Source organism: Emydura macquarii, unplaced genomic scaffold (genome assembly GCF_026122565.2).
Source record: "Emydura macquarii macquarii isolate MOO-44397 ecotype Brisbane River unplaced genomic scaffold, CSIRO-AGI_Emac_v2 contig_1253, whole genome shotgun sequence".
Lineage (NCBI taxonomy): Eukaryota > Metazoa > Chordata > Testudines > Chelidae > Emydura > Emydura macquarii.
The window spans coordinates 18,679,959-18,824,137 of NW_027131390.1; the positions used below are offsets into that span (position 1 = coordinate 18,679,959).

Below are 144,179 nucleotides of genomic sequence, written 5' to 3' on the forward strand. Positions count from 1 at the left end.
CTGTGCCCCACAGATTTCCAATGAGATAATCAGGGCTCCCACTGGAAGTAGATCTGCAGGGACCCTCATTCCTTTTGGCTTACAGTCAGGTTACTGCTTTCATAAATGTTGAGCTAGAGAAGCTCCCTTTCTCTTCAGCCTCATATTGTATTTACCACCCATGTCCTGGTGATAACTAGCTTCTGTGCAGTGCCGAGTTCTGCCTTCATTCCATGCTGTGAATTCGCTTCTGCTGTATTTTTTTTTTAAACTGAGCTCTCTCTCTGAGATCAAAATGGGCTGAAGTCTTTGCTGTGATGAACCAGACTCAATGCAATCCCAGAGTTCCCTATTGCTTTTTCTCTGCCGGCTCACAGCAGTGCGCCAGACAACACCAAGGCGTTGGGGGCAACTCTGACCTGCAATGATCAAGCTGGATAGCTGACACTGCTATCCCTACCTCAAGCACAGAGCCATTCGCAGCACACAAATGTTCAGAGAATAAAAGCCACGTACTGCATCAGTAGCACTGAAAGAGAACCCTTCTTTTTCCCAATGGAAGTCACTACACAGGACACCCAGTCTGCCCAACCCTCCCCATTCCTCCCAAACTCACCTCTCACTCTGGCTCACTGCCGGGCTCCTGGGTGGGCCCAGAGTTAATACTGCAGCAAGCTTTAAAAAAAATTTTTTTTAAAGAACCACGTGGTCCTTTCCTACCGCTCCTGTAACACTGAGACGTTGATTATTGAGGAGTGCCACAGAACAGGCACATGAGAGTTCATCTGCAAGCCTATGCGCGTTACCCCTCTGCTCGCACAGCACATGTACTGACAGCCTACGGGTACCCTAGGGGATTCAGAACTCTGGGTGAAAACTCACCCACATTCTGCAAGTTAATTAAAAAAATAGGACTCCACTCTGACTGATTGACTTCCTCTTGGAGGATTCAATACTAGCAAATTCATTGCCTCGCAAATCTAATATTTTAACGTTTACAGCATCCTAAGTTAGCCACTGTTAATTCCCCTTACAATGGATGGCTTGGAAGCCTACTAATTTAGTTACTGGTCAAGAAAACTGAGATGAATGACAGATGAGCCACTGGGAAATGGTACAGAGTCCTGGCTTTCAGAGCAGTAACCTGGACTATAGTAGCCGTGCCAGGCCAACCATTCTTTTTTTATTTCTTTTTCTGCCTTTCTGTTTGGTCAGCTCCCTCTCCGTTTCTTGCTGTGATCCAAAGCCCTTCACCTTTGATGGGGATCAGTAACACACTGAGTCAGAGCAAATGGTCAGAACCACTCTTCCCCTGCAATGCAGCATATTCCAAGAAAGGACGGAAAGACAGGAGTGTTGAGACCAGTGAAACTCACATCTGAAGTAGCCAATATGTTAACTTACCTTCACTGTCTACAGCCAATTTGGGTATAAGATTAGATAGTAAGAGTGTACATGAACGTGGGAGAGAATGGAAGGAGTCTGCTGGCAGACCACACTACCGAGATTAATTGATGGTCCTTAAAAGCATATTGACAGGATCAAAGACAGATTCGTGGCAGGGGAGTGGGAGGGAAGAGAGAGCGCACTCTGACAAAAGAGACAAAGATTACCCCCAACCGACTTCTTTTGCCTTTACATGGGATCAAAAAACAGCCTGAGAATTTGTTAACTGCCGATTAAACTGAGGTGGTATGGAATAGAATCCCACTCGCCGGCAATACTTCCAAGGAGCACTGACAACAGATGGATCTGAAACTAAAATCAAAAGGGTTAACAAGCTCCACCTACAGCCTGTTTTAAAGGCATTTAATTAACTGTAAACCATTGGTGTGACAAACAGAAAATTCAGGGGGGAGGGGGGAAGGGCCGGGAGGAGGGAATTGAGTTGCAGTTCTAGTGAGAATTCTCGTTAGAAAAGTGCTGGTGAAAGACAATTTTGAAATCAAAACATCCTGAAAACCAGCTCCGCTAGCTAATGCTTTGAACTAGCAGAACTTTTTACTTTCTTTAATTGGTGCCACTCATCCGGCAATCTGCCCCTTTTAGAAAAGGGTCTGGGGTCAGTCAGGGGAGAAACTGCTGGTGGTGATAATGTGTTGTCTGGGTGTGGATGGATGGGGAAAGGCTTTATATGTGCGCCTCAGTGGCCGGACAGCCTGGAAGAAGTTCTCCGTTCACGACAGACTCTGAAACCAACATCTTGTCTTTGCTGGAATCCATCTGCTGCTTCTTGAGCATTCTTTGATGGACCATGGGAACAACAGACAGGACCAGGCCTCCAATAATTGGGGGAACTCCAGCAAAATAAAAGGCTAGGTGGTAATTCCCAAAATAATCATGGAGATATCCTGAAAAACAGAAGGACACTGGTTGTTGCTTCAGGCTGATGGCTAATCTAAGCTTCCTGAATTGCAAGAGGAGACAGCTTAGTCTCTCTCCAACTCCATCATAATTAGACTTGGAGGGATTCAATTTTTTAAACATGGAATAACATCGATGTTTATTTCCACAGGATGGGATCTTCCCTATTGGGTTTTAAACATTTGTATCAGAATGGCATTTTCACACTAAGAAATGTAAGAATCAAAATCTCAGATGCTAATTGTTATTTAAATCAGAGATGAATGTAGAATCTCAGATTCACACCAAAAATAAAATCAAGGTATTTAATAATCAGACATTTCAGATGAATTTCTTAATTACTTGATTACCAAACAAATATGACAAGCAAAGAGGGCAATGGCAATCTATAAGTGCAATTGGTTCATTCTTAACTTCCTTTCTTTGTAATATTTGGTTTGCTGATGGATATTTTAGTTAATTTTTTGGTTGGGGAGGAAATGAACAGCTACTGACATTTACGAATTATAAATGAATCCCTCCAAACTCAGTCATAACTCTGCACTTCTATTAGTTCAGTGAGTTCTGAGATGGCCAGACTTCTTCCCAGATTGATTCATTTACTGCCACCATCATTCAAGGGCTATTGGAAGCTCCCTAGGAAGGGGCTGCTGGGAATTTTCTTTCATAGGAACTGCAAAAATGAAGGACACCTAATCCTGTGTCTGACAGACGCAGTGCAAGATGCTTCTGATGAATAGTGCTATAATGCTTATAATTCTGCAATAGCCAGAATTTCTTCCTGATATCAGCTGGTGATCAGTTTATGCCCAGTACCCTAAGGATTGGCAGCACTTATAATTTTTTATCTTAGCTAGTGCAACTACAGATGCTCTTCTTGTTCAAGAGCCCGTCCTGCAGAGGGCTTACATACAGACTTAATTTTAAGGACTTTGAGACTACTCCCATGCTTAAACATGTGTCTAAGTCTTTCTAGGATCATAGCCCAAGTGTATAACCTTTACATTTGACTCAATTTAGGGCCTTGGCAGGCAAGCTTAATTTGATAATTAGACTCCAAGGCTAATTTTCATATAAATGGCACCTACCTAACTCCAAGTCCAGCTCTCTGCCTGGTTACTGGAATGTTTACTAACTCTGGGCAATTTTGTTATTAATTTGCATTTTCCAAATCTCTCTTGTGCTCAAAAGATTATTGATTAAATTGCCTTGAAAATGAATCATCCTCTGCTAATTTTTTCAATTACTCAGTTACCAGAAGCGAAAACTGCCGGCAATCAAACAATGGAAAAAAGGGTTAATCGTAGACTTACATCAGCCAAAGTCAAAGCAAATACAGGATCAAATAAATGTAAGAAACTGCATCAAACAATATGAGAACAATCCTACTCCTCTCACAAATCATAAGTCATCACCCTCCACCCCCAAATAATTTAATGCAAAACTTAAGACAGAATTCTAACTACATGCCCTACAGTCTGCTGGTGTTACTGACCTGCTATTGGTGGGCCAGCTGTCATTGGAATGGCCATAAGTCCCAGGAGATAGCCAATGGCTTGAGAAGCTTGCATGGGTCCAACCAGTTCAAAGGCTATGGGGGCCATGATGGTTATAAAGAATCCATCACAAAGTCCGAGAAAGAGGCAGACAACAATGACCCCCTCAAACGCTTGGCACTGAGGGATCATCATGCACATGAGGCCCAGAAGCATAAAGGAGGCAACCTGGAGAGGCAAAGTATAGACATTAATAAGGTAATTGTGACAGACGACAAAATCATGACTTCCTAACGCAAGTTCAAGAGCTGCAGGGATGTTAGAGGCAGAATATTATTCCCCATAGTTCCCATTCTGTAGTTCCTTCTGGTGACTTGAGGGCATTTCTTTTTTAAGAGAAGAGAGTTTATTGGAGAAGTTATGCAAATAATTTAGGAACCCATTCCCAGCTCCGAAGCCTTTTGGCTACAAGTGCCTGGATCAACCCTGCCAAATACGACATCTAATAAGCAACATGTCTTTCTTTCAGACCTCGCACACACTCCAGAATGGCCAAACCTTCTTGACTGCACCAGATATTTGCTCCCAGCTGAACCGCTTAATTCCCTGCCACTCTTCTAACCTTGATACACTGCTTCCAGGCATCCCACCTGCCCTCTGCCTCGGAACACTTACTACTTATCCAACACAGTTAGATTTCCAAAAGCATTCAGGTACCTAAAAATGCAGGTAGGCACCTAGCGGCATTTTCAAAAGCACCTAAGCAGATTCAGCACCTAACTTCATTGAAATCTATAGGAGTAAGGTGCCTGACTCCCTTAGGTTCCTTTGAAAATGCCAGCAGGAATCTAAATACCTTAGAAAATCTGGCCCTAGGTAAAAAGCACTCTGTGCTGTAAAGGTTAGCCCAGTCGTCCTAAACAGCAGAAATATAAAAGACTACTTATCAGGCTCTGACTTTGCCTTCCCAATGCCACACATTTGAGGTAAACATGGCCCAGAAACAGGGAGACCTAAAAAGAACAGGTAACTACAGTGAATGAAGAGTTTGTGGAAATAATGAAGAGGAAAAGCTTGCAGGAGAAGAAAAGCCCAGCATATAATAGCAAACCTATTAAGTGTTAACAACATTACACAATACAAAGGCCCTCATTAAGGTGACTTTAAAAGGGTGCAATTACTGCACATTGTATTTGGTTACCTTTTTACATCCCCTAGGATCTCTGCCAGATCTGCAAGAATAAATATTTAGACCTCCTGGTTCTTGGAACTGTATGCAAGCCTCTAGTTTTAGTAAATCTATCTATTTTGAAAGGTAACACTAGTATTTCCTTTCCTGCCTGAACCATACAAAGAAAAGGCAGGAAAGTAGCTCAGGTTTTAGTTCTCCAAAAGCTCCAGCCCTAATAGAAATGAGGCAACATAACTATACAAGGGCAATAAGGAACAAAGGTATTTTAGCCCCACATTGTAGACCTACCTGTAGACATTACAAAGGCCATGTTCACAAAGGAATCTATAGGTAGGGTTACTCTCAGCACCGACCTGCCTAACTTTTAGGCACCTAGAAAATCACTGGGATTCACAAAATCTGAGTTAGGCACCTAGGAATGGGACTGTCAAAAGCCAGTAAACTGGTGACTCTCTACCTAAACTAGCTAATGGAAGGTGCCAAGGCAAGGGATGCATCCTAATCCCTGCCCCTCTCAGGGAGTTAGCACCTGAAATCAGGCTGCAGGGAGGGAGGCACCTCCCTCTACTTGGGATTCTCAGCTGCAAACCTTCTCTTGGAGTTTTTGCAAGAAGCCGGGGAGGGGAAAAAGGAGTCATCCCCCCATAACTTTCAGACCAGCGGTTTGGGCATTCATGTGAGAGGTGGAAGATGCCTGTTCAAAACCCTTCTTCCCCTTGGGCAGAAGGATGACTTGAACCAGGTCTCCCACGTCCCAGGTGAGTACTTTAACCACTGGGCATAAAAGTTATGAAGGAGATCCTCCTCCTCCTCCTCCCAGCTGTTTTGTACAAACTTGCCTATAGGGGCCCAACATGGTAGGTGGGCTCTGAGCACATGCACCAGATTGGGCCCTGCAGGTGAGTTAGGTGGAGGAATGCCTACCTCCTCCCGGTTTGTGCACTGTGCTAGGGCGCAGGCATCTAGAAACTCGACACAGGGCTGCAGCACGCACATGCAGAGGCAGAATATATAGAAGCTCAGGGCACTTTTACTGCAAAAATTGAGATGCCAAGCAAGTTCAGGTGCCTACAAGGTTCGGTGGCAGCTGGGCCTGCTTCTGGGATTTCGGCATCTAACTCCTTTTGTGACTCTTGCCCATGCTGCTTAGAAGGGCTCAATTCTGCCTTGATGTAAGCGGGAGCAACTCCTTTGAAGCCAGGGAAATTGCTCCTCTTATACCAGAGCTGAATTTGACCCAGAAAGAGAGAAGAGAATATAGTTTTGTGTAGAACCTCTTGTACTTGAGTTATCTCAAAGCACCGAGTTCGGTGCTGTGAAGGCAAACCTAGCGACAGCTCAGTCAGTCAGTCATGGGGCTTGCCTACACGTTGCGGCAATGCACACGATGGAGGCATGATTTCTAAAGCGCACTAATCTGTGGTCTGTGGAGACCCTGCTTACAGAACCACTCTAAAGATCAGTAAGGACCTGGAGTGGACACCAGCAGGGTCTATGCAGACCAGTTAGCACTCAACGTGTTAGTGTGCTTTAGAAATCACATCCCTGTGGTGCATGCTGCTGCCGTGTAGACAAGCCCTTAGATATCAGAACCTGGGTCATTTGCTGTTTTTTATTAATTATGATAAGGAATACAGAACAGTGTTACTCCCTACTGTCATTCCAGTGGTGTGACGGGATCCTCTGTTTTTCCTTGGAGAGCCACTACACCTGAACCTTGAGAAGTACCTTTTAAGAAGCCTGGAGAAGGACTAGCTGATGGATAAGCCACTTGATTTCAGCTGTTTGTTCATAAAATCCCAAAAGGAAGGCAGTGTGTCTAGTGGTCAGAGAAGGAGGCTGGGAGTCAGGACTCCTGAGTTCTATTCCTGCTCTATCAGTGAGGTGCTGCAAGATCTTGGGTAAATCACGTAACTTCTCTCTACCTCAATTTACCCTTCTGTAAAACGGATACAATAATATTTAGCTACCTCTCGAGGGGTTGGGAGGGTTAATTGTTTGTAAATCACTCTGAGGTCTCTGGATGAAAAGCGCTAAGTGCAGAATACTGATATTTGTATGGACAAATCATCCCATGTAGTAAAACTGTCATTCTTAGCAGGCACGGATGTGAAGATCAGGCATAGCATACCTGCAAGAAAATCTTTTTCAGTCCAGGAATGCAGTCACCAATCCGGCCAGAAACCAAGCGTCCAAGCCCTGATGTGGCTCCAAGGCAAACCAAGAGAATCCATTCCTTTTCGTTTTCTTTAAACTCCTCCTCCACATATTTTACCTAAGGTGCAGGGAGGAAAATAAGAACATTAATCTTCAATAAACCTGTGAATTGCACACACCAAAAATGGACTTGCTGGGGCTGTCAACCATTAAAATGGGAATTCCTAAGAGGAATGTCTAGTTCTAGGTACTAATTATAAGCATGGGTAGAATTCCCCTCAGGGGATTAACTGCTATTAGAAAACGGCTGCATCCTTGTACAGCACCAAGCATAACAGCAGCCCTTATATGCCAGGATCCCACCGTCGCCCACCTCATCAGTGATGGCCAGGAACTGCACAGACCTATTCCCCTCACTGCTCGCTATGTCTTCAATTCCATGAAGGCAACAGCATGGCCCTGCCTAAGTTATGCATTACACGGTGGCTATCATATTTCTAAGGTGCTTCTCTGCTTGAGCCGGGTGGGTCAGTTTGGTCACCTATTCTCAAACTGAGGCAAGTGCTCTAACCGCAGCACTGGAGGGGTTAGAGCCCCTCACCCTCACGCCTCCGAAGTCCACTTCAGTGGCATGCGAGAATTGTCCTGGCTGCCACGACTTATTACACAGATGAAGTCCATTGGGAGGCTCAGCCCCTCAGAACGCTCTGTGGGTGAAATACTCCAAAGCTGCCTCCTCCTTCTCACTATTTCTGTTCACAGAGAAGCTTCTGCATCGCACTCCACCCTCTCGTCATCAAAACTCTCTGCTGCTCCATCCGTTCCTGTTTTCGTCTCATCCTATGTCCTCCTTCAGCCCTCACCTCATTGCTTTCTTATGTTTGAAAAATTATTCCACTTCACATGTGCCTAGCATCCTCTCACTCCTCCAAATCCCTCCATAAAACCCATTCCTTCCAGGAAGCCGCCCCTATGCTGACTTTCTCACCCATAATGCCTTCCCACAGCTCCTGGGGCCTGCGCTCCTGCTCCATTTTGAGCCATCTCTTGGGCATTGCCTATGGTCGAGTGGAAGCTCTTTGGGGCAGGGACCATGTACTGTCACAGGCTTTGTGAAGCACTACATGCATTTACAGAACTTTAATCAAGGGGACTTTTTAGCTGGTAACATGCGTGGGTGTGATTGTTCATAGCTCATGGAGCTCCTGAGCCATCTGTTTGAGCTGTGGAACGGCCCTCCAGGATTGCATCCACCACCTTAGAATCAATATCCTTATGATCTCCCCTCACCCCCTTGCATCTCCAACGCATTGTGATGATGCTCCCACCCGCTGAGTACTGGAGATAAAACTCCGACCGGAGCCCATCAACAGTGCAAGATGGAGAGGGATGTGGGGCAAGCGATTACACTTGAGGAAGAGAACAGCTGCAAAAGACAGAGATACAAGTCATTCCCGCCTTCCCAGCATGATGTCATGCTCTGTCTCCCCTAGAACGTTCTCACCAGATGCACATAAGGTACAAAGTATCCCAGGACGGCTGTAGCAATCCCAAAAGCCCAAATTCGGTACGTCTTTCTCCGGAAAACCCTCATGTTGAAATACTTTCGCATCTGAGACCCACATTGCTGTTTCATGCTCCGGAAGGCCAGTTTATCTTGCCTATCATGGTGAGAGTCACAAGAAGGTGGCAAGATGGGTCGGAAAGTCAGAGACAGGAGAATTTGGATGAACATAAAGGCGCTGAGGACTTGGAAAGTGTGAGCTAGCCCGATGGTGCTCCCGACGGTTTTCAAAAAGAAGGGAAGGGACATGGAGAAGAGGCAGCTCCCTCCAGCCACGATGCCATTCGCCAAGCCTAGACGGCGTTTGAAGTAGTGGCCGAGGATGACCAGGGAGGGCTGGAAAGCAAAGGAACTGCCACATCCGAAGAGGATTCCGTATGTGAAATAGCGGACTTCAAGGGACCTATCGGGAAAAACAAAACAAAAAACAACCAGAGAACACCTCGGTTAATTGCAAAGGGTAACGGTTATTACTGCGTATTATTTAGATTCAGTAGAGCCCAGAGCCTACAGTTAAGATCAGGGCTCATTTTGTGCAGGGCACTGTACAGATACATAGTAACAAACAGCTGCTCCTGGGAAGAGCTTATAATTACTGCTGCCAGTCTGTCACAGAGGTCGTGGGAAGTCATGGATTCCGGCACTTTCTGCGACTTCTGCAGCAGCCAGTGAGGCTGACTTCAGAGCTGCTGGAGCGGCCCTGGGGCTGGCCACACCAGCCACTCCAGCAGCAGCTGGTGCAGCTGGCCCGAGGGACCGCCCAAGCAGCGGTCCCAGGGACTGCAGGGGCAGCAGTGGTCCCAGGAGTGACTTCAGCAATGGCCCCGGAGGTCATCGGAGAATGGTCCCCGGGGGCCGCAGAGCAGCAGGTGGCTGGGGTACTCAGCCCCTGCTGCCAGAGCAGGGTTCAGCCACCAGACCCCGGGGCCTTCATAGCAGCGATGCTCCGGAAGCAGTTAAGATTTAGTCATGGGTATTTATAGTAAAAGTTGTTTATTGCCCGTCACCTGTCCATGACTTTTACTATAAATACCCATGACTAAATCTTAGTCTTACTTATAATCTAGATAGACAAAGCAAGGTTTATCCCCATTTTACAGATGGCCCATTACATCGCATGGGAGATGAAGTCTGGCTTTGAAGGAGAACGGTCACACGCAGCAACTGAACAACAACTCCCAGAAGGCACTGTGGCAGCACATCTGAATTGGAATATTGCAGTTTTCAGACATCTGGTTTTTTGATGAACAAAAAATAAAAATTAAAAAAAAAAATCATTTTTCCATGGAAAGAAGAAACTTTTTGCAAAAAATTTCCTTTAGCCAAAACCTCAATTTTCCATTTAAAAACAAACAAACAAAAAACAAAAAACAAACAAAACACCCCTACAAATCCCCCAAAACTCCAGTTCCCACTGAAAATTTGCAACCAGTCCTAGTGTACTAACTCATCGTTAAAGAACCTTTGGCACTTGCTTCAAGAATAGAACTTGAGCACCGCTGTTCAAATTCCAATTTGGGTAATCATGTTCTGTTGCTCTAAAATCTCCTGGGAATTTCAACTGGATATTGTTTTCTTCAATTCTACCTTGAAGTTTATTGTGAGCTATTAAACAGCTGCTGTAACCCACTCCAGAAGTGGCTGCCTATTAGTAGGGAGTGAAATGATTGTTCCATAGACAGACCACATGTCAAGTCCTTTTAGATGAAAGTTTGTTAAATTTCAATTGCTAGCAATAAAGCAGGTGCGGAGATTCCTTTTCAGAAGAAACAGAGAAAGCAGAAAATGTTTACAAGTGTATCATTAATTCCATTACAAGTCTGTCTGTCTCAGCTAGCCAAGTAGAACATGATTGTTACACGAACTTACTCAAAGACAAAGAACAGTCACGAAAACCAAATTTCAAGCTCCTCCAAAACCAAACCACGTCAGAGAATCCTCAGGAGAAGTAGAGTGCACTACTAAGTAATAATTTCATATCTGTTCCCTTACCCTTCACACAACTGCTTCACGGACAAAGCTCTGACAAAACCCACAAACACTGGCTGGAGTCTGGGACTGCCATTTAAAGTGGAATATAGACACTAGAAGGACATCTGGTTTCCCTACCACTCCCATAACCCGAAATTATCCACAGCTGGCGGTCTTAGCTGCAATAAAACAGTTTCCAGCTCTGGGGCAGGTTGTGTGTTTGGAACGAGTGGAGACGTTAAAACCACAGATCCTGTCTGCTCTGCAGAGGTGTTAAAATACTCTGTAGAATGATTTGTAGGAGCAGGGGTTTGCCTCAGCATCCTTATCCAAGACTTTCCATTCCAACTCCTTGCTGTGACCTGGCTGCTGTCCACCCCAGAGGTGGGTGCATTTTAGTGGTGGAGTGTAGTTCACCAGTTTAGGATTTACAGTAACCTCTTTCCCTAGTGGCTGCCCCAGAATTACGACTCCCAATTGAAGACTCTCCTTTAGCTCAGGTACTAGAAGCCTGGGGGTTAGCTGCCAAAGACTGTGTTTCTATTCCTGCAGATGAGCGTCTGGCTCTGCAAGTGGTTCTTTGCAGGTACAGACAGTCTGTGCTTCTGAGGTCCTTTGGGAAGGAAGGCACGAGAGGCAAAATGATACTACAAAGAGAATCCCCCACTGACCACATGTGACACTTGCATTCACCCCATCTCAAGAGTCTGCCTGACTGCCCAACAAGAAATCATTTTCGAAAGAAAAGAAGCCGCCACAGAAAGCAAGAGAGAAGCTGATTTCTTGACAAAAAATTGGAAGCACTAAAGAAATTGGCCTGGAGTTACCATAGCAACAGTAAAAAAAAATCCTCTAAAATAAAACCGGCCAACCATGATTTAATCCATCACTGGATTATTAATATTTATGATGAAGGGAAACTGTAACAGCACATGGTAAAAATTCCATTTCTAAAACACGCTAGTGGAGGAGAACCATCTGACATAAGGGACTTTGATGCAGACGCCCCATGATTATTTCACAGTGCACACACTGGTTAGTGGAGGGGAGGGGATAAGAAGAGATAGGCTGGTGACCCTGGAGGGAATAAAGTGCTCCCACGCAACACATCTGGGTCTGATTCAAAGGCTGGTCTCTCATTCCTTGCGCTCAGAGTAACACAGTGGTACTGTGTAGGCTGCTCAGCTCTGGGGAAAGAGAGCTGTTCACATGACTCAGCAGAGACCTTGCTGGCTGATATAGGGGCCATGTTGATAATCCATCCTCTGTTCAAGGAAGATCACTGAAATGTAGAGGCCTAAGGGGAAGAGAAAGAGTAAAACCTGGGTAGAAAAAGGATGGCTCTCTCTAGGGAAATCTGTTCCTTCTAGAACACCCCCAAACCAAACAGCCACAGAAGAGCAGAAATTAGGGAGAGAAAGATTTCGAGATGCGACTAGATATATGGAAGGGGAAAGCCCCACTGAAATATCAAATGTTTCTGATTCTATTGTTTCCTGCCTTTGCTTAAAAAAATTCCAGCTAAGATTGAATAAAAAAACCCCAAACCCAACTGATGTTTGTCTCATCTTGGAGCACTCAGAGCGGCAGCAGCCTCCCGCTAATTAATAGTGTAACAATGCTTGTTGAAAGACATAATTGAAAGGCTCCAGTACTATTACTGCAATGATGTATGCCAGCTAATGGGCTAGAACAGGGAAGAAAACTGGCAATTAAGGTAACCTCCCAAAGCTTTTCTTTTAAATCACTGTTTATTTAACAGTTTTCATGTAGAACTCCCAATATTTCATGAGTATGTGATACCGGACAGAAATAGACTCAAGCTGCAAAATTAGGGAGTAGGATTTCAAATGCCCTAAAATTCAGGGATGTTTGGATCTGGTATTTTAGATCAGCCCAGGTAGGGGCATGTGCAAAATTTGGATCCAGATTCTGAATCACTACCAAGTTCGTAGGTGTTCACAACTGGGATGCTAGTTGAAGCCTATCCCTAATGTTATCTCAGCACTGATATTTTGTTAGAGAGAGAACCAGAAAATGCAGGGGCCCATGGAAATGGAGGAGGAGGAAAAATAGTGAATGCAATGTTCCCTGAATGTTAATAAATTCTGTCTTGAGGGATGGACAATTCCTCTTTGATTCTATCAAATTCAATCTGCCTTTCCCTCTTCACCATCCGATTGTGAAGACTGTCCCCCTGTCCCACTTCCCTCTGGTACAGTGTGAGAAACACATCACAGAATTAAAACTCATCCCAATAAGGTCTGATAGCGAGTGACTGGTACATTCATCTCCTAGGGCTGCTAAAGGGAAGAGGAGTGGGTCTCTTTCCACGTAGAAAAGAAAGAGCTGCAAAGAGGGAGGTTATGTTCTGATTTATAAAATCAACTCAATCCTGACTGTCCTCTCTGCTTTGAATAGCAAAACAATGTAAAAACCACTCTAGTACTGCAGAGTTTTGTGCATTATAGTGTTTTTAAACACCTTCCTCTGAACTAACATAGGACACAGGCCACTGTCAAAGACACTGCCATAGGAAGTGATTGAAGCCCCCCCATTGTTTGGGGCATTTATAATTGGCCTGGATAAAGCACTAGAGAGTATAGGGAACAATTCTGCACTGACAGGCAGATGGTCTAGCAGCTCTTTACCATCTCCAGGTTCTATGATTCTACAGCAGATTGACTATTGGTCTATTTCAAGTTAGTAACTGCTGTGTGCGCATATAATCTACAATGTGTGTCACCAGAAACTGCAGTGTGGTTATATTAAAAAAAATCCCACTGTTATGGGAGAGCAGAAGCTGGTAGTTCCAAATTTCAGAACTGGACTTTACGATCCCGATGGAGCACATCAAAACTGCTAAGCTGAGTCACTCTAACCCTGACTTCTGTTAGGCTTTGCCTAAGGCAGTCCAACAAAAGGGCCCCCTCCCTGTGATACAGCTGTCGAAGGCTTTAATTTTACCCTTACAAGACATCTGAAGGAATTTAAACCACGAGTGAGAAAGCAGGAAATATGGATTTCACCTCTGAACTACTCCTAATGGAAAGGACTTCTTTGTTTTTCTTTAAAACCCCTAAACTAAAAGTGCCATAGCCTGATCAATTGCTTTGCTTTGTATGAACATTTTATAAGCGATGGAAAAAAAAAGTCAAACTTTTGTAGAAGTACAGGGGAGGAAGAGAGAGATGATGGGGTAAAATACTGCATCTCTCTGTGAAGCTATCCACAACTGCACATCAGTTCATCGATTCATATACCTCAATCCCCATAGGATTTATCAGGCTCTCTTCTCAAACAGCATAGGGGTTTTTTTATTGCTTTTTAAAAAAAACCAAAAAAGCCCCATGAAGTAAGATCATTGGGGGGGCTACCTTGTGCTGGGTGCTATACAAGATATAGCAAGACATGGAAGACTGAATAACATAATATTGGAAATATTGTGTGTGTGTATTACAGAATACAAATAAAACATACACACAGTGTTCCCAGCAGACTGGTCTTTCTGTGTCTTCCATATCAAGAGGCAGCAGCTCTTGCTTTCAGAGCAGGAGGATCTGAGTTCTAGCATTGCTACCACAAGGCAGTTTTGGGTAGACAAAGTGTTTATGCTCCTAGAGCAGTGGTTCTCAAATGGTGTTCCGCGGAACCCTAGGGTTCCGTGGGCTGAGCAGAAGGGTTCCGCGAAGAAGCTGTACTGCGCCACCGAATGTTAAAAAAATCTGGTGCCGCCGATCAGCTGATGGGGCCACCGAACATGACCCTGAGAGCGTGCCGCCGAATCAAGCAAACACCACGCCACCGAAAAGAGGAAGATTTCCTTGAGTTTTCGGCGGACGGTATGGCATGGGCGGGCAAGGGTTCCGTGGGGGGAAAGAAATTGAGAAACACTGTCCTAGAGAGACTCTCTATTAGAACAGGCTCTATGACACATAGTTCCGATTCCACTCAGCAGAGGGAGACACAAGCACGTACAGGAGCATGCAAATAGAAAACCAAGTTATGGGCAGGATTTGGGGAATATCAACAAATGGGTAAAATTCAGGCCAGAATTCCTCAATGCACTGATCTGGAATGGGACCAAACAGCCCTGAACTTCTGGCAACATGTGGTGCCTGGACTCCATTGTCTGGTGCCGTTCAGGAAACCAACAATGCACACCTCCACTTGTACATTCAATGCTTGGCTGAACAGCACGTGGCCCCTTGATATACTTAGATTGTGTCACATAATTACCCACGGAGATCTCTCCTCTCTTTTAAAATGTCTGTTTCAAGTGTCTGCTTGGGGAGACCACTGGGGCCATTTCCCTTGCCAAAGCAGAAAGGAGATTGAAGAGGTGGGCACAAAGGCTGCTGTTCTGAGCCTCAGCTGTTATGGTCAATGCCCTCTCCTGTCAAGGGTTCTCACTCAGCGTGGTGAAGTGGAATGCTGCAGACAAGTCACCTTCCTTCACATAAGTATGGTTTTAAACAGTGCCGGGGAGTGTTTTAATTAAAACTGAAACCAAACCCCAGGGATAGGTTAGAAATAGGCAACCTAGAGAACTTGACAGTCGCCTCCTTTATCTTCCACTACATGGATGATGCATCATGGCTGAAAGTCTGTGATACTGAAGCAGTTTAACGTACCATCAAAACCTACTAACATTTTTATAATGTTAATGAAACCGTGTCCTAATAGCAATCCACAGAATTTTAAAAGCGCTGGGAAAAAAAAAAAAAAGAACAATACTACTGTGTATTTTAAAGCAGCAAGTTGCAGATTCCAATAATATGTTCTGCTTCAAAACACATTTACATTCCGGATTTTCCTTTTACTGCATATAGCCAAAAACCCGATGCAAATTCAGTTTGTGATTTCATTGTGACTGATGATAAAAGGACAGGTTTCAGTCTCCATACATCTTCAGTTTATTATGCTCCAGTGGAAGCTATTAACTTTCAGCTATACTGAGGAGTCAGGTTTGCTTTTAAACATTAATTCACTTTTAGTATCTAAGGTCAGTTTTTAAAAAATATGATTTTTAATCTGACAGTGTCCCCTGTAAGTTGATTGTGACAGTATGCCAGTTCTATCACTGTGTGAGGAGGTATGAAGCTGTTCTGCTGATGCTCTGCAAATCAGACCAGATCAAATTCCAATTCAGGAGCAAAAAAGGGTTGAGAACCTATGATAGAAGCGAGATGTAGGAGCAGAGAGAGGAGGTCCTGCAGGGAGAAATTCTGGGTACAGCCATGCTCTAAAAAAGTTCAGGCTAAGGTTTGTGTCTCATTAAGACAAGGATAAAGGAAAACTTCAGGAAAGGGGATTAAATTTGGACAGTAACTCATTGTGTGCAGGCAGGCTGTGACAAGTGCTGGGAGAGCACCCTCTGATAGTGATGACACACCTGATCTTTGCCAAAAGACAGCAATAAACTAGCACAGGATTTGCCAAAAACAAAAGCTTGCCAGAAAGTTATGTTGCCCCCTAAAGCAAGTTTTAGCCTTACTTTGTGAAAGAGCTGGAAAGGAGTCCAATAAAAGCGATGGCTGCCCCTGAGGCTGCTGTTGTCCGGCAGCCAATCCGGTCGGTGAAGATACTCACGATGGGAGAGCAGAAGAAAATCATCCCCATGGCCAGGGCTCCAACCAGAGCTAGGGAGAGAAACAAAGGAATGTGAAGATCAGCAACTGCTTTGTAAGCAACATGCCTGCGAAAGAGAAACCAAAGCAGATGGCAGTGGAGTGGGGGGAAGATTTTGTTTGTGGTCTCAGTAGAGAGGCCCATCTCCATTGCCCAGTCAATCCGTGCCCTACTCTCACAAGAGATACAATCTCTTCTGACCATAGGTGAGGTGTGCTAGCCTGGCATGAATGAAGGTTTGCACTGTCACTGACCTTGTTGTACCTGCTGTGTGGAGAAAACATGGAGGTGTTTGTGTGAGGGATGCATGTCTAAGTTATGCTGTATCCACCTCTTCTGGATTTATATAGTCTAGCAAAGGAACCTAGATTCTTCTCCATTTATCTAGCTTGCCTTGTAGTCACTATATTCATGTCTCCATTGCTATGATTTCTGTCTAAGTTATTCTGAACAGGTAAGAAAAACATGAAGACGTAGGAGAGAACATCAAATCTTCCTAGTCTATGACAATTATTGTCTTGGTTTCCTGAGGTACTAAGCACCCTCAACTCCTAGGAGCCTTCTTGAGCGCATCATTACTCGTTTTCCTAAAGGGCCAGAGATTTCTAAACTTCCCTGCATGACATAAGGGTTTTTGAAGTCATTGTGGTGGTTTTTCATTGTAATGTTCTTTCCTATTCCAGCAACAGCATGTACCCTACACAGAACAACTGAGAGATATTAATTACAGCAAACATCAATTTTCCAAACAACATAAGCTAGTAAACAATTCATGACACTGAAATTCCAGAAATTAGACACCAACCAGAAATAAAGAACAGAAAAATGGCAAAACTTAAGTAAACAACGTCCGAGCCCCACCAAGCGATGCTGGCTTGGTCCAAGAGCAGTAAAACAGAACACACACATGGTCTGGGGCTGTCCTCACTGACAAATCTCTTTCCAGTATTCTCTTTTTGCTGCTGAAAAAGATGATTTTAGGACCATCAGCCTTGATCTCTTTAAACCTATGCTTTCCTTGAAAGAGCAGATATAGAAAGGCAATCTATTTAAAAAAATCTCCATCCATATATAGTGACGGGAAATGCACTGCAGAATACATTAGCCCTCATGCAACAGAACTCTGAGGAAAGAAGGTTGAGTATATAGGAATTGCCACTCTAGCATAGATCAATAGCCACTATAGAATGCAGGATGATGTAGGGGGAGAGGAAAGTCCCTTCCATAATGCACGTAACTGTACAATTTTTACAATCATGATGGGGGGTGGGGGGGAGGAGGAGAAGAGGGGGAAGAGAATTTCTTTTGGACCTCAGCTGATAATTAGTTTAAGCGTAAGGACTGAAATCAGTTGGCATTTTATTCCAGGAAGTGTAAACGCAGATGGCTGCTCTTATTCAGAGAATTACCCATCAAAAGAAGTATAATGGACTACAAAATTAGTCACAAATCAGCTTGGTATTATATGCCTTATTCCAGAAAACAATAAAGCTGCAAAGTGAAGCACTCTAAAGAAAAAATTAATCTTAATTTAGGACACCTTATGAATATGAATGATGACAGTCTTTATTTACATAATCACACGGCATTCTTTCTGCAGCACCCCTGCTTCATTCAATGTTCAAGATAGAAGGTGTGCAATGAGTTGAACAGTTGTTCAAAACATAGGAAATCATATTTTAATTGCTGAGTGTGTGGTCCCCTTTCCAGCCCTTTGTGGTAGATTCCACACCAATCCCAGCCTCATTTACTAGCCAACCTACACAATGAATGAGGCATGAGACCTTCAAAAAAAGGAGAGAGACAGAGAAAATACAATGTACAATCACGTAATTAGAGACAACAGGCCAGATGCTTAGTTGGTGTAAATTGGTGCAGCTCAATTTTCTTCAATGCTCCTACATTGAATATTAGGAAAAACTTTGTCACTGGGAGGGTGGTGAAGCACTGGAATGGGTTATCTAGGGAGGTGGTGGAATCTCCATCTTTAGAGGTTTTTAAGGTGTGGCTTGACAAAGCCCTGGCTGGGATGATTTAGTTGGGGTTGGTCCTGCTTTGAGTAGGGGGTTGGACTAGATGAGCTCCTGAGGTCCCTTCTAAGCCTCGTCTTCTATGATTCTATGATACACTAGTTTACACCAGCTAAGGAGATCTAGTAGCTGCACAACGGGGCAAAGGGAAGGTTGTGCAGAAAACACTGGCGTTTTCTGACTTCTGCGTGCTTAACTTTGTAATGATGATATTTTGAAATGGGATTCAAGTGTTTTTAAGAGAAAATAAAGAATTTCCACAAATGTCAAACTGTAGCATTTGATCAACAGCCGTAGGATCATCTTTCCTGAACAACCTGGAAACTCAGTAAGTGCACACAGTTTTGAGTATCTTCCCATAGAACCACATCTGAATGAATGCTCGGTAGTGTCCATTAGCATGATAGCGTGCAGCAATATGCGTCTTACAACTACTGAAAGATCTCTCTTGTAATTCAGTGTGGTTTGCATGGGTGGAAATAAGCTTCTTTATGGCACAGCTCAGCTTCCAAGGTCATGCATTTCTGGGCACCAGATTCCACAGTGCAGCTTTTAAGATTGCAACACTGACCACTGAACAAGAAACTTCCCCTACACAAATGGTCCCAGTTATACTCCAAGCCAAACTCTGGCAAGTATGTAGCATGTGGGGATTTGCTTGCACCTGCAGTGAGGGCTCTGCAAATCTTTTCATCCCAGCCTACAATTAAACCCAAATAAGTACAATGCAACCGGTCCTTCTATAGCTGTGAGAGCTTCCGAAAATAACCAGGTCCCTATAAAAAGAAAAGTTAAAGACTGTCTCCACCACACAACAATCTCTTCCATCCTCTTTCCTAACAAGCTCAACACAAAGAGGCACTCTCAGGTCTGAGAACTGCTGGCCTTTTCAAATTAATTATAGGTTTTCAAGAATCACTTTATTCAAAAAAGTGTTCGGGCAATAAATGGTGATGGAGGAAAAATATCCTGTAAGTGAAGAGGCACCGCAGGAGTTCTCTAGGGTTCACTTCAGTCAGAATGTGCTCCCAGTTGGCCTTAGAACAAAACAAAATTTAAAAAAAAAAAGAGCGAGGAGAAATCTCCCTCTATAGCCAATTCTCTTGGCTATAAACAAAGTGCATAGTGTAATGAAAAAGAACTTTTAATAGGATTAGATGGCACCCTTCCAAAACAACTGTAAAAAGAGGGTTTGTGGGGGGAGGGAGGAGGGGCAGAGGGGAAGGGCCAGGATGAAAAAAGGCTCATTAAATTGGATAATATATTTTCAGAAACATTCCCTCAATTAAAGCCAAGGCAGTAAAACATCAGATGGCCCCATCCTGTTTGAAGTCTGCTGAGTGATGTGGTTATTTTGGGAAATTAATCTGAGAAACATGGAAATGCAAGCATAAAACCAGGTGTTCAATTTAATGGGCCAGATTCTGATCTCAGTTACTCCAGATTTGTACATGAGTAACTGGTATAAAATCTGGCCCAAAATTCAGATTCACATGTGCAGTTCAAAACAAAACTCAACCTGCAGGGTCAGCCGCCTCAGCTCCGAAGTTCTAAAAATTGTAACTTGTGAAAGAGGCATTATTTAAACTAAAATTTAACACCAAAAAATCCTCTACTCTGTTACTCCACCTTCCAGAAACCTCTTACCATGCAGTGAAAAAAAAAAGTGTCCTGGGAAAACAGTGAGATAAAATAAGTAACAACAACAAACAACATTTCCAGGGTGCTTTTTTGTTTTCAAAGTGCTTGACCAATATTAACTATCTACTTCTTACAATGTCCCTGTGAAGCAGGGAAGTGGTTGCTGCTATCTCAATTTCACAGACATGGAATGTGAGGGAGAGACTGGTTAAGCATCTTTTCCAAGATCACAATGACACAGCTGGGATTAGAACACGAGAATTGCTTGGCTCCTAATCCGGAGGCCTATTTAATGCTGGTTTGTGTTTAACACCAAAATAGGATATGGACAAGTGGATTAATAGTTAACTCTTATATTATACAGTCACAGGATTGGTATGCACAGGAGCGAAGAAGGAGAGCTGAGCCCTATCTTGTGAGAGGCAACAACTGAATTTAAGATGGCTATTGGGTTCAACAAGCAAGGCAGTTTTGCCTTGTCAATTTTAACAAGAGGTCAGGGGCCAGTCACGGTGAAAGGTCAAAGATCATGAAAAAATTAGTAAAAAAAAAAGTTTCCAGCACATTGATTAGTACCACATAAGCGTTAATCACACTCTTAGTAGGTCACTAGACCTGCTCTTGTGCTGTATTTGCATCTGTCCATTGTCATCAGTGTACAAGCTAAAGCAGAATTGACTGCTGGAAATCCATTTTAACTCTCCATAATGGAATTAAGCTTCTCACTGCGTCTTAGCTGTCCTGGTCCCGTGGGTCACCACAGCCTAAAAATGCTGATCTCGATGGGGCCAATGCAGCACTATTAACAGGAAATTCATCATTCCCTTCAGTGGGAACTAGACTGGGATCTATTAGTCTGCTGCACAGGCCAGGATTTCACACAGCAGCTCTCAAGAACCTTAGTGAAATTAGAACTCAATACAAACTCCCCTGAGGTCAATGGCACTGCAATGAGCATTGGAACAGGTCTTTAGTTCCTACCCTACCCCACCCCACCTGCCAAAATCCATCCTGCAATATATTTAAAATAAACACAGCCCTCAGGACACTAATGGAATCTTATCAATAACATACCATGTTCCAGTGGAGCATAAAGTATGTTGTACAAAATTTGGACAAAACCCAATTTAAAACTAAGATCGGAATTTATTTAAGTCTTGTACAAAATCTGGACAGGAATTGGGTTAAGACTGGATCAGTCTCGAGGCATTTCAGGCTCAAACATTTACTGGAATAAATGTTAAATGGGTTTATTTTGGAGTCGGCCTTCGGAAAGAAGAAAGGCGTGACTGGTTGGCATTCAGAATCCTCCAAGTCCAACAGACAAACTGTGAGCATCTGAAAACAAGGCTGATGTTACCAAAGTGTGCATGCTAAGGCAGTGGACATAACAATGCTCTTATTGATGGGCATCTTGTAACCTCTCGTGTCACTGCAGAGCCCCCTCTGTGACATGGGATATGCTCTAGGGGAATACTAAGGTAATTTCAACATATTAAGAAATTTTCGTTTGTGTCCTTTGGCATTTCAAATGCAACGCAATAGATACAGAAGAGCTGAAACTGAGTATTTAATGGACACAAGCTCATTAAACAAAGGATCCTGACAGATTCTACTCTGACCTCCTTACACCACATCAGAATGAGACCTAGCATGTGTTTTCCAGTTGAAAGATTTCTGTCAAAATCTGCCCCATCTAGCCAAAAGGACGCCTTTGCAACCCATGCAAACATTCTCTCTCTCTCTCTCTCTCTCTCTCTCTCACACACACACACACACACACACACACACAAAAGCCAATCATGATTTTTGGGGACTGACTTTTTTTCTACATATGGGGTTAGCAATACTGCAGTTGGTAGAGGCAGCAACTAACATACTGCCACCTTCTAACTGCTGGCTATCAGATTGCTGCAGTTGGTATCAACTTACATGCAAAGCAAAGCATGGCTGTACCCTCTTACCCAACGGCCATAGCAGCCTCTACCTGAGGATAAAAAAACAGCAGCCACGTGGGGGGGCGACTTTCACTAAAAAGAGTACAGAAGACTGAATTCTTTTAAAGGTTACCTCACTAAAGACGACTGCTGTTTTGTCCAAGTCTTCAGGTTAATAATTGGCAAAAGTCACCTGCAGGGGGGAAGAGAACAGCAGCAAGAATGTGGATGCTGATTGGGGCTGGCCACGAGGGCAAATCACGGCACTTTCTCCACAGTAGGTGGGATGTTCTTAGATGGATGCAGTGTGTGTTTGGTGGGTAAATCACAGTGCGCCCAGGCGAGAGCTCTCCCGAATATGAAGCTGGAGAAGGAACATGTAGGGATAATCCTCCAACAATGCAGAGGTGGGGCAGCCTAGCACAGAACATTGCAGTGGAAACAGTCCCACCAGTGGCTCTCTGCATTTCAAACCACAGAACGGCAACGTAGCAGCCAATAGGGCAACAACCGCTTCCAAAAAAACTCCTCCCCACATCGACGCTAACAGGAATGGAGTGGGAAATGGGCCCAATGCAGGGTGCAAACAACATAGCATCACACAGCAAGGGGGAACGTAAAAAATCTGCAGTGGGCCAATTGAATGAAGTGCACTGCAGCAGGGCAGGTACAGGACGAGCAGGGCCAGTGCAAGCTTCCCCCGACATGCCAACATGACTCAATCCTGATCTGAAGTAAACACCTCAAGATCAGTCTCCAGGGTCCATCCATTCCTGGGGCTGATCAAGAAGGTGGCTTCCAACAGGATCTGAATTTCTGTGTTTGAAACATTTTGCTAGCAGAAATCACAAAGCCCGTTCTTCTCCAGGAGACAGGGAGCTGAACATCAAGAGTAATCTGCTATAACAAAAGGCAAAGCTTGCTCCAGCAGCTTAAATCTGCAGGGGATTTCTAAATCACATGATACAGAGGGCATGTTATTTCTTCTTCATTTCTTTCTAACCATCTATTCCAAAAAGGAAACCACTTTAATAAAAAAGGTGCTCATCCTCCATTTTCTGACTTAATTGAATCAGGCTTTCAGTAATATAACAGCTCTTGCTTCCAGGAATGGAGCTGCAAGTTGCACAATAGAAAATTACACTTAAATGATTTTTCCAGGACAGGAAACAAAGGGAAAATATTGTAGTCATTTACAGACAAGGATCCAAATTCCCTCTGGTATTTAGCTCATTGTTTTCAAAGCTTTCAGAAAAACATCATTAATACTATGCCTTGGGATACACTAAATCTAGTCTTTTAATTCATTACAAATTAATCTCCAGAGAATCAAAGGGAAGAGACTGTCTTCACTGACCACAGCGTGGAAGTTTAAGGCTGATTGCTCAAGAATTGGCAAGTAACTTCAGATCTTGTCCCAGGCTTTGTCCACACTAGAAACCTTGTTCTAAACTTCCCCACTTTTACCATCATTGGTAGCAATGGGTACACAGAGCGGGAAGGCTAGTGTAAAGAAGATGCTGGCAGTTGCCAGTGTTTTAGGCACTGTGTCATGTAGACCTGCTCTCTACACAGAGTAAGATGAGGACACAGTGCTGAAAGTCCAGCAGTCACTTGGAATTATGCCTGTACTGGTGCTGGCATCATTGCTGTTCTTGCAGTAGTTGAACTGGTGATAGCAAGAGTGGCAATTATTAGGGAAAAAAACTGCTGTAGACACAGATTTAAATATATGAAGTTATCTGTACGTTAATGTTTAAAAGGGAGCTGAAGGGTTAAGGCACTGGTAATGAGATCTGGATGGACCTTTTCACCTGAAGCCAACCCTGGAAAGTAAGAACTGGTTGTGCTCCACTGTTGCACTCCGTTGGCTGCTCGGTGGCCTCTATTAAATGAATTAGGGGAACTCAGTCCAGTTTCTAGCAGGTATTGTAAAACCCAACCCTATCTTTGGCACTAACTGACCACATGGGTTGGCAGTCTCAGTAGGGGGGTGAAGGATTACATGGGCAATGAAAAGTGAACTCTCAGTGCTAGAGGTGCCCATGCATACACACACCCCTCTGCTGCCTGTGCAGTACCTGTTATATGGCTTCAATCTCTAGGGTTGTCAATCTGGTACTTGCACTAGAAATTACTAAAAACATTTAACAACGCAGCTCCAAACAAAGCCCTAATCAGGAGCTGCTGCTTGAAACAGCTGCACTATGTCTAGACTAGGAATGGGATTTCTCTTCCAGGACATTCTCAATGCAGAGATGGACCTGACTTACAAATCTTGGGTCTGAAAGGACCCTGAAAGTTTAGACTGATCTCCCTGCACCCGATGGTAACAAAGCCCAGCATGTATGAGCGATAACAAGACAAAGAATATCATAATGCCACTATATAACTCCATGGTACGCCCACGCCTTGAATACTGCATGCAGTTCTGGTTGCCCATCTCAAAAATGATATATTAAACTGGAAAAAGTACCAAGAAGGGCAACAAAAATGATTAAGGGTATGGAACAGCTTCCATACAAGGAGAGATTAAAAAAGACTGGGAATGTTCATCTTAAAAAAGAGACAACTATAGGGAGATATGATAGAGGTCTTTAAAATCCTGAATGGTGTGGGAAAATTGAATAAGGAAGTATTATTTATCCCTTCACATAACACAAGAACCAGGAGTCACCCACTGAAATTAATAGTCAGCAGGTTTAAAACAAACATAAGGAAGTACTTCTTCACACAACGCACAGTTGACCTGTGGAACTCATTGCCAGGGGATGTTGTAAAGACCAAAAGCATAACTGGGTTTGAAAAGAATCAGATAAGTTAATGGAGGGTAGGTTCATCAATGGTATTAGCCAAGATAGTCAGAGATGCAAGCCTATGGTCTGGGTGTCCTCAACTTCCAATTGCCAGCAGCTGAGACTGGACGACAGGGGGTGGATCACTTGATAATTGCCCTGTTCTGCTCATTCCCTCTGAAGTATCTGGCACCAGTCACTGTTGGAAGACAGGATACTGGGCTAGATGGACCACTGGTCTGACCCAATATGGCGATTCTTATGTTTTTTCTATTTGGATCTGATGTGCAAAGTTTGGGTCTGCATCCAAACTTCCTCCAAGTTCAGGAGTGCTCAGATCTGAAGTTTTGGTGTGGATCCATCTTTATCTCAGTATGACTGAACACATCTGCTTCTCTCCTGATAGCAGGAGAAAACAGAACTGAGAAAGGACTTATGAGAGAGAGAGAGAGAGAGAGAGAGATGGCCAAAACTGCCAGGATCGTTCTGTGCAGCAGAAGCCTTGCTGACACTGTATGGTAGCTCGTGGCCTTGCTGGAACAGGTGGATACAATCAAATCTGAAGAGCCTGCAGGAAAAGGGAGGAAATGAAGGATTGCTGGTATTCTTCACCTGAAACCTGAATGTCCTACCTATGGCATAGAGTGCAAGTGGCCAATAAAGTAGCAACTTGGACAATGTGGTCAGGGGAAAAACCTGCAAACGACAAACTCAGATGGTGTTATACTGACCATATGCACGTGACCACTGACTCAGTGATCAGCACTGAAACCACACATGTATCTGGCAAAAAATTAGCACAGTTAAACGGCTTCCTGGGTGCAATGCCCATCTGGTCATCCTCCGCTGTCATCAGAGACTGCACTGTATCACCATCTCCCAGCTAGTAATGATGGTCGTCTACTGAGCTCAGCACTTATGTGCCCATCACGGGTTGTTTTACTCGGCTGACCTTTGCATTTCAGCAGGGGGCATTGTGGTGCTTCTGCAGCTGTTAAAATCCCCTTCTACGTACAACAGTGCATCACATCCCCCTGCCTTGTTGCGTATGGAAGGGCTTCTGCACTCACTGGGCATGGGTGGTGGAATAGCTGTATGTTATTTGCAATCTACTTTCCAATACATTTCCCCCCCTCCCCACCAAATATTCCCTATGCACTTTTCAGGGTTAAAGGTGGATGAACGGGCCTCCCATATTTGGGCCCTTGTAAAATAATTTCTCCACAGAAGTCAAGAAGGCGGCACACAACAGACTATTCTAATACGGGATCTGCTAACACAGCGTGACTCAGGAAGTGGCACCATTACAACGGGAGCCTGGACACATCTCCTCAATAGATGGTCTCACCTATCCAAAGTACTTACATGGCACCATTACTGTAGTAGCTGAGCACAATCTTTAATTTATTCATCCTCAGGTGAGGTAGGGCAGTGCTATTATCCGAGGCGTGTCGGGTTACCAAGTGACCTGCCCAAAGTTACACAGGAAGTTGGTAGCAGAGCAGGAAACTGAACCTGAGTCTCCAAAGTCCCAGCGTAAATCCCCAACCACAAACCCGTCCCTCCTCTTCTACTTGTGTTCTCCTGTCCCATCCTGGTGTTCCAGGAGCAGAAAGCAGCCTTCATTATTGCCAACTCAGCAGTAACACACAGGGCTTAAAATGGATCTTTAAAAGAACCCGTTGCTTTTCTAATCACATTCCAGCCAAACTCGCTTAGCTTTCAAAACTGATGTTTTCACTTGGCCCTCTCATGACCCTTGCCCCAGCTTTGCTTGAATACCATTAAAAACCATCTCATCTCCCAGCAGTCGCACAGCACACATGATGAAGTCTAACCACTGGTTCCTTCCTGCACTTACCTCAGCCATATACTTTTACCCAATCCTCTGTAGATATTAGTCAGCTCTTATGCTGGAGTGTAAACACAGAGAACTCTGAGGATGAAAGATGGCGCTCCAGCGACTTATTAATTATATCATTATAGAGGTCGGGGCAAAGGTGGGCCCGGGATCCCATACAACTTTGCACTTCCAGACTGGAGAATGAGGCATCGAGATTAATGAACCATAAAAACGACTTGTTTAGCTAACAACTGTCAAACTAAGCACCATCAGCATTAGACTTCTAATCGTGATTTCATCTTGTTCCCTTGACAAAATAGCAAGGTTATTGTGGTACTGTGATGTGCTTTTGTACTTCAGCGCGTCATCTGCCTTTCCAGAATGCAAAACATGAAGCGCTCAAACCAAAGCCGGCTGCACTCAATGAGAGAGAGCCCTTCCGCCGACTCCAATGGGAGCTGCTCCAGGCTCTTTAGGAATAGTGTTCACAGTAGTAAGGGAAGTCCCCATCATTATTTTACACCCAAAGGAAATGTTAATTTGCTTGGCTCTCAACTGAAGCGAGAGCCCTGGCTTTACCAAACATAGTAAGCAGTGGAGGGCCCATTGTATGGTCTTCCTCAAAGAGAGGCAGTATCTCTGATGCGAGAAGGGGATGGCAAAACTTCAAGAGGCGGCACACACTCCATCTGGCTCTGACAACTTGTCACCGGTAGCAGCTTAGAGGCACACATTGATTCACTGCTTAGTGTGTGAGCTTGTCACTGGACAAGGAGGAAGGCACAGTCCCTGTCTCCAAGGGGAACTGACAAGATAAATAATCCTATTTAACAAACAGAAATGCCCTTGACTGTGTCGACGGTAATATCTGCCATTTTAAACTAAGACTTCAGCATTGACATTTACTCTGTGTTATTGCTGCTGGTTGACTTTTCGCACAGCCTCCTCTTGGCCAGTGAAAAAGGTCTGGTCAGCTTCACTTTTTGATTCCCATGAACGGTGTCTAGAGGTCAGCATGCAAAGGCAGGCAGGCACACAGAGTTTACAAACAACTGCTGTTTTGGATCTAAGTAATCCATCAACATCTCTTTTATTCATTAGATCCAACCTACTTTCGTGTCCCATACAAAAGGTCCACCCCACCAAACACTGGGACACCTCTTCAAGACTCTGGCACACAGATGAGGCCTCATAAATACAGGAAGGAAACTGCTTCAACTTAGTTTCAGATCAGTAACAGCAAAAGTTCAATTTTAAAGAGTGACTCCCCTAACTTAAAACCTGAGGTCTCAGTGGGAACATGTGTGTCAAAATTGGGGTGACCAGGTTTCAGAAACCCCTGTAAGCCATTTATAGCACCTCTAAAGACTACTATAATACAGATAATTACTACTACTAACAGGTTACTAATCATGGATTTGATAGGATTTTCTCTTGCAGCTTTGACTCCAATCTACAAACATCCTGTTGTTAGTGTGTCGCTTTTCAGTTTTTTCCTCAGAAAAACCAAACCAAACAACCCTGCTGAAAGTCAGCATGAGGCCAAGAAGGACTAAAGAACTACTTTCAATGTCCCATTTTTGGAGGTATTACAGCAGATTAAGGAAGAATGTGAAAGCCACAGAAGGGGTGTTAATGCATTAAAGACTTTAGCCATCACCACCACTATATGATCCTGTGAAAAAACAAGATTTATTAAACTGCTTCCCAAAAACTGAAATACCAAGTTTGTATTACAGATCTTCCAAGCACAGGACCATTTGTCAATGTTTAAATGCTGCAGAAGCCTAGATTAGTCCAGTTTTCGGTTACATTTCTAGAAATCAGATTCCCTCCTCCCATGACCTCTGCCACCCGAAGGATGTAGGAAATAGAGATAACCCTAAATCAACCCCTCAGATGTAAAAATCCCTGCACTTCGAGGCAATTAAACACCCCAGATCTGGAATTTGATGCTGAAGCTCAGCTATCTACACAATAGAATTCTGCAGAGATTAAAATAAGGGGGAGCTCCCTGCTGTTTCTTGGCTTGGGTAAACACTGTTCCCTCTCAACTCCCCCTTTCCTTGGCTGTAGTGTGAGCTCCCCCTCCTGTTTCAGTCTCCTTTAACCACTAAGTAAGGGATATCAGCATATGTGAGAAATAAGTCCCAACATTAGCAGAGCTGTGGTCTCCTTAAGTAGATATGTAGGCAACTCAGTGGTTTCATTTGGCCAGTGGCTGGTGCAGAGATCTTTTCACATGAGGTTCACACACACTGATTTTTTCTGAGTTTTAGGTTTGATCAAAGCCCAAAAGAGAAATTCAGCCCAAGCCACATTTTGTGTGGTTTTCACCCAAAACTATAAATCAACCGAAGTTAGTTCAAAATACTGCTCAGGCTCAAGCCTGAGCTGAATTATGGTTTGTGGTGGAAACGCAAGGTACTGTAGACTTGCACCAAGCTAGGTTTGGTGGGATTCTCTCCGGGCAGTCAGTCTCAAAAAGACCATGGAGACTCCTGGAGTATGAACCCATTGGAAATTGACCAAAAACAAAGAAAAGCAGCATGATTCCTCTTCGGAGCAAAGATTCCATGTTCACATGGGCCAGGTATTTGTTCTGAACATTTCTGCACAGCTCTAGTGTCAAGCCAACAGGTGTGGAGGGGCAAGTAGCACATTAAGGGACTTGTCATTTCATTTTCTGGGTTTTCCTTTGGTTTCTATTTCAGTATGTGATGGGTGAACCAGCTCTGCTAAAGTTACTAGACAAACAAAACAGGAGTTACGAGCGTAAATGTTTCACCCTAACATAAAAATATAAATTGCCACACGACTGTTAAAGCACAACCTATTAACATATTAACACTGGACCACTGTTGAGTGGCCTAACTGCAAAGTGAGTTCGTGTCTCCATTCAGCTCCCATTTACTTCAAATGAAATTGTGGGTGCTCAGTGCCCCTTGAAATCAAGTCTGTCCTGCCCATATTGCAAAACCACCCACCTCTGGCACCACCTGACCCTGACTGGGAATCTCAGCAGAGAGCAAACAATGAACATGCTATGCAGACTGAACTACTCTCCTGCCCTTAGAAGTGGCTTGTCCAGACCATGGTGAGCCATAATGCTGGGACATTTCTGTTGCTGCTGCTGCACGAATGTCCCTGTCTTCACGGTAACTGGAGGCCTTCACTTTTCAGGGCTGTAATCCTGGCACATTTCACCAGCCCTGACTTTTGTCTATAAAGCAAAATCTCCAAACACAGACGGGGTATAAAGAGTGCTAGTTAGACCTGGACATTGCATGGCTACTTCGCTCACCTGGACTGCTGAACATATACCATAACGTCACCAGCCCTAGCCCGCTCCATTTTAATTGGTGAAAATGCCCTTCTGCCACACGCTGAACTGAAATCCGTAATGAGCCTTTCATGTAAAATCATGTTGATTCCTGACTGCGTTTATCTTGGCACAGATATGCACTCCAAAATGTGCACGCATGTAAAGAATCAAAACCTTTGCATTTAATTCTCTCTGCCTGTTATTTCCCCACTGCTCCCAACCCCCTTTTCAAAATACACCCAGAGAGAGAATAAAGTACAAGAACCACCACGCTAGTCAAGAACTGTGACAGGAATAGTGTCTTTTACAAGACACTAAATGAAGAGTTATATTCTCTGTATTATAATATGGGGAACTTCTGTTGCTCCTGCTAACTAGAGATCTCAAAGAGCTTTACTATCCTTGCCACACCTGGGTGAAGCAGGTGGGGAATCGAGACACAGAAGTCTGGGCAACAGAATTTCTCTCATGTCAGTGGCAGACCAGGAACAGAATTCAACAGTCCTGGTTCCAGTCCCATGCTTTAATCGCACGCTCTTTACCAGTATTTCCTTTCCCATCATTTCTAATCACCCAGTCAGTGGACATCTCCTAAGCAGGTTGCTTCCCCAAGAAGATTCATTCAGCTACTTCTCTCCATGCAGACTTTGATATCATCATCATTCATTCATTCACTTGTATGGTGATGGACTGATGATATCGGAAGTACTGAGCTGAGACACTGCTGAATGAATCAAGCAAGAGAATGAGACAGATGAAAATGGAAGAACTTCTAAGGCCAGATTTTCCAAGACCAGCCCCTAAATTCTCCATTGCAATGTTTTGGGCCCAAGTTTCGGTGAACATGGAAAATTCTCCACCCCACTATAGGATGGTGTTGAAAACAGAAAAAATATTTACCGCTCTCAGTTAACACAGCCCCCTAACTTCGTCATCTCCTCTCATCTGGCTCCACTTTGTATATGGTAACATTTTGGCGGCAGGGCAGGACAGGACCGGATTTCACTTGTGCCCTGTGTGGTGCTAAGCACATTTCCACTGCTCAGTAAAACAACACTGATGATTTGTGGAATAAGGCAGTTTTCTCATCAGTTTCAGTTCACAAAGTCATCAGCGGGGCTTCATATTTTCCCACAAATGTTTCCAACCTCTTACTTTTGAAAGCGCACATTTCAAGTAGAAATGCCCCAAGGATAGAATGGAGCCAACGATAAACAATGAATTAGGATGACTGCTTTCAGTATGGAAGAATGGTTTTTATAGCAGCTGTGATCAAAGTACCCAGATTCACCAGGGTCCTAGTTATGTAGCTCCTTCGAAGGTCTGCCTGTGGAATGGAGCTGGCATCTGACACCATGAGGAAGAGAACTATGTGAGCAGAGTCTAAAGCAGAAGCTAAAGAGCAACACATGCTTCCAGACAGATGCAACCCATGTGTGTCGTGACTGCAGAGCTCACATGCTTAAAAAGATTCAACCCCACCCAACAAGCTAACTCTAGAATCCTATGGGGGCAGCTGTGCATATTGTCCGAGGTAAATCTTGTACTAGCAGCAGCGGTGAGAGTCAGAGAGCAACTCATCACACACAGCAGGACTGCCTGCTCTAGGCAACTGATCATGGTACATGTAGGCCTGAAGCCTTAGGGCTGAACCCAACCTGTCTTGCAGGAAGGGAATGGTATTTGACAGGAACTCAGTGTTATTCAATGGAATGTGCTCTGAGGGCAGGAAGGGCTCTGTAGGTCAACTAGAATGTTAGCGTATGTCCACACAGCAAAAAAAGACCCACAGCAGAGAGTCTGACTCAGGCTTGCGGGGTCTAAAAAGAGACGCATACACATTCAGGCTCCTGCTGGTGGCCCAACTCTGAAACGTGGAGAGGGAAGAGGGTCTCAGAGTCCAGCCCAGGCCCGAAACATCTACACTACTATTTTTAGTCCTGTAGTGCAAGCCCTGTGAACCGAGTCAGCTGACCCAGGCTTGGAGATGGGCTGCCGTGGGATCTTTCTGCTGTGTAGACGTACCCTTTGAGGCTTCAGGGTTGCCCCTAGGCTGTCCCTCAAGGGCCAGTGTGCTTGCTCAGCAGCACATGCCCTTTGGAGTAGTTGCCTACACTGCAAAAGTCAGACAGAACTTAGAGCCAACCATGCCCCAGTAATAATTAACTCTGCTGCCTGACCCTATCCTCCCACAACAGACCAAGTCAGCAATAACCCCTCGCGACGGCTTCTAGCTTATTTCAATGGATAGCCTTTAAAAAGTGATGACCTGTACAGACTTCGTTGCCCTTTGACTAGGATTAACCTGCTATCCCCCGGGGCTCAACCGAAAAGCTACGGATACATTTTGCTCACGAAGACCTGGTTTAGCTTGGCCCTGATGTCTGAGTGTTGCTATTCACCCTTCTCTCCACGGGGTCCTCCAGCTCCCAATTTGAGCCCAGAGATTCTCCTACATGACCCCAGTGTTACGTTTTTGGCTCACCACCACCCTGGGAGAATTAATGCCCCCCCTCCCCCTACTACTGCTCACTGAACAGGCCAAAGGGGGCAGGGTTGGGTGACATGAGTATATCCTCCCTGCAGGAACTCAGCATTCCCAGCCCAGCCAAAAAGCTATAAAGCAAAAGCACGAGCATTGGCATCTGCACAGTAATGCAATGGGCTGTCCTGAAAAAATTCTAATTCTGACTGCATGCGAGCAAGGACAGCTGTGACACAGACAACTGGGAAACAGTGAACAACTGGGGGGGGGGGGGGGGTGGTTTTTGAAACAAGTTCTGCTATTTTAAAGCTCCTTCCTTAGCCCCACTTAGCTCTTACATAAGCAGGCGTTACTGCATAACAGAAACAACAAGCCTCCTCAGATTGTCTCTTCGGCACAGTGAAGGAGAGGTGACCTGGAAAAACAGTAACGATGCTGCAAAGAAACAACAGGGCAACACCCAAGGCCGTTTTAAGACTTTCGTAGGCCCGAGGAACACTTGCCTTCGTAGGCCCCCCGACCGAAATAACTAATTTGATTTTAAGCTATTAATTTAAGCACATTAATTGTGAGGTTTTGTGGCCCCTAGTTATGCCACTCTGAGCAAAATGTCAAATAAAAACTGTTCAAAATTGAAACCTGCATTTAATGCATTCCCTTTTGCTAATATTGTAACCATATTCCTTAAAAGCTTAGAAAGTTTTAAATCTTGTCACAGAATTAAATTTACAATGGATATATGTAATAATATAATAGTAATTTGTACCTGAGATAAATATATTTAATTTAAGAAGATATGAATTTTGATTTTATTGTTTGCTTTCCAAATTTTTGAATAAAATTTTATTTTAGTTCACAAAAATTTTCGTAGGCCCTAGGCACTGTGCCTATTGTGCCTAATTGGATAATATGGCCCTGGCAACACCCAATCTGTCCTCAGTCCCGGCCACATTTCCTGACTGTCCTCCAGCATCTGGTATTTGGTTAGTTCTTTAAACAAAAGTAAACATCCATATCCAAAGTGCAACTGTACAGAACTGATTATCCACATATTCCTATCTACCTATACTGTTCAGCAGTTTCAAGTTGGATGTACTGTCCTATCCCTCTTCAGTTGTTGTGCTGAAGTGTGATACAGCGTTGTGCACTGTTTAAATTGTTGGTGTTCCTCCCCAGAGGTGGCTGCATTTCAATGAAGTGATGCTGCAAAGCTTAGTTAAGGTTTGCAAAACATTTTGAAATCCTCAGATGAAAGATGCGAAATCAGCGCTATTATTATTAGCATAATTTTCCCCTTCCAAAACCCACTTATTAAGAAAGCACCATTGGGCCCAAAAAGCTATTGCAGGGGGCGGGGCAGTTATATATTTGCAAAAACAAATGAAAGATGATAGGAAGGGCAGGACTGGGATAGTGGGACAAGAGGCAGAGAGATAGAAAGGATGTGGAGGGAGAGCTATTCTTGAAAAAGCAGCGTAACATCTTAGTTGGTTTTGGATCTGAATCTCTCAGCCTCGGTGGTTTTTGGCTGAGCCCACCTGGAACGCATGACACACCCTGCAAGACAGTCTGGTGAAGTAGGTAAGGACTAGGACCGGGCCATAATCTCAGTTCAGTGATTCACAGTAAGACCCTGTATCCGCCCTCTAGCTCAGTTTCCCCATCTGTAAAATGGGGACAAAAATTATAGCTGCTCCCTTTGTGGAGAGTTTTGAGATCTTCAACAGGAAGGATTACTGCCAGTGCTTCTATCTGATTTTTCACTGTGCCTTGCCTCTCATTCTAGTACCCACATTTACACACTGTAGATGTAAACACGGAAACCACAGAAGCTACCTTCCCCCTTCCATTTACTGCCTGAGGTCTCACCTAAATCAGGCTTTTAGCATTTCTCTTGATGCACAGTAGCCTCTTTTTCTTTGTAACAGTCTGCCAGAAAAGCAAGGCCATGGCTTCCTTCCAGAAGCACATCAGGGAAAAAGCAAAGATGCGTCTCTCAAGGCAATGAGAAAATGGAGCCGTGTTACTTCTAGGTCAATGGTTCAAAACCAGTGCAGGTCAGTAGTGACACTACAGACAGCTGGTGGACAACGTGAAATGAATCAACACCCTCTGCGTAGTTCTTTACAGACAACTGTCTGCATCACAAAGCACAACAGACACCTGGCCTTTAGCTGGTGGTGCTAACTAGGCCAGATGGTGAATTAAGTGCAAACCGATGCACTTTTCCAAATTGGAAGAGACAGTGAGATTTCACTCCCTGCCAAATCCCTTGCTAGGAAAGGAGAGAGCAGACCTTCATCTGGATCCTGCATTCTTTTCCACCACAGCTACGGTAGCTCTTGTCAACTCAAATTACCCTAAGGAGGACACAAAACCCAAATGTGCCCCTACTGCCCAGTGGAATGCATGCTGAAAAGGAGGGGGAAGGATGGCTCTCGTGGCCTAGGGCACTGAAGATGGAGCCCCTGGTTTGCATTAAACCCTCCTCACGCTCACAAATTATACCTGCCATATGCCAATAAGGTGGCAATAAATTCTAAGGTGGGGAGAGGGAGAGAAAAACCCTTCTACCACTATGGGGGGTGGGGGAAGTCAGACAGAACAGATGTAAGGAAGGATCATCACAGGTAATCCCAATCACAGGTGGGTCAGAGTCTTCTGAAGACATTTCTTCCACTGGCTAGGTACTAGCCAATCCTTCCTTTCACGTAGACACACAATGGGATCCCTGAAAGGTGAAAGCCTTGTCTAATCTAGGAAGGTTTTGCTGGTATAGCTACACCAGCAAATCCCTCTAGGAGGGCACAGTCACATAGGGTATAAAAGTGCTTTTAAATGGTACAGATTATTTTGGTTCCCCTGACTGACAGGTGCTATCCTGGAATAAGTACAGTTATACAGATAATCACATCTTCAACAGGGTGTTTACGGGCATAGCTCTTTCAACTGAAAACAAATCACCTCCCCTAACAGACATAGCTATGCCAGTGAAACGTTTAAGCGTAGACCAGGAGCATGTAGTTTCCCTAGTTGATTGTCAACCTTGCAAGACATGGCAGCTTGCTGGCCCATATATTTTTATTGTGTTTCAAAAAGTCATGAATGCAGCAATGCCTTGAGAAGATCTTCTCCTACTAACCAGGACTCTAGAGTAGCTAAAACAGATATCCCTCCTACCCCCACTGATAATCCAAAATTTTTCCAGGGAATCCATAATTCAGTGGGACAGGAGTTTTGTTTAGAGGTCCATCCAAAGTGGACGGGTATGGAAGTAGATAATGAGTTGGTGGAATTAAAGTGACCTGGACTGTAAGTGCCTTGAATAGGACTGGCGAGAAAATGAGAATTTTGTTTTGGGGAAAACTCTGAAGTTTTGGAATTTGTTTTCATTCTGCATCAGAGAGAGACACACACACAGTCACCCCAGAATAGCCAATAGCTCAGTGTTCAGGGCACTCACTTGGCATGTGGGAGACCCTTGTTCAGAGCAGGGGCTTGAACCTGGAGCTCCCAAACCCCACATGAGAGCCCAAAATACTGGGCTACCAGCTATCCTGGAATGAATCTCTCTTATTTTGATGAGGAATTCCATCCTTGCCCCGAGAAACCTTCCTGCCAGAACTGATCATTACTGTAGAAAATTTTGGTTTCGACAAATCAACATTTTCTGATAAAAATGTTTCGTCAAAAAATTCCCGACCAGCTGTAGCTTGAGATTACTGCAAAAGGACCGTCCCAAGGAGAAAACGGGATTTTCAAACTCCGCAGGGTAGACTCCAGACGGATGCTCAAACACTCCTTGTTTCAAGAGTTGCCCATTTCAGAAGAAAAGGACCACGCAGGATTTGTCTTGGTAATTACAAACTAGTTTTTTCAAGTTAAAAGAGCTTTGCGCCTGCTTGAAAGACCACTCTAGTCTCAAACAAAAGCCCTTTGGAAACTTGGCATCCACTGCAACCCCAAATTAATCCAACATCCTAACATCAGCCAACCCATCAGCAAACATGTTGTGCAAAGATGCATCAAACAGACCAATCCATTTTGATGGTGGTAGAACAAAGAGTGACGGACTCCTCTCAAGAAAGGTCAGGACAATAAAAAAAAAAAAAAAAAAGCTGAATTTTCCTGTCTTAACATAACTCAGGTTTAATCATTCAAGGGACTATTTCTCTCTCCAATAACTAGCATTTTAAGAAATATTTTTTAAAGTTACCCAAAACAGAAGAATGAACAGACTAATCTGACAACTGCAACAACATGCTACCGGAGTATTTGGCAAAGGAGAAAAATGCTGTGACCAGGATAAAAAAAAAAGTCACTTCTATAAAAGTCTACCTAGCTTGGCTTTTCAAGAAAATATTATAGCATGTGATCCCAAACAATGTGATTCTCAACTTCTGTATTTGTCTCTCACCAGAACACTCTTCTCAAGCAGCACTGAAGGCAAAAAGAGGGATGAGTTTATTTTGTGCAACTCTCCAGTACATTTAGTGTAGAAAAGAGCACTTCAAAAAGCCTCTGATTATTGACTTGCAGCTGGGAGATGCCCCACTGACTTCAAGAGAGGCTGCCTTGCAGCTTGTCTGCAGATCAGCCACCCGTGGACCCAGCCATGGTAACATGCACATTAGGATGCCGATAAAGTGGGGTCATTCTCATGTTCATGAGCTAGATCTGTTCTAGCAGCTAGTTCCCAGGGGCAATTTGATAGTACTGCCCCAAATGAAAAAACAAGGAATTAATGCAAGATGTTGAAATGGCTTAAAAATAAATCAACTTCCATCCCCAAACTGTATTATTTTTTAATAGACAAAGGAAAAGAAAAAACAGGCCTCTTAGGTCTATGGAGCATAATGGCCAAATACTGCATGACCTGACGACATTCCATCACCAACAAGTTCTGATTCCTCTCCCATGGGAGGAGCACCTGGAAGGATCAGGCAGGGGAAGAGGAGAGAAACCATGGATGGAAACACCAAAAGAGATACTGGGCCAAGCCAGAGTAGCATACAGAAGAGCTGCAGCTCTGGGTAGTTGGAGTTCCCCGGGAGCAATGCCTCTTCTCCACCTCAAGAGGCTCTATTAAGGTAGTTAAGTCAGAGCCTAGGCACACAGCAAGTGTCCACAAGCCAGGAGGATGCGATTAGAGATGTGATTTCAACGGAAAGCACCACTCCTCCCTGCCACTGTTGGAACAAGTCCTTCCCTGCACCCTCCCAGGATTGCTTGTATCTTACACAATCTGAAAGTCTCCTTAAGCTTCTGTGGCAACCTCTTTACTGGAATTCAACATTTCTAAGTATCGCCAGCGGGATGTACCTGATGTGCTCCTGGACATGCCAGGCACGTTCCCAGTATTCCACTGATGACCGTGGAGAGCATGAGGGTGGAGAAGGCTTATTCAGAGGCAATTCTTTCTAGGACGTGGTGCAGCCAAATTGATGGAGCTGCATGGGGAAGCTGGAATTGCCCTGCCTGTACTGTGGGGACCCTACAGAAGGAGGGACTTCAGATGCTGAGGCTGTCAATATAAACTCGCTTTGAAAATAGTGCTGTTCCACCCACCCCAAAACAAAACAAAAAAAGCCCTTCTGTAATTTTTTTTCTTAAAGAAGTCAAAAAGATTTTGCTTGGGGAGTTGATCTGCCTGCGTAGACACACACCCCATGACAAACACTTCACCAGTATAATTCTGACCAATCAAAAACTGGGCCTCAGTTCTGCACTTCGAGGATTGCCTGGGAAGCTGACCAGTCCAGCAGTTTGGCAGCAGTTTCCAGCTGAACAGGTACGTTGCTGTACGACTGTGGGGGCAAAGAAGCCAAAATCCAACTTGAACCACGTGGGGAGGAGAAGAAGTTCAGTGCTGAAGTCAGACGGGGCAACAGGAGTGGTCTAGACGGCAAACAACATTCCGTGCTGCCAGAAAACCCTCTCTCCTCCCAGTGTCATGCAGCTCTGTGAGAAGGGAACATGCGTGAAAGTTAAAGTACCTAAAATAGTGACTGTGAGCTTTACTAATCCTTCCAAAACCTCATTCTCTTGGTTTTCTGGAGGAACAGCAGATTAGCTCCTGTTGCTCAGCTATTAATCTTCACCCAGCCAACCACCCAGCATCTGCCAGAATGGAGCCCAGATTCCTCAGCCAGGCCATCACCTTTTTGGGGAGGAGGAGAGCTGGGAAACGGTTTAGATCCACTTGAAAACATCGATTCTCCTCCACTTACACGGAAGCTTTTATTTCTCAGCTGGGAGGAAAAGGATGGAAGCATCTCTGTTGCAAGTACTGCTTATTCTACTCGCCAAGCTCCTTTCCCTATTCCACTGTTCTCCTCAGTCTCCACCCATTTCTTGCTGTATCCACCTCTTGCCTCATGCTAAGACCGTACGCTCGTTGGGGCAGGAGATGGTAATTATCAAGTGAGCCATCCTGTCGTCCAATCCCAGCCTCTGACAGTCGGAGGTTTAGGGACATCCAGACCATGGGGTTGAGTCCCTGTCTGTCTTGGCTAATAGCCACTGATGGACCTGTCCTCCATGCACTTACCTAATTCTTTTTTGAACCCAGTTATACTTTTGGACTTCACAACGTCCCACGGCAATGAGTTCCACAGGTTGGCTGTGCATTGTGTGAAGAGAGACCCGACTTCCAAGGTCCTATTCTGCTCATTAGACTACATCCCCTCACACAAAGATAACACAGAGAATGAGACCACAGCAGAAGCAAGACTTTGAGCTGAGATTCTGGGGCAAAAAGGTGGCACTCACAAGCAGAAATTCCTAACAAACTTCATGAATTAAATAGTGGGACAATTACAAGCAAGAGAGGGAATGCAGTAACCTTGAATACACAACAACAGAACACAATTCTCAGGAAGAAGTGGAGAGCGAGGCTTTCAATTCTGGTCCCCTCCTAATATGAAACTAAGGATGTTGTGGGTCTTCTGAAGGGCAGAGAAGCTGGATGACAGCGATAAGAGGAATGGGGCTTATTCACAAATTCCTCAGGTCCCAAAGATAGAAAAGGAAAAGAAAAAAATGCCTATTTAGCCAACTCTTCCTGCTGCGCTCTCCTCTTCTGGAGGGGCTGCAAATTTCAGCTAGTGTAATTGGTAATGGAGGAGTTGGCACGTGTGGAGAAAGGAAGAATCTAGTTCAGAGCAGATTGCAGGGAGTGCAGAAGCTAGATAGGAAAGGAGCCTTAAAGTAAGAAGTGCACTTAGCTTTACTCCTCTCGGAACTATTGATCCAGCGCCTCGGCAGCTCATCTGAACATCCCAATTTCCAGTGATAATGGACTAGAGACACAGTGGCCTCTGTTTCCTTCCCTCCCCTCCTGAAACTCTTAAGCAGATACAATCCCTCCCCCCAACATAGTTCAATGGAAATTATTTTAATTATGTAAGTTATTTGCTTAAGACTAACGAGCCCCCAATTTCCCTCAAGACACAGTCTGTTCAGTAGAAAATATAATGAAAGGAAAATCCACCAAGCAGCAGCAGCTGTCTTGGTCTGCCTTTCAAAGGAGACCTTTCTCAAGCTTGGTCAATCATCTTTAAAGTTCCTTTGCCGCTCTGGGCTTTGTTCACAAACAAGACAGCCTTCCATTACCTTGCATGTATCCACACGTTACATGCAGGCTCTTGGCTCCATCTACACCACCAGCAGAGCATGCACTGTAATTAGCTGGCTGGCTGAGGAATGCTCACTAGGCCTGTGTAAAAGTTTTTGAGTTCACTTGGAGAGGAGGCTGCTCATTCCTCAGCAAGAACTAGGTTTGAAAAGGATGGGATTCAAACAGGGTGTGTCTACACTGGAGTTGGAAGGTATAATTTCCAGTTTGAGTAGACATCTGCTAAACCTGAGCAAGGGCACTAAAAATAGAAGTGGGAGTGGCTAGTCACCCAAGCACATACCTAACATCTGGGAAGGGATTATTTTTGGAGCAGCTAGCCCCTCCCACTGCTGGCACTGCCATGACTACACTTCTATTTTTAGCACTCTAGCTTGATCAGAGCTAGCATGGGTATGCTGGAAATTACACCTTCCAGCTGCAGTGTAGACAAACCAAAGCTGAATCTGGCTGCAACTGTAGGGGAGGCTGGGCAGGATGTGATGGGCTTGTGTCCTATTTCCTGGAACAGGAAATGGTATTCAACCTCAGCTCTGCTGCAATGGTACAACTGGACTCTGATCACAGACAACCAAAATCAGTTTAGAAAGGAGGGCAGATGGAGTATTTTAAAAACCCCTTTTTCCCTAAATTGCTTCAGTAAATACATAATAGTGACCAAGCTCTAGGAATTCAAGGTCCACTCAAAAGTCTGACATCTAGTTGGCATTAAGGACTGGATCATCAATCAACCAAGTCTGACTGCTGCTGTATGTATGGAGCAATATATAATCAAATGTTTAAAGAGACCTGGGTTTTATTCCTGGCTCTGTCACTGACCTGCTGGGGAACCTTTGGTAAGTCACTTCACCCCCACGTCTCTGTAAAACAGAGATAATGGTATTCCTTTGTAAAGCACATTGAGATCTACTGACGAAAAGCACTATATAAGACCTAGGTATTCTTAAAGTTAGTATCTAGAGGGGAAAACACAGGGATGGCAAAAAAATTCTTTGATTTTTTTTAATCTCCTGTTGTTCCATTGCTTTAGATGCATATCTCAGAACATGGTTCCTGGGAAAGCGTTCCATTCTTTAAGCAAAGCCCAGTAACTAAAGAAGAAACAAACTACAAAATAAATTTCCTAAAACAAGAAAACAGGTTACGCTCCTTTAATGCCATGTGTTAATGACAAAAGAACTATGGACAAATGAGAATGAGGCAGTTGAATTATGAAATAATTGACCCTACTCCTCTGTATTTTAGAAACAGCCCATCTTCCATTTTAAAACTTGATGCAAGATGAGAAATTTAATTCGAGAGGATTCTGTTTTTCTAGCCTGAGGAAACTTAAACTTGAATTTTTCAGCAGTGGATGCTGCATTTTGGCTGATGGTTAAAGCTTCACTGAAGGCTTTACGGGGCATTCTGTCATCAGACATCTGAAGCTGTTGCAGACAGACCTTGGATGCTGGTCATCCATAGGACAATTGAAATGGGTTGGTTATCTCCACTGACGGCCATCTATAAGGCTGTTGATTTAGTTGGGCCTTGTATGTATATTTTTTCTACATACTGACCTCTAGAGCCATTCTGGGATATAGTGACAATGTATATGAGGAATAAAATGGACATGGTACTGGATCAGAAGAAAGTTCTCAATGCCATGCCAATAAAATCCAAAATATCAAAATCAAGGGTCTTGGCCCACCCTACAACGCTCAAGGTATGCAGCCTCCACAGTAAATGTAGGGCTCACTCCAAGTTAATTTCCCAGACCCATGCAATATCTAAACACAGTGAGGTGAGCTAAGGGCAGACTGAAAGTCATTACACTCGGAAGGGTTTTGTTTTGTGTCAAATGTTAGTGCGCTTCCCTGGAAGAAACTTATTTGCCTTCCACAGTACAAAGAGCTGTCTCCTCCCCCCCCCCCCCCCCTTTTTTTTTTTAAATTGCAAGGAGTAAAACTCCAAGAAGGAAGTTTCATTTGGGTCAATAAAAGCCAGACATTCCGCCTGGGTGACTGGGGGGACCTATAAACATATTGCATTGCTGTACCAGAGGTAAAAAATAAAAGCGAACAACTTACTGACATAAAAATACCAGACATTATCTTGGGATCCCCTGCTCCTCTCAACTTCCTCATGTGGAAACGAACCTGTGCCCCTGCATCCAGGGTGCAAGGGAAAGGAGGCAGACAATGCCACTTCCACTGAATGCCTCCCCTTTTCGCCACCAAAGCCACAGAAACCTCTCTGCATGATTCCACCTGCACAGATGAGAAGAGTCCAGGGCCAGTGGGGCCAGCCAAGCTCAACCAGTTTTGCCTCCCATCCCTCAACCTGCATGCAGAGGAAGGCAGTCACAGCTGCAATGAAGTCTCCAGTGATTCATGCCACTTTCTCATCTGGGAATCAGAAAACCCGCCGGGGACTGAGTGGGTCAATGGGTAGTTGTGCTCAGGGGAGTCCCTGGCAGCACAGCTCCTGCAGAACCAGCAGGGTCATTCAAAGTCAGTGCAGAGGTGGGAGGTTTCCACGTAGATGTGGCTCATCTCCAGAGATTAACCATTGGCTTGTGCGCGCCAACTCCCTCAACCTCCTGGAAGAAACAAGGAACAACTATGGGAACAATCCACGCAGTGGAGGATTTTGGCCACTGAGAAACAGAAGTGCCTTTCCAATAGGTTATAACAATTTCCTCGTGTTAGGCCTGGCCCCTTTGCTTAGGTAGAATGTCCCTAGGACAACAGGCCAGATGCAAAATGACTTTTTAGCGTGCGTGTTGGCTGGGCTTAAGTCCAGCACTGACATAGGGACGGGGGGAGGGGACAGAGGGAGACACTACTGCTGGCTGAAGCTGGTGTCATGACCTGGCTGATTAGCTGGGGTTCTGAATGTGGAATTATTGCATTTTCTGTGGCTTTTGCTATCTTTGTTCAAGACCAGACATACCTGTGAATAAAAAAACAAAACAACTAGGGACACAGCCACGGGACTCCCAGGAAGGAGTCAATCCACTCTGGAATTCGTGGCAGCAGAACTCTTAATTAGCATAAGCAATGAGGCGTCATTGAGTCAATTCTGCTGTATAAACATCCTCAGAAGTAGGTTGCATTTACCAAAGTGCAAGAACACCATCCATACTGTCAGAATATGTGACCTCAACAGAGGCATGACGGAGGAAGAGCACAGTGTGTACACCTCACTATCCTCTAGTCATTCTGAATTCACCACAGCATACAAGCAGACAGACTCACTACATTGAAAAAGGTGCAACAGATAAGCTGTTTACAGCACACCTATCCAAGGTTCTTATACAGTAAAGCAAAGAAGTGAACCTGGGTTTCCTAAGTCTCAGGCTAGTTGCCCTAACCAGCAGTTCATGGAGAATTTTTCTGATTCTCTTTCCCGTCTCCCTGCCCCCACCATCCTACCCACAGAATGGATGTGTATCCTCTATATAGCCAGGCAGAAAAACCACAAATGTAGTGGGTGGGTGTGTAAAAATCTGCTTTAGAAATAATCCAAAACGCAAATAATTTCATTCAGTAAATTCAAGAAGTAATCTCTTAAAGAGCTACTGGAACACTGAAAAGCAATCTATTTACAGACTCTTCTGCCTCAACTGCGTCCCACATCCCCTGCACTTTCATTAAGAGGAATTTTGCCTTTGTTTATAAAGAATTCATTGGCTCCTGCTCGTTAAGCCATCCCTGAAGTGGGGATAACATGGCTAAGGGATTGTGTGAAGGACCAGACAAACTCCTCAGATACTAAGAGCTCCTATATGCAGGCAGAGAGACTTTATTCATAACGGGAAAGGGAAGAGGAACCCTTTTAAAGGGTACAGGCCATTTGCTTATTTGGCTACAGCCCCACATGTCCCTCTTGCATTTCCAATATTACCTTTAAAAAAAAAAAAGCCATTCTACTGTAGCAGCCCAAACACTGAAGTCACATTAATGTAATGTACGTTGGATCATTACAGGAACATCTTTAAAATATACAAATACACGCACAATACAGAAGCAGAGCTATAGCAAAATAAATAAGTAAAAAGCTTTCTTCTGGGTGGCAGCTGATCACCAGATTGATCGGTAGAGCCACGTGCTCCTGATGGAATAATCACACGTAGCACCTATAGAGCCCTTTCATCTTCCAAGTGCCACAATAAGGAGTGTGGGGAAGGCAAGCTGGATGCATACATACACCCCCACCACAAGCATGGGAGGGAAGAAAAAAGGACTAGGAAAGCATATGAGGACCCGGACCTATAATAGTGGCACTGACACTAAAAATGGGACAAAGGAAAGAAAAGGTTTGGACCAATGGTTATATAATTACCGGGGCCCAGTGTAACATATCAGCTTGTGTGTGAGCTAGTCTGTCACCTTCTTCTGGCTGAGTCCCTAGAGAGGCTCTGGGACTTACTACCACCACTATAAAAGGGGCACAGGCCTGTATGTTTAGAGCTGAAGGCCCACAGTTCTAGTCCTGGCTCCCCATATACATGTGATTCCTACAATAATGGTCTGGTGTGCACACCCCATGAATTAGTTACGTGAGGGTGCTGCTTTGGGAGAGGAGCTAGGCTGGAGGAACATCCTAGGCTGGAGGAACAATCACCACCTGGCATTCTTTTAGCGGCTCTGCTGCCTGACTTAGAGGAGAAGGTATAGCTGCATGCTAGGCTTGCACAGAGGAGCAGTGGTGTACCAGCCAGCAGAGGGTGCGGGGAGGAAGCAGGCTAGCTCTGTGACAAGGGTTGCAGTGCACAATGGGCTTTGGATCAGGCCAAAGGAGCACACCAACCCTTTGATCCCCACAGCACTCACACTGAACGGGTTACAAATGCAGGAGAGGAAGCAGAGAACGGATGCAATCAGCCTCGCTAGTCCTGGGTCTTAAACCCCACGACTTTTACAATGGCTCCCTCGGTCCCAGTTACCACCAGAACTCCAGCTGGAAGTAGCAAGCTGGTTATTTCAACTAACAGAATCAAAATAGAAAATGGTACCAAACAATGACACTAGGAAGCCCACCTGCAGGATGTTGATACCCTCCAGAAGCAGTGCACTCCCAGAAATCAAAACAGCAGCGGCAGCGCAAGAGTCCAGAAACATCTTCCTGCAAAAGTGGGTCAGCCTGTTTGTTGCCTAGCACTGTTTATGGAGCACTAGAGACATTCAAACAAGCTTCCACTCCACTGACGCTTTACACAGTCTCCAGCTCTAACTCCTCCAGTCTTTTGTGCCTTTGGATCACGCCATCGGCAAGGCTGTCGCCAAATTTTTCCACGCGCTCACCTGACGGCGGCATTATTGTTACTCATATTTCTGAAATCACTCTTATGGGTGCTCTTATGTGCATTTCCCCTGCCACTCCTCAACACACGCGTACAAGGACTACCCCCATGCGGGTGCCTGCCAAGGCTTACCTGGACTTTCAGCGCAGGACAGAGCATGGACCGAGACACTCCTGGGTGGTTGTTTTTTTTAAAGCTAGGTAGCTCAGGACAGCACTGCAGGGCCAGTGGGCCAATCACAGAGTTCTCCAGGGTCCCTACTGTAGTGGGTTGGTACAAGATTTCCCCCTTCTCCGACTCCAAGCAAAATAAAGAAGTAGGCAAAATGTGGTCCTAACTGAGGTCCCAGTTTTTAAGGCAGACCCAAAGTCAAGTGTTCTTAATGCAGCAGATTAAATAGAAGGACTGTTATAAGGAGAGCCCGTTGCGTTAACAGCTAACGCATATATAGAAGCCGATGGCTCAGACATCAGCTTCCAGCTGCATCTGTTATTGCTGCAGGAAAATAGGGATGAAGGTGGGAGATGGGCCAAGTTCTAAGCAAAACTGACAGAAGTGCTGCAGTGCAAAAGGGCTAGAAGGGTTAAAACAGGTAGGCAAGGAAGAGAGTCAGTGACCGTTAGACAGATGTGGCTCATGACCTTCATTTGTAATGTTCCTGCAGTCTCACATGCAGAATGTGACTGAGATAAAGATAGGCCACAAGACCCCAGTGCCTATGGGAACAAAGATGGACACCAAAACATAAAGGAATCAGTTAACAGGGAAGCCTGAAAGTAAATGGCTAAAGGATCATGGTGCTGGAGCAGTACGTGTGTGTGGATGATTCACCCATGCAGCCTCAGTGTGGACAAATTGCACCAGTGCAGGTCACCATTTATGTCAGTGCAGCACATCTACACTCAGCGTTTGTGTGAGTTCAGCTCCATCAGTGTATAAAAATCCCATTGTAGGGGAAATCCTCCTTTGCCACCCTATTCACTAGGTGCATAGGCCAACAGCCAGCCATGCGAAATGTTAGAAACTTCCCCCGTTCCCTGACCTCTCTTTCTGGCTGACCCTGCGTGCACAAATGCACAAAAACAAATTTTCTCTCTCCTAATCCTGTGCAGTGCATTTGGGGCTGTCCGGACCTGGCTCAGGAATGAGAGTTACAAGGTAACAACTTCCTTTCTCTGGCTTTATGGTGTGTGTGTGTGAGCATCACGGCTGCAGCTGCACAAACTCTTCATCCAGAGCCCAGTGCAAACAGAGACACAGCTTTTTGATTTTTGGTGACTCAACACCATTCCCAGTCCCCCCTCCTCGCTGGGCTCTTGTGTGTGTCTTTGTTGCTCGCCTCGCTTCCTCTGAAAGGATGAGGGGGCGGAGGGCAGCCAATTTTGCTCTCTTCTGGAGTGGGCTTTTGTTTCCTAACTGTCTCTTTCCTTGACACTGCATTTCACTAATTTCCATCACGCATTGCTCAGCTCCCAAGAATGTAGTTGTTAAATAACCCTGCTAGCATGTGTGTGTGCACGTGCCTGTCTTCTCTCCGTTTTACACAGTGCTGCCTGAAACAAAATCAGCAGCGCTGGTCCTACAAACCCTTTTAAATGAGACGTGCTCCATAAAAATGTGGAAAGGGATGACTTTTACGAGGTGTGTGTCAGATTTTTCCAGGCTTGGGGGAGGTTATGTTTTGTGTTATTTGCTGTAAACTGAAATGACATCAGCAGGCTAGCTCTGAAAATCTCAGAAGATTTATCCTCCATCTTAGCATTTTAACAATTAGGGTCCCAATTCAGGAAAGCATTTAGGCATTCAGCTTTGCTGAGTCAGAGCCTAGTGGATTCAGTGGGTTTCTTGCCTCTCTCTAAAGTAAACAGCACTGGACACATTTTTGGGATTAGCTGGAATTTTTATCAGTTCCAATAGGGCAGGGAGGTCTGAAATGAAAAGGGTCCGGGACATCTAGCCAGATGCCAAAGGAGTCCTTGGGGGAAAAAGTCTGAGAACTACTGCTATGTGTATTCCACTGTGGGTGACTGACAAACAGGACCCCAGTAGGAGAAGGGTGCAAGGATGCAGGTGGCTGCAGTTCCAAAAGATGAGTCAGCGCAGGAGTCCTGTACTAAAGCATAACCTCTCACACGTGTAGCTGCTTTGCAAATGTCAAGTAGAGGTACTTCCTGAAGCAATGCCAGGTTCTTGGGGCCCTCACCCCACGAGGGGAAGGAAGACTGGACACCTGATAGAGTAAGATATAGCCTGAGATCTGTTTTGAGATCCCTCTGAGAGGTGATAGCTTGACCTTGAACTCTTTCCTCTATGGCGATAAACAGTCTGGGAGATTTTTTGATTGGCTTTGTCCTCTGCAGGTAAAAGGTTGTGGCTCATCGCATGTCAAGGGACTGATCTCTTCTCTCCTTCACAGATGTGTGGTTTTGGCAAAAACACAGGTAAGTGGACTGATTGGTTCAGGGGAAACTCTGAAGCTACTCTGGGGGGTGAACTTAGTATGTACATGTAATGAAATATTGTCTCTAGTGAATATGAAGTGTAAAGCAGATCTGCCATCAGCGCTCTGAGCTCACTCACCCTCCTGGCTGAGGTGATGGCTACCAGGAATGCAACCTTCATGGATAGGAGAGACATGGAACCTGTAACGAGTGATCCAAAGGCTTAGTGAGCACCAAAAGAACAGAGTTTAAATCACATTGCAGAGCATGTTTCCTTATTGGCAGAAAGATTCTGATCGGACTCTTCCAGAATCTGGTTATCAGTGGGTGAGCGAAAATTGAGTAACCACGTGAAGCTGGGTGGCATGCACTGATTGCTTCCAACTGGATCCGTAAAAAAGGACAGAAAGACCTGCTCTTTTGAGGGGAAGAAGACAGTTTAGAATCAGGAGAATAACTGCAGCTTCTGGGGATATAAATTTTTGCTGCACCCAGCTAAACACTTCCACTTGATTAAGTAGCATTTTTTTAGTGGAATCTTTCCTACTTTTAGTAAGGATGTTTTGCACCGCTTCAGAGCATGAATGCTCTTGAGTTGACACCCATCCAAAAACCATGCCCTGAGATGCTACTACTAAGATGACTTTGGTGAAGACGCTGGGGTGGTAGCGAGGCCAAATGGGAGCGCTCTACACTGAAAATGGTTGGGGCTCCACCATGAAGCTTTGCCTGTTGGACATGGAGAAGGCAGCTGAGGTGCCACAGAAGGGATCCTGCCAAAGAATCTTGGGGGGGAAAGGGGAGAGTGCAGAATTGGTGTCAACAAAGCGAGGAAAAACGAGGCTAACAAGGTACAGGGTGGAAGAAAAGAAATGGTGAAAAAAGGAGGACTGTCAGCACAAGCACATTCAGCAAATTCACGGTCACTGACTTGTGCTTTGGAACACACTTGATATTGAGATTTAAAAGGCAAGCACTATGTAGGTGCCGGTTGATGATCCCTAGTGGTGGAAGGGTTATCGTAAGTCCAAGGGAAAGAAGGGGGGCAGGGTTAAAGAGAGAGGCAAAAGACATCTATCTCACATTGTTCTAAGCTATCTAAGGCCTTGATGGCCTGGAGAAGTGAGCAGGGCACAGGATTGAGAGTCAGGAGATCCTGAGTACTAATCGTTGCTCTGCCCCTATTTACGGTGTGGTTATTATTCCTTATATTACTGTAGCGCCCAGGAGGCCACGTCATAGACCAGGTCCCCACTGTGCTAGGCCCTGTACAAACACAAAACAAAGAAAGACAGCCCACGCCCCAGAGCAAATCACTTAACCTCAGTCTCATCTTCCCAATCTGTAAAATGGGAACAACACCATGACCACTTACCCACCTACCTCATGGGCTGTAGGGAGATTCCATTCATTATTTATTTTATATTAAGTGCCAGTCGCTCTGAACATGTAAAGCACTCTATATGAATGCTGAGCTTTAGTACGTTAACCTCGGGTGTTATCAGCAACAGAGGTGAGGAAATGTGATTGGTGGTTATGTGATAGTAGCCAAATCAGGGGAGAAAAACGAAACTTGGCAATAGAGAGGGATGAACATATGAAAAATCAGAGAGAAAAAAAGTAGCCAGAGGAAAAACATGGGCAGATGAAAGACTGCAGAGGCACCACATTATAGCCAGGGAAGGCAAAGTCAAAAAAGGGAGAAAACAAGGGACATATGGGGAAGTAAAGAGAAGATCAGCTCCTATCCTCTGCCTAGAGCAGAAGAGACCTCCTCATCCTTCCCCTGGCTTGATAAACAGCTGGCATGGCTGGAAACTGAAGCTAGACAAATTCAGACTAGAAATAGAGAGAGACATTCTCAGCACTTAACCCCTTCAACAATGTACCCAGGGAGATGATGCTTCTCCATCAACGGCAGCCTTTAAAACAAGAATGGATGTCTAGAGATACACTCCAGCTCACCCACAAGTTAAAGGGTTGATGCAGGAATAATTGGGTGAAATTCCATGGCTTCTGCTATGCAGGAGGTCAGACTAGGCCAGTGTTCTTCATTGCAAGGCCTGGGAGCCAGTGGCAGCTCCCATCGACCCTAAGTGCAGTTCCCTGACTAATTGTTTATATTCCTATACACAATATCCATCTCTGAAACACTGTGTGCAAAAAACACTGTCATCTCTTTGTCAGTCCCTATACCTGCGAATTTACATTTTCAAGAATGAATATTGTGACAAGAAAACATTGTGCATTCTACGAGCAGACTGTTTTAGTTACACGAGTCGCTCTGTAACATTACATTATTAAGGAGTAGCAAGCCATGTGTTAATTTAGTAGATGATGTGGCTCTCACATTGAAGGTTTTTTACCAAAGTGGTCCCCGCTTGAAAAATAGTGAAGATCACAGGACTAGCTGATCATAGTGGTCCCCTCTGGCCTTAAAACCTATGGGAAAAAAACAGTGCTTCCCTTCTCCTTGGCTGGTGTATTACAAACTTCCCCCACCCATTTCCATCTTTGTTAGCCACCACACGGGGGAATCAGGTTCTTAATGAAATAGAGAGTTTGTTTTAAACAAATACCTGAATCATTCATTTTACTGGGACTTGGCTATTTCTAGCAGATAATCACATATGCAAGAACCTGAGCATTTCAAAACTGTTACCTTGTGTGCCCTCCCATCTCTTTACTGTAACCACCTGTTGACCAGCCTCTTATACTTAGACTGTAAGCTCCTTGGAGTAGGAATCATCTTCTCGTTATGTTTGTGTACCGTGCTGAGCGCTGTGGGACTGGGGAGCGATCACAATGCAAATAAATAAGAAGCAGCTGTTAAAATGGAAGAGTGAAGCAGAGAGAGGAATGTAATCCAAAGCAGAGAGAAATCAAAGTCGTGAAATTCAGATCTGGACTTAATCAAAATCAATGATATTCAGATCCAGGAGCTTGGCTAGGCTTAATGGGCCTCACCACAAAGTTCAGATCAGGATCTGGATTTTCAGAAGTGGGGCAAAGTTTAATGGCTCTGAAAACATTAAGAGACTCACCGCTCTTTTCACAATCCATAAGATCTAAGTGACCATTTCATTTCAAGAACACCAATCGTACACCACAGAATAAAGTAAGACCCGTTTCATTTATTTCATTTAAACCACAAATAACTTGTGGCCTCTGCAAAGACTGGTCTTTGGAAAGATAGAACGATAGCTGGACACTAAGAAGAGATGGATCTGGAATAAAGAGGGCTTTCCAGGAGAATGCCCTTATAGTATCAAAGGCTTTGGACTGTCTCTTTAATGGACATTTTGTTTATAATGCAAGCATCGCACTTGTCGCTGGGCCTTGGGAATCTTTATCAATGGAACATTAATGAACCGATGTGAAAACAAACAACTTAACCCCCCCAAAGGCCTGAATAAACAGAAGATCTCTCGAAGGTCAAAAGATTATGGCTTTGTCATCAGACCAGGCAGGGAAGAAAGTTTTAGAGTTGAAGGCCCTCCAATGAAGACATCCTGCCACCAATCCCAAATGGCCAAATCTGGGGAATGCCAATAAGTGAACATCAGCTGATTTTGATTGTCACAGCTGCAATGGGACGGAGGCAGTAACTGAGGTAGTGAGGGTCAGGATCGTGCAAGATCTAGATCAGCATCTTGAATTGTACCCTGAATTTTATGGCCTGTGTTCTTTCTACCTCATTCCATCTTTCAGAAACAAACACCAGCTGGTTACAGAGCCTGGAAAAACAAACTGCACAATAAGAGAAAACAGAGTATTTTCTTTTTTCAGAGCTGGAAGCAGGAGCCTCAGAAGCAGATGAAAGACCAGACTAGTGTGTTAGGTCCCAGAGCCATTAAATTGGATTATTAACAGCATCAATGGTCAGCCAGCGTGGTAGCGGTACAACACCATATGTACACAGGCACACGGACGCTGACTTTTCCAGACACTGGCTCACATCTCTAACATTCTGGGCTGGCTGGCAGTCCCTGGGATGCTTCAAAGTGCAAGCTGTCAGATGCACAATCTTGAGAGATCCACATGGCGATCGCCATCCACCATTTACCAGCTTCCAAATCTGCTGGCTGCTTTTTGTTCTCAGAGGGAACGGACTGGGAGGTGGACACCTAAGAGACACTAAATAGGGCCAATACAAGGGCCTTCCTTAAGCAGAATAAGGTAAGTCATGTTAACAGCCAGTATAAACCACAGAGACTCTGTTTCTAATCCATGTCAGTAAACTGGTCACATATAAGAATACGTAATTGAAGAACACAAATTTGAAAACATTCTGAGTGCCATGTTCTGTGAGGCAGGAGTTTAGGGTGGGCTGAGTCTGACCCCGACACATGCACCAACCTCTTATTTAATGCGTGTGTAACATGCTTTGATAGGAGCAGAAATACACTAAACTGATCAGGATATAATCAGACTTGTTGGATTTCTCAAAGAGCTCAAACATTACTGAGGTTTGTTACAGCACCTAGAGCGATGGGGTTGTGGTCCAGGACGAGGGCTCCTCAGTGCTACAATAAAACAAACAATACAAGTAATAATGAACAAACAGCTTTTTAAAGGGCTGATTTCCAATAGCGTGAGCTGTTGAGATTTCACCTTTAGGCTGCCTGTTGCAATGTTAGCCAACTGAACGGGACAGGGAGCCAGGAGACCTGGGTTCTATTCCTAGCTCTGTTACTGACTCAGTGTCACTTGGACAGCGTCTCTGTGCCTCAGTTTCTCCATCTTTAAATGGGGACAACACTTACCCAACTCTGTGCAGCCCTTTGAGATTCTCTGATAACCAGCACTATATGAACTCATTCAGCACTATTAATTAGAGCCTTCGTTGGTTGTCTTGACAGAGAAGCCAAGAATTAATTGGGCCATAGAGAATTAACTACTCCTTCAACCCTAACTCAGGTAAGGCATATGGGAGGCTCAGTGAAAGTGGGAGTGAAGTGCATGACTTCTGCCTACATTGTAAGAATGCTGTGGATGAACAGACAACTTTAGTTTTCAGATCTGTCAACTGCAGCACTAAATACACAGTAAAATGTTCAGTTATTTTTGCTCGGTTTGCATGAGAAAAAGGATAACAACTTGGGAGACAAAGAATGGAGATGAGATTTGCCACGTCAAAAGAGTCTGATGGGTGTTTTCATGGAATCAGGCTGGACTAGGGAACATATGTGCACCCTCTGTCTCTCACAGGTGGTTTGTTAACCTTGCTGTACAAAAAGGGAAAAAATGAAGCATCAAGTGACTCACCACAACTTTCACAATGTGATCCCCAAAGTCTGTGCAGAAAGAGGAGATTCCAGAGTCTGACCTGAGGAATTCAGAAATAATTATTCCTGTGGAAAGGTAGAAAGTCTTCCATCAGGGCCTCAGCAAGTTCTCCACTCTCCAGTGGGGTTGGTGGGGCACTTGTTGATTTGTGTGTTACACCAGAATAGATACTAATTCTTAGCTCTGATATTCAAAACAAATGACGAACCGCCTCACTATGCCTCTGGGATCCAAGTAGTCCCCCTTTTTCGCAGATGGGGAAACTGAGGCACAGGGTGCATAGGGAAGCGGTATACACGAGTGCAGGGAGTGTGTGTGTGTATGTAAGGGAATGTACATGCACTGGTTTTAGGGCCATCTATCTCAATTCCCATTGCATTCCAGGTACTTGACAAGAGATATTTCATTTGTGAGGGACATTTACTGCTCCAAGGCACAGGTGGGTATTCACAGATCTGCTGACTGTGCAAAGGTTCCTGGAGGGTAAGCACACAGTTGACAGTTCGCACCTGGGTTCCTGGTAACAGCCACATAGGCAGGAGAGGGGAGAACGGACCCCTCTGTCTGAGAGAGTATTTGCTTAGCCAAAGAAGATTTATGCAGCTCTAGGAGAAAAGTTTCTTGGAAGAAACAATGTCTCTGAACTTCCCAGCTCTCCCCACGCCTGCTATAGAGGGTTTAGTAACACAGGCATGTGCAGAACACACAGCCTTTACAAACCATAGTTATAGTGGAAATTCCTTTGTGCTATAGCATTGTATGTATCTAATCTGCTTGGAGGAAGAGGAAGGCCGATTGGGTTTGATGCTAATGATTAGCCGGAGACAACCACCAAAAATGGCCCTGAGGTTTAAACCTAATTTATGATGAATTAAGTCTTAAGAGTGTGAGGGACTAACAGTACCAGTGATTAGCTTGAGCCAGACACAGACAGACAGGTGCTGTGTAAGTTTCCCTAAGCACAGCTCAGCAGCGCACCACAGATTTGCAGCACCTCTGCTCTTCCAGTCTGGACTCCCCATCCCCAGCTTTGCAGATGAATCTCAATGCTGCCCCCCCAGGAACCTCCGCTGTTCCAGTCCTCCAATGCCAAATGCACCACACTCCTGACCGGCAGCACCTCCGCTAACATATTGTCCCACTTACAGCTTCCTTTCCTCTACAGCCTCAAGACAAGCCATTCTACAGTAACATCACCTAGGCTAAGTGGAGCGCTCTGCACGCCCATGCTCTGAAAGCAGGGAAGTCGATCCCTCGTGGTCATTTATCAGCAATGAAAAGTGTATTGCAAGATATTTGCGGCTGGTTTCGCCTCCATTTCACTCCACAAAATTGATCACAAATCTTTTACATGAAAAGCTTGGAAGAGAGATACAGCAGACTGTTCATCTCTCATTAAACTCACAAAAATGTGTCCTTGCATAAGGAGGTGTTTTGCCTTCCCTCCAGTACTTCCTCACCAGGGCAGTCACGCTGCTTCAGTGTGGTCTCTGCTGCCGGCCAATTTTGTTTTTAAAATGATGACTGTACCTTGAACCTTAAACACAGAGGTCTGTGTTTGCAAAGAACCATGCTGGCCAGGCCACAGGCTTCTCTACCACCCACACAGCCAGAACACTCAGAAAAAAACCTCCTGTTTCTCAGCTTTTAAGGAAATAAGGAAATGCGATTTTAAAATAGATTTAAATTTAAATTGAAAAATGTGCACATGTTGATTCAATGTGAAGTTTGCCCAACCTTGGGAGTGTTCAGACCCACAGTTTTGGGACAGGTCTTAAACAAACCCTAGTTCAAGAAGCACTTTGCCTTTACTTATCTACCATGACCAGAGTTCAGAGTTTTGTCTTTCACTGGTACAGCCTCAGCGGAATCACTATCAGCTGAAGCAATACAAGGAATGCAGTCCCCTGCTCAGCAGTAAGCTAGTGCTAACATCAATCACTGCAGGAGACACACAAAATCCTAAACTTTGGTGCTGGTAGGTAAAACACCTTTCAGTTTTATTTAGACTCTCTCAGGGACAAGGATTGAATGGGCAATGGAAACTGGGCAGGTGAGGAAGGAGGTGCACTCTCAGGGAAATGCAATGCCTGGAAAACCTTGCACTATGGACAAATTCTCCGCCGCTGTCTTTTTACCAGCACTAACTTCATATATACACACACACACACACAAATGGGAGAGGAGAAATGCAACAATGCCTGCCAAGTGGAACAGGAAAAACTGGAAGGGAAGGAAACTGTATTTTCAGGCTACTAAGACGGTATTATAGACAATGGAGAGCCAAGCAAACAAATTAAAAAGCAATAAAGAAAGGGGTCAACAATGTCCCTTTAACTCTTAGCTCCTCTTCTTTCAAGCTGGTTTCTGATCAACTTTGTTTGATTGCAAGGAGAAGTTTCCTGTTTTGTTGGTGGTGCTTCTAAAAGATTTATCCGGTCCAAGAGCAGGTTGCACGTCTTTCATTTTTCAGCGAGCTACTCCACTGCAATGACAAGGACAAAGAGGCCTTAAGAAAGAGTGCGCCCATTCCACGCCTTGGCCTGAACGGAATGGAAAGAACATTGCCAGGGGGTAACAGACACAGAAACGTGGAGGCCCAGCCAAGTTTATTTTTAAAAGGCTGGATATATTTATCCCCCGGCAATGTTCTATCCCAATTACTTTATTTTTTATTATATTCAAGGATTAAATGATAAAGATGTTATTAATTTTATCTGATGGAGTTTGATGCAGCTGAAGCATGATGATCACAGGACTGTTAATACAAACATCCTGATTGGCCTTCAGTGCAGATTTGGTTTATGAGGTGGACAACTAATTCGCCCCAGTGGCTACAGAAAGTTACAAATATAGGGGGAAATTTAGTCTGAATTACACTGTGTACAACCCGAGGGATTGAGGGGGAGCAAATGAAGGCAGAATGTGACAACTAGATTTGTCTAGTAAGTAAGTTTTTGGGGGTTTTTGATTTTAAAATGACTGAGGGGTTTGCCCCATTCTATTTCCAACCAACCCCAAAAGTCCTTTTTCGCTGGATTTTTGGAATGTAACAAAAAGACTAGTAGAGCGAAAGAAATTAATGATGCAGTTTTGTTTCCATAGATCAGGTAACAAGTGAAACCATTTCACAGTTAAATAATCTAACCACATTCACCTCAGTTGGAAGCTGTGAGCCGAGGGGGAATTCACCCCTCGCTGTACGTAGGTAGTGGGACTGTCACAGCTGTTTCTTATGGGTTCCACTATAGGCGAGCAGCTTTAAAATCTGGTCAGGGTTCCATAGGAGTCACTGAATCAGCCCCTATCCTGGCTGGGTTGGCTGTCAAGGCTGGGCTGGTTAGCTCTGATCCTCCTAGAGGAACAAGTATTGGGCTGTTGCACCCCTGGTCCTGGCAGACTTTCCATTGCTGGGGATCCAGAGCCCAGCTTCTGTCACAGAGCCCATGGAATGATTCAGACTCCATAGCTACAAGGAGTGTTGTATTATAAGAGTCCCATTGTGAGCACATAATTTGAGCCAGCTGTGATGTTCATTCGAGGTACTCTAGTCCCTCCCCCACTTTGGCAGGCAATGCAACTGCTGGAGTGCACAGGACTGTCACTTCAGTGGCACTGGTGGCTCTGATCCATCTTTCTGCATCATGACTTCTTCATTATCTTTCACTAAGCCATTATCAAAATAAAAATCTCCCCCGCCCCTGCAAGATTCCCACCCCCCCGTGTCCCTCAGCTCCCTTTCCAGATAATTTACGGACATGTTGAACAGCACTGGTCCCAGTACAGTTCCTTGAGGGACTTCGCTATTTACCTCTCTCCACTGTGAAGGCTGACCATTTATTCCTACTCTTTCTTATCCTATCTTTTAACTAGTTACTGATCCATGAAAGGACTTTCCCTCTTACCCCATGACTACCTACTTTGCATAAGAGCCTTTGGTGAGGGACCTTGTCAAAGGCTTTCTGAAATTCCAAGTACACTATATCCACTGGATCATCCATGTCCACAGGTTTGTTGACCCCCTCAAAGCATTCTAATAGATTGGTGAGGCATGATTTCCCTTTACAAAAGCTGTGTTGATTCTTCCCAACATATTGTATTCATCTATATGTCTGAGTTGTGCTGTATGCCAAGTTTTATTAATACTCAGAGGACGTTTGGTCAGTTTGAAGCAGGTCATGAACAATGGTTCTATCATTTAACTGTAGGGTAGTAATATGGCTTGGACAACAAGCCAAGAGCTTGCTCTTTTTATTTCTCCATACACAGTCTCTTTGAAGAGCACCCATGAGCCATTCAATGCTTTTAGAATCTAATTGGCTTGCTTTAATTTTGTTTAGCTTTCTAGGAATCTAACTCTTGTGCCACCTGTGGACAATGACAGACAGCACAGTTCTGCTCTGGCTAGGATACATCCTGCCTCTGTTCAGAGCCTGACCCTGCAAGCTCTGTGCACGGTAACTGCAGATCTGTTTAATTTAAAAAAAAAACAAAAAAAAAAACCTCCGCAATCCTATAAACATCTCCCTCAGGAATGGACAAATTTACTTCAGAAAGCAGATAAGGAACAGAATAGAATGTAGAAAATTGTTCAGTGCCAGGGGTCTTTAAAAAAAAAAAAAAAATCACCAGTCATTTAGAAGCCAATTAAAAAAAAAAGAAGTCATTTCACTGGGGTGATTGCAGGAGCTTGAATGAGCCAGAACTACATTAAGATGGGGATTAATATGCAATTAAGTCTTGTCACCAAAATCAAAACTGGCAAGGTGGGATAGGAAAGGTGCCAGAATCACAGCGAACTCCCATACACTATATACTCTGACGATACAGTACAGAAGGTAACAGGCAAGGGGCTACCTTGCAAGTCAATTCTCTAAGTATGCTAGGCAAATGAGAAAAATAGAATAAGTACTATTAGGCCTCCAAATTACCTGTGTGTACAATGTATGCAGACCTGCATTTCTATTACTGTCACCCTGGGGTCTTCTCCCTGTTCTACACAATCCATCATGTACTATGTTATTTAGGCCCTGAACCACGAAAGCACAGAAACACATACCTAACTATAAGCGTAAATTGTACTGACTTCACTGAGACTCAAGCACTCTCCCGCAGAGGGATGCTTTCTTGCGTCCAAGCCTTGGATTGTAAACTCTCCAAGAGAGGGACTGTCTCTTAGCACATGTCTTTGCACTGCCCAGAATAATGGGGTTCCAAATGAAACCTCTGAGCACAACTGTTGATACAAAGAAACACTAATACCAACTCCACTAGCAACTGTACAATTTCCCTCCCACTAAGATAAATTATAGCCCCTTGCTGCTATGGAAATCTGGGCCATCCATACTTCTGAAAGGAAAAGAGTCTCCTAAGCAAAAGCTATATATACATAAGGTGGCATTTGTGTTTAAAAAAAAAAAAAAAAATCAGATATTTGTTCACTTTAGCTTTGTACACTCCAAGTGACTGCCTGAATTAATTGAGCTCTCATATAAATTACATTAAAAGGAGCTGGCTCTGGTAGGGCACAGTCATTTCCCCCATTCACATGTTGTAATAAGTGTGATTAACGAGCCTCTGTAACAAGTACTCTGAATCCAATGGTAACCCTAATAGAACCCCCAATGACACTTCCTGGCCATTTTCCCAAACAAGGGTGAGCTAACCTTACCCCTAAAGTCCTGAACTCAAAGGCCATAGAGTTAGATGTGGTATAAAAATCTAGATAGATTAGATAATCCTACCTGAGACCCTGGGGGCCCCTTCTGAATCTCCAAAAAACCGCTGCAACTCCCCATCCCCACAGACAGTACCAATGCATTATGGTAAGTGGCCTGGCAATTTATACACACTAATTAAGACAAACCAATAATGACTATTTAAACATTAAGACCCACTAGAGTCCAGAAATTCAGCCCTCTGCAGCTAAATTGTGCACTTTAGTACAACACACAGAAGAGGCAAACAGGCCTATAAGAATTGTCATCATGATAGTCTTCTGTAAAGTGTGATCCAGAGAAGCCACAGTTTCAACTATAAGGAGAAAGAGGAAGGATCTCTTATCTACTTGCAAATGGACAATGCTGTTTTTTCCATGGCAAGAGCTTGTTCAAACTGAATTTCAACATAAAAATGATTTTGTTGCTGATCTCCACTCAAAGGTAGGCTGGAAACACTATTTCAGGCTGTAGGATTTCATGGGATCCTTTCTCCCACTTTCTTTTCCTAGATATTTCCAAGGGAATGAACACATTCAACAGTTACTACCAATATAGCCTGGGGCTAAATTTTAGGGGGGTTTTGTGTGTTAAATTTACAATACCTAGTAGAAATGCTTTCATTAGTAATATTTAAATCATCACTAAAAATCATTTGCAGAACAAAAGAACATTGAACATCTTCCAGCAGTGAAGGAAACCCAAACCCAGAAACACTGGGCTAGCATAACAGAACCAGGAAGTGAAGTTCCTTGAGTTTAGGTCCTGTCCAAGGCCCAATCCTGCAATGAGATGAGTGCGGATGGAACTCTGCCCCCACGTGGAGATCCACTGAAGTCAATGGGAATTGAGTCAGTGCTCTAGCTAGCTATGTGCATCTTACTGCAAGATCAAAGTCCAAGCAAAGGCCAGGCAGTAAAGGGACAGCGTGAAAGGACAAGTATAAATTAGATTGTTAAAAATCTTTCTGTTTTAATAATATAAGGTGATTCCAGATGAAAATTTGAAAGGCTGTTGCTGGTAAATGCCTCTTTAAGAGATCCACTTTGTTTTTCTTGGAGATCTCATATTGTTTTATTAAATCCAATACCAAGTGGGACAGGAGACATTCTGAACTCAGAACAAAAATATCCCTTTAAGCATCTAATTTTTTTTTTGGAAGTTTTTCTCCTAAACTTTAATTAAACTCTCCCCAGGTTCACCATCTTGACATGTTTGACTTTAAAGTAAGATTAGTCCGTAGACCAGTTTCTCCCCACCCCCTAGTGCTCACAGCTTCCATTGTTTACATAAAGCTTAAGAAATAAACGTGCTTTTACGAAAATACATGGATTACTAGTTGGCCAGTGATCAGGAACATTGTGACTGTTGATGTTCCCTCCTCATCTGGAGCCAAACAAATAGTAAGAGTTTGTATTATTACTCATTATGCAGCAACTCACAGTCAATTTATACCTGATAAATGATGTTATTCTGGGGAGTGCATAAGAGAAATCTCTTCTACACAACTGATCTATTGTGCCATTCACTCAGATCAACAGCCAGAGAGGTGTGGCGAGGTGTTTTGGGTATGAAAGACTGAAAAAAGCACAGGCTTGTTAGACTAGGTGACCTATATAAGAAACAATGGGTGTGTAGGTAACAACGTTAGCAAATTAATATTTTAATTAACTAATGCTGTGCTTTATTAGTATCTACCAGAGGAAGGATGGACTTGCAGTTAAGGCTCTGGACTGGGAATCAGAAGATTTAAGTCTGGTTCCTAGCTCTGCTACTGGCTTCTCGCCTGACTTTGGCCAAGTCACTCAATCTCTCTGTTCCACAATTCTCCATCTATAAAAAGGGATACAATTACTTCCTCTGCCTGTCTTGTCTATTTAGATTGTAAGCTCTTGGGGGCAGGGAATGTCTTTTCCGATGTGTAATTTGCACATTCAGCACTTAGTGCAATAGGGTTCAATCTCAGTTGAACCTCTAGTCCAGTGTTTCTCAATTTCTTTCCCCCCACGGAACCCTTGCACGCCCATGCCATACCGCCCACCAAAAACTCAAGGAAATCTTCCTCTTTTCGGTGGTGCGGTGTTTGCTTGATTCGGCGGCACGCTCTCAGGGCCGTTTTCGGCGGCACCATCAGCTGCTCGGCGGCGCGCGAACAGCTGCTTGGCGGCACTGGATTTTTTTAACATTTGGCTGTGCAGTACAGCTTCTTCATGGAACCCTTCCGCTCAGCCCATGGAACCCTAGGGTTCCGCGGAACACCATTTGAGAACCACTGCTCTAGTCGTTACTGTAACATAAGTAACTACACACCATACAAACTGGGCGAGAAGAACAACACAGGCATTTGAAATGGTTTATTTCATGGCAGGGATTTTGTGGGCGCTACTGTTTCTTTTCCTTTGCATAAGGTCCTGTCCCAGATGCAAGAAACATCAAGCAAGCACCAGTGAGCTACGCCATGTGGTAAACATACAGGCTAGACTGTATTTTTAACACCAAACTACTTCAAGCTAAAGAATGGACTGGCCAAGTGTTCCTGGAAGCCGGGCCTCGCGGCCTGTGGGCAAGGTGCTTCGAGTCAGGATTGCAATTTCTTAAAGGTTTAAAAAAAAAAAAATGGTTCCCTGTTCCTCTTACAACACCAGCCTGAGTTACTGACAGAATGCATTGGTAACATGGCTACATAATAGCTGTTCTTCTGGGTGTTTATGAGTAATTCCTTTCCTAGCAGGTTTTCCTCCATTGCCTCCCCAAGAATCAATGGCTGCTGCAGTGACCCTCCTTTCTGCTAACTAGACTTGGAGACACTGGACATCAGCAGGGTAGGAAGGGATGTTAAGGGCAGGCTGCTTAGCCGCGACGCACATTGTTCCTTGCTCCAGCACCAGCAAGCTCCCAGCCCTCAGCATGAGATACGTCACCCTCTGACATCGCACTGGCCCAGCAGTAAGCCAAAACCAACTAAAGTGGGGCAAAACATCACATCACACCTCAAAACCACTTCAACTGAGTCTAGGGTGAAGACATTCACAACCCTCAGGCAACCTAGTGGAAGCATTCCCCACAACCAGAGCCTCGTGAGCCTCCTTCCCTGTCAGGATATACAAGGAGTCACAGGACCCACCGAAAATAGGAGGGAATTCTATGGCTTGATGGCGTGTAGGGAACATGTGGGGCAGGCGTTGCAGTTGGAGACTTGCAAGCACCCAACCTGAACCTCCATCCTTTCATGGAACTGTCCAGTTGAATCCAGAGGTGAACAAGATCCTTGTTCTTGGCTTCATATGGGTCACTGTAACAGACAAAAAATCCTTCCACAGTAAGGCTCTCACTCCAGATTCCACTGCACGGGATTTTCTGGTGATTTCTATAGAAAATTATTTGTTTGTCATGTTAAAATTCCACAGAACTTTACCATAAGGGAAGTGAGGCAGCTGAATGCAAACACAATCATGGTGCTCAGTTGCACAGACCTAGCTAACAGCTATAAAGGTTATATGCCACGTTCCTCCTTTCCACGTGCCCTGCAGTGCACGCAGCTTTTTGCAACGCTGCATCATCTTTAACAGTTTACCACCTGGAACCAGCTTCTCAGCAAACTGCTCCTTTCTCTTCCCCCCAGGAAAGGGCTTTGATCCAGTACACCAGTTCATTTAAACACACTGAAATAGCTTGGCCTAGAGGTACACATGAGCAGCCTGCAGAGGTTTGATTCATGGACCTGGCTCTTGCTCCCATGCTGAGCACGCAGTGGTAGCTACACGTCTTACCACCAGCCTGCGAGGGCTGGGATGTGGAGATCATCCAACTCACGTTACTCAGCAGTGACCACTATTGAAGGATGAGTAAGCTGATCAGCGCAGGGATTGCACCTTCCTACATGTTTGTACAGCAAATAAAATAATTTGGGAAAGAAGCTGCTGGAGACTGGGCCTTGAGGGAGAGGATTGTAAAAGGAGAAGGGATTCTTACCAACCCTAGGACACCACCTCTGGCGCAGGGTACCTTACAAGAAGAAAGAATAAAAAGTGAAATGAGATCCACTGCTCTGTTTATATCTATACAGTTTTCATGCAGGAAGATTCCATGCTATAGCGCTGGAAAAATTATGCTGCTATCTCTTTAATGAGCAGCTTGTTTACAGCACCTGGCAAGACCTGTTATACTAGGTAACTGGGTGATATTTGAAACGCTTACAACTGAAAGTGTGTTACGGCAATTCGGAACATACGTAATGTGGGTTTTGCAATATCCCCAGCCTACTCAGGGTGGATGAAGAGAAATAAATCACAGCAAAGCAAGTCACCCCTCAAGCCTACTAACAGAATACTTACATTTACTGTACATACTGTAGTTTGTCTGAGATTGCTCTAAGAAAAACTTGGAGTGAGGAAAAATGTGTGTGACACTTATGCACACATGCTATGTATACTATACAATACACATACACTATACATCACGTGCCTGCCTTAATTTTCAGAAGTGCTGAGCACCAAGAGCTTCCATGTACTTCAACTGGAATTTTGGGTGCTAAACCCTTCTGTGAAACCATTGCGTGTGTCTGCATGTGTATTATAGAATCGTAGGACTGGAAAGGACCTAGAGAGGTCATCAAGTCCAGTTCCCTGCATTTATGGCAGGACTCACTATTATCTAGACCATTCCTGACAAGTGTTTGTCTAATCTGTTCTTAAAAATCTCCAATGATGGAGATTCCACAACCTCCTTAGACAATTTATTCCAGTGCTTAACTACCCTGACAGTTAGGAAGTTCTTCCTAATGTCCAACCTAGACCTCCCTTGCTGCAATTTAAGCCCATTGCTTCTTGTCCTGTCCTCAGAAGTTAAGAACAATTTTTCTCCCTCCTCTTGTAACAACCTTTTATGTACTTGACAATTGTTATGTCCCCACTCAGTCTTCTCTTCTCCAGACTAAACAAACCCAGTTTTTTCAATCCTCCATCATAGGTCATATTTTCTAGACCTTTAATCATTTTGGTTGCTCTTCTCTGGACTTTCTCTAATTTGTCCACATCTTTCCTGAAATGTAGCACCCAGAACTGGACACAATACGCCAGTTGAGGCCTAAACAACGCAGAGTAAAACAGAAGAATTACTACTTGTGTCTTGCTTACAACACTCCTGCTAATACAACCCAGAATGATGTTCCCTTTTTTTGCAACAGTGTTACACTGTTGACTCATATTTAGCTTGTGATGCACTATGACCCTCAAAGCCCTTTCCACAGTACTCCTTCCTAGGCAGTCATTTCTCATTTTGTATGTGTGCAACTGATTGTTCCTTCTTAAGTGGAGTACTTTGCATTTGTCCTTGTTGAATTTCATCCTATTTACTTCAGACCATTTCTCCACTTTGTCCAGATCATTTTGAATTTTAATCCTATCCTCCAAAGCACTTGCAGCAACCCCTCACAGCTTGTTATCGTCCTCAAACTTTATAACGGTTCTCTCCATGCCATTATTTAAATAACTGATTAAGATATTGAACAGAACAGAACCCAGAACTGGTTCCTGGGGCACCCACTTGATATGCCTTTTCAGCTGTGAACCACTGATAACTATTCTCTGGGAACAGTTTTCCAACCAGTTGTGCACCTATCTTATAGTAGCTCCATCCAGGTTGTGTTTCTCTAGTTTGTTTATGACAAGGTTACGTGAGACAATATCAAAAGACTTACTAAAATCAAGATATACCACATCTACCGCTTCCCCCTATCCACAAGGCTTGTTATCCTATCAAAGAATGCTATCAGGTTGGTTAGACATGCTTTGTTCTTGGCAAATCCATGCTGACTGTTATTTATTACCTTATTATCTTCTAGGTGCTTGCAAATTGATTGCTTACTTATTTGCTTCATTATCTTTTCAGGTTCTGAAGTTAAGGTGACTGGTCTGTAATTCTCTGGGTTGTCCTTATTCCCCTTTTTATAGATGGGGACATATAGTGACATTTTCAAGTCCTCTGAAATCCCTCCTGTCTTCCAGGACTCTTTGAATATAATTGCAAATTGTCCAGATATCTTCTCAGTAAGCTCCTTGAATACTCTAGGATGTATTTAATCAGGCCCTGGTGATTTCAAGACATCTAACTTGTCTAAGTAATTTTTAAACTTGTTCTTTCCCTATTTTAGCCTCTGATCCTACCTCATTTTCACTGTCATTCACTACGTTAGATGTCCAGTCGCTACTAATCTTTTTGGTGAAAACGCACAAAAAAGTCATTTAGCACTTCTGCCATTTCCACATTTTCTGTTATTGTTTTTCCCACCTCATTGAGTAACAGGCCTACCCTGTCCTTGGTCTTCCTCTTGCTTCTAATGTATTTGTAATATGTTTTCTTGTTACCCTTTATGTTTCTAGCTACTTTAATCTCATTTTGTGCCTTGGCCTTTAATTTATCCCTACATGCTTGTGTTATTTGTTTATATTCATCCTTTGTAATTTGACGTAGTTTCCACTTTTTGTAGGACTCTTTTTTGAGTTTCAGATAATTGAAGATCTCCTGGTCAAGCCAGGGTAGTCTCGTACCATACTTTCTATCTTTCCTATGCAGTGGGATAGTTTCCTTTTGTGTCCTCAATAATGTCTCTTTGAAAAAACTGCCAATTCTCTTGAATTTTTTTTTCCTGAGATTTGTTTCCCTTGGGATCTTACCTACTAACTCCCTGAGTTTGCTGAAGTCTGCTTTCTTTAAATCCATTATCTTTATTGTGCTGTTTTCCCTCCTACCATTCCTTAGAATCACAAACTCTACCATTTCATGATCACTTTCACACAAGTTGCCTTCCACTTTCAAATTCTCAACTGGTTCCTCCCTATTTGTCAAAATCAAATTTAGAACAATCTCTCCCCTAGTAGCTTTCTCCATCTTCTGAAAAAAAAAATGGTCTCCAATACATTCCAAGAACTGGTTGGATCATGTGTCCTGCCGTGTTATTTTCCCAACAGATATGTACACCCCCCCCCCATGTATGTAGGTAACATACACTCAAAATGAAGCTATATATTTATAAACACAGGTATATAACTTCAAGTTCATGAAAGTTTCCAAGGAACATCCATAACTATAACTGCACACTCCTTGGGTCAGAGACTCTTTTTTGTTATGTTTTGTACAGCACTTAGCAGCATGTAGCTGGGGCCCCTAGGTGTTACCGCAGTACAAGGGTAATAAAATGAGTAGTTCAGAGAAGAAAAAATAAACAAGGAAATAAGGGTGAGGGAAACAAAGATATCCGCAATTAATTAAAATGAGTTTTCCGACTTTGAGGTTCATAAGCATCAGAACAGTTCTGTATAAATCAGACAGATTTTATTATAACGTATGTTCTATGAATTACACACGCGCGCACACACGTGTCATATCAAAACAAATGCACTGTCGTTGGTCCAGTAAAAGATAGCACCTCACTTACCTCGTCATTCTAGCCACTGCCATTTGGGTCTTTACTAAGCAACAATACATAAGAGTCATTAGGATACAAAAGTGCCCAGGCCACTACATTTAGAGTCTGCTGATGAAAAGGGAAGTGTCTCAATCCTATATTCAAAATTCTGCAAGATACGCCAGCTAGCAGCAAGTGTCTCCTGTTGGGATTCGCTCCCCATTAGCTCTGTGATATCAGTCTACTGTCATTCGTATCACAAGCAACGATTCCCCTGTGGACACTGCAGGTTACAAAAGAGACTTCAGACGTTCCTGTGGGCCTTTCCACAGCAGCTAAGGGCACTGCTAGAGGAAGACACTTGGCCCTAGCTCAGACAGGGTGCCTGATTTTCTCGTCCCTTTGACATCAATGGGATGGCTCCCATGCCTCAAGTTAGACAATTGCTTAATTACCTTGGTGAAGCAGGGCCTTGTGAAGGAATTTACCAATTAAGAAAAGCCTTCCTGTTTCATGGGGGATATGGTCAAGGCACCCTGACAACCTTGTCCTGCAGGTGCTGGACTATAGTATACAACGAGTGGTGCTTTTCTGTGCCTACAGACCATCGCATGCCCATAAGGCGAGGAAGCAGTTAAAAGCCCACTAAGCCAGTGCTTGCTGTCATCTACACTGAGTTTCTTAGGGTGCGTTGGTTTTTTTAAATACATACAACTGTTCGGGAGATCTTGTTGAGCTGCCATGAAAATGCAAATTCTAGTGCAAACTCGCCAGCCTGTTCACAACAAAATCAGAGCCACGGCAAGAGGACACGCTGGGTAACATGTACCATAAAAGGCAGCCTCCCCAGAACGTGCACGTGGGTAAGAACACAAGATGCTCCTAGCACACCATCGGACAGTCCTTCTGCCCTGAGTTAATCAAGTCATTGATTAATATTGATTACCACAGGAAGAATCGGGGTTCGGTGAGAAAATACCTGCTGTGCTGTGCATCCCTTCGAAGCAAGGCCCTACACCCTACTTGATTACGCAGCCAAATGCTAAAGCAATTTCCCTTTGTTCAGATGCTGCGTAATACCAGGACTATGCCACAGGATGGCTCCATTCTGCACTCAATACTTCTGTGCTTGAGAGTTTGCTGCTCTTTGCAGAGCACAACAGGACAGAAGGCTAGGGGCAGTCGAGGAGGGAGGCAAGTTTGATGGACCAGTGCCTTAGCAAGCTGAAGAATATGCATGTATGGTTGAAGAATATCAGTGACCTGCACTGTCTCTAACAGGCAGAGAGGAAGAGACCCTAGGGGTGGCCTGGACTGGCCTGTGTGTGAGAGACGCAAAACATGATAATCTAAACTGGCTTGGCAGTCAAAAGCCACTACAGTTAAAACCAGATTACTTTTTCAAGATGGAAATGACACTGGAACCTGGACCACAGCACCCACATTCACCCCAGTCTTGCCACGCACAGCTCACCCCACTTCTCCTATGCCCAACCCCTACTGGAGAAGGAAACTGCTTAGTAGAACATAAGGGCTCTGCTAGGTATAAGCCTCCTATTACAAGTCTCTCCCACAACTTAGCACACAGATCTAGAGTTCTTGGCACGACATTTAGGACTAATATACAGAATAGGGTACAGGCCTAAGTCCATTGTAGGATTAGCTGAGCAGATCTTTAAACACACTGTAGTACTGGTCATTTTCACTGGAAAACCATGTTCACCATTTTCCCACTTGACCTTTAACCTGAAACATGCTTTCAGGACAGAGCAGCGATGCTTGTGGCCTCTGATTAGCCACACGTTCCTCTCTTCCCCCATAGAGCTTATGAAACCGGCAGGCTCCCTGTCCCAACTGCTCTCCATGCTAAAATAAACCGACGCCAGCTGGTGGGCATCAGTGCTAAAAGACCTCAGCAGTAAGTGCTTGGATATGGAGCATTTCATTGGACTCTGAGTCTGTAGGAAGCATTGTCTCGCACTGAGCACAGGAGTGGGAGTTGCAATTCCGAGGGTTTACTCTTGGTTCTCCCACTGTTTCACCATCTGACCTTAGGCAAGTCACATACTGCTCTGTGCCTCAGTTTCCCAGTGTGTAAAATCTGGATAATATTTCCCTATCCCCCATGGACATGTTTCGGGACCTAGTGCCAAGGGTCTGATCCTGCAAACCTTTATTCTCTTGAGTAGTCTCAATGAATTCAGTGGATCTATCCGAGTAAGTAAGGATCTGGTATAGCAAGCCCCTCACTTGCGTACACATGGGCTTATACAGGGGCGGACAGGCCATCTGGCAAATGCACGTGGGGCCGGTGCACTCTCCCTCTCGGCCCCGCCCCTTTCCCCGCCCCTCTCCCACCACGTGGGCCCAGCAGTGCCTTGGCCGGTGTGCTTTAAATACCAGAGCTGATTTTTAGTCCCAGTCCATCACTGGGCTTATATTGCTCTCCTGTCCACAGCATGGCAATAGTCTCCCAAAGCAGCCATGGCATAACACACACAGTGATTGCTAGCATGGGTGCAGTTGCAAATCATGTATTAATCAAAGGCAAGAGGAAGAAACAAAAATACAACCTCCCAATCACCAATAGAAATGCTGCCTCTATCAAACAATTGTATGTCACCAGGAACATGATAACAACCTCACCGCTGGTATACTTGAACCAATTAAGTGAAGATGAATTAGCTCCACCCTTCCCTCCCCAGGGATTGCAACGGAGTTAAACAGGATTTGCCATCTTTTACAGGTAGAGAAGGATATCTACCCTCAGCCCTGAATCTGCTGGCAGGGCTATGTTAGGGCACTAACTCAACCTTCTTAGATCATTGGATGCTATAACAACAACATTTTGTCTTATCCTGCATCTTTCCTTCTAGGAAGGGTGCACCTTTAAAACCAGAAGGTTTTGCTAATTTGCTATTGTTTTGCATACATACTTGTACAGAGTGGGTGGGGGTCCCAGAGCCTGGGCTCCAGCCTGAGCATCTACACTGCAATTTTATAGCCCCTTAACCCAAGCCCGAGTCAGCTGACACAAGCCAGCCACAGTGTTTTACTGCAATGTAGGCAAGCTTTGAGATTTAGGGTATTATATCCATTTTAAAGATGAATAAACTGAGGCACAGTGAAACAGCTATATTATTATGACTCCAGACTGCTTGCTGACTCAAGAAATCAAGATACAAGCTATCCAATAGTATTCTTTAAGGTATTTCTAAGTGCCTGTCATTTCGATACCCAAGTCATGCTCTTCATTGGTGCCGTTGCTCACTTTCTGGATTTCACTGAACAGGGACAATGAAATTAGACATCTTTCACCTTCTAGCTATATTCAGATTCACTTTCTGGTTCTCATGCACTAACAAGCACGTCACAGTTGTGTTTAGCTTCACAGTACTGCAGAAGAAGGTTTAAATAAAATTAAAGGTTAAAATAAAATTGTTTTACTGAACTGTATAAAATAGGGTTTTTTCGTTTGTTTGATTAATTTTTCTTCCCTCCTGACACTTCAAATAAATGCAGCAAAATTTAAGGCTTGATATTATTCTTCCCCTTTAAGAATATATGTCCGGGCTTTAGAGAATGTATTTACATCCTACGTAAATCTATTGTTCAACACCAAAATTTCAGATTCCATCGATATCCGTGGTTACAGAGAACATCTGGAATTATCCTGTTTGAGATACTAAGAAATTAACTTACTCAGAACTAGAACACAAAGTTACAGGATTTCATGGGTAGGCCAGGGCTATCTGGATTGGTAAAGCTTGAAGACAGACAACATTTTTTAGCAGATATTTTGAATTCTTCCAACATCCCTGGGCTTTTAAAACTAGATAGGCAGTTCAGAGCTTGTATTGAGCAAGAGATTAATGAGGCAAGCCACACACCCTTTAGTAATTTATACCACATGCACACAAGAGAAGCAGGTGACAATTTTGTGCCAAGTGTTATTTCCTGAAGGTTGGCTGACTCAGAATTCAAACCCCCCCTCTTTTTGTCTTTTTTAGCTTTAAGGTTTTCTTAGTGTTAGACTTAGAGCAGTGACTCTCAACCCTTCCAGACTACTCTCAAGAGTCTGATTTATCTTGCATACTCCCAAGTTTCACCTCACTTCAAAACTACTTGCTTACAAAATCAGACATAAAAATACAAACGTTTTCTATTTACTGAAAAATCACTTACTTTCTCATTTTACCACATAACTGTAAAATGCAGCAATTAGAATATAAACATTGTACTTACATTTCAGTGTATAGTATAGAGAAGCATAAACAAGTCATTGTATGAAATTTTAGTTTGTACTGACTTTGCTTGTGCTTTTTATGTAGCCTGTTGTAAAACTAGGCGAATACCCAAATTAACTGATGTGTTCCCTACAAGACCTCTGTATACCCTGACTGAGAGTTGCAAATCCCAGTGGTTCTCAATTTCCAGTTATCACAGCCCCCCTGCACAAAGCTCTCTAGTTGGTTCCCATCCACACTCCATCAGGTTAATAAGGCCCAGTACTTCGGTCTTGTGAGGTCACCATTATTACAAGAAGAAAGCTTTGACTTACAAAATTCTCCTGGCCACTGAAGAGGAAGACACATCCAGAACAAAGCAACGTAACAAACCCATGTGCTGCAGGCAGACAAAACTACATAAATTATTCTCAGGAAGCCAAGTCCAAAAGAAAAAAAAAAAAGAAAAAAAGACAGGTTGTGTTCTCAATTACACCAGAGTAAATCCAGAGTAATACCCATTTACTTCACTGGAGTTATTCTGGATTCACATCAGTATTACTGAGGCCAGAATTAGGTCCACCGGTTTCTACCACCCAAACTAAAAGGAGAATACATCGAGTCAGGGTTCTTACCCCTCTATGCCCTCAGAAAGTATCATCATCAAAAAAAGCCAGTTCACCACACCACATATATCGAAGGTATTTAAATAAACTTCACTGGGTCCTTTGAGATTAAGGGTTTTAGACTCATAGACTTTAAGGCCAGAAGGGCCCATCATGATCACCTAGTCTGACTTCCTGCACATTTCAGGCCACAGAGCCTCACCCACCCGCTCCTGTAATAGACCCCTAACCTCTGGCTGAGTTACTGAAGTCCTCAAATCACAATTTAAGGACTACAAGTTACAGAGAATCCACCATTTACACTCAAAACCTGCAAGCGACCTGTGCCCCATGCCGCAGAGGAAGGCGAAAACCCCCCAGGGATTTTTGTTCATAGGATTCTCTGTTCCTACCTATATTCCAGTCTCACCAATGGAGTGGAGATCCAGGGTACTGCAGCCAGAGGCGGGATGTTCCCAGTGGTGGGCCGTCACGCTTTTTGGAGTCTAATAATTCAATCAGGTTTTAAGTTGATTTATATATAAAAAGGGCAGGGCATTGGGGGTGGGGGTGAAAGACTGGCTAAAAAGAAGGGGGTGATTATATTTTCCAGATTATTTTTTGATATAAAGCACCTAGGTGACTGGAACGAACACCAGTACTGCCACCCAGTAACACCAACACTGCCAAGTGTTCAAAAGTCATGAGTGAGGCCAAAAAAAACCCCATGAGATTTAAAATAAATAAATATCAGGTCCTTTTAGTCTTCCGTATAGTTTCAAGATTTTAGGGTGCACTCAGGTCACATTCTCAAGCTTTTCTCCACAGCCATGAGGGCTAAGAACTACTTTTTAAAAAAATGACTGCTGATATGCTTGCATAATCACTTGATTCTCACTTGATTTCAAGAGCTGGGGCTTTAGGAAGAACACCAAATATCAAGAGCCTCACAACAGGAGTGTCAGCGTTGGCAGCACTGCTATGTGTATTTCTAAATAATACTTTGCCTGTTTCTCATCAGCGCAGAAGCATTTTCTTAGTTATCTGAGGGAGGTAACTTGAGCGTCAACAGCTCTGTATTGGAACTGTCAATCCAGTAACTGAGAATTGTGTATGTGCAACCTACTCCTCCGCACTCTCATGCTGCAGTGCATTAACTATTGCATACAAGGTTGCTTATTATCATTAAAGTATTGTATTAATCCTGTTTCTTGTTCTTTTAGTTTTATATCTGCATTTTTACCTATTGCAAAATAAAGAAGGAAGTTTTAGAGCTTTTCACTTTACTCCAATTGCTGCAATGAGGTTACACCTATGAGTAGTTCACAGGAACTCCAAATGAAGTGTAGCCAAAGGGCAATATCCTCTGTTATGCTGATCAACTTCAAAAGACCTATGTCTACCTATTCCACTTACACTCCACGAGGATGAGCACCAATGCAAGGAACAGCAATAGGCTAACGCATGCCCCGCAAAAGAAATAAGCAAGAACTCACAGCTGTGATTAAACACAATTTTAACGAGAATCCTTTACATATTCCTAATAAACTCTGATTCTTAAAACTGAACTTTAAAATCTAGTTTATTTATTTTTGCTGTTTTGGGGGTAGGGTAAGCTAACAACTTGATCAAGAATCACTGACAGATCTCAGGAAAATTGAAATTAAAGAATGAGGGGTTAAGATGGGAGAGGGAATTGGGGAAGGATGTAAAATATTAGATGGAGTTAAATGAAGAGGAGGGAAATATCGGTAAGATGGAGAAGACAAAAAACACAGGGAAAATTGTGAGAGGCAATATGATTGCTAGGGAGAATCATTAGGAGATGTAATCACTTCCAATTGGTACAGTACTCCAAGGTCCTTGGGTGAAAGGTGGTGGAGAAAGACAGTCAGAAGTCTAATAGTTATACAATAGCCTTAGTGCAATGAATAGAAGATGCCAAGTCCATCTGAAATGAGTCTATCTGAAAAAACTGTTGCACATCAACAGCTACAGTGCCATCTTCAGGAAAGACAAAACCTGGAGCCCAAGTTCTATAATGCATTTGAAATATAAGGACAACAACAAAAAAAGAACTCATATATATTAAAATGAAATTTAATTCCTTATGTCAATAACTTTACTAAAAGTCTGTTTACTTTTCATCATCTGTCACAGGGACATTTTGAATGTTTGAAATATGAATTACTTGTTCATATAAGAATTAAGGAGTAAAACAATATATATCCTGCTTACAATGTCACCAAATACCCTAAACTGAGCTATTTTCTTTGTCATTCAATGTAAGTCATAGGTTTACTAGCCTAATGGGTGACTAAGCTACAGGCAAAGAAAGGAAGAAATTAAATATATATATCTCCATGAAAATATTCTTTAATTTTTCCTATTGGGCTGAAGAGTCAACAACACAGCATCACAAAAGCCCCCCAAACAGATTCTGAATTTAAATCCTGACCTAGAGTCATGCATAGATGTCTTTTTTAATTTAGATTTACACAATTAATAAAGAGTGCTTTAATGACAGCTGTTTGAATCTGACTCCATCTCTGCTGTTTACACAGACCTATGCAGTGAGGTATTGGACAGAGGGTTATCAGTGCTGTGAAATACTGCTGAAATTTACTTGGGTGCATTTTCAAAAATGACCTCTCAGAATTCACTGTATCATTAGGGTTTCTCCTTCCTACCCCACAGAGCCTGCAGGACCCCACAATGAGGTATCCAAGGCTGATGCTTTTCTGTAAGGATTAGATTAATCAGTTCCTACTTTCTGCTCCTTGCTCTATCAGTATCTAAACAGTTTGGTTATTAAAACTAAGTTCTCCTCTCACTAAAACTTTTCTCCAAACTAGGATATTAGCTTAGTTTCTCTGTTCTGATGAAGCCCTGAATCATTTTTATCAGTAACATGCGTCCTTGGGTGTGAAATACAGCTGTTTGTTCCTTCCACAGAGCAGTTTTTAATAAAGCAGGACAACTTTGATAAACTAGTTTATCTATCCTAGGAATTAGGGGACATAACATAGCATTAATTTTTAGGCAGAAATCCCCATAGATCTCAATGGGAAATTCAGATTAAAAACAAACAAAAACTAACCATGACAAGTCCCATCACCTTACAGACAGAAAAAGGCAGTAGGGACACCTTGTCCACCATGTTAGCCAAAGCAGGTGGTTCATTCCCTGTCCTACCTTAAATTTAAAAGATGAAGACAAGATGGACATTTCTCCGATGTGATCACAGAAACTATATAGTGTAGGACTTGCACTCTTCATTTCAAGAGACAATCCCTACTCAATGAGGTCCCAAAAAAGCCCTTTGAAGTCCACTGCCAGTATATCCTATGGGAAGTCTTTTCCCCAGCCACAAATGTGGGGATCAATTTAATCCTGAGCAAGAAGCACTACTGTTAAGTATTTAATCTCATTTTTACTCCAAGACACCATTTGGTGCGTATAGGACCTTCTGGAATCAGAACCCTGACTCAGAGCACAGAGCTGTGACAGTGGATATTCTTCCGCTGCTGGATAAAGTGGCAAAATAGTCCCATCTCTTGTGCAAAGAGGCAGCAAAGGAATGCAATAGGACATACTGAGGAACTATTGCTGTGAGAAATTAGAAGACAGCATTCCAGTGGAGAAGGATACAGAGGCACTTATGGGAGAGCTATGGTGAAACCAGACAAACTTTACAGTCCATTTATCAGAGTACTTGTAGCTCCCCTTTCAAGGCAAATGAAACATTAAATTTTAAGCAAATAAAGTTGTATCTAGATGATTTTAATAAATAAAAAGGGAGGGAAAAAGATGAATGCAGCCCTTCTAGCTGCCTTGCCAGCCCTTGTTAAATCCCTGAAACTGCAACACCTACTGTGGATTTATAGAAACAAGACACACTTTCAGAATGGCAGATAGGCAGGTTCCCTGCCATTACTCTGCAGACCCTTACTGGATGTTTGAACTGAAGTTAACCACAAGCAATGTGCACAACTGACATGCTGTTTTCGTTAACGACAACAGGAACAGGTGCCTCTCCTACCCCATGCACCCTGCTCTCCCACATACCAGGGAGACTGCTCGTGCCTGGGTGATACCAGCTGGGAACTCCTGGCTGCCTCAACTATGCCCATGTTGGCAGGACATCCTGTCTGACCTGTAGAATCCAGAACTGGCCTCGGTTTTTAGTCTAATTTTTCTTAGCTGGCACATTTTAAAGTGGGTCACAGATTTAAAAAAAGCTAGGAACCTCCCTCCTTGTTTAAGGGCCTCCAGTCTAAAATGGGTCAGTCAGGGGCCCTGAAGACTCAGTGCTCGCTGACTCTTTAGAGAAGAGCTGCTATCCTGGTGAAGTTTGCTTCCTCAGAGGGAGCAAACTAGTGCATTATGACACTGCCCCAACTTCCATTCCCATGGGAAAGAAAAGCCCCGTTTCAGCCACTCACTAATCCTTCTCACAACACCTGTATGAGGCAGGGAACTATTGTCCCCTTTTTATAGGCGACTCAATCAAGACCACAATGGGAGTCATGGTCATTGCCATGATGCCACCCAATAAGGACTAGTTTGGGTTCTTTTTTTTTTTAATTATCTTTCCTCTATGCGTCGAATGTTCTATACACCCGAACTGGTGGAGAGCATTCTGCACTGAAATCAGCGCCTCAGCACAGATACAAGACTGTCTAATCACCTTTAAGCTATCATTTTCAAGTATTCTAAAGGTACACTACTGGTCCATGCTTACTTATAGGCCACTTCTGCTAGAAGTGACTGATTTTTGCTGATCCCTTGGGTAAAGCTTTTACTCTAGCTTCAATTTTTCTCTACGATACTCCTCCTCCTCCACAAAATGAAACCCAGCATGTCTCACTATAAAGTCCTGTCTCTGCTGAATGCAGCCAAGGGGTGTGCTGGATATTCACAGCAGTAGATGCTGATCTTCATTGGATTGCTTGTTTACATATGCTCAACAGTATATTTTTTAAACAAAGGAGCTATGCATTCAGGGTATTGTTGAAAGAGGGTTGTTTTTACAGCCTGACCCTAAATTTGAACTCCAATGATCATACATTACCAGACCAAAAACAAGAGAATGTGATGCAAACAAGAAATAAACCTTGATAATTACAGCCATGTGTCTGTGCTGCTAGTCTGAGTTAGCACCTTTTAAATATAAACATAAGCCCTATTTTTCAGGAGTATTACTTGGCTGGAATAGCACTCCGCATTTACATTTTAGCACCTTTTTAATATAAATATAAGCCCTATTTTTCAGGAGTATAACTTGGTTGGAATAGCACTCCGCATTTACATCTTCAAAGCACTCTCCAAATATTACATCATTCTCATAAAAACCTATGAGAGAGGTGAATATTAGTCCCCATTCTACAGATGGAGAAACTGAGGCAGAGAGATTAAGTGACTTGCTCATGGCCACAAAATGAGTCGGTGGCAGAGCTTGATCAGAGTGCAGGAGTTACTCTTAGTCCTGTGCTTAATCTATTGGGGGTTCTCACACTGTGGTCTGTGGACTACCTGTGGGTGGTCTATGGGAAGCTGTCAGGTCCCACCGTTTTGGCTCTCTGTTTCCAACTGAGTATCATGCCAGCTGAGAGGGGAGATGAAATGCAGAGCTTAAATAGACAGTGTGATTCTTTTCAGGAGGGCCATAACACTTAGCAGTCTGAAAGCAGCTACAAATTCTTTCCTGATTATGTTTCCAAGAAAGCAGTGGCTAGAGGGATGGTACATAATGGTAAGGGGGGGGGAGGGGCAGAGGTGGTCTGCGCAATCAAGACTAGGGAAAGAGGGTAGCATGCAGGCAGTCCCATACAGCTGCATACCACCTCCCTTGTTGGGAGGGATGGGAAGTGAAGCTGTGTGCCAGAGTCAGTGCTGCTTCTAGCAGCATTAGATAGCAGGGGGAAATTCACTGAAGCAATCCAAGCATGGAGGAGAACAGCAGTTCTCACACCGTGGGTCGCGACCCACTTTGGGGCCCCATTTTAATGGGGTCGCCGGGGTTGGCGTTAGATTTGCTGGGGCCTGGGGCTGAAGCCGAAGCCTGAGCCCCACCACCCAGGGCTGAAGCCCTCAGGCTTTGCCCCCTCCCCTCCGTCAAGGGTGGCGGGGCTCAGGCTGCGGTCCCCTCTCCTGGGGTCGTGTAGTAAGTTTTGTTGTCCGAAGGGGGCTGCAGTGCACTGAGGTTTGAGAACTACTGGAGTAGAACATGTCGAGCAATGTAGCTGCTCTCCATCTCCACTCCTACCCAGATCTGCCTCCCCCGACCCACGGATCCCCAACTTCAGGTGTTAGCACAGAGGGGCTTCAGCAGGCTGCTGGAATTGCAGGTGTGTGGTGGTGGTAGGGGAAGGGGAAAGGGAAAGAGCACGTTGCATAGATAGTAGTTCTGAGGCATTCTGCCTCCTTTGCCTCCCTTCTAAGCCACAGGGACTCTCTGAGCCTGTATGTTTAAATGCCAAAATACTAAGACTTAATAAATAAATAATCTATCGTCGCACATGGGCAGTCATTTCCTTCTCCCTGCAAACTAGCATTTTGTACGCATGTTTAGTACAGAGTGTACCACATACATGTCCAGTGATCTGAAAGCAACTGAGAATGGACATACTAACACGTAAAGGCAACATTAGGATAGCAGGTCAAAGCATATGCATTATTAATGGTCTCTTTGCTAAGCACACTGAACAAAATTGGTCAGATAGGCAATTTAATTACAAAGTGCTGGACTGACTCAGACACCTAGTTGCTTTTTCTTTCTTTCTAGAGGCCTATATATTCACTCACATACACACACACACACAAATAGGTGCCAGCTCCTACATGCCCATGGCAAAATTTGTATCACTTTAATTCCAAACTTCAGTTTTCAACATCTTTAGCTAGACCTCCTCTTTTCCAGCTGTACCTTGGGTTTTGTTGATAAAAATCACAAGGAAACAGATAACTAAGTGTTGATTTTCCTGAAGGTTACAAACACACAGATGCATTGTCTAATCCACCACTCACGATTTAAAAGACAACCTATGTTAAGAGACTGTGTTACCATTGTACTGTTAATAGCTAAGAAGTGACAATGCTAAGGTTGTCCATATACCTTTAACTCTGCTGCCATGTGGATATGCACTATGTTACAGTCTTTAATTACAGGAGTATATTATTTCTCAACAAGATCATGCTAGTTATTTCTAGAATCTTAGATGTGTAGCACCTTGTAATTTCTTTCATTCCTGTACATTCATTGTCAATCATCTAGCACATCTTTATTAAAGTAAAAGTGTGATCTAGAGCAGTGTCTCTCAATGACCCATGGACCAGCACCAGTCCCTGAGATCTCCCTGTCACAGTTTAAGAAGGCAGCGAGCTGGTCTCCGGTATCAAAAAAGTTGAGAAACACTGTTCTACTGGATAGAACACCAGACAGAGTCAAGAGATCTGGCTTCTATTCCCAGCTGTGCTACTGACCTGATGTGACACCTCAGGCAAGTCACTTCACCTCTCTAAGCCTTGTCTCCTCTCCCACACTTTGTCTGTATTGGCTCTTTAGATTATAAAATTTGGGGCAGGAACAGTCCTTAGCACAATGCAGCCCCTATCTCAGCTGGGGCCTGTAGCTGCTACCATAACACAAACAAACAAATAATAATTAACTTAAGTGCAGATTCTTTAATGTTAAAGACACAATCCTGCAAACATTTCAGCCTGTTACTTTTTAAATGTCTTCCATGCCTGCAAAGATATCCCCAGGGAGAGAATCATGAAAACCAAATCAAACAGGAAACCCCTATTGCTGTTCGGAGTGAAACAAACATTTCCAGAGAGAAACTTTTCTCATGTAGGTATCCCTATTGAAATTAAGTGACTAAAGGTACTAACAGGCATGTTTGCAGGACAAAGGCAATTTGTCAGCAGCCTTCCTGGGGTGCAGTTCAGAGGAGGAGGCAGTTAAAAAGCTTATTTAGCTGCAAAAAAACCCAAAACAAACAAAAAACAATCAGATGGCCAATATGTGTCAGCTAATTTTCCCTTTTACTCTGTAGTATGTTGTGTAAGAACAGTTAATGATGTATTTGTCATATAAATTGCTTTAATAGTCTGCTTAATTGGCATACACATTGTTCTAGGCAGATACACACGATTGTAAAACACTGCTATATTTGAGAAATCATCTTTAATTACACATCACATACTATCATAATGGATATGCACACGGCATGTTACATGTGCAACCTTACCTTTTCATGCTTCAGTGCAACCCTACAGTCTCTTAACAATTTTGGTGGGTTTTTTTGTTTGTTTGTTTTACACAAATCTTCCTAGGTGGTTTTTTTTGTTTTGTTTTTTCTTTTCTTTTTTAAGAAAGAAAAAGGCTAGTAATAGTTCCATGTTATCACTGGAATGCAAGTATTATTTGGCTCACGAGCACCAGAATATTTTTAATATAAATGCAGAAAATGTACACTCTCACCACCCCACAAAAAAATTAAATCCCCAACACAGCTAAACCATTTTAGGGTTTTAAAAATATTTTTGCTTGTGTGTGTGCGCACGTGTATGGGGGGAGCACTCAAAGTTTCCAAAAAGATTCACCTTTGGGCACAGAATAAGGCAGAACTTCAGTCCAAAGGTGAAGTTTCATTATAAACTAATGAAAAACAAAGGGTCCGAATGGAAATGCTTATGCCCATTTGTTGCCTATGCTCCCAGGAAAATAATTCCAAGATTTCCTCTCTCTGGAAATGTTTGTTTCACTCCGAACAGCAATAGGGGTTTCCTGTTTGAGTTGGTTTTCATGATTCTCTCTCTGGGGATATTTTTGGAGGCATGGAAGACATTTAATAAACAGATTAGAACCCAAATTTCCGCTCTCCCCCAAATTACATCTGCTGCAAGGAGATACCTATATTTAAACAACACATTTTAAACAGGTTCTGACATAAACCAACCAAAGCCAAGCAGCAGAAACGGGGAGTTTCCAATGCACCGATGCTGGCGGCAGCAAGAGTGACAGCCTGGACTGGAACTTGCTCCTACAGCAGACAATGGGATGGATGTCTCCTATTTAAATCAGATCATTTTAAAGAAGAGTTTCTAGGGCAGCCCTGCCCTGTCTCCCCAGGGGGGTGTCTCACTGACACCAGGCTAAGTTACAAACAGTTCCCTCGCGGTGCCAGGCCCAGGAAGACCTTAGAGCTGGTTAAGGGTGGATTTTTGTGCAAGCCACGGATCCCCCTACCACTCCCCCCCCCGGACTCTGCCACTCCAGACGCCGCTGAGCCCAGAGGGGAAGGAAGGCTGCGGAGGGGCCGGGGGTGGCTAGGGGGAGATGCGCCCAGAGGCCGCCCTCGCCCGCTCACCTGTCCGGAACTCCAGCTGGGGGTCCTTCTCCGTCTTGCCCCCGCGCAGGTCGCTCTGCAGCATCACGTACAAGATCCCGAAGGAGTTCTGGATGCCGAAGATGGACCCGTTGCACCAGGTGGCGGCGAAGACCACGATCCAGCCGAAGCCCCCTTCGGGAGGCTGGAAGCCCGGCCCGGCCCCCTGCAGCCCCTTGGCCCCGGCTGCCTCGCCTTCCTCCGCCGCGGGCCCCTTCTCCTCGGACACCGCCTGCTCCGCTTTGTGCAGCGCCATCTCGGCCGGGCTGGGGCTGCAGCAGCCGCCGCCGTCGCCTCTTGGATCCCGGCTGCGGGTCCACTCCAGCAGCTGGTCCCACATGCCCTCTCCGCCTCCGCCCCCCCTGTCATCCCTCCTCGGCTCGCCTGCTCCTGCTCCGCCCGCCGCCGCCGGCTGGTGCCTCCTCCCCGCCCCTCCTCCCCCAGCCGTATCCGCCTCCATCTCCAGGGCGCCGCGGCTCAGAGCCTTTAGCCGGCGGCTGCTGCGCTGCGCTGCGAGCCAGCGGGCAGAGCCGGCCTCCAGGCGGGTTACTCAGGGGCCCGGCCCGCAATGGGAGCCGGAGGGGGCGGGGGGAAGCCGCGAGCCAGCCCCAGGCTGCCCCCTGCGGAGGCAGCAGCAGCAGAGCTCCGCTCGCACGCGAGCCCCCTCCCCGCAGCCCGCAGCGAGGGGCGGGCAGGGCGCAGCCGTGCGCCGGCTGGAGAGACCCCCCGGCTGCAGCCCAGCCCCGCCTGGCGGCCGAGGGCGCGCAGCGGCTCCGGCTCTGTGCCTGCCCGGCCCTGGATTGTCACCAGCACTGGCTGTGGGGAGGGGGTCATTTTTTCCAGCCCTCCCCCCGCCCGACAGTAAACAACGCCGGATTGCAGCTAGCCGAGCGTAAACTCGGATTCGGCGCGGCTCCGGTTGATACAAAGAGGCGCGCGCAGCCCCCGGGAGGGAGCCTCGCTCGCTAGCGCTGCTCCCCATGTGCTAGGGGACGGGCGCCCTCCCCCCCGCACCACGCTGGCGGCGGGAATCCCCGCGTAGAAAGCAAAGGGGCCGGCGACCCCGCGCTGCGGAGGGGAGCACAGCGGGGCTCCCCCCCCCCCTCGCTGCGGCGGGAGGTGGACGGGGAAGGACGGGCTCTAGACACAACCCCGCCGCCGCCGCGAGCGCAATTCCGCAATCGCCAGCAGCCCGACCCGCAAACGCCTCCGTGCGCCTTCTTCCCTCGCCCTGCCGGCCGCACTTCATGGGCGGCGCCCTCCCCCCGGGAAGTCAGGCAGGGCGTTGTTGGTGGAGGCTGGAGAGCGGCGGCTGCGAGTCGTGGCTGTGGCAAGGCTCCCCCGGCCCCGCCAGCTGGGTAAACGCTCCACACCTCGCCCGGGCAGGGCGCTGCTGCCACTTCTGCAGGGCCCGCAGCCCCTCCTGGCTGGGAGCTTCACTTCCCGCAGGGGGGCGGTGGAGAGGCTGCAGCGCCGAGGGGCAAGTGTGTCTGGGTGAGGGGCCAGCCTAGGAGATGGGCTCCAGGCACAAGTGAGTGGTGTTATTTTGCCATTGTCCATACGGTGCCACTGGTGCGCATGGCCTGTACAGGCAACCACAGATGCAGTGGGCCTGATGTAGCAAACAGCGACACAGTTGGGTGTCCATTAGGACTACTCCCATCAGTAAAGTTACTCCCTGGCCTAAGGATTCACAAGCTCAGGCCCTAATTTATTCCTCTGCCTAGAAAGTAGGGCGAATGGAGACACAGAAATCCCTAAAACTTGACAGGTCTCTGAGCTAGTGAGTTTACCCACCTATGCCCCCACTCGTGCAAGTCATTATGCACCCTCCACACCAGCACAGAGCCCCTTGCCTTCACTGGACTTGGAGCACATACACACAGATCTCTGGTGTTCAGCACTCTCGGCCCAAGGTGCTTATACAGTGAGTGTGACACACAGTTTCAACTCCTGTCCTTGCATCACAGACATGGCTCTGGCCTGCAGTGCTCCTCCCCTGGACTTCCTGTGTGAGAAGCTAAACCACTTAAAGATACAGTCCCCAGTACATCACAGCTTCCTTTCCCAGTGAGACTTTGATCATAGTAACACTTAACAATCAACCTTTGTATAAAACAAACAGTTTCAAAGACTTACATCCAACCTACTAACTCAATTTACTAACAATGTACAATTGATCTCTGAAGTGCTTTGCCCTGGACAAATTTTGCTTGGACGTATAGATCTCCCTTGAAATACCAGTCCATTTGTGCAGGCAGTTTTATACCCTGGAGCTTTGGTGTCATGACCTGCTGTGGTTGTTGCCTAACTGAGACCTTCAGGCAAAATGGAAAACTCAGTGCCCCTCTCCCCCTCCCTTGATGGTGTTGCCCATTCTGCCTCAGTATATATCTGTCTTAGGTAACAATCTCATAAAACTGCAGGGCAACCTCACGTGACAGCTCTGCTGTTCGCCACCACTGATTTCCAGCATAAACGCATATTGCGTCGTGTTCATGATGTGGCCGTGCCCACAACCCCAAAACATACTGCTTTTTGTGTTTAGTTTTATCGGCCTCTTTCATTACAGATAGCAGCTGGGTGAGGTAATATCTTTTATTGGACCAACTTCTGTTGGAGAGAGAGACACGCTTTCAGGCTTACACAGAGCTCTCTTCTTGTAACTTGAAAGCTTTTCTCTTTCACCAACAGAAGTTGATCCAATAAGAGATATTACCTCATCCAGCTTGTCTCTGTAACATCCTGGACAAACATGGCTACAGCTGTACTGCTTCTGCCATTACAGGCATTCTCATTCTCAGTTTTCTGTTAAACAAATGTCTGCCGGTGACAAACCATGTTTCATTTAACAGTGCAACGTACTGATCTCATTCTGACTTTGCAGTCTTTTTCAGTAGCTGCTTTATTATTTTAACACCGGTTTCCACCAAACCAATGGAGTAGGGATAATGAGCTAGCACTTGCATGTCAAAACCCAAACCTCACTGCAAACTGCTTAAACTCGTGCCCACTGAACTGCGGCCCGTTGTCAAACATTACCATGTCAGGTAAATAGCCTTGACACGCACAATCACCTGTTTCGCTGGAGCGGCTTTGCGTAAAGCTAGCTCTGGGAAGTGAGAACAACAGTCTGGAACAAGTACATAGTTTTTTCCAATCAGTGTAAATAAATCTACACCTGCTTTGCTCCAGGGGGCCAATTTTTCCTGTGCTACCAACATGGGCTCTTTTGCTTGACTTGGCCTTATTTCTGGCATATGCAACAAGCCTTGACAGGTTCCTCAGTGTCACTGGTGATTTGAGGGCAATATAAAATGTTTCTAGCCTTCTCCTAGATTTGTCAATTTCTAAATGACCATCCTGTATCACCCTAGGAATCACCTTAAGATGTCAACAAAATCCCATCTAGGACTGAAAATCCCCCACCTACATTGGTGATAGGGGCTACCCTATACTAAAAGCCTTAATCACTTATGCAGGGTCTTATCCAGAGCTGTTGCTTTGGCAGTCATTTTGTCTGGGACTGGACAGAGTTTTGAATCAGATTGACAGGTACAAAATCTAGCTCTGGACTTTGCACCCTTGCACTTTTGTCAAATGCTCTCGAGAGAGTGTCTGCAACCCCCAGTCTCTCCCAGCTACGTATTTGATTTGTAAATCATACAGCTGTAGCTGAAAAACTAATCTCTGTGTTCTTGGGTGGCGGGAGATGTTTGCCTGGCCCCTTTTGGCAGTAGCAATAAGTAAATGAACACCCAACCCATGCCCTGAGGGCAAAGCCTCCTTCTCTGTCTGAGCACGCCGACACACAGTTTTTGTTAGCGTTTGTGACAACTCACCCATTGGTCTGCTGTTTTGACCATGCTGTTTGTAAGAAGACTGTGCTACTACTTCCTTGGAGACATCTGTGGACAACTTAGTTTTGCAGTTCCCATTATAGTACCTCATGACGGGGGCCTCTTTAATTAAGTCCTTCAGTCTCTCACATCCTTTATTAAAATTTGCAATCCATGTACATTGGACGTCTATGCACAGTAGCGCTCTCAGGTTGCTGGTTTGAGCAGCTAGATTAGGCACAAATTTCCCTATATAGTTCACCATGCCAAGGAATCTTTGTGTCCTTTCCTCATCCGTTGGGGCAGGTGTGTTGATGATGGCTTCAGCCTTACGGTTCTCCACCTTTACACCTGGCTGTGTTCGCTTTTCTCCCACCGACATTAATTCTGTTCAATGGAATTGACATTTTTGTTCATTTAGCTTTAGCCCAGCTGCTATTGCTCTTTTCATAGCTGCCTGAACCCCCCCCTTGGTCAGGCTCTTCATTTTTTCCCTCTTCAGAGCAAAACATCAGCTATGCAGACTTTAGTGTCCTCTATACTATCAGAAATGTATTATATTTTATGGTGAAGCAACCCAAATGGCAGTCTGTGGAAACAGTGCCTGAGTGTACAGACACGTGCACTGGTTTTTTAAAGGTGCCGCCTGAACCCTGTTTAGGCATCCAGTATAGAAAAATATTTGGCATTAGCCATCTCCTCCCAATTTTTTCCCCTTGTAGGGAGTGGGAAAAGTTCCCTTTTTACATATTTAGTTAATTATTTTGCCTCCCTCCCGCCCTCCCTCCCCCCCCCCCCTCTTTTTTTTTTTAAGCAATGATCTAATATACCCACTGTATTGGTTCTATGATTCCCAGAGTAGTGAGATGACATGGCATCTTAGGAAAGTGTGAAAAACCTAAACACCTCAAAGTGTATGAAGGTGCAACTAGTGAAAAGCCTAATTTTTCCATAGCAATTTATGGATGTGAATTGCAGGAAGTTAATGCTGCTGACAAGAAGAAAACTGAACCTTCTGAAATGTGGTGCTGGGGAAGACTCTTGTATGTCTTCTGGACAGAAAACAATGAATATCTATGTTAGAAATGTTCTTGGAGAGAAGCAGAGTCTGATGTCAGAAATCAACAGTTGCAAACTAAAGTACTTTGGTAGCATTAGGCATAGAGATGGAAATAACCTTGGGAAAGTTATTGTGGAGGGTCTTTGTATTAGGAGATGACCAGTGAGGAGATGAATGGATGGTGTGCAGCAGATCACTGCTGAGTGCTCAAAATTAGCAATGGATCATGAAGGCTTCCAGAAATTCAGCTAAGGTGACACTGATATTCAAACATGAATAAATGGATGTCTTCACATAAGATGAGGGGAACGTCTTACAGGTGTGAATGGTGGCGTGTTTGGCCTCTTTCAGCTCTGTTCTGTACTCTGTTGAGAGCTTCTTTATCCCCTTGAAGATGTCCTCAAACTCTTCCTCAATTGTTTTTGTCCCTTGCCCCTCCGATGAGTGCACTCTCTTGATGAGACCAAGGGCTTGCTATGCTTTTAACCTAATACTGGATGTTCTTTTCCCTGATACAGGTACTATTACAGATTGTATCTTTTCCAGTTTGTTATTTATCCATCCATCTAATTTACATATTCCTTTAGTGGGAATCAGCTCACCACTGTAAGCCCTGAGTTTTACCCATTTATCTTTCACTACCTGTGGCTTTTCTTTCAGTGTCAGTAACAATGTTTCTGGCAGCACATTGGCTTGTGCACATATGACAAATGTAAAATCAATAACTGTCCCATTTGCTTTCAGCACAATACTCCCATCATCTGCTGCAATGTTGCCTGTCCATTGCTCCTCTAAACAATTAATCTGAGCTTGTGCTTGGTCCTTATCCTCTGTCCGTGCTGTGCCTGCTCTGTGGGTGCTTCCAGACTCCTGTAAAGTGATGTAATCCATGACAGTTCTTTTCTTCCCCCTCCATATACCAGGCATTGTCCTGGTTAGTGCTGGTTGTCACAGTGCGTGCAGCTCTATGTGCTGTTCTTGCTCGACTTTGAGCACCACGTGTCTTTGTGCCTCAAGTCTCTTTTCTTGTGGTAGTTGGATTCTCAATCATGCCTTTAGTATCAGAGCACTGTCCACTGACTCTCCAATAGGTGTCTACCATTGCTTGGCAAATTCTATTTGCCTTGTGAAGGGCTATTTCTGGGTTTCCTAGTAGTCTCTGCATTTTTTGTCCTGGATTCCAGTCACAATCCACTCTCTTTTCAGGGACTTGGTTAGCCCCTCTCAACTTGCAGGATTGGGTGTTTAGCCTTAGATCAGTCACAAAATCTTCCATAGTTTCTTTTTATACCTTCTAGTTAAAAACATAGCTCTCGTGTGTTTTAATTTTGCTTGGAGTGCAGTACTCCACACGTTTTTGTAATAGTTTTGTGGTCAGCCTCTTGTTCCTGAGTTAACCGAAGACTGTTAAACACATCAAGTGCATCATCAGAACCTACCTTCTGATTGTCTTTCTTTACACTGGCACCCATTGCTTGCAGATACAGAGTGAAGCACTATTTAAATCTCTTCCAGTTGTCTTCCCTATTTCCAGAGTTTCAGCTCTGATGGAGCCATCAGCTAGTCCATTCTTCCACTCAGGTCATTTTCTTTCATTTCTATTTATTCCTGGTACCATGTGGTATTCAGCAATCACGCTGGGCCCACAGAGCTTGAAAGAGATCCTTTTTATTCCATGATGCAGTTCCAGTTGCCTCTGTGTAATGGAAAATAGAGTTCTGCAGCATTCTTCCCATCTGAGAAGCTAAACCACTTAAAGATACAGTTCCCAGTACCAAATGGTTCACCCACATGGAGCTGTTTGCAAGATCGGCTCAGTATTTTAAAGGGATCCTCAAACATGGACATTTACAGAGTCCCATTGACTTCAATGGGATTGGAGATCCCTTAGCAGGATCAGGGCCTAACTCGCCAACCCTAAGAGGGTAGCCATGTGGTGCTAAATTTTCCAAGTGAAGAGGTACTTGCATTCACAATCAATACAGATAGCTAAGGGTATCCTTAGGATACAATATTATTTTCCATATCTTTGACACCATTAGACACAGGCAAACACTCATGTTTTGTTAGGCAAAAGTTTTAGGATACCAGAAATATTTTCCAGGAAGTTAATACATACAAACAAACAAACATCAGTGAAAACAGATTTATGTTTGGATTCAAGCATTCCCCTGCTGTGTTTGCAGTCAAAACATTTCAGCCTTGGACTATGGATGAGAGCCATAAAGCAAAACTGACTGTAAACAAAAGTGGAAGTTCCTCATCTATTTTCACTGTCCAAAATGCAGAAAGAAAAGAAATAAAACAGAGGGCAATATGTAACACAGGATATTTATTTAGTTATTTGTTGGTTTTTTAAATATTATTTTTAACCATGAGCTCTGCCCAGGGAGCCCATCTGTGGTAGACTCTTGATCAGAGACTTTTACACTTTTCAGGGACCAATGCACCACAGCAAGTATTAGAGTGACATCCAGCAGCCTTTCAAAACAGAGTAGGATTTATTGGTCAACTGGAACACAGCAGCAGGAAGTCCTTAGGTTATCACAGAGAAATACAGGTGGAGACATAGTCCATTCTAGCCAAGTTGCCATGGAATCCATGTCTTGCTCTGTCTCTCCATCTCTCTGTCAGGCCCAGGTGAGAGCTGCCGAGTCTCTTCGAAAAGCTAACTCTTATGCTGGCCAACTGGAACCTTTCAGTCCAGTGTCCGTCTTCTGGAAACACTTGCTGAGTTCACAGGTTCTGCCTGCCAGAGATTCCCATGGATAAGTGTCAGTTGCTTCCACTTGGGCTTCCATTGTCTTTGAGACCCTCCATTGATATAGGTAAGATTCAGCCAGTCTTTTAACAAAACATTTAGACACTTATGGGACACAGCACCTGTCATGTTTCTTGCGCTGCCTCAAAAAGAGCTTTAACCTTTTTGCACTTTCTGGGTAGCACTGCAAAGTTCAGAGAGAAACTGAGGCACGCAGACACATAGGAATCAGACAAATATTTCAGAAAATTCCCACTTCGTCACAGCGGGCAACCACAGATTAATTACAGCTGATTAAAACCTGCTGGGGATGTGCCTTGTGTTACATTTATTTTGTTTTTAAAAGTGCCTCCCATTTCGATCCTTTATCAGAAAATTACATACAAAGGCATCAATATTAAAGTAGGTCTTCAAACCCCTTTGCCTTAAGCAATTTATACTTTCATATGTGCCAAGCCTTATGCTTTCTTTGCCTTAACTTTTATGTCAGCATCAGACTGCTATCAGATTAAAATGTTATATATGCAAACCTCATAATGATCTCTCTTTACCTCCAGGATTATTAATTAAAGACGTCTGGAAAAGTAACTGGGGCACGGTGCAGGGGCATTATCTGCTCCACAGAACACAGAGTCAACTCCAGCTTCCTTGGAAGTAGTATAGTCAAAAGCAGGGCCCCAGAAGAGAGAGAAGACTAGGGGCATTAACTGGGTTCTAAGGAATGGGTTGATCCCCTGGCTGGGGAAGAGAGTATTGTTTTTGCTATGTGACCTGGCTTTGATTTGGGTTTATAAAGATCCTCTCCTTTCTGGTTGGTGTTTTTTACATTGGTTTGTTTGCTGACCTGTCATTCCACCAGCCTGCAAATCAGTGACTATTGGATCTTACAAACATTCTATTACAGACTGCTTTCTCCCACATGTCAGAGGTGGATTCTTGACTATTCCGACATTGCTCTTAAAGCATGCTTGCGTGTGAGACAGTCAGCCTGAGTTTGAACAGAGCACACCACGGCATTGTCGCTGACACACAAGACAGGATTACAGCCTCTCTGCAGAATCCCAACTTGCTCCACAGTTTACGTTTAAATTTATTTAAAAGCAAAGATAATCTTCTCCCTTCCCTGAATTCCTTCTCCCTGTAGAGCCCACAGGGTGAGCCCCATCTTTTGTCAATCTTCTAGCTTTAGGATCCACAGTTTTAGCCTCTTCCCACTTGTAGAATGCTCTTCCTTAACTGCATGTTTGCACTGTAACATGTCTGCGTATGGAAGGGTTTTGCATGTCCTCCACTGGATGGAATGGAACCTGCTCAAAATTGACTGTAAGTGGCTGGCCTGGAAAGAATTTATGATAAAAATGGGCTCTGTGTTTAGAGTTCAGCCTGCAAACAATCCCATGGTTTCTGTGTCACGTTTCAAAATTAGGAGAAATGATTCAAAATTAGGTTGAACCCTGAGGCCAGCCACAGCTGTACCAGGGCCATTTGCCAGTGGTATTGCACCAATAGGCTTCCAAATAAGCCGTGAGCTTCTATGACTAATATCACATAAAAGGAGTTATGGCTGTGCCTGGAACCTCTCCCATTGTGTTGTATATAAATACTATTGCTTAAAAATTAGGGTAGATCCTGAAGGAGGCAACATCCCAAAGCAAGGGCAGATGATGCAGAAAACAGGTGTCAACACATTTGACTTAGGAATACATTTTTTTTTATTACAGTGCCAGCCGTGTGCTCGGTGCTGTACACACATAGTTGCTCCATAGAGAAATGATAATCTTGTCCATGAATCCTACAATTGCTGTTGCATTCACTCCCCAGATTTTTAGAATAATGCTACAAACTTTCCAGCTATACAGTGCATGCCATGAAAGGCAAAAATTAATGAGTGACGTTGATTTTCCTGAAGACCAGTAACAGAGTACCCATCAGGCTCTTGTGTGGGGTGATTCCAAAGCAAAACTTGTATACTTGCTTTAAAATTGATGTTAACAACAATAAAAATATACCTTACAAATTAAGAGTTGCTTATAGAAATAAATGGTTTCCATCATTCCTGTATTATATCCAGTGACATCATACTCTTCTCCTCTATTGACCTCGAGGGCAGGTTAATTTAGGCCCAAATTGTATGTTTGGTAAAAAACAGTGTGAGAGAAGGCCCAGGAGGGAGGGAAACTTCATGAGGAGAACCTCCAAATTCTTTATTTTGCAAGGGAGGGGGCGTGGAAGTTGCAGAGGATCTGGAGGTCCAGGCATTTGTGAAATGCCTTTTGTCTTCCTATAACTTCCACAAGTCCTGTGACCTCCCCCAGATCTGAGTCAGGAATTCTTCCACTGGTGGCTGTCCTTGGAATCCCACCCATCCCCTTTTGGTTTTCTATAGCACCCATCATCTGCTCAGACGAATGAGCACTGCATAAAGGGTTCCTAAGTGGAGATCACGGAGCCCTCCCTGGTTATAAAAGGCTCTGATTGGGCAAGGAGGTTTTATGTGTTTTACATTTTGTTTGTCTAAATCATTCTGGCTTTATCAAGAGGGAAGGTCTTGCTGGGTGCCCTATGGGTGGTCAGACTGTGGGTGAATCTCATCTACTCGAAGCTTGTTTCACAGCCAAACCCCTTCAGCAGAGGATTGTTTATCTTCAGTTTTCATGGGCATGAGCTGCATTGTCTCAGAGACAACTGAGTGGATGGTGGATAGTAATGTGGTCATTGATGTTGCTGGGTCCTACTGAAGGCTTTGAAGATCAGAATCAACATCCACCTGATGGTGAGCTGGTGGGCTGTTCCCAGCATGGAGGGGCCCACAGAGCGGATCACAGAGCTAGGACTCTAAGATATTTTCAGCAAAGTTCCATGTCACCAAGATTTCTTTTTAAATTAAAAAAACTGTTTTTATGTGGATTTGAACAGTCCCTTACAGTGTTTGACTTTGGGCTAGTGCACTAGAGCCACAAAGTGATACCAACTAGAAACAAAAGGAAAACCAATTAGTCTATTTTCATTGACTGAGCCAAGTGAAATACAAAAAGGACAAGAGATTTTGAAACCCTCTCTGTTTCTAATAATCAAATAGGTCATGAATAACACAAGAACATTGTTTTAGGCAGAGGGTGAAATCCTGGCCCCATTGCTACAGAGTTCAATGGGGCCAGGATTTCACCCATGATTTTAGACTGATAGCGTCCCTTTAAGAGTTGTATCATTAAATGACACATGTAACTGGAAGTGTTGGTGGAGGGTCTGTCTATCTAGGTTTTTGTACCAGCACTCATCAACATAGTATATGAGTGATATAGCAGGGTGGCACTCACTTCTCACAAACGTCCCCTTGTCCGTGGGTATGTGCCTGCACTGTCTCTCTGGCTTGTGGTGGTGGTGGTTTTCAGCGACTCAGCCCTCTGGCTGCGTAACACACAGTCTGTATGTGAGATAAAATCAAACCCCCAGGTGTAAGTCCAACAGCAGGCCTGTCCCAGTACCCTGGTTTAGACTCTCTCTCAATTTATCCCTGCTCCTCAAGCATTCCGAGCCCTGGTGTAGGGCTGTATTCCCCTCCGCGGGGTCGCTCCCCACAGACTCTTCACCTCTCTGGCCTCAGCTGGGACACTAAACAGTTCTGTTCCCATTTAGGAGGTGTACACCATCAATGTCCAGGCCACTTCCTGTCCACTACTCTGGGTCCCAGCACAGGGAATCTATAGATAGCAGCCATTTGCCGCATCACTTTAATTAAACTGCATTGCTACTACAATTCCCTGGGCCACTTCTCTGAGGCCCCAGCTCATTCTTCACCTTTACCTCAGGGCCTTGTCCTGGTTGAGTCCCTGCAGCCAGCCAGGAGCTCCTTCTTGCTCCACTGGTCCCTGCAAGCAAGTGCTCTGTCCAAAGTCCATCAGCCAGCCAGGAGCACCACCTTCACCCCTTTGGCTCTAAGTAGCAACTGAACTCTATGCTCTGCACTTCAGCTACTTTTATTTGGCTCCTCCCTGCAGCCTTTCTCTGATTGGCTGCTTCCCACACTGCTGCTCTAGGCAGCTTGGAGGACTCTCTTCACTACCCTTTTCCGGGCGGGGTGTGGCAGGGCCATGAGGCCTCCAGCAGGGGGTCTCAGTGCCTAGTCCATCTCATCACAAGTGGCTGTTCATCTTGAGGGAAAACAGTCATTGTCTCACTAGGATTTTCCAGTTATAGCAGCTACCAGAACTCAGGCTTTCCAAGTGAGCAATCTTGACAGCTACAAAAAGGTGGCATATGGGCTCTTACCAGCTTCTCCTGTTTTATAACTTGAGAAAGGGTGCTGGAAAAGAACCCATCTGTTACAGAGCCAGCCTCCTGCATGGTACTGTCAATGAAAGACTTCCATTGCATTCAGTGAGAACTGGATCAGATGCAGGGAGTGTCCCTGAAGGACAATGGCAAACTGTGGCTCTCAGAAGGCAAGCAGTTCTCCAGCCATTCTACATTCACTAGGGTGGAGAATACTGTAAACCCCAGGTGGTTTGTTTCAGAAATTTCATCTTTCCTCATGTGCCACTAGACCCTCTTCTTACACCAATGTTACTGGCAAAATATGTTGTTTGTTTTTCAGAAATGAAAAAGTGACTGCCTAGAAACTTCTTATGCAAACATCTTAGGAAGCCTAATGGCATGGTGTGTCTGAATAAGAGGAATACACATTAAAAGAGCATTGTGCCACATGAATTCATTTTCACTGAAGAAGCAGCGTCTTGTGTCCTGGCACGCAGACTTCATCCCAGCAGTAGAGTTGTATTTACCAGACATCAAAAGCAAGATGTTGCATTTGGTCAAGCAGCACAAGTTGTCAGCATTTGGATATATATTAGCAAGTGGCTACCAGCAGAGAAATGTACATGCTTGCATGTGGTTACTTTTTTTCCTGTGACTGTCATTAGCAATGTTTTTCTCTTTAGATTTCAGCTGTCCTTAAAACAGCCATTACAGCTGGCTTGACACAGACAACAAATACATGATCTCAGTAGAGTAAATGATTTCAGGGGCAGAGGGGGAAGAAACAGTGACAGATCATTCCTTGGCAGGAGCATTGGAACACTTAGTTCAGAGAGCAAGAGCTGCAGGAGTAAAAATACCACTAAGAACACTGGATCTCTGAATGCCTGAGAGATATAAGAGATGGCCTTCACTTTCAAAGGAAAGATAATGTGTAAACCACGCTGGTGCTGTATTGCCCTGTGCATATACCATAAATAAAATGTGTACTATTAGTGACACCATAATACATGTGCATTTCCTGACCACTTCTAAATAGCACTGATTTTATTCAGGTATCACAAGATTATACAATAATATTTTAATGCAACTGTCTTCCCTGTGAGATAAACAGACAACTTTTAAATGGGTCCTACTAAGTGATTTGGCCAAAACAAATTGACCTAATTTAAAATTGTTTGACTCTGATAAGAAATGTCCTGTGGATGTGACATTCAAAAGCACTCAGCTAATGGACTTTGATAGGAGCCGAGCTAGGCCAATGTTGAGCACTTTGGAAAACGGCACCTTGGATTCATTCGGTCTTTCCCACATTAATTGAAGGGAATGGAGTTACCACAAGGATGAATTTGGCCCATGTAGACTTAAACCCACAGCTATTACTGAGTAATCAAAATAGAAAAAGCAATCACTGTTCAGGAGGACCTATAGGGCCAATATTTGCAAAGCAGAGCTTTTAATTTTGCTATAATTTTAAGTTGCTTTAATTAAAACGGAATCAAGGCCCCTTTAAAAGATATTTTCTGCTCTCCTATGTATAGCCAGCAGGTAGAGCTATGCTAATATCCTCAGAGTTAGATATTGACACACAATGAGAGAAGTCAATGTAGCAGAGCCATGCTGTCTGAGCTTCATTAAAAGAAACATACAGGGGGCAAAAATCACGGTTCAAAAATCAAAGGGCCAAAGCCTGGAAGGACAGAAATGTTATTTTTCCGGTGTCTGAGCAATGGAAAGTAACAAATAAGTATTAACGCAAATGAGAAGTAACTTGGCCGTGTTTCTTTAGCAAATGTGTCAGTTGTATAAAAACTGTGTGTGTAGTGGAGTTATCATGTGATCATAATCAGAGGCAGCTCTTCTCTAACTACTGTATCTATATTTTCATTGCCATACATTATGAAGGGCAATTTCTGACAGTATTTTGACATTTTAATATTTTTTAACAAAGATGCAAGAGTGCAAATGTTTGTTCAGAGCACGAGCAGTCTGGTCAGTTTAATTCCATCCCCCCCACCTTTAACTCTGTGCACTCTTTCATCACTGCAGCCATTCAAAGTGTCTAAACTTTATTTTTCTAATAATAATCTCCATGAGATCTCGGGACCATAGCTACTTCAGAGATAGAAGGACCTCTGAAGACAGAACATAAGAGACATGAGAATCAAAATACAAATTAATATTTTATAATAACAATAACAATAAAAATCAGAGAGGCTAATTATAGAGATGATGATAACCTCAAGGCATTTCAATGGAAATCATGAATTACTTGGGATTGCATTAACTTTTCCAGCCACTCCGTAAAGGAGTAATTAATAAAAATGTTAAATAATGTAGGGCCGAGAACCAATCCCTCTGGGAGCCCACTAGTAACACACCTGTTTGATGTTGATTCCCTATTTACAATTACATTTTGAGACCGATCAGTTAGCCAGTTTTTAATCCATTTAATGTGTGCCATTTAATTGTATATCTTTCTAGTTTTTTAATCAAAATGTCATATGGTGCAAAGTCAAACACCTTACAAAAGTCCAAATATATTACATCTATATTGTTACCATTATCAACCAAACTTGTAATCTCATCAAAACAGATATCAAGTTAGTTTGACAGGGATCTATTTTCCATAAACCCATGTTGATTTGCATTAATTATATTACCCTCCTTTTATTCTTTATTAATCGAGTCCCATATCAGCCACTCCATTGTCTTGCCTGGAATTCATGTCAGACTAACAGGCCTATAATTACCCAGGTAATCCCATTTACACTTTTTAAATATTGACACAACATTAACTTTCTTCCAGTCTTCTGGAACTTCCCTGGTGTTCAAAGACTTATTGAAAATCAATATTACTGGTTCAGCGATCTCTTAAAATTCTTATATGCAAGTTATCTGGACCTGCTAATTTAAAAATATCTAATTTAGGTATTTAGATATCCTCCTGAGATACTAGTGCAATAGAAAGAATGTTATCATATAATATGACTATATCATCTTTTTTTTTCCAAATGCAAAACAAAAATATTTTATTGAACACGTCTGCCTTTTCTGTATTATTATTAATTCTACCATTTCCATCTAGTAACAGATTAATAGCCTTGTTAGGGTTCTTTTTGTTCTTAATAGACTTTAAAAACTCCTTATTGTCCTTAATTCTGCTGGTCATAGAGTTCACCTTGTGTCCTTTTGCTTCCCTTATCAATTTTCTACAACTCCTCGCTTCTGATTTATATTAATAACTTTCAAATTCCCCTTTCTTCCATTTATTTTATATATATAATTTTTTATGGCTGTCTTCATTTCCCTTCTAAACCAGCCTTCTTCATTTGTGGATTTGGGGGCATCTAGTAAAGTGTCCTTAAACAATTCCCAATAACCAGTCACATTTTTCTTACTAAGTTCTTCCTCCCAGCTGATCTGACTCATAATTGTTCTCAGGTTGGCCCTTTTAAAGCACTATGTATATATATCATTGCATTGATCTGAATTTTATTCTGTTTGCACATTATAAATGTGATCACGTGTACATACATTACCATTAATTTTTATTTCTGTGATTAATTCCTCTTTGTCTGTCAAGAAGTGATCCAATATAGAATTCCCCTGTGTTAGATTAAACACTTTTTGAGTTAGGAAATTGTCATCTCTAATATTTAGAAATTCCAAGGATATTCTGGTACTGGTAGTATGATACCTCCACATGTCACACAAATTTAGTTCCTCTGGTAACATGCAGCTTTCTTTCCTACACATTATAGATAGATAATTAACCACTGGAATAACTTACCTCCAATGTGCAAATTTTCCATCATCTGAAGTCTTTAAATCCAGGTTGGATAGTTTACTGAAAGATATGCTGTTGCTCAAATAGGTGTTATGGGTTTGATGCAAGAATTACCAGATGAGGTTCAGTGGCTTGGGTTATGCAGGAGGTCAGAATGGATGATTATAGTGTTCCCTTCTGGCCTTAAATCCATTCCCCTTCCAAATGTTAGGGATGCCCAAGTTCAACTCCTACATTGATGGATAGAGTGCCAGGCTGAGCATCAGGAGAACGGGTTTCTGTAGTGGGTTATGCCATAAAACTGCTGCGTACCCTTGCGTGAGTCACATCCTCTCATTTTTAGTAGGTGTGTTCTACCTATACATGAGTGCGAGTATGTCTCTTTTGCCAATGAGAGTAATACTACACAACACTGACATTATTCAACTCACTTTCCTATGTACAGGTGGCACACAGGGCTATATAATAAGCCACACACCATAGACCCAGGCCTGTCAGTTCAGGTCTTGTCACCCACACTTTATAGTTAATGTAAAACTAAATACATTGGAAAAGAATAACTGATCTGTTATCTTGTGAAGAAGAGATCCAGAAGTAATCCCTTCGATACAATAAACACATGTAAATCTCCTCGACAGTAAAAGAAAGTGTATCATTAGGATCTGGGCTAGGCACATGCACTTGTTCTGGAATTCCAGAGGGAATCCTGAGCTTCTGCTCCTGTGGTCTGGGGATTAGGCAGAGAGGAAAAGCAAATCACTATGATTTATATCCATAGACAGCACATGATTCAGCCAAAGAAAACATATACCAGACTTGGTACAGTCAGTGCCAGCTCTGGACTTTCTGCTGTACTAAGCAAGCTAGGAAATATCTGTCCCTTGCATATGAACATATGAACGGCCAGACAGGATCAGACCAATGGTGCATCAAGCCCCCGAATTCTGTCTTCTGACACGAGTCAGTGCCAGATGCTCCAGAAGGGATGAGCAGAACAGGGCAATTTATCAAGTGATCCATCCAGTCCCAGCTTCTGTCAGTCAGAGGTTTAAAAACTGACCTCATGAACAGCTCTTCAGCAGTCTGCTGCCCTTTTACCTTGCTGCTATAGACACCTGCACACCCTGTCCATACAGCAGAGCTAGCCCTGGTTAGAATGGATGACGCAGGGTCTATATGTTTTCATGAATTTTCTGGAAAACTCAAAGATCATAAATGACCCCAGAGCCAAAGAGAGTCAGGGCCCAATGCCACAAGGAGCTGAATTCTCCAGTTCCCAGTGAAGTAACTGAATGAGAGATGAGGGCACCCATCACCTTGAAGGAGGTGCTCAGTACCTCACAGGCCAGCCCCTTAGACAGCAGTCCTGTCTGAACAGGCTATGGGCTCAAGTCTGGTGAACTAAGTCAGGAGACACTGGATTCGTCAACAATAATATTCTTGGCATTTCTTCAACTTTTTCCATCTGAGAATCTCAGGGAGCTGCCCTGGTTAGTTTACACTCCCTGCACCTCTTGGAGGTAAGGCAGTAGGATTAGTACCCCCCTTTCAAATGGAGGGATTGGGTGACTTCTTCAGGCTCATGCAGGAAGCCTGCAGCAGAGCCTGACCTCCTGACTGCACAGCCTGTGCCTGGAATCCCCAGACTTCCCAGGAGACGAGACCATTGCAAGGACGTGTCACTACACAAACATCACGGCATGGTGAGCTCAGCTGGGAAAGAGCTCATAAGCACAGAGCCCATCCTTGGGAATATGTTGGTCGGAGGGGATGATGTTTCTCCTGGCATGCAGGACTGTTTTTGGCAAGTGCTTCCCGCGGGATCTGGCTCTCTTGGGCCACCCTTGGTCCAGGGTTGAGGGGTCCCGGAATGTGGGTTCTTCTAAGTGGCCATTAAAATGCAACATGCTTTGCGACATGATGACGTTTTGACATCAGGGCACTGGTTGGGATCTGTGAGCTTTGTGGCTAGAGCATGACTGTAAACATGAACTTCATCTGGGATTGGTTTCCAGCTCAGGCAGAAGTAGGGTGACCAGAAGTCCCGATTGTAGGAGCTTTGTCTTATATAGGCAACTATACACCCACAAAAAAAGTTTCCCCATTTCTCACACTTGCTGTCTGGTCACGCGATGTAGGATCAATACGTCTCATTTACGCAGTAGATCTCTTGTGGCAGAATTATACAACAAGGGAGCTTTCAGATCTAAAAACTGCCCTCACTGCACCAAGCGCCTTACATCTTTGCTGCAGTAGTCGCTGCACTTCATTCTATTAAATGCATGAGCACAGCAGACAGAACACAGAGCCTGAGTCTCACTCACACGGCTGCGTCTTTACTGATGTCAGTGAAGTTCCTTCTCATTTACACCCGTGTACATGAAATTAGAATCAGGCCAGTACATATTTTGGACTTGAACAGCTGTTGCTGCAGTGCAGACCCTGCTTTTATTATACTGCAGCAGCGCCACCTACTGACACTGTGTAAGGATTGACTCCACTGCCAGTTACGTGTAAATCCCATTCTTGAGGGGTCAGTTTAGCAATGAAAAGGCACTGTGGGATGGAAGTTATAAACCCCCTGTCAGCCCTGCAGCACATTTTAAACAACAACATTTCCTTGAAATGTTTTTTTATTTCGACCAAGCGTGGGGTGAAGACAATTGATTGGCATTAAAATAACAGCCAAAAAAGCTGTTGATCACAACATAGGAATAAATTTAGCCTGATTGATATGATAGTACAATTAGACCCTAAGTATACAAAATATCACATCATTCTGGGAGGCCGTGTGGGCCAGTGGTGATGAGCATGAGTCTGGGAATCAGGTCTTCTGCTTTGTTTCCAGATCTCCCATTGGCTTTCTGTAGGACTTTGAGCAAATCATGTAGCCTCTCTGTGCCTCAGTTTTCTTGACTTAAAAACAAAGGGAATTCAATTTACTAGCTAATTACACGTACTTTCTCAAGCGAGCTACAGATTAAAAGGGGTAGCTATTATTAAAATAAAATAAACAATAAGACCTTTATGGAGCCCTCTTCTCCCAGCGCAGCAAGCTACAACCTTTGTCTCTGGCAAATCCCTTTTCAAAACAAGATGTCCACAAAATAGCCCATCCCCCATTGTAAACTGTGCTTTTACTCAGTCATAAATAGTGTGGCAGAAAGGTGTAAATAACACCTACATGTCTATCTATAATTGCATCATCTATATGTACATGTGTTATATATATATCATTATAAAATTGTTTATATGTCAACTTTTATCGTCTTACATTGGCTATATATTGTGAGTCAGAGGGTCAAAGCTGCATGCACTCAACATTTATGCATACTGCCTTATATGTGCATGCCACAGCTGTAAGTGCATGTATAAAGGGCATTTGCCTGCACTAGTGGTGAGTTAGGTGCCCTGGAAGCCAGCTGCATGCACTAATACCTGAACTGCGTGTGCAATCATGGTAGTTGCAGGCTTCTATCAGGCAATCTGTGACAACCTGGCCCTCTATGTATATCTGATAACGGACCCTTTATTTTGGAATTGGAACAGATATATTGGAAAATGAAGCTAAATAATATCACATAATACTGTACAAAATGGTGCACAGTGTAATTCATTCATTATTCTTATCTGCTTGTATGAGGTTCCACTCACTGTGGCATCTGGATGCACATACTATCATGGAGGACGTCGCAGCTAATGAATCTGGACTTGCACATTCAAGTCATAATGTGATTATAATGTATCCTGCAGGTGGCAATTTGTAGATGCTGTGGGCAGAATAAGGAGTTAAGAGCCTAGCTTTAAAGAGACTGAATGAAACAGATGTTCATGGAGTAGAAAGAGGTTTGGCCTAGTTACAAACATGGTGCCATGTAGACTGGACTTCCTATTTTCTAACTAGCCTGTTGACCACTGTAGAGAAACAAGAAACCTGGTATTTGAATGCAGGGAACAGGCTGGAAACTAGAACCAGGTAAGGTTAACATAAGAGGTTTGCAGGTCTCCACCACTCATGCTGAGGCTTCCAGACTCAGGTATTCAAAATGGCAGCACCGTTTCTTTTGAGACCAGGATTTCACAGTAGGTGCGGTATGGACAGCCTCTTCTGAAGCATCTGGTCTAGCCACCGTCAGAGACAGTATTCTGGACTGGATGCCCAGTGGGATTGTTCCCATCCAGGTATTTCCTGTGTGCCTAAAAGCACGTTTTATCTTGTCTCTTTGAATGGCTGCTAGAGAGTGACGCACTGTACTGCACTCTGAGTGTTCCCAAACAGTTACTGCAGTGAAATGTCTCCACTGAGGAAGGTAGAGAGTTCAGGGTGTACTTCAGTGAGAGCCTTTTTCTCAAGAGCACTTCCTCAAGCAAACAAATAATGAAATGGATTGTTCCAGTCCGAAATCAGGAAATTCCCTGCTCAGGCAGACACGGCCTTCATGGAAGGGCTTTTCAAAGCATAAACAGGACATTAGGCCTTTGGACAAGGGGTCAGAGTTTGCTATTTTTGCTGATGCAAACAGAAAGGCACAAACGTGCTATGGGCAGACCCTGATCTCGTTCGTGGTTCTAACACAGAAACATAGATTTGGCAAGAGACAAGATCAATGTTTATATATGTGTTTGAGCCAACGCTTTGTGCAATGTGTAACACAGACATATGTAGGGTTTAGGTACGTAAATAAGGTGGGTGCTGCAATGTATGGTTTTCATTACTACGGGTGAAAGGGATCACCAAACCTGACCAACCTCAGGCTTTTTGCCCAAGCCGCAGGGGGCTTTCTCAGGCTCCCAGCCCTGCCTCAATATTCTAATGGTCTTTCAGCAGTTCCACTGTGAAAACAGAACTGGACAGTAGCAGAGGGAATGAGAGATGATAGGGCCTTGGTGGGCCAGCTGCAAAGAAGACCCCACTTTAGTCGAGGAGCCCCTGCTAAAATAGTGAACATATGGGCAAATTTCTCCAATTTGGTTGGATAAAATTAGTCACCTATATTCATATTTAGACATCCCAATTGATGACTTGATTTCCAGGGGTGCTGAATTCCAGGGATTTCAGCAGGAGTTGTGGGTGCTCTGCAGCACTGGAAATCAAGCCTTGCCTTAAATACTTAGATGTAATACTTACCTATGGATTTAGCTGCCTAACTTTAAGCACCAACTTTGAACATGCTGGCCACTATTTTTCTGGTTAAATATGTATGTTTGTGTGGGTGCAGAGCCTCAGATCCACTGAAGTCAATAGAGCCACGACAATTTACATCAGCTGAGAATCTATCCCCTAATGTTGTTGTTGGGTTAGTTGGCTTGTGTGGTTGTGGGTTTCCCCCTACCTCGCAAATAAAAATCACAGTGAAAAGAAAGACTTTTCAATCCCCCTTTGCACACAGGTTGGTGACCATTCAATTGCTGACCTGGCTGAGGCAGTATTGATGGATTGTGACAGCGTGTGCGGTCCATTTTCATCTATGTTGGGGGGCTTCAAGGATGTGCCAAGGTTCAAAAGAAACTGCATTCCAGAAATGACCTGGTGAGAAAGATCAGAGTGAATTATTTTCTTGACAGAGTTCAGCTGGATCAGAGGAGACTGCAAAGTTCTGATTTCGACTGTCAGAGCGGTAACGGTGACTCAAAATAACTGGCCAATCAAAGCCATCTTTGGCCCAAGCAGTTTTGTAACAAAAATCTTGAGCTCCCTTCACAGTGTTGCAGGCTGATTTCTTCCCTGCTGGCTCTGCTGATCACTCATGAGTTAGGAGCCACAGTTTACCACCCGCACTATTCCCACTGGTGGAGCAATGGTGGAAGCTGTAAAGCGGATGGAGTTCAGGTGTTTCAAAGGATGCCCCTTGTAGGTCTGTCCAAAACACAGTTGTGCCTTTCAACCATAGTTGGGGCTTTACCGGAGGTAAATGATGAGTTGTAATTTCCCTAGTGTCCAGAAGGCCCCTTGTTGGTTATGTCAATTCTGTGGAAAAAATGTACGACTTCAGTCTCTAGTACTGAATGCTGGCACTTGTCACTCACACTGCGTGAAGTCCTGGGCCCCTTGAAGTCAATAGGAGCTTTGTCACAGACTTCAATGGGACCAGGATTTTGCCCACTCACTTTCTTTTTAAAAGGAGAGAGATCTATGAAACTACAAGCTCAACTTCAGTAGTTTCAGATGTATCAGAAACGCTTCCTGGAGAGAGGATCTAGAAGCACAAAGAGAGTTAGAGCTTGATCAAAGGCATCCAACATGACTGCATGCAAAAGCAAGGTCAGCCCTTACAAATTGGATAGACCTTTTAAAGGGAGTAAGTCAGAGTCAAAAGAAGGTGCACAATGGGGACCTCAGTGACTTCCATAAAAGCCTTATTTCAGGACCTGACACGGATCTAATCTAGCAGGTCAGCAAGGCTGGGAGAGAGGTAAGAAGGAGCTAGCTATCTCCCTGGGGATGGCACAGTGATCAGAGACAGCGGAAATGGAGAGGGAAAGAGGGAAATGGACATCATTCAGGAGGCAGAGAGGTAGCAACTGACACAATGTTATATATCAGTGCCCTGGAGCTGAAAAGCTCTACTACAGGTCCCATAATCATAATTATTATTATTAAAAATTGTACATGTGTATAGCACCTTTTACCTTGAAGGATTCCAAAGGGCTTTATGATCAGTACTGCACACACCAAATGAATGGATAATTCCCTACTCAGTTTATATATGCAATCACCACTGTCCAGAGCAATTAGCTAATGTGATGCATTTGCACATGCAATTACCTGACTTGTGCATGCAGTGGCAGTAACTGTAAGCATACATTAGCAGCACTGCATATGCCTTTGAATGTTACTAACCTGAAAATCAGGCCCTGAGTATATAAAATCACTTGTCACTAAAATGAGGTACATTGAGGGTGGAATATAACTGCTTGTAGTGCACAGCTATACTATACAACAGTATACTTTGGTACAGTTTCAATAGGCTATGGTGTCCTTCTCCACCTGTCCCAGACAACCGTTTAAGACAGGAGGAGAGGGACACCATAGCCTATCGAAACTACAAGCAGAAACTAAATTCCCAGAACTGCTGAGCCAAGTCTTGCATAAACTGCGACAGGACCTTTGTGGTCGTGTTTGGGGCTGCTGGATCTCATCGAGAAGTCACTGCACCAACGGCACAGCACCTCACCGGGACATTGGTTCAGAGGGAGAAGTACCACTGCCTGCAACATCAGGGCTTTCATTCCTTCTAACTACATGTCAATCCTAGCCCTGCTTAGTTGGAAAGATCAAAGCCTAAGGTGGCAAGATCGGTGTCGTGGGAGGTTTAAATAGGAAACCAAGTTAGAAATATTTTTTTTTTCCTCTCAGTGACGTGAGCCAGCATTTGCCTCAGTAGGCTCCACATCCAGAAAGGAATCTTCCCGATTCCTATTCCTTTTGCACTGAGCCAGGGGATAATATAGCCCGTGCTTAAAATAGAAGGGGGGGGGTTGTCTCAGGTGGGCACAGAACCCTGCTGAGGGGTGTCCTTTGAGCACTGTTTTACCAAAGCTGCTGCTCCCAGACTGTGATAGAAGCCCCACCCCACACACTTCTTTTCAGACCTCTATGCACTGAGTGCAGCTTTTGCCTAACAGAGAAGTGTGTCACTGGGTCGCTCGTTTGGTCCTCTAGCACCTTATTGATTGCACAGCAGCATGTCTAACACCTTTCTGCTCTGTGCCTTTTTTCTGCCAGCGTGAATAGCCCCATCAATCTGAGTCAGAATCAAGCATGGGTGCAGAGAACTGTCCCTGTCTCACCATCTAAGACATTCTAAGCAATTCCAAGTGCACAGATGGAATGGAGGTGGGAACATATGAGAACCTGCAGCCTGCTCCATTCACACAGCGCAAAGCCCGGGCCTGATCCAGAGACTTTCCACAGCCAGAATACAAATAAGTAGATGAGCAATGGAATGAAGAATTTCATCACTATTTCCAGTCAAATGCCTTTGAGACATTCATCAGTATTACTCCTTCTCCAGCTCTCCAAGTAGTTGCCTATAATCCAGGCAGCCGAGTGTGTATTAACAGAGGCAAGCTGAATGTCTGGCACTAAATGGGTGTGCACGTGGGCGGAGAGGCTATGGGGTGGGAAGGACAGAGAGAGAAATGTGCAGGAGCAGCCCAAGCAGGGGGTGAGGCAGAACCCACAGACTGCTTGAATTCTGGGACCAGATTCTCCCAGTGGCGGGATACCAATAACTCCTATTGAAAACTATGGGAATTCCTGCTATCTGCATTGGGATGAATCAAATCTTAGGACACAGACAATCTCATTCAGTGCATCATGGGAGCCAAGGGACGAATTCAGGCCTGGCACAAGTGGGCTCAATTCCACTGTCCAAACAGCACAGAGACATGGGAAAGTGGGACAATGGGACATGATGTCCCAGGGGAAAGCAAGTATCACACACTACATGGAAAATACAGTGCTGATCTGCTCTGCCTGAGCAGAGCAAGGTGCTGAAAGGAGAGGGCCTGGGCACTGCCTGCAATCAGAAAAGAGGGTGTGGTCTCATTAAAAAGGGGCAGGGACAGGCTAAAATTGGTCCACATGTCCTCATCCCTGCAAACATGCATCAGCAAAGCTGTCCCAAGCAACTGTAACGCACACCCATAGCGCATGCAGGGGCAGAAGGTAGGCGTTACAGTGAGGAGTCAGCATGGCAAAGGGAGAGACCAGCAGCTGGACATCAGAGCAGCATGGTGATGAAGCCACAGCCTACACGAGCATCACAGTCCAGGTCATGCTCTGAAGACAGCCTGGGGACTGTCGAAGAGAGAGAAAGAGCCACATGAATGAGCTGTGGTGCTCGCACACAGGCACCACAGTTAGCAGCAGAGCTAGGGTCTGGGGCTTTCTAAACCGTGGACACAGGTCTCTTCACTTGAACTAATGGGATAATTCTTTAGTTGTAAGAAAACAGTAGGCTGTTACAGTCACTGGGCTCAGCTCCTAGCAGGAGACATGACCGCACTCAGTAAGCCAGAGTATTATACATGACAGAACAGGGTGAGGGTGAATTCTGTGACAGCGGCGCACAAGCTGGAGCACAAAGAGGAGGGAGCCTAGGAGAGGGACATATGGTGACCTGTTGCAGTTAGCCACTTTCAAGCACCAAACAGCATAGAAGCAAAATATCCTGTGATTGAATTAAGAACTCTGGCATACACCAGCCATCCGTATACTGTCAATTTTCTTATGTTACCTGGGTAGACTGAGTTTAAAAGTTAATTGTGTTACATATCTGTGTATAAGCAAGCTGATATGTTGTCATTAGGGGATCCCAGTTTTCAGTACTTCTTTTTTGCTATGGCAATGTGTCCAATTTTAGGTAACTAATGGCTCCATCTTAAGAAGCACTAACCAGTGTTTATCTGTGGTGTAATATCTTTCCTCTCTCAAATGCACCCAAAAATCATATGTGCTGGTTAGAATTTTTGTCCCATAAATAGGACATCACAGCAGCAAAGTTTGTAATTAACATCCTCACCTGGATCTCCCTCCATGAAACAGCATTTCTTTGAAGATAAAAATACTGTTACATTATAAATTAAGTATAATAAATCATCCCACACACTTTTCTACAGCTATATTTGGTTTCCTCATTTTTTTGCTATTTACAATTTTCAAGTGAGAAAAACTATTTTTAAAAATGCAACAAAATGAACACATTCCTTCTATCACAGTGATGAAGGTGGTATAAGAATAGAATAGAATAACCACTGTTTCTGCTCCTACTCACGTTGGTGCAATTCTTCCATCAACCTAGCACTGGTCTACACTGGGGGTTAGGTCTATATAGCTACCTCTCTCTGGGAAGGGCGGGGGTGCATTTCACCCTGAGAGATGTAGCTATACCAAAGAAAATTCCTAGTGTAGACCAGGTCTTAACTGAGTTACTCTGGATTTACACCAGTGATGTAAATCAGGCCCTGGTTCTCCAGTTTTTCCTTCTGAGGTGTTTCTTTCTGTTCCTACATCAATAAAAACTTAAAATGTTGAACCCCTGTTATTCAGATTTAAAGAGATGTGGTTAGATAGTTAAGCTTTCAAAATTAACTTTTGTGTGAGAAAAAAAGTGGTTCTCTATCAATGGCCATGGAGAGAAATGTTTTCATGAAATACAAATCAGCAAAAATATTTGGGTTAGATTGAAACCCTCACCAGCAAGGCTGCACTGTGCCCAGGCAAGAGAATGAGAAAATGCAACTGACTTCACAAAAAAAAACATCTTTTCTATGCCAGCAAAATTAGAATTCCTAACTCGCCATCAATACAGCTTCCTGGGTGTTAGTGATGGGGGACTCTGTAATTCAGATATAGCTCAGATGTTCTGCTCGATTCCAGAAATCATCCCTATTCAGGCCAGCACCTTTCATCCCTTCCACAAGCCAATTTTTACCCCTTTTATCTGTGTGCTAATTTAATCTGGTTCCTGAATCCAGTGGCCCGCTAGCCACATGCAATAGGAGCTCTCTGTGAAAAAGCAAACATCCGCAGGTATTGATGAAAATGGAGACTTTGGTGTTGTCAGTTATAAAGGATAAAGGCCACATTTTATCACATTGATTTGTCATTAATGTGGGAGAGGTAGTGTTTTATTTTTTAAAAGCTGCCTTTTTTTGCATCCTCTCTTTGGATTCAGGAATGTGGTGAGATGGATTCTAAAAAGGGATGGCAGTATTGCACTTTCTTAGTTCTACTCTCCACTTTGTGCCAGCACAGATGGAAAGAGGCGTACCTGGGACCCATTCTCTGTAATATCATGAACCTCTAGTGACTGACTTTCTGTGTTGTGAGTAGAGCTGAATGAGTTTAGGAAAAATGTCTTTGCCTGTCTTCTGTCTTTATAAACACAGTGCAATTTTCTTCCACTGTGGGTATTTGACAGTATAAGTGTGATTGGTAATATAAGTCACATGATATTGTTTCTGTTCCCTGGTTGGATGAGTGTAAAAAGCTCATGCTCCAGAAATAGTTAAACATAAAATATACTTCTCATAAGTCAAACTCGACAGCAGGAATGTTTGCAGGAAGCAAATGTACAGAAGGGGTGAATGCGGGAAAGTGAACTTAGGGAAACAAGAGGACATTTTTTGTTGACAGGTTGATTAAAATAAAAGTAGTGAGTGTCTGAAGCTGCTCAGTATTATTGGACTAAGTCCCAGTGGAAATGAGTCAGTGGGCAGAATGCAGGTGAGGCAGCCAAAGGTGTATGGTAAATGCAGTTTATCATCTGACTCAGTCATTTATCACATGACTATCATCTCCACATATGTGGTGTACAAATGTAGAAATAAGAATAGTAAATTGTTGACTGTGACACTGCCTCGTGCTGTTATGTATGGTGACTGTAGTGAAATTTTAACCTATTGTAATAAGCTGGTGTGTGTGCACATCTGCATGCACCAGTGCCCACTATTGGAGGAAATCAGTACTGCTCAAATGGATATCACTGAAAGCAGTGTAAGAACCATCACTGCTTCAGAGACAGTTGTGTATCTCCCACAGCACCGGGTGTGCAGAGGGAGCATGCTCACTGCTCCACTTCTTAGGAGGATGCAGTATGCCCTCATCTCTGGAGTCTACAAAGCTCTCACTCCTGCCAGTGTATAATCAGGAGTAACACCATGTAAATCAAAAGGAGAAAACTGGTGTGAAACTCATGTAGTGAGATCAGAATTGGGCCCAGTGGGCCAAATTTATATCTGGTCAATAATGATACAGCAGAGACAAACTTGATTTAATATGTGTTTTCACATGTATGTGTATGTCATCATCTATCTATCTATCTATCTATCTGCTAATACAGCAGTATAAAGAAAAATCAGATGCCTGTAGAAAACTCTCAGGATGTTACTGAGATCTCTAGGTAAGTTATAATTTTAGGAAAGCCCCTCAAAGCTAACTTACCATCATACTAACACTCCATGTATTTCGTGACTATGCAATTCAGAGCAGTGAACAAGACACTGTACATATCGGTGGGTGATATTTCATGATTAGATTCCTTAATAATGTTCCTTTATAACTAGAGATGGCAGCCCACATCCATACCTCTACATGTTCTAAGAGTACATGGAGAATAGGTAGACTCGAATCTCTGGATTTGAAGATCTGAACCCAACTCTGGTTTTAGTTTAGCTTCAGTCAGGAACCCCAACCAGAAGGCACTTATGACTAGATCAAGTTCAGATAAGCCTAAAATTTCACTTATTTTTGTACAAAAAGCCAGTCGTATGCTTTCACACTAAATGGCTTTTTTAGATTAGCCAAAAAGAAAGAACAAAAGTAAAGCCTCCATAAAAGAGTACACACTGTGTTTCTCTCTTTAACAGGCGCAAGTGAACTGACACAAAATGGCAGCTCTTTGCAACAGTAGCAGAAATTTAAAGGTGCAGTACACTGAAAAAAATCAGAATGTTTATGTTGCTATGTATGCTAGTCATAAAAACAGTTGTCCCAGCGATATTTTTGACCAAAGTGGTGGAAAATTTGCACGAACTGCTGATCTCATGAGATTTCCACCATTTGGAGCTGAAATCTCACACGAACAAATGCAAAAGGAACAAGAAAAAGGCCAAAAAGTTTTCTTGGGGAGAGGCCTTTAATAAGAATTCCACTGGCTCCCCAGGGAAACCCCTCTATTGGAATTCCCACAGGTATCCCAGGAGCCCTAATGAATTCTGCTCTGCCCATATACTGCACCACTGTGTCAATATTTTCCATGGTGGTAAAAAGCAGGACATTCACTGTTCCATGCCCAAATGTAACAGATCATGTGACAGAGGCAATGGAAGAGACTTGAAATAAAAAATAATTTTGAATGGACGTATGACAATCCTAGTAATTCAAGTGAAAGAGGGTTATGTATGAAGGATGCATTGCACATTATTGCTTTATTTAGTAAGACATATTGAGTTGTAACATCTTTTTCATGCACAAAAGTCAGGCATTTGTCCTTCTAGTCCACCATCCTGCCTTTGGCAGTGGCCAAATGCCATATGCTTCAGGGGAAGGTGTAAAACACTGTATAATAGATCTCGCTTATTGTGCAGTGCGACACATTACAGAGAGAAATCCTTTCCTGTGGTGATCAGCTTTTGATCACTCTTCCATTGTCTTAGTTTGCATAACTATAAACGTTATTAAAGCAGTGATGCAAAATTTCACATGGTCAGGGTGAGGATTTATTTTATTATTGATGAGTGAGTGTAGAGGAGATGGCCTGTCCCTCCTTGTCAGTCTTGGAGGGAGGCCACACCCCCTCGCTGCTGCACCCGTGTGGGCAAGGTTTAAGCAGGGGATTAGCTCTCCTCAGTTTATAGTCTCAAACCCTCAGGTGGGTCAAAGTACATAAGCAGTCTTGAACCCCTGGTGGGGCAGAGTGGGGCAGGCAAGCAGTCTTTAGCCCCAGGCCCTCAGGCGGGGCAGGGCAGGCAAACACTTTATAGCCCAACGAGGTTTCTCAGACTGGAGTGAGGCTACCACCCCAGGGGTGGGGTAGCAAGAGGAGAGGGGGGCATGGGCCCTCCCTACTTCACTGCATCCCAGACCAGGGCGCTATCAGTGGCAGAGTATTCTGCCACTGGGTCAATGGAGCTCCAGCCACAACTCACTGACAGGCACTCGAGTGCAAGACCAGTCGGACCTAAGTCGGCTACCCCTGGGCTACTTCTTCCACCCCTGTGCCTATGTACCTGTGGCCAAGGGTCATCATCTACCTCCTTGGTGTACGTCGCCAGTAGTAGTCCAAGCAAGTCCTCACTGTCTGGCTGTCCAACAGCTCAGGCAGGTTGGGTGAGTCCTCAAAGCAGCTGGGGTCCTCAGTTTGCTCTCCAGCAGCAGGCAGAAGATGTCCTTCTTCAGCAGCTGCTTCCTGTCTGAGCTGTAGGGCCCTTTTTATAATTCTGGTTCCTGTTCTGGCTCCGCCCTTCTACTTCCAGCGTGGTGGGTGGGGATTTCCTGGCTCCACCCTCCAGGGGGTTGAGTGGCAGTCCTTCCCTCTCAGTCTCTGAAGGAGGCCACGTCCACTCACTACAGGGAGTAAAATCCCTCAAGCATTTGTTATTATTATCAAAGCATAGTTTGATACAGCATGGATGTGCCTAGGTTGGTAAATATTCCCAAGCATTTCATAAAGCTAATGCCTTAATAATATTATTCATCATCATATTAGTCAACCCTCTTATAAAATCCAGCCCCGGTTCCTGTGGCTACAATTGCACAGACTGAGCTCTGTTTGCATGAAAAAAGCATTCTCTTTCATTGTTTTTACATTGGCTGCCCCTTAATTTTATGGGGTGACATCTCCTTTGCATATTATGTGGCAGAGTAAAAGAAAGAAGGACCATCCCCCCCAAAAAAACCCCAAATCAACCAACCAAACAAAACCCACCTCCCCCCACCTTTCCGGAAAGGTTCTAGCAGAAATCACCCAGAGTTTGTTTGTGGTGGAGCAGCAAATGAACACACAGTAGAATGACTGTTCTGGAATACAAAGCAACTCTGAAAATCACTGTGCTTGCTTTTGATTGTAATCAAGGCTGCAAATGTTTGTATGCTCTTCACTTTCACTGCTCTCATCGTCCGTCCATCAGAAAGCTCCTGTCCTGTACATCTAGAAAGCTAATACCTTTGGTTGTCTTCACATTTTTCAATCTTTTAAAATCGGTATCCTGCATATAACCATTTTTAAATTGACTGAACTGAAGAGAAAGCACACTGAATTTTACAAACCTTATGTAAATTAGTTTCATGATAACTCAGCAGCTTTTAAAACAAAGAACATGTTGCACATATGAAAGATCACTGATTTGTTGCCCAAGATAATGAAAACCTATTGAGTTATCTAGCCTATTCCCCTGGCTGATACAATGCATCTTGGTCAAGATGTCCCCAGGAGACATTTATTTGTGGGGCAAAGGAAAAAAAGGGAATTCGTAACAGGTCCACTGCATCAATTCAGCCTCTGGTCAGAGGCTATGTCATCTAATGGTTATAGCAGGAAGCTGGGAGTCATGACTTCTGGACTCCATATTGAGTTCTGTCATGGTAAGTCATTTAACTGAGCTGTGCCTGATTTCTCTGCCTTATCTACTTCACAGGGAGGTGATGAAGTTTCACTAATTCAAATTTGTCAGCACGTTGAGCATTTCACATGAAAAGGGCTAGAGAAATGCAAAAGACTTATTATTATCTATAATCTGTAGACAAATGTCATTGTGAGAAGCTGGTTAGTAATTAGATTTTCCCCTGATTTAGATGGCTGTGGTTTGGATGGTTTTGAACACTCTTGATCAGGGAAGAGCTTAGGTACAGGCTCCTTTGATACTATATGTAAGGGGCTATGGCTGGATTTGCACTGGGACTTTGACAGTCAATCACCAACAGGCCAGTCTCAAACCATTCTCCTCTGACTGTGGTGTTTGAGCCCCATGACTTCTCAGAAAAGGACATGATTTTTTCTGCTCAATCGTATGGGGGGAGTGCCTTGGGATCTCAGGTTTGCAACACAATTCTCTGTGGTGAGTGCTATAACACTTCCTTCCAAGCCCTGTTGCAATCCCTGCTGGGGCTGTGGCTGGAGTTGTTCAGAACAGGACCCAGCAGAAACTGGGAGATACCTTTCTGGAAGAATAAATGGCAACCAAATGAGTCCAAGAAGAAAGACAGTCCAGTGTTTAGAGCCATAGCCTGGGACTTGGAAGATCCAGATTGAAGTCCTTATTCTACCTTATTCAGATTTCCTGTATGGCAAATCACTTAGTCTCTTTATGCCTCAGTTTCCCAGCTGTAAACTGGGCATAACACTACTTCCCTATCACAGAGAGGGATTGTGGAAATAAATTAAGGATTGTGAGATGCTCTGACACTCTGGCAATGGGGACCATCAATATGAGATGAATTGTTGTGCTGGTGGGAAGAAGAGAGCTTGAAGTAATGGGTAGAATATCCTGTTTCTTTCCAAATGTGCCCCACATCCATTTTCTTCTCTAGAGGAAGCCCCATCTGTACATCATCAGAATGGAAACAAAATAGATCAAGATCCATCTCCATTGTTGAGTTGGTTCTGTAATTTGATGATTGTCCTCTACTTTCTTTGGGGAGGTGGTGTTTGGGGCGTGGGAGAGTTAGGGGGCTCTATGGCTGTAATTTTTCCTCTCTGTGGTTGTTTCTTTTTGGGAGGAGGAAGCGAGTTTACGTACAATGCTTTAGTTTCATTTTTATTGTTGGGGGTTTTTTTTTGTTTCTTTATTAGTTTTGTTTCTTTTCATTTTGTTCCTTGTCTGCCTCCTTTTTGGTAGCCTTGTTTCCTCTTTTTCCTAATATGAAATTAGCAGTCCCAGAGCAGCAGCACTTTGCAACGTTTACTCTCAAACACTAGTGGATGAATTGGCATGCCTGGGGAAGTGTAAAAACACCTGCTGAGATTTTAATTTTTTCTGGACAAAAGACAGTGAGAGATTTGTCCAAATCTTGAAACAAAATTGTATTTCCCTGAGTATCCCAGGAGTTGCAGAATGTAGGGGTTATTTTACTCTTTATAAGAGTTACTCTCAGGTATGGGTTAACTGATTGAATAAAACAAACTCACCTACAAAATAATTGCCCTAAACTTCCATTGGACCTTATTTAAAGTATCTTCCTTCATCTCCCATTAGTATTTATTTTGCAATTTGGATTCAGGAAGCGTATGTGAATAGAAAGCAGTGTTTTTTTTTTGTGGGGGGTTACCATTAAAATATTGTTATATATGATTACATTTGTTATATATATATATTACGTACTATGCAATATTATGGCTATTAAGTTACAGCATCATTGAGGGTCTGCTCATGCACAGAGCTATAACAGCAGGTATTGTTACCTAAAATCAATAGCAATTATAGCCCTGATCTTGAAAAAGGGGCTGATCATCCCTGTGCCTTAACTTTTATTCCTGCTTGGAACAGAAGGGTCTGTGGATCCCTTTGCAGGTGAAAGACATATAAAAGTGGTCGACATTCTTTGCAGGATTAGGCCCCTAGATTTTAAGGCAGAGACCAAGTTGTCTTCTGTGTCTCCTATGGCTACAAACACATTGACCACGTTGAAATATAACAACAGCAAAAACAATAATAATGTCACTCCTGTGTATTAACAACAACAAACTAAGGGACCTGATTTCCTCTGACAGTACCTTTTGCAACTCTTCCTAATATTATGAAGAGTTAAGTGTGTGTGCAAAATAAACAAAGGACAGCTTCAAACTGAGACAGCTGATTATAGCTCATCCAGCTACCTTTAAAGTTAAGGGGAAAACTCCTGTTGATATCAGTGGATCATAGGGTCCACACACTGTACGATAATAAACACACGATAATAGTACTCGAGACTTTTTTCCTATGGGAGTCTGTCCCGCTAGAGATACTGCCTGTGAACACTCCAGGTCATCAGAGTTCAAGTCCATGATCTAGTCCCACGCGAACAGCATGCACACACAGTAGCCCTACCAGCATTGCTTACAATCAGCTGGTTGTCACAGCCCTGCACGGCCAGAGCAGGAGAGACTCTTAAGATGTGAATGGGAGTGGCTGATGATGAGCTGGCATTTTCACTGCCTCCCGGATCGGTGGGTTAGAGGGAACCACACTGCGGTGAACGTACATTCTAGTTCCTGTGGACGGCTCGGTCAGTTTCTAGACGCTGGAGCCCATTATTTTGTCCTAAAGGCTTTTTGCCTTCTTCACATCACCGCGCCCGTCTCCAGCTGCAGTTAAGAAACGACATTGTCTGTTGGGCAATGCACTGGGGCTTGCGGAGCTGAGATGGGAACCCGGGGGGGGGGGGGGTGGGCATAATCAATGAACGAGCCTGAGGCATGAGGAGAGGGAGAGAGAAGAGAAGAGGCGACCCTGTTAATAAAGTCTTCCCGTCTGAGCACTAGTGACGGTGCTGAAGGGGAAGCCCCCGGATACCCCTAGTCAATCGCATTTCCCTATCTGTCCATTCCTCCCTCCCCCGGATAGCATCTCAGACATGCCATTCACCGCCACACGGAGCGGAGAGGATACACAGGATCTGCAGGCTGCACCGCGTGGGAACGGTGGGAGGATTCACCGTGGGAGATCCCGGGGCACAGGCAGCGAGGGGCTCCGGAGGCTGCACGGTGGGCGCCGTTGGGAGACGCCTGGTGGGCAGAGGCGGAGTATCAAGCGGCGGGGCCGCGCGGCGGTGGGGCGGGCTCGCTGCGGACGTGGGGCTTGTTGCGCAGGGCGGGTGTCTCTCTCTCTCCCCAGCGCTCTGCGAAGGATGGAGGCGAACGACTAAAGTTCGTGGGGCCGGTGGGCGCCTCCTGCTCCCCACCCCGGATCAAAGGAGGGAGCCCCGGGGACAGACGGAAGGCAGAGGCTGGCTGGCGGGGGGGGGGGGAGGATGCTCAGGGAGATGAAAGCGGAGGGGGTGGGGCAGCTCTGGCAGGACGCGTGTGATGGGGAATGAAAGCAGCCGCCGGAGCCCCCCGGCCCGCAGCGCCCAGCCTAGCGTGTGCGGCTGGCCCCAGCCCAGGGGGGCGCGGAGCACATGCGCCGTGAGAGCACTGCGGAGTGCCAGGCTGGGCGAAGCTCCGGGCACACACACGCGCAGAGGCAGCCGCCGTCTCTGCATCCCCGGCTCTGCACCCGCCTTCGCCTCCCGCGCCGCCAACATGAGCGCCCCGGCCGGCCGCCCCGGCTCTCCGGCCGCCCAGCTCTGAAGGCCGCGCCCGCCGCCAGTAGCAGCAGCAGCAGCGCAGAGGTGCGGGTGGCCCCGGGGGAGGGGAGGGGAGGGGGGGCTCGGCTCTCCCTGCCCGTGCCGGGGGGTGGCGGGGCGTGGGGGGCTGCCCGGCCCCTGGGCATGACGATGCAGGGGCTCTCCAGCCGTTTGCATGGCGGGGGGCGAGGTTTCTCGGGGCAGGGGGGGACGCAGGGGCGCGTGCGGACTCTGATCCCCCCCGTGCGGGGGTGGCTTGGGCGGGGCGGGAGGTTCCCATCCCATCGCACGGGGGCGGCCGGGTGGGTGCAGGCGCGGGGACACCGGAGCTGCCGAGAGCCGCATGTCAGTCCAGCCATTGCTGGGGCATTTGGGGATGTCACGCGGGAAAGATCCCCCGAGAGCCCCCCCCTCCTCCCGGCTAGGGGACAGGGCTAGGGAAAGGGGTGAGTGTGGGGTGGGGATGCGGAGTGACTCTGGATCCGCTCCGCTGGGCTGCAGAGACGGGCGGGGGAAGGAAGCTACGCTGCATGTGTATGTGTGTGAGGACAGCCGCTCACCACGGGGGCACCTTATCCCAGCGTTTCCCGGGCGTCGCGCCAGCCCCACATGCCGAGAGGTGGCTGAAGAAACTCAGCAACAGCTGTTACCTGCCCTCCCAGCCACACGTCCCGAGCAGCAGCCCGGGACTTTATGGACACGATGCCGGCGTCAGAGGGGTGGCTGGAGGCGGGAAAGCTCAGGGCTGGCTGGGATCCCCCGGCAGGGCTGCAAGACGCCTGTCGGGATCAGAGGATCCGTTCAGATCTGTGGGGAGGGGGCGTTATTTAATGGTGGCTTTGAAAGATGGATTTTCGCTCCTGGCTGCCCGGAGAGCTCTGGGGTTTGGGCTCTGGTCACCATTGGGAGGGAAACCGAGATAGATCCGCATTGATTCCACTCGCGATTGATAATCCGCCAGTGCAGCAAGAGCTGGAAGCCTGCAGGTGAAGTTGACATGCCGAGGGCAGCTGAGCCCAAAACGCCCATCCCATTGGCTACGCTAGGCTGATGACTTCACACTTGTAGATGCTCCCTCCTCCCCCACTCTTCAATCCCTTGGGGATTTGGAAATTGATCTTGAGGGACGTGGAAGACTTGATTGGACGGTGGATGGGGATGAGGATTGAAAAAAAAGCCCATCTAATCGGGAAGAAACATCAATGTTATAACAGCTGTACACTCAGCGTGAGATCCTGACCTGCAAACAGCATACTTGCTGCAAATGTCAGTGAGTCTTGAGGCCGTAGGTCTAGGCAGGTATATGCCAGGGGTGTGCAATTTTTAATTTCCTTGCAGTAAGATTTTTACTAGTGACTGGCAGATTTGTTCGTGTGTTGTTTTCATCGGGCATTTCATTAGCACAGTTTCACTGTTCAGCTGCACCTGCTGTGTCAGTGATTATATTGTGTGTAACAACATGTCTGTCCTGAGAGATTATGGGGATAGTGTGGGCAGGGGGCAGTGTTGTAGGTCAGATTTGAAATTGCTGGCTGCTGGTTTGTGACAGGGGCAGTCTAGGAGGATTTTTATCATTTTACCTGGCAACTGACCAGAGGTAATCAAGTAAAATGTACAGGCATGTGTTAACTCTTGGAATCCGCACTTTCCTGCTGGAATCTCATTTAACATATCTGTCTACTCTGTGCATTTCCAATGAGCCCATCACCAGGGGCTGGGAATGCCAGGTACAAGCATAAATCAGTGTATACATTATCCATAAAGAATTCAGCTCTCCATGATTCAGCTACTCTTACCTATAGGGAGTTTTTATTTTATAATTGAAGTCTCAGGAGATTCTCTGTCTCCTTGTCCTTGTTTTAATGTGCTAAAAATGCTGCCAGTTTACGCAGTTCAAAACATTATTTCAGGCACATTTTCAGTGTAATTCATAGGTGCTTTATTTGTTGTTATGTTGTCTACAATAGCTTTAGCACCAGGTGGTCAGATCCAGCAGTAATGGGTACAGTGTAAGGACCTAGACAAACATATAGATAGAACAGCACTGGTAGAATTAATTAATTTTGTAAGCCAGAACTTCAAAATGGCTAGTGTATTCATTAATTTTTGGCTTATGTTGCTCATGTTCCATATATTTTGTCGGAGGAGTTGCTAGGCTAGTTCAAACACAATGTCAGTAGAAGATCTATCACCTTATATCTTGCCCCCATCAGTGTGTTGTCCCCTAAACAACAACAGTAGCATGGTCAGGTACTCGAGAATTGTTTGCACGAGTCCATCAGCACTGTGTGTGACGTCTGAAAGGTTAACTAGCACAGTGTGTTAATGCTGTCTGAGAACACCATGATGCATATGATCAGGAGAGAGTTTAAATGTATCTAGTTGATCTGGCCCATGGAGTTTACACAGTGCTGTCCTTGGCTGATGTCTTCTTTAATAAGGAGATGGAGCCTGAATAGAGATCATGGAATGGCTGCTGAGATCAAGATGAAACCTCTTTTACTTGGAGCTGTTGTTTACACAGGCTGCAGCTCTGAACTGAAGATGGTGGCTGCCCAGATGACGGAGTCATGTGAATCCAGAGATCTTGGCATGCTGAAAAAGTGGCCCTCTACTGGACAATGTTTGAATGCCCCTGCGATGCTGTCCATCAGTAACCAAGCACCGTATTTCCATACAAAGCTGTGAGCCCAATCCTACAAAGCGCCGAGGGCCCTCCATTCCTGAAGTCAGTGGGAATGGGATTGCTCGGCACATTGCAGTTATATTGATCCCAGAGAGACTGATGACGTTTTCCTCTGGGAAGCTAACAGCAATGAAGTGTCAGTCAGAGCAGCTAGTACCATAGAAGAGCAAGGTAACCACAAGGAAAAGCGTTGTGCACCTGGCGATGACCTAAAATGAGGGACAAGAAAGGGATTTGGATAGGAAAACATCAGATCCACTCCCCTACTGTTCAAAATTGCCCCTGGGTTATCAAAGTCCCTTGCATGTTGCGGGAGAATAGGTTTGGTTCAGTATGATAGTGCCTTACATCCCTTTGCACAAACCTTATAGATGGTAAGAAATGTTATTTTTTGAATTAAAAAATATGAAAGGGGAGATGCCTCATTGTGGTGCTGTTATAGCCAATAGAAAAGCTTAAAAGAGGAATGAAAATAATTAACCGTTATTATTACTGGACCAATTACTCTTGTTATTCAGGCAAAATAGACTTCAAGATTTCGCTGCTGCTGCTGGATTTCTCCAGCACCATATATGTGCCTGTTGTACTGCAGATAAAAGAAGAAGACAGATCCTTTTTCCAAGGAGCTTACAATCAAAATTAAACATAGGCCAGGTAAAGGCTGGAGAGAGGGCAAAAGGAAGAAGATAAGGGTTATGTTAAAGATCATAAGATTTTGTTACATCCTTGCCTTGTTGGTTCTATGTTGTATTATGTCAAAATGTCAAGTTATTATATTTATATTTAAAGAGAACAAAGCTAGTCAAGAGGTCTGATCTGGAAGGTAAACTGAAAGGGAGTGAGTCTTGAGGGGTCTGAAAGAGGAGAATGAGGTTGGATGGTGCAGAGAATCAGGTTGGAGATTGTATGCATGGCAGTTGATGTGAGAAAAATCCAGGGGTAGGAGAAATCCAGGGAAGCATGCAGGTTAGTAGTGGTTGATGGGATGCAAAATGTAGAAAGGGATAAAACTGTGCTCTCTCTAGGCAGCTCATGTGCGGTGACCACTGCTTATCATGCCATTGATAATCGTCTCATTATTTCCTTGTTCTGCTGTATGTTTGTTTCATCTGTATGTTGTCTCTCATTTTATACTTAATTGTTAACATTTTGGGGGACAGGACCATCATTTTGTAATGTGTTTGTATAGCACCTAGCATCATGGGGCCCTGTTTAGGTGCTACCACAATACAAATGATGATGATGATGATCTGTAGCTGAGCTGAACTTTTAATAACACTGTTGAATAGTAAATGTTAGATATTGCTAAGTAATGAAAAATTCTAATAAAAAACCAAAATACCACAAAACCTAAAAGCACAGGGAAAATAGCTAAGTGAAAATTTGATCACCAATTATGTATTAGGCTTTGATAGCTTTCATCTGTAAAATAACATTTAATTTTGTTCTTTATGATTTAAAATAAGAAATATATAATGAACCCTGAGTGTTATGTGTTAGATGTACAACACAAGTGGTGTCTTACAGTGACCAAGAGGTGAAGAAGCATTTGAGTTGATTACATCCCTTTTATAGATAGGCTTTTGGCTAATAGATCCTACGACAGAACCTAATCTTCGAACAAATTTGTGATTTAAAAGCAATTTAGTCAAGTGCCATTCCTGGATCTTGAGCACTTTACAGTGAAAGAAAGAGACACAAAATATAATGTTTATTAACGAAACTGCAATAATGGGAATATTTATACGTGTGATTTAATGTGACATTGAATTTTACAGGAACATTTTCATTTGGAAAAATCGACCCTCAATCATTATCGAAGTTAAGGGTGTCTTAGATTTCGTTTAACGAATGAATTTAATATTGGTGGAAGATGATAGACTGAGACTCTGTACCAAGAGGTGAAAGCAGTGTAAGCTTCCTTCACTCTAGTCCTCTAAGGTGCCTCATCCAGGCTCTGAAAGGGCTTTAGGTTTGGTATTTATAGCTCAGTCTTCCTGGCTCATTCAGGTTTTGGCTTCTCTGCCAGCAAACATTCCAGCCATGTGGATACCTAGGGACTGCTACTTATCAAGTCATTTCACATATGTCACCAAGAAGCCATTGAATAGTAATGAAGTTTGGAAACTCCTTTAAATCAGTGACCTAGAAGTGAAAGGCTCTGGCTCCTGTTCCTAATCACTTTTGCCTCCTAGTCCCTCTTCCTTTCACATTTGCCTGACAAACATTGACATTTATGTACAGCATTGATACCACTGTTACATGGCAATGTCTCAAGTGCAGCATGTTATTATCTGACACCTGTCCATGAAATGTGCTAATTTCATTGAGGTCCTTATCGCTCAGCTTGGGTTTCCCGAAACTGAAAATAACAACAAACCTTTACGAGTACGGAAATCTTTCAGAATTGAGTGCATGGGCCAGATCCTCAGCCCGTGTCAGTCAGTGGAGCCAGGACAATTTACACTGGTTGAGGGTCTATCCCTCTGTCTTATTTTAAACAATGGTGACCTTTCCACTACCCAGCCCGTAACTTTCCCGCAGATTCTTTGTGAACACTGCTGAGGCAGAGATTCCATTCAGGCTTACAGGACCTAGTTTGATTCTCATCTCCCTCTCCTGTCCTTTTACTGACTCCACAGGTTGGCTTTTTACGTCTTTAAATATTTAAAGACTGTCTTGTGGCTTTGCTTTTGTTTACAACTTTAGAGCCTGATCCTGCAATTTTTACTCACCCCAGTACATCGGTGGGACATCAGGAGGACTGCACATGTGCATGAGGCCTGCTTGTGTGAGTAAGGGTTGTGGGATCCAGCCCTGAGTCTCCTTTTTGTTCTTCTTTTGACTTTTATTTGAAAATCTCTTTTTCTTTCTCTTTCCCAGGATTATAGATATTCAATATACTGCTTTCATTTTCTTGAACTACTCTGGTTGCTGGCATTAATCCAGTAGTCTGGGTTTTTTTTGCAGCACTCAAACACTCTGGTTCATGGCAATACTCTGATATTCTAGTTCCAGGCAGCAGGTCTAATATTCTGGTTCTGGTTCCTGGCAGTGCTCTGATATTCTGGGTTCAGCAGTACGCTGATATTCTGGTAGCACGTCTGATACAGTAAGTGGCTAATCATCCTGGACAGTTGCAATAATAACTAAGGATAGGCAAACCGACTGAAATAAAATGAGAGCTGACCCCAAACCTTTGGAGAAAACTTGAACTAAAACTTGATCTCACAATTTTTGTATTCCCATTATGTGTAAACCAATTTTGGGGCACTTATATGAACTTCTGAACCTTTTGAGGTTTTCTCCCAAGGACAATGCATGGTGAGATCAGTGCGTGGTTACCAGAATGCTCCCAAAATGGAGTGTCTTCAGTCATGCTCTATATATTTCCTTATCCTGAGTTAAGTGTGTTTGGCGCACATACTGAATTAGGAAACAAACTTGTACCACGTCCACATGTCTCCTGACCACGTGATTGCCTCTCTTTAATGTAATGTCATTAACCTCTCCCATTAGCTGCACTTTGGCTGCCTTTCAAGCTAGTATTAGAAATGCAGTAATCAAGACTCCCATTCTAAAGCTTAGGTGGTGTAGTGCTTTCGTGCCCTAGCCTTTTCTCTCTGGAGACCCTGCACTCATCCCCATTTCTCAGCATTGCAGATCCATTATCCAGTGTAGAAGCATCCATTGTACCTGGCTGTCTCCCCTTAGCAGTGCCCCATTGCTGGAGCAGTAGGAGGTGCTGTTGGTCAATACGAGGGGTGCTGTCAGAGCTGCTTAGGAAGCTCTGCATTTTATCTGTCTGTATTAAGTATGACTCTAGCTGTGTGTTCCTCACTTCGATGAACACTCAGTGGGATGGTAGATTTTTTCCTCACCACTTCTTTCAGAGATAGTGGTGCATGTTGCTAAATCCCTTTGCGAACATCTCCACTTAAGTCCACTCTGCATCAGTCTTCCTCTTTCATAAATAAGGCTCAGCCTTTGTGATTACAGACCACCCAGGTTCATGAGCTACATTTATCCGTTGATGTTTGCAGCCAGGCTCCATGCTACAGCAAAATGATTTCTCTTGTTTCACATATTTACAAGATTGTCACCAACCTTCTGTAACTTTCTACACCTTCTGTTCTCTCTCTTCCTCTGAAGAGTTTGCCGGGGCTTCGTCTGTCTCCTCCGCCAGGATGAAGAGAGAGATGATTTCTTGTTAACTGTCTGAAGCAGTGAAAATAAATTTGGGACCCTGCACAAAGAGGACTGTCTGCCTGCGAGGGGGATTAAAACGTTGTCCAACCTGCTGGCCACACTGATAACTCACCAGCTGACTATGGGCTGCATCTAAATAAAATGGAACGGATGCAGGGGCACAACCCTGGGGGACCACAGTTCCCAGTGTGTAATGCCTTGAGTGACTTGTTTTTTGATACAGGTATGGCACACTGGAACCGATCGTCTTCACAGGCTGCACCTCAGCATTGTGGGCCATTCTAGGTCTGCTAGCCACACGCTGGCTATCCCTGCTCTGCATGAACAAGTGATGAAGCAGGGTTTTTACCGGAGACAAAGCTGTGGCACTGTATAGCAGGAGCAGAGGGTGAGTGGGTAGGAGAGTCAAAAAAATAAGCACAAGAGGCCAGGTTCTCAGCTGGTGTAAACTGGCACAGCTCCATGGAAGTCAGTGACTTACATCAGCTGAGGATGTGTCCTCAGAGGGCATAAAAATATAGTTAAGCAGAGGAATTAAAGGGAAGGAACATGTAGTTGCAGTGGAAATGAGCTAATCGTAGCAGACTAAATCTTGGATTAAGGGCCACATATGGGGGATGTAATCTGAAGGGTAGAAGGTTATTTAACTGCCCATAGAGCATCAAAAGATCTCTCCTTGGCATTCAAGCATAGACAGCCAGGGCACAATTTGTTCAAAGTTCTGGTTTTGGGAGACTTAATTCATGGGTGCCCAGATCAAGACACCTCAGACCTGATTTTAAGAAGTGCTGAACTCTCACAACTCCAATTAAAGTTCAGTGGCAGCTTTGAGAGCTTGGCACCTCTGAAAACCAGGCTCCTTATGTCTCGAGTCGGGTAACCTAAATCGGAGGCCACTACTGAAAATTTGTGCTAATGACATGTGGGCTAATTTGATGTTCATGGCCAAGTTTCCAATGGAAACATGAACTGAACTGTAATGCTTGGTGGCATCTGCAGGTGCTGATTTAATAAGAGTGCAAACAATTGACTGGTTTTATAGAGACAAACCTGAAATTTCAGAACCCCTAGTCTGGGCCCCAAGCTCTGAACCCTTCAGCCTAACCTATTCTGAGCCTAACTGTTTATCCTATTGCTCCTCACCATATGCCCTATATGTCACCCTATAATTCTTCTTTGTCCTGGGATTTTACATCCTTCAAATATTTGTAGCCTCTTTCATGTGCTCCCTCCCTTCTTTGGTCACTTCTTAGTTAGGTGATATATATCTTGCTCCTTTGTTTTTTCATCATCAGTCAAGCCCACCCAATGCCTGATCACTTTTGTTGCTCTTTTTTGCACTCCTTTCAGTTTGTCAGTAAGTATTTTCCTGGGGCGAGGTGCCTGGAAATGAATGCAGATCCCCCAGAGAGGGGGGGGGGGGATCTGATTAGCCTTATCTTAGCGTGTACAACTACTCTTTCGTTGTCACTGGGCTGTTGTCATTGTGCCTTGGACCTTACATGTTAATATGAAATGAGAGCTTGCCAAACCACCTCTCAAAATGTGAGATTTGAAAAAAGTCTGGTTAACTTTAGTCCCTGTTCTTTTTGATGTTCACTCATCTGCCCTTCTTGACTGTAGCCAGGATCTGAAGGAGAAATGCAGAAATACAGAGGGAAAGGCCTCCCTCGAGGTGCCTGTGTCCTGATTTTGACAAGAAAGCCTGTTCTTTCAAGACTCCCAGCCTAATTTTGCAGACCTAAGTGCTTTGAATAAGCTTTGGATGAGGATTTAAGCTTGTGGGTGGTTATCTGGACTGCACCTTCTGAGATTCGCTCATCACCAGGACTCGGGTGGTTTTACAGGTTGGGGGTCAGATTCCCTGAGTCAGTGCTGATGTAACCCAGTTGCAGAACGGTGGTGGGGGAATGTTTGTCAGGAGGCTGTGGTTGTGGAAAAGGGGGTCCAAGTGGAGTCAATGCAGCCTGAAGAGTGATGCTGGATGAAAAGGGGACGTGGCCAGGTTGGCTGAGGGACATACTGAAATAGCACATCACCTCAGCAGCCTCTGCCAGCAGGACTCGGACTGACTGTCCCAGAGATGTGCTGGTGCGGGAGGGAGGGTAACTTACACCTTCCTACCCAGCTTCATTGGTTCTAGCCCAGGAAACATGTGATCCATCACAAGCACTGTGTGCTAATGGAGGATGGCATGCAGAGTCTGGGCAGCAGTTATGACCCCTTGGAGCACTCCAGGCCAAAATCACTTGTAGGACATTAGCTTTGCTTTGTAAACAGTGACTGAATCCCCCCCGGGCAGTGTAAGATGGGAGGGGAGGGGAGGGGCTCATGAGGAGGTTTATGATACAGTCATGTCTCTAAAAGGATACTTCGGAGACAAATTAGAAGTAGTGGCTGAACATGAAACGTCTCGTAATGGTCCTCTCCAAATGCTCCAAGAGGCCGCTTAGAAAATGCCATAGCTCCTTGGGTAAAGCAGGAACGACTCTGTGCATGCTATAAAATGAAGGCTGTGACGCTGTGCAATGGTAACATGCATTGAGCCCGGTCCAGCTTTCTTCGCTACCTGTGACTGGTTCCTCCCTAGCACATGTTTCCATATGCCCAAGCCGGTATCTAGCCTCGTCCTGCCTACTTGTGACCCCTCCCACTCTCCTGTTTGTGAGGCTCCATGGCCTCAAGTGACCTCTTCCTGTGCATTGTGAAGCAATGTGGTTGAAACACAACTGTCCAAGAGAAGAGTGGGGCAGGGAAAATAGAGAATTCCATCTCTGCAGCCCATGGAGGCCAAAGTTGGATGAGACCATGGCTGGGAATGCAAAGGAGAAAGTGCTTCTACTGTAGGGGTCTAGGTAGTTGCTTATGTCTAAGACCACCATGGGTGATGGCTGATGATATCAAGAACTGCAACAGAACCATTCGCTACTCCTATATGACATCTTGTTTGGAGGTGACGCTATGAGTCTCTTCGGAGAAACGTGACCCAATGTCCCAACAGCAGCAGTGCTATGTACAGATGACACTATGCTCATGAGTTGCGTGTGGTTTCATGTGTAGGTCTGCCGTGGCAGCTGGGACAGCAGCCTCTGCTCTGTGGCATTGCTGCATACATTCATCTCCCCTTCCACGGTCCTTCCCTGCAGGGTTTAGAGAAATTCGGAAGGCGAGAAGGTAGGCGTAGGCCTTTCAGCAATCTAAACACATTGCATGCCAATATCATGCTACCTATTTTGTATGCCCAATGGCCTGTGATGGGATGTTAGATGGGGTGAGTTCTGAGTTACTACAGAGAATTCGTTCTGGGTGTCTGGCAGGTAAGTCTTGCCCATATGCTCAGGGTTTAACTGATCACCATATTTGGGGTCAGGAAGGAACTTTCCCCCACGGCAGATTGGCAAAGGGTTTTTCACCTTCCTCTGCAGCATGGGGCACGGGTCACTTGCTGGTGGATTCTCTATATTTTGAAGTCTTTAAATCGTTATTTGTGGTCTTCAATAAGTCACTCTTAGGTTACGGGTCTATTACAGGAGTGGGTGGGTGAAGTTCTATGGCCTGTGTTGTGCAGGAGGTCAGACTCGATGATCACAATGGTCCCTTCTGACCTTATAGTCTATGAGTCTAATTCCATGATCCTTCCTTGAGCAATAGCTTCTTTTCAGGAGACTGTGCAATATGAAGCCCATAGCTTGTTTCCTCTTTATTCCTCTTACCCTCAGAGTCCCTGTCTGGTGGTGATCTTCACTCTGGCTGTGTGGAATTGAATGTGATTCTCTTTAGAGTTCAGCTGTGTTGCTCAGAATGCTGGCTGGTTGGTGATGGCGGGAGGGGTCATTCAAGGTGCTCTCTCCTCTTTACCCTTCCCCGGATTCTGAGTGCACAGCCGTTGCAGACTTCCAGGCCTGGATGGGCAGTAGGTAGCTCATGGATTTTTGCAGCTCAGGAAAATGCTCAGGTTTATTTTACCCTGGAGAGATATTTGTGAAAATGTTTCTGAAATCTAGTGCACTCTCTGACGTGCCAAGCCCTCTGCTATATTTCGCAAATGCAGTGAATTGGACTGAGCAAACCAATGCATCTCCCGGAATAGAAACAGCTTGGGGAGGTCAATGCAACTGACACAGCTGAGATGCCAAGGATGTTTGACGGATGCATTATGGAAGCTGAAATATGCTACCCGAGAAAGCAGTGATGTGCTGCTTAGAAACAGACGGTTTCCAGTAAACATCAAGAATGATGCTGCTCGTCTTGTCGTGACAGCTCTGTGTGGGTCATCAAGACTATCTTCTGCTCTAAACATGTTCCAATATGGGAGTTTTTCAGAATTATTAATCAGTTCATCGGAGCAGAGAGAACTTCGGGGGCTGTGTGTGAAATGCATCACTGCTTCCACAGTTCTAAGGAGGCCAAACCCTATGCTGCATATTCAGTTTTTATCCAGGAAAATTCCTGTAAAATTCAGTTGGCCTGATTCTCCTCTCACATTCATTTTACACCAGTTTAACTCCATTGGTTTTCTTTGGGTTACTCCTGATTTATATTGCTATTAGTGAGAGGAGAATCAGACACACAGTGGATTTTAACTAGAGTAAATGAAATCAGAAGCTAGCCCACAATGTCAATATATCACAGAGAGAGAGAGAGACCCATTCCTCTAGAAACAACATCCCATAATTCTAACAGGCTCTGGGTAATGGTGGAACCTGAAGTTTTGAAATCATGATTAGAGGACTTCAGTTACTCAATCCAGAGATTATGGGTCTGAGCGGGTGAGGCTCTGTGATCTGCAACATGCAGGAGGTCAGACTAGATGATCATAATGGTCCCTACCTTTGAGTCTCTGAAAAGACAGCCTTTGACCTCTAGCTCATTTCTTCAAATCCAGCCTACACCAGTTGTAACTCATCTGTTTGCTACTCAGTGACTTTTCTGAAAGAGTTAGTGGGTTACAGGCCAGTTCTTAGAGGAGAGGTGTCCACATCACCAAAACCACTATCACAATTCACATTAATTGGCCACCTTATTCACAGTGTCCTCAGACAAAGAACAAGGATTAAATGGGCCAAGGAGGTTGAGCTATCCTCCTGGTCAGAACTGAGGCACATATAGCAGACATGTTTTGCCTGGGAAAGCGAGGAGTGGCAGGAAGAAGAGATGAGATAAATATTACTCAAGCACTACCCATTGTCTGAACAAAATTTGACGGGCTCAAATGAGAAATACAAAATGAGTCAACCTTACAAAAGCTTGAGAGAGTTATTCTAGATGAATGGTCAGTGATAAAAATAAATGGATAAAAACTTATTAATAACTGAGATGAAAATGCTGCATGCTGTGGGATCCTACATAAAGGATGTGGCCAGATAATATCAAGCAGTGTGAGGTCAGAAGTGCTAAACATAATTCTCAGCATTCATCTGTGTACTGAGAGGTGTGAGACTAGAGCCCAAGATGCCCTGTTCTGGATAGGACATTTGGCCAGGCATGAATGCTGCCATCCAAGATGTTATCCAAGTATGAAATCTGCAACAAACACAGGAAGCAGAATGTAAAAGAGCCACTGAAACCACACAAGATTCCTGGCCCACGGCTGGCACAGATCTGCTTGAATTGGACAGGAGACATGGAACTGCTTATCAGTGGGCTGCCAGTCTGATTACCGAAATACTGAGTTCTTACACAATTTGTCAAGTCTACACTAGAATTTGTTCTTCAACTTTTTCACTGTTGCTACCACTGATGGGAGAGCTAGTGGGTGATGCTTTAAGCACCATGTTGTGTAACCCTGCCCAGGGCAGGTCCAGCCAGCATGGTGGTTGAAGGACTGTAGCCCTGTCTGTGCTAGTGCTCCCATCATTGCTAACACCGATGGGAAATGTAAAGAAAAGTATCTAATAGTTAAGTCTGTACAGTGAGTGCGGAGGGAGGCGTTGGTCTCCCTTGGAATTTCTACACCTCTCATAACAAAGGTCTACGTTCAGACACAGCTGTCTGTAACCCTGGTGCTTTCCACACTGGCAGCCACACAGGCTTCAGGGGAGGTGGATATATACGGCTGCGGCATCAGAAGAACATGGACAAATTACTGAGGAGTCACCTAGTGGTAGCATGGGAAGATGTGTGGACCTCTTTTCAGTGACATTTGCCCGCGGTAGCTGGGTTCCGCAGGCAGCCCCTGATACGCTTGCCTACATTTGCTAATGGACTCTCAGATGAAGCAGAAATAAAGCCTCAAACCCTCAAGTACTGGCAAGTTTCCTAATCTGAAATCCCAAACTAGTCTGAGGAGAAAAGCAGGAGGCCTGGGGTGTCCCTTCCTTCTCTTCGATGGAGTGGGTGGCTGAATGGCTGTAATGGTTGGTAATAAACTGCCGCTTGCTCTGGGGGAGAGGATATTAGGGGCTCCTTTTCGCACTCTGTATCTTCTCCTTTTGCAGGAAAAATGCCTGCCAGCTGATAGCCTTTTCTTCTTCTTCTCTTAAGCCCTGGCAGCACTACACACATTTTATAGGGGGGCTGCAGTAATCAACACAATCAGCTACAAATCAACAGCTGATCCCAGTCAAGGTGTGCTGCCCATCCTCTCCTCTTTGGTTCTGCCTGCAGTGGGGCAACAAGACATCACAAGAAGTCATTGCTTGGACCAGCTCAGACAGCACAGCCCGGACGGTGCAGAGAGAGCTCTAACTTGCTGCAGTCTGACGGAGCTGATTATGGGATGCTCTGCCACCCAGAACAGCCAAAGCGCAAAGTGGTCCAGCTACTCTCCCTCTCATTCCAGCCCGGCAGCTGGCGTGCCCTTATTAAGAGGGGCAGCATTGTACTGAGTACATTGGCCTTGCCCTGCTCCTCTATTGGGTGAATACACCCAGGGGGCCAGTGCAGTTCCTTTGCAACCCTTTATGCCACTGGAGTGTACAGGGACTGTAGCCGAGGGGTGGAATTTGGCCCCTTGTGTTCTCACTTTACAACCATCTCAGGCTCATTACAAGCATTATTTATATGATCTGCATGCAGTGCCTGCCCTGCCTGAATCACTGCTGCCTACCATGGTTTCTGTTCCATATGGATAGCACATACTGCAGCTGCACTGGGACAGCAGTATGGTAGCTGCACTGGTTCCGGTGCCTCTCCTCAATCACAAGGTAGTGCGTCCCATTTGGAAATGACCCAGAAAGGCTGCGTCCCCCGCAAATGTGCTGAGAGTTAGGGGGTAGGTATTTCAGAATGCACTGGTGTGTCAAGGCAACAAAAATTTGCCAGGACGAGCAAAACAACTGGTCTCAATGGGCAATAGCCCTTGCAAGGGTTTCCTCGCTTAGATAACAAGTTCTTAAGTCTGGTGCCCCTGGAAAAGAGCTACTTCTCCTTGCCCATTAAATGAGTTTCATACTAGAATAGTTATGCATTTCTGCTTTCTTCTCTCTTCGGGTATTTGTAGCAAGATGAGAAGTAAATTCAAGGTACAACATATGGACGCAGGACCATCAAGTCCAGTATCTTGCCTCTTGGAGTGGCCAATACCTGATGCTTCAGAGAAAAGTGACTTCCTACCCTTCCTACAAGACCAGATGTTCTATGCTCTGCATCGTGGAAAGATGAGGATTCCATCTTTACTGCCATGAGTGACCAAGTTATGCCCTGAAGCTTGAGATTTCATTCCTCCTAGGTTAGCATCTTTAGCTTTATCATTGGTTTGGAAGTAATGTAGTGCTAAAGGGTAGTTGACTTGACTCAGTGGAGATGGTATTAGTTACATGGTGAAAGAAGCTAAGGACTGTAATGGGTTGATTGTTACTATGGTACAATAGAGGCTCACAGAGAAGTTGTTTCTTTCAGCTCAAAGGATCTGTTGGTGAAACCTTAGTTCTAGGTCTAGAAGTCTGATTCAGCTATCGCACTGGTGAGAGTCAGGAGTAACTCCTTTAAGTCCACAAAATTACACTAGTGTAATTGAGAGGAGAATCAGGAGGAGAGGAGAATCCCTTTGTGTGTCCTTCCACTACATGTGGCTCACCAAACCGATAGCTAAGTATTTCATCACACTAGTTTGAGTTGGGAGCATCAGGCTGTAGTTTCATTCAATCCTGTAGGCTTGATACTGCCCACAAAAATGAAACCTCCTGTTGATATGGTTGTGCAAGGGGCTAAATTCTCTCCACTCCCATTGACACCAGTGGGAATTCAGGGCGCTCAATTCTTAACAGAATCAGGCTCATGGCTTCCAGTTTCCCAGATGTCTGACCCTGACTCTGAGAAGCACGTGTTAAGAAGCATGCTGGGAAATTGCATTAAATGCCTGGGTTTAGTGTAACAGCTTCTGGTGTTGACTAATTGCTGCTCCATAATGTGTAATACAGTTGCTGAGCTTCTAATGAGATTCTGAAGGTAAACAGGGCCATTAGGTTAATTTGCAGGATAAAAGTGTGCAAGAACAGGCAGCTGAAATGTTGAGCGTGAGATCATCCTGCAGGGCTGGAATCCATCCTGAAGCCCTCTCTGGATGACTGGTGGAGCTGTCATTTACTGGGCCAGATCCTGTGCTGGTGTAGATTGGTATAGCTCCATTGACCGTTTTCATTCTTAAATGGATAGGCATTTCTCCAGTAGATACCTGCATTGCACACAGTGATGTTGTCAGAAATACACCACATATAATTTGTAACCCTTGAGCTTGAATTTACTTTAACTTTTTAAGCTCCGAACCGTACCCAGAACTAAAGGCTTGACACCCACAGTCTAGGACTGATCTTATTAATGCTGTATATAGCTTCATCAGCATTCTTTTCTGCTCCCCAGCATTACTTTAAAGTAGATTACTCCTCCTTTATATTTGTTTGTCATGCTTTCTATATGGCCCTTCCAAGTAAGCTTATTATCAAACAGTACACCCAGAAATGTGAAACTATTTAACTACAGGCACATGTTCTCCGTAAAGATATAAGTGACACTCGTTCACCTTTCTTCTACTGAAGAACATCCCCTTTGTTTTAGTGACTGAAAATGTAAGTCCCCAAGCAGCTCCCCATTTGGAGACCTCCCTCCAGAAATAGCAGTTATCCCCTACTGAGTTCTCTCCCCCGGTTTTTCACAAGGCCCAGTCACCCAGTGATCCTTACCTAGCGCCGCCCCCTCTGGCCAGAAGGCAATCACTCAGTTAATCACAGGTGCACTGATTGGCTCTTAACTGCTTGCCTAATGGGTGATGAGAGTAAGCCCCATTGCAGTTCCCCTTGAAACCCATCCACTTCCCCTGTCCCTCACCTTCCTCCTACCCTGATGGTGTCTTCAAATGGCCACTCCTCCTCTTCTTCAGTCTGTCCCCTCCTCAGCTCTCCCCTCTGCCTCAAACAAAGCGGAGCAATAGTCAGGCGACATGTTCGACAGAACAAGGAGTGCTCCCCTGACTGGCACTCATCTCTCCGTCCTGGCTGTGTCAAAACTCAGGGGGTAGTTGAGGGGGAGCAGGTCAAGACAATCTAAGCAGGTTGTGAGAAGCAAGGGCAGAGAGAAAAAAGTCCCAAACACCCAGTTTCTTAAAAGTGCGGAAGGTGGGGGTGGAGGAGAAACTACTATTGAAAAGTCCAAGCTCTCTGAGGGATTCACTGGAGAGTTTTCCCACTAACTGGAACGCTCTTCTGACAGGGGTTCTTCTATGGCTTAAAGCGGGCTGGGTCTCACCAGATCACAGACAGCCAGTAAAATGAGAGATTTCTGTGGTAGGCAAGAGATGACTGATGGCAAGAGGGCATTATAATATTTCAACAAGCTGTGTGGGCACCAACATGTTGTTAGGAACTGATGAAAATCCATGGCGAACAATGATGCATCCGGCACGTCTCTGAGACCGCTTTCAAGTGATCTTCTCTGAAGAGTGACTACAATGAAATAGCACCTTCTTACTAATGGGTCTGCTCCTTGGATATATCGAAAATCTGATCTGCTTATTTTAGGCAAAATAAAATAAAAATGAGCTCCATTTCACTGCCATTAACCCTTCAGAGCCAAGGCAGCTAATGGGAGCATGAGCTGAATTCAATTCTGTTCAACAGAATTCCAGTTGCAGGGACAAATTCTGCTCTCACTTGGACCCAAGCAACTCCATTGAAGACAATGGGGCTGGTGTGCATAACAGAGGGCAGAATTGTACCTGCAGAATCCTTATAACCAAGTTAGTGAAACCCATGCCTACTCAGTATAGCACTCTGTCCTGCTGTAGTGACTGGACTAGAAGTCTGTACAGCCTTTGAGCTAACAGAACTCAGGCCTGGTCTACACTACAAACTTCGGTTGATGGAAGCCACCTTACGTTGACCTAATAACGTATGTGTCTACACTACTGGGTCCCTTACGCCGACCTAACTCGACTGAAACGTCAACTTAATTACTCCACCTCTGCGAGAGCCGGAGCACTTAATTTGATGTTGATGGGACGACAGAGAGGCAGGGTAGATGCAGTGCTGTGAAGTTGGCTGAATTGGCCTCCAGGAGGTGTCCCACAATGCTCCTCTCTAACTGCTCTGGAGAGCGTTTTGAACTCCGCTGCACTGCAGCCAGGTACACAGAAAACAGCGTCCAGCCCGTCCCCCCCTGCGTTAAACCCTGGGAACTTTTGAAATCCCATTTCCTGTTTGATCAGCATGGAGAGCTCGCCAGCCCAGCTGATCATGGCGACTCAAGGCCCCAAAAGCGCTCCAGCCAGAAGTACACAGGAGGGCTGTGGGGAGAAGATTCTGTACAGGCACAGCTCCGATCCAGCCAAAGAAACGTAGCCATCTGTAAAAAGATCACACGGGGCATGGACTAGAAAGGCTACATCAGGGACGCGCAGCAATGCCCATGGAAATCAAAGAACTTTGGCAGGCATACCAGAAGACAAGGAGGCGAACAGTTGTTCTGGTTCTGCACTACAGACACGCCGCTTCTGCAATGAGCTGCATGGGATTCTCAGCGGCGACACCACCACGACCCCCGAATGCAGCGTGGATACCTCCCAGGAATCTGAGTCACAGGCCACCTCAGGCAACAACGAGGAGGTCATTTTGAACGAGGAAGAGGAGGGGGAGAATGGGAGACAGGCAAGGGGGAGCCATTCTGCCCGAGAGCCAGGAGCTGTTTTTAACCCTGGAGCAGTCCATCCGGTTGTAGGACAGCGTCCTGACTGAGTGTGATGTCGGGGAAGGCATCTCTGGTGAGAATGCAATTCCAATCAAACTGTAGGGATTACATCCTCTTACGTTTTATGTTTCATATGAAAAAAACTGTGAGGTGCAGTGGGTATCTGCTTCCCAGTAACCGCTCCAGCTATGCAGGGGGTGGCCCCTGGAAAAGACTGTTTATGTGCACAGAGATGGCCTGGGAATCCTCCATGGTGATCTCCAGGAAATGTTCATGGAGGTACTCTGCAATCCTTTGCGGAAGGTTTCTGGGAAGGGCTGCCTTATTTCCTCCACCACAGTAGGACACTTTCCCACGCCATTCCAGTATTAACTTTGCTGGCATCGTTGCAGTACACAGCATAGCAGCATAAGAACCAGGTCCATACCCAGATGCTTGCAGCATTTGCTCCCTTGCCATCTCTGTTACCCTCAGGAAACTGATATCACATAGGATCGCCACCATGTTCAGCTGCTGCTTAACTGCCAGCAGCAACCGGGAACCGTTTCTTCTATCGCTTGCAGCATGGCTGCTTGGAGGACATCGCAATGTTCCACACGGCAGCTCCTGTCTCAGCTCTGGCAATGCTGCAGGATAAAGTATGAGGCGTCTGTAATGCTCACAACAAGAGTGCAGCGCTAAGCAGGCTCCCTGCTTCCCAGGCTTTGGTGTATGCGCAGCTAAGCCAGGCTTTTGAAAAATGCCATGAAGAAGTATGGGTTCTTTGCTGTTGATATCAGGGTAAGGAGGGAGGGAGTGTGGAAACTGCATCATGGGAGGTCGAAGCCATGTTCCCATTCCACCCTGCGACAATGTTTTGGTCCCATGAGACATTGCAAGCCCTTCCCCAGAACCCCTGCGGCTGGTTGCACTGTGGGATAGCCACCCATGGTGCACTGCTCTCTGCATGGATGCAAATGCTGCCACTGAGACAATGAGCCCAACCGACTTAATTACTGCAGCAGCTGGATGTCGACTTAAATAGAGTTGACTTAACTTTGTAGTGTAGACATGCCCTGAGTCTTTTAGCTGAGGCAGAGTTCGTGCAGCCGTGCTGGTCCCAGGATATCAAAGAGAAGGTGGATGAGGTGATATCTTTAGTTGGACCAACCAGGACCAGCCCAAGCCATTCGTGCGCCCCGGGCACACTTTTGAATTTCCCGCTGCGTCTTACTCTCAAAAAATTGCACTGCTCTGTCAATTTCGGCAGCTGCGAAATGGACAAGCTGCAGCAGAAATTGAAGGATGAGCGTGATTTATTAGTGCTAAATATCTAATTTTGGCGCCCCATCCAATCAGGTGCCCTGGGCTGTTGCCCAGTCAAACCATACCTCGGACCAGCCCTGGGACCCACTTCTGTTGCTGAGAAAGGAACTACCCAGAGCTCTGCATCTGGTCTGTGCAAGCTCGAAAGCTCTGGGTTAATTCTACAGCTTTATTGTAGCTGAGCTCGCACAGGGGCCACGCACGGCCTTTAGGCAGTAGCTGTATCCTAGGTAGCCCAAAAGGTGATATATTGGACATCTGATCTGTGTTGTATGCGTCAGGCAAGGCTGTACAGGCTCCTAGCAAGGGAGCTTTGGAAACTGCAAGTCTGATCCTTAAGCTGAATGTAACTGTTCTTCCTTTGAGACAGTCTTTGTCTATAGTTTAGTATGGGCTGCACGTCTATCTAGTAACATTCCTCTTGGCTTGAATACAGAAATGAGCCCTGCATCAGCAGCATCTGGCTGACACTTATCCCAGGATCCCAAACTATCATGGTCTTCCCCCGGTCTAGCCTGTAGGAAGTGTTGGAAGATGCAAGTCATCCTTGGATTCGTTTACACAGAGAAAGCAGTTTCATGAGAAAGTATATTCATAGAGTTGAAGGCCAGAAGGAATCACTGGATCATTTAATCTGACCCCCTGTATCGCACAGGGCATTACATTTCTTCCCCTTACCCCTGTATTGAGCCCAATAATTTGTGTTTGACTAAAGCATAACATCCAGAAAAGCATCCGGTGTTGAGAGATGGAGAATCTACCACTTCCTGGGGTAGTTTGTTCCAATGGTTGGTCACTGTTAAACATTTGTGCCTGATTTCTAATCTGAATTCATCAGCTTTCAGCTTCTCGCCATTGGTTCTTGCTGTGCCTTCCTCTGTTAGACTAAAGAGACCATGAGTACCTGGTATTTTCTGCCTGTGAAGGTACTTATAGACTGTAATCAAAATCACCTCTCAATAATCCGTCTGATAAACTAAACAGATTGAGCTCTAGCTCTCTCACAGTAAGATATTTTCTCCTGCCCTTGAATACTGTTTGTGGATCTTTTCTATCTCCAGTTTTCAACAACCCTTTTAAAATGTGGCCAACAGAACTGAATGGAGCATTCCAGGAGTGGTCTCACCAATGCAGCATCCAAAAATAAAATCAATCACCTCCTTCTTCCTACTCCCTACTCCTCTGTTCATCCAGCCAAGGCTCGTGTGAGCCCTTTTCTGCCGCAGCATCACACTGGGAGCTCTTTTTGAGTTGCTTATCCATTATGGCCCCTAAATCCTTTCCAGAGTCACTGCTTTGCAGGATACATTCCCCCATTCTGTGGGCGTGGACTGTATGCCAGGTCCCTAGATGCAGAACTCTGCCTTTGGCTGAATTACAGTACATTTTTGTGTGAACGGACCCGCGTTACCAAGCGATCCAGATCACTCTGTACGTCTCCGTGTCCTCATCATTATTTACTAGTCATCTGTGCATTGTTTCCTCTGATCCTGTGTTGACCTGCTGTGGGCCATGGCAGTCAATTAAAAATCTGTAGATACATGGCCCCTGGCTAGCGCTAACCTCTTCTGTGACAGTTGCCCGGTACCAGCCTCCCTTGCTTTTTCTTTCACTGACAGTTTAACAAGGGAAAGTGACACTTTTTCGGGTGAGCCACTTCAGCAGGATTGTTCCCTACAAAATAAAGTTCATTAAAGTCAATGGGAGGCTTTCCACTGACATCAATGGGCTTTGTATCAGGCCACTGTGTCTTTTAACTGTGTCCATCTTTGTGTAAACCCTGCTTCCCCTTTCATTCCTTGTCTTATTGCTGGTGCTCACTGTTTGTGACAGCAGGACAGAAATGCTGGCTGTTGGCACTTGATCACCCTTTTTTTGGCAGATGCTAAGACTCGCTCTTTCTTTCCATCCTTTAATTGTCTGGCTCAAGCAGCTCATTAAATGTCCTGGTACTGGCCAGTGGCCCAGCTGGATTTCCGAGTGAATTGAATTGAGGACTATGGAGAGTTTTATGGCAGGCAGAGAACTTTGCTTTTAGCTCACCGGTTTGAACGCAAACAAGGCTAGGAGTGACTGGCAGCTGTTGCCATGTGAACAGCCTTTTGCTGGCCTATGTGCAAAGAATGGATGCGTCTCAGGCCGTTTGCCAGTGGAAAGGTGTCTTCTGGTTTCCCCGCTGGGTTAGAACACAACCACGATCTGAAAGATGCCAGACTGTATCTATGCTCAGAGCTGAGTGATATTTTTCAGATCATGTTAGCCAGCCTGAGATGGAAAAATAACCATTTGTCCTAGTTTAGACAAGCTCTTAGATTCAGAGGGCCAGATACACGGGTGCGCTCTGGCGCTTCGCACCACTCTAGCAATGCAAAGCAGGCGCAGCCGTAAACTCGGCGTAACTGAGAAGTTGACGTAGGTTAATAGCTCTTTGGCCTCACTGCAATGGTGTGAAGCAGCTGAAACAGACCAGCCTGTCTGACCAAGACTCCTTTAGACTTTCTGGGTATGTCGACACAGCGATTAAACACTCATGGCTGGCCTGGGTCAGCTGACTTGGGCTGGTGGGCCCCGGACTGCAGAGCTGTAAAATTGTTGTGTAGACATTCGGGCTCGGGCTGGAGCCCGGGCTTTGGGACCCACCCGCCTCACAGGGTCCCAAAGATCAGGCTCCAGCCCGAGCCTGAACATCTACACAGCAATTTTTAGCTCCCCGATCTGAGCCCTGCAAGCCTGAGTCTGCTGACCCAGGCCAGCTGTGGGTCTTTTATTCCAGTGTAGATACATCCGCTGCTGTGTCTACTTTGCACTGCCAGGTCCAGCCTTCTGTTAGTTGCTTTTCCCGTTACACTCCCCATCGCATGTAAATTAGACCCAGTTTAGACCCAGTGGGCTGATTTCAGAGGTGACACCTTAGGGGAGGCATAATTTACATGCCAGTAATGGGTGTGAGGGTATGGCAGTTTAAGCTGGAGTAACTAGGAGGCTGGAAGAAGGTGTAAGTTACACCAAGTCGCTCATCCATGTGATTGATCCAGAGAGTGGGAACTAGGAAACGAAAGCGACAGTTTCATGGTGATCCCCAACTCCTCCCCCTTTATTACAGTAGTTCCTGCAGGGGAGCCTGTTCCTACTAGAATGAGCTAAGCACCCAGATCCTTATCCCCATCGACCCTGAGATCCTGCATTGTTGTCCATCCCTTACATGGCATATTTAGAAAGTTTCACTCACGTTCCTGCGATTGCTGCTTTACATTCACTATTCACAGACCCCGTGACTGCAGAAATATAACAGATTTACTTAAGGACACAGGGCTGCAGTGGGATTGCATGGGGTGTAAAATGGCAGGATTTAGGCCCATTGGTAACAGTAGGATTGCCTGAGTGTAACTGAAGGGAGAATCTGGACCACATGTAGCAAGTTAGCCTAGATCACTTGGTACTCATTAGGGCTAGCCTTCACCACAAGCAACACGAATGATTGTTTTGAGCCCTGGAAAGACTTTCAGCTCATAGATTGGCTGGATCCGAGCAGTGGCACTAAAGGAAGTCACATTTCCTCACCACCCCCATGTGAGAGAGGTCCCTCCTTGCTCTACCCCTGGCTTTAGTAGAATTAACTCTTAGCCCGGAGTAATTCTACCTTTGTGTACAAACCAGTCCAGGACACTTTAGCATTGATGTTTAACACATACCCAGCAAATACTATGGCTGTTTTCCCCTGCCACTTCTCTGTTGCACCCACTAGCAGATTTCTATTCGATTCTGTATCTTTTTTTTTTTATTTTGTGCCTTTAACTCTGAAGTGGTTGCTGTGGGCTGTTAAACAGCTGCCATTAACTACCTAGAGGCAGTTGCATTTCTGTGCTGGTTGAAGTGATGTATTCAGAGAGCGTGAGTGTTTGTTCACAGTTTGTGAGCTTTTGGTGTGAAAGGCATTCTATAAATGGAAGTTGTTTCCTTCCTTCCAGCATTAAACTCCTTTGCAATCATATTCATTCCAACACTGAAGATGTTTTTCTTTAGGATGATGCTTTATAGTGTCTTGAATGCACATGTCAATGTGCTAAGTAAGCAATAAGATCTTCTAAAATAAATTGCAGGAGTTTTTTTCTTTTTACCAAAGGATTGGAGATGGCTAGCATCACAGTTTCAGGGTTTACTGCCCCTTTGACTCCTCCTCCTGGTCATCCTTCAGCACATTCAGACTCCCAGCCATCACCTCTCTTAGGAAGAGACCCATGTTTCTCTCCTTCCAGTCCCTGTATGCCTCACTGTGATTTCCCCAGCAGGTCTCACCAGGATCCAGCACTTGTTGTTAACCAGTCTCCAGGGGTTATGACAGCATACATCACTGACCAACCAGCCTTCACCAAAAAAAAACCCCATTTATTCTTAGCTTAGCAGCATTACAAAGAAAAGATACAGAAAGCATGCTAACAGTGGAGCAGTGGTCCCCCATCAGTCTTATGGGGTCCTAGTAAGCTAAAATCTCTGAAGCCCTTCTGCAAGGATTGGGGCCCCCTTTGGACAGAAGGTCCTGTCCATTTGCTGGATCTGAAGGATGACCCTGTGTCAGTTTAAGCACAGCCTTTTATGCCCTTTCTCTGTCTGTTGGTCTCTGGAAAGCCCCATTAGAATCAATAAATGCAAGCCATCCCAGGGGCTGATACCTCTAAGGAGGTATTTACAACTTGAACGATTCACCTTAATCATCCTCCACCCTTTTAATTCCTGGAGGAGCTGTGGTATCCCTCCCTTCCAGAGTTGCATACAGTCCCTGGCTTAGAGTAATACATTAAATCGTTCATAAACTTAATACAACATGTTCCCCAAGGATATTGCATGCAGTTGCAATATCTGTCACAGGTAGCCAGGCTGTAAGATGCACTGAAATTTGTTGTGTTGTAGCTTCTTACTCAAGTCTTCATCAGCCTGGGATGGAAATGATCATTGAAAAATGAGAATACAATGGGCCTCAATCTTGCCTTGGAGGTGAAAGGAGAGTTCATTTTCTATGGCCTGTTCAATGCCTGGCCTCTTGGCTGAGACTGTCAGCAAGGGGTCCAACTGTTGCCAGTTTCAATGGTATTTTTAGTGCTATGGAAACCTTTCCAGTGGGAAGAGAACTGAGACCCACCAAACTCGTTTCACAGAGGCCACCAGACTGTTATGTTATGGCTTTGGGTCATCAACAACTTTTAGCTGGATTTGGATGGGTGATCTACAGGTGAAAGTTGCTGCAATGCAGTACCAGTGCTTTGAGTTCCAGGGAAGCATCGTATTTAATAAATGCTGGTTTCTGGGACCCTCCCTGACATTTGTTGGAATGATTGCAGTCAGATGAATTACTGCTAAAACTGCATCCTCTGAGCTCCAGGCTATGCCCCAAAGGAAATGCCTCCAGGCGCACCATCCCTTTGACACTTCTTCCAGAATGTCTGTGCACCCTCATCTTCCTCACCTTCCCCTTTCCCAGGAAGAGTTAACAAAATAGCCAGTAGAAAACATTAATTACAAAAATTCCAAACAAAAAGCACGAGAGTAACAAGAAAATGAAATGCCACTGGTCCATTACTTTGCTCATTGGTTGTTTAGGGACTAATACTCCTCTTCTGCCAGTTTTATAGTAGGATAACTCCATGGACTTCAGTGGAGTAAGAACTAATTTACCCTGTTGTCACTGAGATCAAGATCAGACCCTTAGGTTGTAAAACTCTCTGAGACAGGAACCTTGTCATCTTGCTGACTGTAAAGCAACTAGCACATAGTTGTACTGTGTTAATAATGCACTTATTTTGCCCACTCCTCAATGAGAAATGTTTTTTCATTTTGCTTAAATGGATACTACTAACTGCTTGGTCCCATTGCTAATTTTTGCCACAACAACCAACCCCTCATGCTAATGGAGGAGTCTAACTGAACCCCATTAAGGTATTGGTTTTTCCAGCCCTTCTGTCTATTAATCAGTCCCGCATTATTTCAGCTAGTCTGTCTTAACCAGGTCCCATCTGCATTAGCAAATCTTGAAGGCAAGAATTTATCTGGCAAGGAGGAAGGAGGCCCTGGGAAACATTCATTAGGCTTGCTTAACATTGGGATCTCCCGGCGTCTCCCTGAACCTGTCAGAAAATTAAATGTCCCTTGATTCTTCTGCGGTCCCTGGGTTGCCTGCCAGTGTGCCGTGATAACAGTTAATAGAGTGTGCTCATTGCTGCAGGCTGTCACGGAGCTGGCAGCCTGTGTGTGCAGGATTTATATGCTGCTTTTCATTCGAAGCAGCTGGGCTCTTGGAACTGATGGACAATAACCCAGTTTCGACGAGCAAAAGGGGGAGCGTTTGGATCTGAAACACACAGAACGATTGGGAATAACAGACACATAAAAATGCCTTTGAAGGCTTGATTTGTTGGGGCAGGGCAGAGCGGAGACTGGCGCCTTTATACTTGGATGAGCTGAATCGGTAAATCATGGGGCCCCCAAATTAAAAATAAAAACCAAAGAGCTTTGCACTCAGCTGGGAAGAATGGAATGACATGCAATGGCTGGCTCCAGTTTTGTCATTTTGGTTGGATAAGGCTCCCGTCAGAGGCTTTTCAAGAGTGGAGGATAGGAGGCTGGATGGCGATAAGATGTGGAGCCTTATATTGCTATGTCTCTGGTTTGGATCCAGCCTGGGTGAGGTAAGTGACAGGACATTCTAACCATTGGCAGACTGGTAGCTTATGTGAAAAGAATTGGCCAGGGGGAGGTGTTTCAGTCCAGCTCTTAGTACAGGTGACTCCACCAGTACTGCAGAGCAGCCTTGTTATTAACCTCACCTGAGAGGTGGAGAATTGAATGGGCCAGGGTGTCTTGTGGATCTCCCCCCCCTCTAGAAGTGGCCCATCTGAGGCACTATTGGCAGGCTGGGCGGGGGGGAGGAGGGGCAGAGGAGGGGGCTGGGGGAGTTTGCACTGCTGCTGTCTGCACTGAGCCTGTCCTTGGAGAGAGACGAGCAGCCTCTAAGACTGTCAATCTGGCCTCTGTCACGAGTGCCAACCCTGTTTAAAAACGTAGACTGTTACCAGAGGGAAACCTTCCCTGTGTGTGTGTGCGTGTGCGCGTGGATGCTGTGGTGTTTGGGCACGTACATTTTCCACACGCATTGACTTGCAGGAGATGAAAGAGCCTCTTGCTCGGGAGGTTCTCAGCGAAGCGGTTGCTGTGTGCTACCGGCCAGCTGGATTTTATTTACACCCCGGCTGCCTAGAATACCGCGACTCGCAAAACGGGAGCCTTAAAAATCCATGGGAGGATGGAGGCCGGGCTGCCTGCATAGCAGGGCTTAGCCAGGCTAAACCGCATCTCAAGCAACCAAATGGCAGGGACCTATTTTAAGAACTCTGCTGGAGGCAGGTAAAGAAGAGACTCACATTTCCTTTGTTAAAAGGGCAGCTGCTGCAAGAATTCCCTATTTGGTTAGAGGTTTCCAGAAAAACTGATTTCTCTCCCTCTCTGCTTCATCCCAGGGAAAGCAGTGACAATTCCCCAGAAGGATGCCGCTGGTGAAGAGGAACATCGAACCTCGTCACCTGTGCCGTGGCGCTCTTCCCGATGGGGTGACCAGTGAGCTGGAATGTGTAACCAACAGCACCCTGGCGGCCATCATCAAGCAGCTGGGTAGCCTCAGTAAGTTGAAAACAGGAGGGCATGTACGGATCCTCTGTGGGGCTCTTATGCAGAGCTGCTGATTGTTCATCATCGGCAAAAATCACCACTTCTGAGCTTACCAGGCCAGAACTTCAGCTGGTGAGAGTTGGCTCCAGGTTTGTGAGTGTGAAATGCTCAGGGAGATTAGAAAGGCGACAAAAACAGGAAACTCAATAATAAGGGGGGGATTTCAGCTAACCCCATATTGACTGGGAACATGTCACCTCAGGATGGGATGCAGAGACAAAATTTCTAGACACCATTAATGACTGCTTGCCCTGGAACCCACAAAGAGAGAGGAGATTCTTGATTTCATCCTAACTGATGTAAAGGATCTGGTCCAAGAGGTGAATATAGCTGAACTGCTCAGTAATATCGACCATACTGTGATTAAATTTAACATCCTTATGAGGGAAGAAATACCACAGAAACCCAGCACAGTGGCGTTTAACTTCATGCCAATTTTTTAAAAAGGCTTTAGAGGCAATCTGGCAATTATAGGCAAGTAAGCCTAACTTTAGTACCAGGCAAATTGGTTGAAGCTATAGTAAAAAACAGAATTATCAGACACATAGATGAACATGATGTGTTGGGGAAGAATCAACATGGCTTTTGTAAAGGGAAATCATGCCTCACCAATCTATTAGAATTCTTTGAGGGGGACGACAAATTTGTGGACAAGGATGATCCAGTGGATATAGTGTACTTGGACTTTCAGAAAGCCTTTGACAAGGTCCCAAACCAAAGCCTCTTAAGCAAACTAAGCAGTCCTGGGATAAAAGAGAAGGTCCTGTCATGGATCAGTAACTGGTTAAAAGATAGGAAACAAAGAGTAGGAATAAATGGTCGGTTTTGACAGTGGTGAGAGATAAATAGCAGGGTCTCCAAAGGATCTGTACAGGAAGCAGTGCTGTTCAACATATTCATAAATTATCTGGAAAAAGGGGTGAAAAATGAGGTGGCAAAGTTTGCGAATGATACAAAATTATGCAAGATAATTAAGTTCAAAGCTGACTGCGAAAAGTTCCAAACGAATCTCACAAAACTGGGTGACTGGGCAATAAAATGGCAGATGAAATTCAATGTTGATAAACACAAAGTGATGCACATTGGAAAACATAATCCCAATTATACATACAAAATGATGGGGTCTAAATTAGCTGTTACGACTCAAGAAAGAGATCTCGGAAGCATCATGGATAGTTCTCTGAAAACATCTGCTCAATGTGCAGCAGCAGTCAAAAAAGCTAACAATGTTAGGCACCATTAGAAAGGAATAGATAATAGGAGAATAAATATAATGCCACTATATAAATCCATGGTACACCCACACCTTGAATACTGAATGCAATTCTGGTCACCCCATCTCAAAAAGGATATATTAGAATTGGAAAAAGTATGGAGAAGGTTAACAAAAATGATTAAGGATGTGGAACAGCTTCCATACAGGGAGAGATTAAAAAGACTGGGTCTGTTCATCTTAGAAAAGAAATGATTAAGGGAGAGAGATGACAGAGATCTATAAAATCATGAATAATGTGGAGAAATGACTAAGGAAATGTTACTTACCCCTTCACATAACACAAGAACCCGAGGTCACCCAATGAAATTAATAGCAGCTTTAAAACAAACATAAGAAAGTACTTCTTCATACAAACACACAGTCAGCCTGTGGAACTCATTGCCAGGGATGGTTGTAAAGGCCAAAAGTATGACTGGAATCAAAAAAGAATTAGAGAAGTTTGTGGAGGAGAGGTCCATCAATGGCTATTAGCCAGGGATGGTCACAGATGCAACTCTACGCCCTGGATGTCCCTCAACCTCCAACTTCCAGAAGCTGAGAGTGGATAACAGGATGGATCACTTGATAAATTGCCCTATTCTGTTTGTTTTCTCTGAAGCATCTGGCACTGGCCACTCTAGAAGACAGGATACTGGGGTAGATGGACTATTGTTCTAACCCAATATGGCCATTTTTATGTTCTTAAGAGCTACTCTGACTCACACCAGCTGAGGTTCTGGCCCACTGATTTTCCAGTTCCAGTTCCATGGAAGGCTCCAGATGGCTTCACTGGGAGTTGGATACGGCCCTTAGGAACAAAATAATTTTCCTTTTTATTTTTGTTAATCTTTTTGTTTTTTGTTTTTTTGCATAAAACACAATACAGACCACTGATAATTCAGTTAGAATAATTCAGTGAAAAGGAAAAGGAAATGTGTCCCTTTTGGGGCCAACCCAAAATTAGAGACATGGGGCCATTTCTAGGATACCATGGCCCTAGTACCTC

The 144,179-nt window shown here is 44.6% G+C and overlaps 2 protein-coding genes and 2 long non-coding RNA genes across 4 annotated transcripts in view; 1 reads left to right on the forward strand and 3 right to left on the reverse strand.

Annotated features, from left to right (window-relative positions):
* Positions 1-1,374: 1,374 nt before the first annotated feature.
* Positions 1,375-82,696, reverse strand: SLC16A2 (solute carrier family 16 member 2). The gene is made up of 6 exons (XM_067548263.1): positions 80,394-82,696; positions 16,221-16,365; positions 8,693-9,155; positions 7,163-7,306; positions 3,839-4,067; positions 1,375-2,330 (listed from the first exon to the last, which is right to left on the reverse strand). The coding sequence occupies exons 1-6, from the start codon at positions 80,869-80,871 to the stop codon at positions 2,110-2,112; spliced, it is 1,680 nt and encodes a 559-aa protein (XP_067404364.1). The 5' UTR covers positions 80,872-82,696; the 3' UTR covers positions 1,375-2,109.
* Positions 82,697-83,959: 1,263 nt separating this feature from the next.
* LOC137153925 (uncharacterized) lies at positions 83,960-92,007 on the reverse strand. The gene is made up of 3 exons (XR_010919951.1): positions 91,876-92,007; positions 91,389-91,495; positions 83,960-84,637 (listed from the first exon to the last, which is right to left on the reverse strand). It is a non-coding gene; the product is annotated as an uncharacterized lncRNA (long non-coding RNA).
* A 6,680-nt stretch (positions 92,008-98,687) lies between these two features.
* Positions 98,688-114,281, reverse strand: LOC137153926 (uncharacterized). Its single transcript, XR_010919952.1, has 3 exons — positions 114,185-114,281; positions 101,530-101,642; positions 98,688-99,031 (listed from the first exon to the last, which is right to left on the reverse strand). It is a non-coding gene; the product is annotated as an uncharacterized lncRNA (long non-coding RNA).
* A 26,484-nt stretch (positions 114,282-140,765) lies between these two features.
* The window catches only part of LOC137153927 (actin-binding protein WASF3-like), a 20,454-nt gene continuing 17,040 nt past the window's right edge, over positions 140,766-144,179 (forward strand). Inside the window, exons 1-2 of the mRNA XM_067549720.1 lie at positions 140,766-140,882; positions 141,711-141,870. Of these exons, the coding sequence (XP_067405821.1) occupies positions 141,738-141,870 (133 nt within the window). The 5' untranslated portion in view covers positions 140,766-140,882; positions 141,711-141,737. The remainder of the gene's footprint in view (positions 140,883-141,710; positions 141,871-144,179) is intronic.

Bases quoted from the DNA above. Each gene is read 5' to 3' on its own strand.
- SLC16A2 (XM_067548263.1), bottom strand. From the start codon at position 80,871: ATGGAGGCGGATACGGCTGGGGGAGGAGGGGCGGGGAGGAGGCACCAG. The intron at 16,366-80,393 runs GTGAGCGGGCGA...TTCTCTCCCTAG, and splicing joins CCAGCTGGAGTTCCGGACAG to CTCTGGTTGGAGCCCTGGCC. The intron at 2,331-3,838 runs GTCAGTAACACC...TCTGTTTTTCAG, and splicing joins AGCTGGCCCACCAATAGCAG to GATATCTCCATGATTATTTT.